The sequence below is a fragment of the Pelophylax lessonae genome (genome assembly GCF_965119305.1).
Source record: "Pelophylax lessonae genome assembly, chromosome: 2".
In the NCBI taxonomy this organism is placed as follows: Eukaryota; Metazoa; Chordata; class Amphibia; order Anura; family Ranidae; genus Pelophylax; species Pelophylax lessonae.
The window spans coordinates 550581382-550725560 of NC_138769.1; the positions used below are offsets into that span (position 1 = coordinate 550581382).

At 44.5% G+C, this 144179-nt stretch overlaps 1 protein-coding gene across 2 annotated transcripts; it reads right to left on the reverse strand.

The window, feature by feature from the left end:
- Window positions 1–5183: 5183 nt before the first annotated feature.
- Window positions 5184–94766, reverse strand: RCBTB2 (RCC1 and BTB domain containing protein 2). Of its 2 annotated transcripts, none has more exons than XM_082245494.1 (12): window positions 94616–94766; window positions 86093–86243; window positions 85492–85642; window positions 82823–82989; window positions 79241–79399; window positions 57202–57309; window positions 50140–50282; window positions 27900–28090; window positions 24146–24272; window positions 18354–18493; window positions 17688–17759; window positions 5184–5455 (listed from the first exon to the last, which is right to left on the reverse strand). In XM_082245494.1, exons 2-12 carry the CDS (start codon window positions 86213–86215, stop codon window positions 5382–5384), a joined length of 1455 nt encoding a protein of 484 aa, XP_082101620.1. In that variant the 5' UTR covers window positions 86216–86243; window positions 94616–94766; the 3' UTR covers window positions 5184–5381. The 2 variants fall into 2 exon arrangements, with proteins under 2 accessions (XP_082101620.1, XP_082101619.1); XM_082245493.1 differs by having other exon boundaries at window positions 17629–17759.
- Window positions 94767–144179: the final 49413 nt, after the last annotated feature.

Here is a 144179-nt window from a genome sequence, read left to right on the forward strand (position 1 = left end):
TTTTAAAACCCACAAGAGCTGCTGAGACAAATGGCATAATAATTGGACTTTGTTGATTATAGTCTAAAATATATATTTGGAGTGCACAAGTTACATTAACGTTGTGTTGGGAAAAATTACAGAAAAAATGCATTTTTCCCTGACCGCTGAATGTCAGCACATTTGGGTAAGTCCCACCCACCCCTTACACTGAAAGCATAGTAGCTTTAAATTTAAGCCCCCCCCCCACAGCCTGGTGTTCCTTGTCTTTCCTCCTTTCCATTGATATGATCTGGCAAAATGGCACAGTCTCCAGCGGCTATTGGAAGCAGCCGGGTGGCGTACTGCACATGCACAGCTCCTACCTGTATATGCAAGCTCAGGTGGTGAGGCTTCTCCCTGCTACCAAATGTAAGCAGCCTCCTAGCTCAGTTCAATGTTGCCTTGCTGGAAGCCAGCGCTTGTCTGGGCTCCTGCCCCCAACCCCTAAGCTCCTGCTCCTGCCACTAACCCCTACAAAATATCAGCGTCTCCAAAGACGATAGGGGATGGTGCCCCACTAGTTCAATTGTTCTTGGCCTAATGATTATAGTTTTAAACTGAGCCTTTTCTTTTAACAGCTTAACTGGCTCAAGATCTCTACATCTCTCACAAACCAGAGACCATGCTGGAAGTGCCAGAAGATTTTGATCTTTAGAAGAAGATCACTTTCAGCAGTCTAGACATATCCCCAGGTTGTTTTCTAGATCTAAATGATCACGTTCCCCATGTATGTGTAGGGAACCTGGGCTTGTCCAAATATGGCAATATCTGGAACGATGGCATGTGAGTCATATTTCCGGGATGCGGCAAAAGGACAAGGAGGTGATTGCTCTGGATATTGTGGCTATGATGAAGAAGGTATTTCATGAGATGCAGAAATCCTTTCAATATCAAATTCAACCTCCGGCTCAGCAGTCTGCGCTAGCTCCTCAGGCCTCAACTTTGCAGCAAAGTCACTTTGGTCAGGAGGAGCAAAGAGAATCAGCTTTTCCAGTCTAGTCCATCCTGATAGGTTCAACTTCCCTCTGGTACAGCCCTTTCTCAATGAAATTAGATGCTTTCATGGAAAGATCCAGTTCAGGGTCTTCAAAAAGCATAGAAAATATTTCAAGCAGATGATAAAGGAGGGTCTGTGCTTTTCTTTAATGGAATAAATTAGGGAAATTGTCCTGGACTATTGGAAGCCAGTGGGCAGAAGGTAATGGTTCTGTAACTACTTTGCAAAACTCTACCCTTTTAGGAGAGAGGATATGAAAGGTTTCAAGGACCCTCCGGCAATGATGAGGCTGGCTATGTATGTGGTGCTTTCCCTGGACAATGTTGTCATAATTAAAGATGAACTCAACAGATAGGAAGATTTAGATCTTAAAAAGACAAAAAACAGCAGGGGAGCATGTAAACCTACAATTGCCTTAGCATCTATTTCAAAAGTCCAAGAAGCCTGGATCGAGAGGTTAGAGGCAGCAGTGGTAAATGATCTTAGTAAAGCTGAGATTCTAGTCTCCTTCAGTAGTCTTAACCTGTCTGCGAGCTGTAGGACTGAAGCAGTATCTAAACTCACTAATATTGTGAAATCACTTGCCAGGGTGATGCTAAATGCGTTCACAGATAGGAGGGCTCTTTGGCTTAGGCCATGGGTCGCTGATTCCTTGTCTAAGCAGGGATGGTGCAAAATAACCAAAGCCAATACCTCTTTGGAAACAAACTGAATGCAGCCACAGCAAAAGCTACAGGTGGCAAGTCATTGTTTATATCTCAAGACAGGAAACTACTAAAACAGAAGAATTTCCAGTCCAGAGGACCTCAAAGGGGAAAAGCCAATAGGCAGGTTCTACAGGCCTGGCCAGGAGTTCTGCAGGTCATGGAATAGTGGCTAGAACTTTTAAAAGTCCAAGAGATCCACCTCTTCCTCTGGGCAGGAAGCCCAAAAGTCTCACTCACTTGCCAAATAGGAGCAAGACTATTCAAGTTTCATCAGGTGTGGACAGACAAAATAAAGGATCACTGGGTGGTAAATACTTTCGAATTTGGCCATGCCTGGGTTTTTTTTTTTAGAAGAGGCCAAACCTCACTTTTGTCTTACCATCCTATTCCCAAACAAAAGGAGATCACGTTGACCAACACAAAGATCTTGCTCCAGCAGTGGCTAATTTTTGCAGTGCCACATCAAGAATGTTTTTTTCCGGGGTTTACTCCCCACTTTTTTTTATGGTGCAAAAAAAGACAGGAGGCTGGATCAGAGTTATAGATTTAAATTCCTGAACAAGTTCATAAAGAGGGATGGAATGTAATCACTTTAGACAATCCTCAAAATAGTTCAGCCAGGGGATTGGTTTATGTCTATTAATCTAAAAAGACGTGTACTTTCACGATCCCATCTTGCTGAATTTCCAGACATTTCTTCGCTTTGTGGTCACTCAACTTTACTTTCAATTCCTTTGCCTTCCATTCAGCTTCACAACTTCACCCAAAGTTTTCACAAAAGTGCTATTAGCACTAATAGCCCTGCTGAGGAAAAAGGAGTTTACCACTATCTAGAATACACCAGAACAGGGAAGAGCTCTTTATTCATCGGGATCTAGTGATCTCAACCCTAAAAAGGTTTGGCTGGGTCATCAAGTTGAAAAAAAGCCAACTTAACACCCACTCGAATTGGGACTTATCTGGAGGTGAGATTAGATACTCAAAGCAATATGGTGTCTCTTCCTTCTGCCAAGCTCCTGAACATCTCGGGGACAATAATTCTCACTCTGGATCTGAGGACTCCACAATTCCAGCGCCTGCAAGTTTTAGGCTCAAGGACAGCCTCCATTGTGATGGTCAAGTAGGCTCAATGGAATTGTCATTCCTTCTAGTACAGCTTCCTCAGCCAGTGGCATTGGTAGAACATACTGTAGATCAAATAATCTTGATCACTCCATATATGCACCAGAATCTCTACCGGTGGATGAACAAGGAACATCTCAGGCTTTGCCACACCCTTCTACAGTTTTCCTGGATGATGATTTTGACAGATATCAGCACAAGTTGGGGAGCTGCCTGCCATTTATTTTCAGGGCCAGTGGTGCCTTCGATTTTCGAAAATAGTCTCCAGTGTACTAGAGTTGCAAGTGGCTTGGCAAGCCCTATAATGCCTTTCATCATCTGATTCAAGGTCGCTCTGTGCTGCTGATGATGGACAACACCACCTCAATGGCACACAACACACGCAGAGATGGATGCTGCTATAGGAAGTTACCCCAATTTTGAATTGGCCCTTTGAAAATCTCCATCTCTCAGCAGTGTATATTCTGGGAATGTCCAATCTTCAAACAGAATACCTTTCTCATGCATAGCTGGACAAGTGGTCGCTGTCATTTTTTCAAGACCTGATGGCCTGGGCATTCCTGCCGGAGTTAGATCTCTTTGGTTCTTCTCTCAATGCAATACTTCCCAGGTTCTATTCAAGGTTCCCCATCTCTCAAGCAATCCAGACAGATGCATTCGTTTTCAGAAAGGCTCTTTCAGACAGCGTACACATTTCCTCTAGTTCTTCTAATTCTACCCTACCTCAAGAGACTTCTGAGAGAAAGAGTCATGATTTTTGCAGCGATTCCTGATTGCCAGAGGCAGCCATGGTACGCTCTTCTTCAGCTAAGTGTAAGGAATTCCCTGCTGATACCATTGGTACTGAAACTGCTGTATCAGGGTCCCATTCTTTACCCAGCACCTGACAGGCTCCACTTAGTGGCCTGGGTTTTGAGAGGCAGAGGTTAAATAATCTGGGGTAATCAGACAGCATAATAGGAACTCTTCTGAAGTCAAGAAAAAGATAGCACTAACAACACATACAATCTGGCTAAAAGAAATATGGAGTTCACTTACAGTGAAGTAACTGCAAGCAGGGTCAAATAAAGGTGCCAAGGCCTTGAGCAGGATTATAGCATCCTGGATGGTTAAAACAATTTCTCTGGGGCAAGTCTAAAGGGTTATTCCACCTGATGTATATCAATATCATGGACAGCAGCCTGCAAAGTCTCACTGGAAACAATTTGTGCCGCAGCCATATCGTCGATCATTCATACGTTTGTGACACATTATTGCGTAGAACTGGCAGCTTTACCCACTGTTGAGTGCAATAGAAAAATTATTTCTTTGGCCTCTGGCCATGATTACATTTTCTGGCATTAATCCCTCCCTGTTGGGCTAGTACTTTCCCAGGTGGGCATGGTGAGCAGTCAGGGAAAACGGAAAATTGTTCTTCATGCTTACTCCAATTTTCCTTTCCTGACAAGCTCCATGGCAGCACAGCTTCCCACCTGTGTGGCTGAGGGGGCTTAACTTTATAGCTACCATCCTGTCAGTGTTGGGAGTGAGTGGTACCACTACCTACCCAGGTGTGCTGCCATAGAGCTCGCCAGGAAAAGAAATCTACAGCAAGTATGTATGAAAAAAACATTTTGTTTTATTTTTTTTACTATTTATTCTCAAAAGAAAAAAAAAAAAAAACAGAAAAAAATGTATCCAACCCTGCTATTAAATTAATGTCTTAACTGTACAGAAAAAAACATGTGCAATACATTAGGTTAGACTGCAAACACAAACAGGTATGTGGAACCAAGGCGTCAACAAGATAGAAACAAAAAATCCAGGGGATTTATGGAGAGCCATGGGACTTAAGTAATTAAAGCCCCAATCATGACAAAAAACGTTTTTCCCCACCGGTTCCCTGCTATCCCCCTTTAACAACATCAACTCTCTTCTTTCTTGAGAGGTGAGAGGACCCTGCTGTTGGCCATCCAATAGGAAGTGTCCACTTCACACAGGTAGTGACGTAGACACCCAAAGACACCCAAAGAAGGACCTATCCAGAATGTAAACATGAGAGAAGACTTGGGATGGCAGTGTCACAAGACTTCAGGTAAGTCAAAAAGAGTATTTACCCAATTTATGTTATTTTAACCAAAGGTATATAGAGGAGGGTTGGAGAAAGGGGTTGTCAGGTAGTGACAGTTATTCTGGAGAGGAGGGACTTTAAATAGAAGGCTCCTTAATCACAAAGCTTTATATGGGGGTACGGGTGTAAAAACAACCAAAAAGCTTTTATTCTGGAACCTTAACTAAAACAAACATACAAGGTTATAGGTTGTTACAATCTGCAGAACTACCTTTCTTAACTCCAGTTCTGATTAAACCACTGTTCATTTATTTATTATCTGACCAAACAGTAATACACCAAGTGCTTTTTATATATTTTGGCTTTAGTTCTAAAAAGGTATAGAAAAAACAGCAACATTCTCATACAAAATTTCTGTCAGTTTTTAAAGGCTCCAGCTTTGCTCGCCTTGTTAATAAAATTCTTCAGGAGGTCATTGTCCATGCTACAAAAGGCGTCCGTCTGGGTAACCATAGTCATGTGATTTATGCAAAATCTGAAGCAAAACTCTTCCAGATCCTGAAAATAGATACTAGCTTTAGATACAATGCAAAACATAAGTAACAATGTAAATAACATGAACAATGTCTTTATAGATGGGTTCCTGTGTTTTATACCACTTTTGAGAAAAAAAGCTTTAATATCCACAGAATTCAAACAGACATTTAAACTCAAGCCTAGAGCTTTCTGGATGAGAGGTACAGCCATGTGAAAAAGTAAGCAACCCTCATGGAAATTGTTAAAATTTTTAACATATTTGAACAAACACGGATCTTCAGTGAAAGAGCGTCTACAAATAATGATATACTTGAATAAACACACATGAAAAATGTGCATGTTTAAATAATTTAATTAAGAAAAATATCAATAGATATAATGCTGTTGAAAAAATAAGTACGCCCTTGGCCTCAAAAGCTGGTATTGCACCCTTTAGCAGAAATGACTTTTATGCATTTTGCATGTTTTCCACCAGTTTCTGATATCAACCCTGGCTTTTTACTGCTACTACAGACCACTACTGTGTAAAATTTGTTAGTTGAGCTTTGTGAGTTGCCTTACATGACCTGTCTGTATTAAATATTTCCACAACTTTTCAATGAGATATGAATCACACAATTTAACTAGGTCAGCCCATAACTTAAATTTCTTTGGTTGATTTGCAAATGTGCTTTAGATCATTTTCATGATGAAAGATTATTTTCTGGTTCAAACTTTATTTTTGGACAGATGGCCTCAAATTCTCATAATTTTGAGTGAACTATACATTTTGCACACATCAATGACTGCAAGCTACCCCAAATTATAACATTTTCACGACCATGCTTCACAGTTGGTATGATTTTCTTCTCCTGAAATGCTGTATTCAGTAGGCTCCAGATGTGACTATTGTTTCCATGGTCAGATACCTCTACCTATGATTCATTAATCCACAGTACATAGCTCCAGAATGCCTGATCTTTGCATATATGTTCAACTGAAAACTACAGTCTTGCTCTAATGTTCTTCCTGGACAGCAAAGGCATTTCATGGCAGTCACTTTCTGATTGTAGCTGTTTGACCCCAGCTGTTGGTAAAAGTTACCTGAAGATCCCACAATACATTTTGGAGTACTTTAAACCTTTTTATTTTGTAATCATAATACAGTCAGCTCTTGGTCCGGCCAGTCTTAGACAAATTTGCAGTAGTTTGAAATCTATGGCATTGTAGATAATTTTTGTAACAGTGGAATTGTTTATTTGCCAATAATTTGTAAATCCTTTGAAATTCCTTGCCAGACTCGAAGATCTTTTGATCTTGGCAGGATGATACCACAGACATCAATAGCAAGGAGACCACCTAACCCCAATTATATGATGTTTAGACAAGGTCCACCTGCATACTCATAATTAGAACTTTTTCACATGACTGCAGATTTTTGGTAATATCCAGGCATCCTGAATATTTCCTCCATCAAACATAAAACACGATGTACCTTTTTTTATGTTCTGTAAAAATGTTTTATTTGTCTGCATGTGCTTAGAGATTAGGGCTATAGGGATAAGAGTAATGGTAATTTTGTCAAAATGTGAAAACGTTCTTTGAAAGCACAAAGGATTGATCTGTAAAAATGGGAAGCCATGGCTTTATAGAATTTTTTTTACCCTTGTGTGCACTGTATACAACCTCTAGATGCCACCTCGTTATGCCTACAAGCAGATGTGGTGTGCCTCAAACTGACTTCTAGAGAAATATGGTCATGTTGGGCAGATACTATCTACTTTTTTACAGCTTGCCAGCACATTAATCAGAACAGCAATGCCAGGGGGGGGGTGTAAAAAGAGTGCACATGGTGGCATGGTGTAATGATGTAATCACAGGGGTTAAAATAAAATAATGATTTAATGCTCTAAATGTCAATTATTAGCATTTTACATAATGTAAATATCCCATAAAGGATAAGGATTAAAACATGAATTAATAAACTAATCTGGCCTTTACAGTATAGCATCAAGTCAATTAAACTCCTGGGATATTTATCTGGTCAGTACAGTAGCAGAGGGGTTGTTAATCAGTTTCAGCTGCTTTTTTTGCTAATGAAATTAAAAACAGGTGCACTAGATGGGCAACAATGAGACGGCCCCCAAAACGGGAATGGTTTTACAAGTGGAGGCCAATTAAATTTTTTTTTCCCCCCTACTCGTCTTTTCTGACTGTTTTTCACTAGTTTTGCATTTGGATAGGGTCAGTGTCACTAATGGTAGCATGGGACAATACCTGGAGCCTATACAGGTTGCACAGGCCATCCAACTCCTCCAGGATGGCACACCAATACGTGCCATTGCCAGGTTTGCTGTGTCTCCCAGCACAGTGCCAAGAGCATAGAGGAGATTCCAGGGAACAGGCAGTTACTCTAGGAGAGCTGGACCCATTAGCAGGACCGGTATCTGCTCCTTTGTAGAAGGAAGAACAGGATGAGCACTGTCAGAGCCCTACAAAATGACCTCCAGTAGGCCACTGGTGTGAATGTATCTGACCAAACAATCAGAAACAGACTTCATGAGAGTGGCCTGATGTCCTCCAGTGGGCCCTGTGCTCACTGCCCAGCACCGGTCAGCTTGATTGGCCTTTGCCACTAAACACCAGAACTGGCAGGTCCAACCACTGGCGCCCTGTACTTTTCACAGATTAGAGCAGGTTCACCCTGAGCACATGTGCCAAACGTGAAAGGGTCTGGAATATCCGCGGAGAACGTTATGCTGTCTGTAACACCATTCAGCATGACCGTTTTGGTGGTGGGTCAGTAATGGTCCGGGGAGGCATATCCATGGAGGGATGCACTGACCTCTACAGGCTAGACAATGGCACCCTGACTGCTATTAGGTATCCGGATGAAATCTTTGGACCCATTGTCAGACCCTATGCAGGTGCAGTGGGTCCTGGGGTCTTCCTGGTGCACAACAATGCCCAGCTTCATGTGGCAAGTGTATGGAGCCAGTTCCTGGAGGATGACGGAATTGATACCATTGAATGGCCCCCATTCTCGTCTGACCTAAATCCAATAGAACACGTCTGGGACATTATATTTCAGTCCATCTGACGCCACCAGGTTGCACCTCAGTCTGTTCAGGAGCTCAGTGATGCCCAGATCCAGATCTGGGAGGAAATACTCTAGGACACCATCTGTCGTTTTATTAGGAGCATGCCCCGATGTTACAAGCATGTGGGGGCCATAGAAGCTACTGAGTACCATTTTAAGTTGCTGCAATGAATTTTAAGCAAAATGGACTAGCCTGCTGCCTCATTTTTTCACTTTGATTTTTGGGGTGTCTTTGAATTCAGCCCTCTGTAGATTGATCATTTTCATTTCCATCAAACAATATGGCATCCTTTCGTTCCTAACACATTATCCAGTCCGTATCAGTATAGATATTTAGATTTTCAAAGTGCTCCTTTAGTTTTTTTGAGCAGTGTATGTTTTGTTTTCTTTGTCACATTAAAAAAAAAAAAAAAAAATGGATTTTTGTAAAATCTTACCGTAAAATCCTTTTCTCTTAGCTCATTGACAGACGTAGTCCTCGGTGATACACCACCTTCGGGTTATGTTGCCTCCACAGGAGCAGGACTAGACAGGAAATTAAAAAGCTCTGGCCACACCCCAGGGGCAGTCCCAGAGGGTATATCCTCTCTCTCTCTGCCTCAGCAAATCAGTTATGTGAAAAAGCAGTCTTTAGAGATTTTAACCCAACTCAAAAAAACAGAGGGGCGGGGACTACGTCTGTCAATGAGCTAAGAGAAAAGGATTTTACGGTAAGATTTTACAAAAATCCATTTTTCTCTAGCGCTCATTGACAGACGTAGTCCTCGGTGATACACCACCTTCGGGACGTCCCAGAGCAGTATCACAACTGAGGGGTGGGAAAATGGAAATCAAATCCCAATCTAGAAGGCCCAACCGGTGCCAACTAGAAGTTTACAATGCTCATCCTTAATGATGAGACTCAACAAAAAAAGAGAAAACAAAATTTTTTTTTTTTTTCAAACAGAAAAAAACCCTCGAGGTAGACCACCGGTCTCCTCAAATTGCGGCCTGCAAAACCTTGCGGCCAAATGAGGCATCCGCCGATGCCGTCACATCAATTTTATAGAATTTTGTAAAGGTATGTACTGACGACCAGGTGGCCGCCTTACATACCTGGACCACTGACGCCTGATGGCGAAAGGCCCAGGAAGTACTGAGCGCTCGAGTGGAGTGCGCCCTAACAGGGAACGGAGGACTCTGACCCTTAATAGAATAAGCCTGTACCACCGTTTGTCTAATCCATTTGGCAATGGTCGCGGCAGATGCAGGCAAACCCTTTCTGGGGCCATCCGTGATCACAAAAAGTGAATCCGTCTTACGGAATGATTCCGTAGCTTTCAGGTATACCCTGATTGCCCGAACCACATCTAAGGAATGCAACGCATGTTCCCGATGATGCTTGGGCTGAGGACACAAGGAAGGTAGTACAATATCTTCATTCAGATGAAAATCTGAAACCACCTTGGGAAGAAAAGATGGCTTAGGATGAAGTACTACCTTATCCCTATGAATCACTAGGTATGGGGACTGGCATGATAATGCAGCCAGTTCTGACACCCTGCGAGCAGAAGTAATAGCCACCAAGAAGGCCACCTTCTGGGATAAAGTAAGCAAGGGAATCTCCCTGATGTTTTCAAAGGGAGGTTTCTGTAGAACCGACAAAACCAAATTAAGATCCCAAGGCGGTAAGGGCGCGCGGACTGGAGGAGCCAGGTGCCGCACCCCCTGGATGAAATTCCGCACCAAGGATTTGGTAGCTAAAGGCTTCTGAAAGAAGATTGCTAATGCTGAAACTTGACCCTTGATGGTGCTCAAGGCTAGCTTCTGCTCAACCCCCTGTTGCAAAAAGGCCAATATTCGAGACACCGAATAGGTACGTGGAGGAAATCCTAAAGATTCGCACCACGCAATATAAGTTTTCCATGTGTGATAATAGACTTTGCTGGAAGTCGCTTTCCTTGCTTTAATAAGGGTAGGAATGACTGAAGCTGACAAACCTCTGTCCTTCAGTACTTGGGTCTCAATGGCCAGGCCATTAAACCCAGCGACTGTAAAGCATGATGGTAAATTGGTCCTTGAGACCACAGACACTCCCTGAGACGAAGTTCCCACGGAACGTCTACGACTAACATGTCCAAGTCGGCCAGGCCGGCTTGAGGAGGCCAGCCTAGAATTTCTAGGACCACTGGCGCTGATTGGATCTGAACCAGGCGTCCCTAGAGGTATCTGGCCCCGACCATCCGAGAAAGTCTGGTCGTTTTCTGTTCCCACACATTTATCAGATACCTGATAGTTATCAGGAAAGGTGATCTTTTCTGGTTGAACCTCAGGGACCGAAGTCACCCGACTAGAGGCTACTTGGCCTATCTGGTCAACCAGATCCGATTCCTGTGAGGTATCGGGACTAATCTAAGGAAAAGGTAAAGGAAAAGATCTATTCAGGGAACGGTAATTACCGCTTCCTGTAGTACTTAAATGTTGGAAGGGAAGAATCGCACCGGTAGTAGTGGTTGATGCTCGATCTAATGTCCTGAATACCGGTGAAAACGTCCCCCCACCCTGAACCGGGTGGGGGCGCACCTTCAGGCTGTGTACTCCTTTGCTTCGGGTTTGGCTGGGTTGGTCCTTTGCTTGTCCGACCAGCCCTTCTTGAACCCTCCTGGAGGAGTCTTGCCTTTCCCGCTAGTACCAGCCGGGCGCCCTTTATGGGCGGTAAAGAAAGGTCCTCGCTTGTTGCGAGGTCCCTTAGCTTTAGCAGCCTGTGGCAAAAAAGTGCTCTTGCCCCCAGTGGCATCCTTAATGATTTCATCTAGGTTGGCCCCAAATAGACGATTCCCCTGAAAGGGGAGATTTGTCAAGGTCTTCTTGGAACCTAGGTCAGCTGACCAGCATTTTAACCACAGCACACGTCTGAGGATCACCGCTGTCTTAGATGCATGCCCTAATAAGGGAGTAGTGTCCAAGGCTGCGTCACAGATAAACTGTAGCCCTTGTATAATCTGTTCCATCAAATCAGATGTCTCCTGGGGAATATCTTTTCCCCTAAGATCTTGGCGTACCATTTTCGCCCATTCCGTAAGTGTCTGGGAAACTAGACCAATAACAATTACTGGTCTAAAAGCTGACCCTATCAGAGAGAAGATGGTGCGGGACTCTGCTTCCATCTTTCGATCCACCGGATCCTTAAAGGACGAAGTGTCCTCCACTGGAATAACCGTGGCTTTATTCAGCCTGGAAATAGGCGGATCCACGACTGGTGGTACCGTCCATTTCTTAATGATGGATTCCTCAAACGGATAGCGTCTAGCAATACGCTTGGAAATAGTAAAGGTACGTTTAGAATGCTCCCATTCTCCTTTAATCTGATTACCGAAACATTTAGGTACAGGAAAAGCCTTCATCGTCTTGATGGGCTTATTAGTACCAAAAGGAATCTCTGTTTCAGTTGCCTCTGCCGGTAAAGCCTCAAGTTTTAAGGTTTCCTGCACTGCCACAACTAGTGCGTCCACCAATGCTTCTTCCTGAATAATAGCAGGAGAAGAAGCGTCCTCCTCACTGTCTGAGGGGGCTTTACCTGGGATAACAGCCCTTGCAGAGGAACCTGCAACTGCCGTGACCACCTCTGAATCTGAGTCAGAGGTGTCAGATGGTATAGGGGTAGGCGGGGGTCGCTTCCTTGACCCCCGTCCCTGACAGGCCGCCTCCACCCGAGCCACCATAGACTCCAAAATTGCTGTAAATGACTCTATACTCTGTGAACCGGCGGGTCCCGTGGCCCCCTCGAGGGAAACAGGTGGGGGAATATGTGTGGCAGGGTCCATGATAACTCCAGTTACTTCCTGGATAATATAATTCAAAAATAAAACTTTTCTTTTTTTTTTTTTTCGACCCCCAGCGCCACAAAAGCCCCTTAGTGTTACCTGCTAGGGATCCCTATCGATCGAGAGAGAGAGAGATAGACCCCCAGGCTCACCACTTGATGCTCAGAGTTTAACTGCAACAGGTTACAGCGCTGTCTTAACAAACAGGAAGTCTTTTGGCTGGCTGCCCAGGAAGAAAGGAGGTGGCTCCGCCCCTCTGTACGCCTTCCGGCGCCTCCCCCAAGCTCCACGAGGTGTTTGGATCACCTCAAACATGGCCGCCCCCATGCTGGAGACACGAGGCTACGCCAAAATGGCGGCTCGTGCGATCCAGCAAAAAAAATGGCGGCGGCCCGTACTGAATAGCGGTGTGCTGCAGGGCACACAACACTCTCACTGCATGGGGATATGGCGTGGTTGGCGGTACCGGCCCTGGCGGACCGCATGGCCGTTCGGGAGGCCTGCTAATAGCTGGAGATCTGATTAGGAAGGCAGTCTACATGTCCGTGGCTTCTGACTGGTAGGTAGCTTATTCTTAACCCATAAGATTCCCAGAATGCCACAGATTACATCTTTAAAACATGTATACAATTAGATTGTTAGCTCCCAAACCAAGCCTCCTGGCTTTTTGCACACATAAAATCACACTCAAAGTAGGAGGATCTGTGTCATGTTGTAGGATAGAAAGGGACTATATCTTACCATACAGAGAGGGGCCCGCGTTCACCACAAAACCCGTCAGGGGGAAAGGGGGAACATACTACTCACCATACCGGAACCAGGCGGGCACCAACTCCTGACAGTACCCCTCTCCACCGGGGCGGGAGGGCTGTCGACCGATACGGACGCCGTGACTCATGGTCTTTGGCGTTTCAGCGAGACGTTTAACTCGCGTGGACAGTCCTTTAATGGGACTTTGTCGCGGCCGACCCAGCGCGGAGCTATGGCCTGCACGCGCTCGTAGGCTGAACTGGGGTGACCACCGGATCTCAACATCCAGCCCGTCGCCCAGTTCAGCTTTCTTGCTTGAAGATCTCACAGGAACACTGGAGAAAAAAGCTGTCTAAAAAAATCCTTTAAGAAAAAATTCTTGCCAGGACCTAAGATCCCAGCAAGGTGTCTAGGTCCTTACTCCTAACTAGACAGAAAATAACTGATTTGCTGAGGCAGAGAGAGAGAGAGGATATACCCTCTGGGACTGCCCCTGGGGTGTGGCCAGAGCTTTTTAATTTCCTGTCTAGTCCTGCTCCTGTGGAGGCAACATAACCCGAAGGTGGTGTATCACCGAGGACTACGTCTGTCAATGAGCGCTAGAGAAAAAAATATTAAAGCTTCACCAGTTTTCACAAATCAGACCCAAGGTGTGCGACAACGCCTAGTGATGGAAGTGGGGAAAATGTTGTTACATTCAGTAGTTTAAAGGAAAATTTGGTTTTGGTTTAAAAGAGAAGTATGGCCAATGTAATTTTGGCCATACTTTTCTTCTGAAATCAAAAAAGAGGAAACAAAAATGGCACTTTGATGGCACGCCATGCTACTACAGACCAGTAAATTATATAAAAAATATATTTTATTCCATTAATAGTTAAATAATCTTACACATACATAAATGAGATTTGCATAAAAATGGTATATAGTTATCAAACAATGCCCTCCTCAATGTGCTTACGGCCCTGGATAGCACGAACAATCCAGATGTTGAGAATCAAACTTCATTGTACTCAAGTGAGTAACCCCACCAACAAAGAAGATGTAAACTATAATTATATATGGATGACACATCATCAAGAATGTGGATCCAGCGGTTGACACTTGTCTAGGATCTACATGTGTCGCGCATTAGCGCTTCCTCAGGAGATAGTCAACGTAGGCCAGCAGTAACTTGCATAAAGTTGTTACGGTATTTACTTAGACTGGAGAGGGCCAACCAACGAACGCAAAGGAGTCCACCCTAAACTATGTGGAGGTGGGGACGCATCAGTGTCAATCCTGATTTGTTTTCATAATAGTGATCAATAGGGGAGACACTTTATCCCTGTAGGTAAACCCCCCCTGGTTTCATTTATATTGTCCTTCAAAAAGTTTGCCTGATGGTAATATGCTAAAATACTGCCCCTAAGACCTAGTGGACTCCAGGGTACTGTGCTCTCCAAGGTTTATAAGGTGAATATGTAGTCTCAAAAGTAGGTTCCTCCGCATGTAGTATACATGTGTATCCCTCCATCAATGCCCTCAATTATATATTTTTTATATAATTGACTTGTCTGTAATAGCATGGTGTGCCATCAAAGTCCATTTTTTTCCTCTTTTTTGATTTCTAGGATTTAGGATGAGGCAGTGAGTATTATGATGTGCCCATAGTGTCACTCTATGATGACACTTTACAATCTGTCATACTTCTAATCTGGATCACAAGAGTGCACTTACTTGGGCTCTCCTGTAATCCTGTGACATCTCGGAGCCACTCTAGGCTCTGGAAGGATCCTGACAATAATGTCAGGATCTGCCCAGATGCCCAACAGGCAGCTGGCTCAGCCTTTCGTTGTGCCACTGAAAGCCTGAGCCAGCCGCTCCCACCCCCTCCAAAGCCTGGCATTTCAGTTAACACTGAAGGAGCAGAGCAGTGCCTGAAAGTCACCACTGTCTGCTCAGAGTGGAACAAGAACTTAGTGGTCAGCGGTCATGTGATCACTCCGTTCTCAGCCAGTTGGGGACAGCAGCAGCATCAGACTGATGCTACAGCCATATAGGTGAGTATGAAGGTTTATTTTAATACAGTGTTATACATGAGGGGTGGGAAAACATCAGAAAAAAATTCCCAAGGCTAACCATAGCCAACCAGGTAACCACTAAACAGCAGCCTGCAAAAACCTTGCGGCCAAAAGAAGCATCCGCAGATGCCAACACAACCACTTTACAAAAATGTTGTAAAAGTGTAAACCGATGACCAGGTGGCCGCCTTGCAAACCTGTGTCACTGACGCTTGCTAACAGAAAGCCCAGGAGACACTAAGAGCCATAGTAGAGTGCGCCTTAACAGGGAAAGGAGGAACCTGACTTTTGATGCAATAGGCCTGAACCATCGTCTGATCCATCTGGAAATGCATGCAGAGGTGATAGCCACCAAAGTAGGCCACCTTCTGGAGCAGCGTAAGCAGGGAAACCTCCCGAATATTTTCAAAGAAAAGCTTTAGTAGAGCTGAAAACACCACCTTTAGTAGAGCTGAAAGGCCACCTGGTCATTCAGGCATTGCCTGAATGAATTTGTACCGGACACCCCTGAAGACAATTGTCCCATGAGCCAGGCAAAGTCTCATCGCTCGGAATTCCAGTACACTAATCGGCAGTCTGGGCTCTGCCAGAATGCAGATCCCTGAGCACCTCTGTGCTGAGGACACCTCCGCATCCAGACAGACTGGCATTTGTGGAGACAACTGTCCAGTACAGGGGGAGAAGGATTTTCCCTGTCGAAGTGCCGGGGAGCGAAGCCACCTCTAGAGACCGTGGATCCTTGACCCATTTCACCAGAATCTCTTTAGCAGAGATCTTGTGTGGAACCGTGCAACCAGACCGCCTCGAGGGTGGACACCATCAGGCCCAGCGCGCGCATGCAAGCCTGGAGGGATGATAGTCTGCTGAACAACAGAAGCTAAATTGCCTCCTGCAATGTCTGGAGTTTTTCCCGAGCAAGAGGCCGAGTCCAAAGTCAGACCCAGATAGTCCAGTTTTTGTGGACAGAACCAAGGAAGACTCGAGAATGTTCAGAATCCAACCACAATCTCCAGTAGTCCAACAGAGCAGTCGGAGACTCCGCTCGCAGAAGAAGATCGTCCAGGTACCCCAGTATCACGATCCTCCGCTGACTCAAACAATGCCAGCACTGGGGCCAACATTCCTGTGAAGACCCGAAGTGCGGAGGTGAGACCAAAGGTCAGTGCCAGAAACTGAAAATGCTCCTCGTCCATAGCAAAACGGAGGAAGTGCTGGCGACCAGCACATATTAGAATGTGCAGGAAGGCTTCCTTGATGTCGAGAGGCCAAGCCCACCTGATGTAGGGACACCCCTACTATGTGAGCGGAACTTCTGTACTCGCACAAAGCAGCCTAGCACCTTAAGGACCAGAATTGGACGTAACCTGCCTTCCTTCCTGGGGACTGTAAAGAGGCTTGAGTAAAAACCCCTAAAAATGTTCCGAAGTCGGAACCAGAACAAATCGCTCATTGAAGTAGCAAGTCTTGCACTGCCCCAAAGAAACCCCGTAAGCGTTCTAGGGACAACTGCAGGCCAGCCCCCGTCCAGTGGAGCTATGCCGTGGCGGACCTAGCGCGAAGCTGCGGTCTGCATGCGCTCACTGGTTGGATAGGGGGGACCCTAAGGATCTTTATTATCCAGTTCGTCGCCCAGTCCGGCACTTGATTGTAGTTCTCACAGGACCAAAATAATAAAAAGAGGAAAATAAATTCCATTTCAGATGAAAAAATTCCCAGGACTAGAGATCCCAGCAAGGAACTAGGTACTTATGCCCCTTTCACATGGGCGATCTGATCCGCCTGTCAGTTTTTCAGGCGGACCTGATCGGACATCTCCGCAGACACCCGCTGCTATCTGATCCGATCCGTGAAATCCGGACGCATGGAAACCATCTGGAGAATCAGATCTGATGGGATCGCCTGTCCGTTCTCACCTGATCTCCCCATAGAGGAGAGCGGGGATCTGACAGTGCCGTCTCTGCGCACAGAGCGGAGACAGAGCTGTCATCCACCTGCTCAGCAGGGATTGGCGGATCGATCCCCCGCTGATCAGAACGGACTCCGTCGGATGGTGCGCCCGTGTGAAAGGGGCCTAACTCCTGACTAGGCAGAAAAAAATTGAGTGCCTAAAGCTGAGAGTGGGTGTATACCCCCTGGGGCTACCCATAGACGTAGTCAAGCTTTTTCCTGCCTAGTGTCCTACTCCTGTAGGGGGCAGTATAACCAATGGTTAAGAAGAATCAGGAGCTGTGTCTGCCAATGAACGAAAGAGAAATATGAAGGGCTGACCAGTTACCTCCCACAACTTCCTATTGCACACAGGCTAAAAGTGAGGGGCAGTTCAGAGTCAGTAATGTGCACTGGGAACATTTTCAAAGTGATTGTCTGAGCTAGGACATTATATTAGATGATATTTAATAGAATTTCTTATTAGGGCTTTACAAAAGGATGTATAAAATGGCAGAGATATATACTGTACTAAAGCTTTATTGTCTATACAACTTATAAAGGATTTCCTTGTACCTGGGCATCATACTTAACGGCAGCTGACAGCAGTACGACCGCATTCTCCTCACAGATACCTTGTTTTATGGTCTGCTGGCATAGTTGCTTCAGTCTATTTTCTCGGTATAACGTAGCTAGCTCCAGAAGTCCTGCACAGAGAAATAACACAGAGAAATAAATGAGTGACTATTGCAGAGACATGTACAGTACACATACAACCTTACTACATATAAAAATCGAAAACTTACTGTGCATTATTCCTGAGTACAAAAGATCAAAAAAGGCCCCATGTATCCCAAGCTTTATTTGAAAGCAAAATTTATGTTTTTTTTGACAATTGAGATTTCCCTACAAATTCTGGTCGGGATGGAATTCCCAAGGCCAGAAAAAGAAGACATGAGTTAACTTGCCAGCAACTGCAAAAACGTTTCTATATGCAATAGTCCTTCAAAATTTATCAGCAGCCAGCTTTGGATAGTGTGTGGGTTAGAACTTCAGTCAAGTTTTTTGCGGTCTGTGTTCTCGCTAGGGAAAGTCATTTTTTCTGGTGAGCATTGTCACTTGGACAGAAAAGGATCGTAAATGCTAAATGTGACAGGGGTGAGAAACTCACACAGAATCGTCGCAGCTGAAGGACCTCGGTACTAGACCTGTCAAATCTAGTTTTGGTCAGCACAACAAATATTTAGTTTTGGTTAGAACGGTTAGTAAACACGATATAACAGTTACATGAATATACTAACCAATGGCATCCTCAGGAGAAATGCTGATATTATCTGTATACAAATATTCCAAAAATGCACGATATACCGGATAGGAAAACTGATGAATTTCAATTATGTCTTCATCACTTTCATGTAAAAATGAGCGAAAATGTTCACACCTGGAAAGAAAGTTACAAGATAAAATAAAAAATTGTCAGTACTGCCAATGATTGTACCTCATTTGTTACAGAGAGAGATGATGAAACTGCAATTTTAAATTAGGGATCTGAACAGGCAAATCTGATTAATGCATACTGGCAGATCCGGTGAATTATTCACACCTGGAGCTGGCATTATTGACAAACCTGATGTAGTTCATAAAAATAAAAATTGGGTTTTTGTCTTACTGTAAAATCCTTTTCTCTGATGTTCATTGACAGACACAGCTCCAGAATTTTCTTAACCATTGGGTTATGCTGCTCCCTACAGAAGTAGGACACTAGGCAGCAAAAAACTCTACCATGCCTATGGGGCGGTCCCAGGGGTTATACACCCCCTCCCTGCTATAGGCACTGAGTTTTGTTGCAAGCAGTGTCAGAAGAAATATAACCCAACTCAATAGAGGGGTGGGTGCTGTGTCTGTCAATGAACATCAGAGAAAATAATTTTACAGTAAGACAAAAATCAAATTTTCTCTTTCGTTCATTGGCGGACACAGCTCCAGAATCTTCTTGGCCACTGGGACGTCCCCTGGTCCAACGCCTGTCGACTGGGGTAATCATCTTCTTGCGAGATTGTGCAACCAGTGAACCAAGGTTGATGACTTCTATTTTAGAGACTAGGGTAATCCACCTGCCAAATTTTCACCCCTGGAATATGCACAGCAAGGGGGCTGGAACTAAACGTTCCGCCCACCCAGTGCCGTATTTTGGCCTAGGCCAACAAGGCCCAGGCCTAGGGCGGCACTTTGCAGGGGGGCAGCAAAAAAGCCACCCCCCTCCACCTGAGACTCTATTGGCCACTGGTTGCTAGAACCGCCTCTCACACCAGCCTCTCTCTCATCCCCCTCTCTCTCTCTCCCTCTCTCTCACCCCCTCTCTCTCTCATCCCCCCTCTCTCTCATCCCCCTCTCTCTCATCTCCCCCCTCTCTCTCGCTTTCTGATTCCCCCCTCTCTCTCTCATCCCCCCTCTCTCTCTCACCCCCTCTCTTTCGACCCCCCCTCTCTCTCTCCCTTGACCACCCCCTCTCTCTCTATCTCATCCCCCTCTCTCTCTCCCTCACTCTCCCCCCTCTCTCTCTCCCACCCCCTATCACCCCCAATCTTGTGAGACCTCCGGGGGTTCATGCTTGTAGTCCTTCAATTTTGGAGGGAGACACATCCGTTAAAAAACGAGTGGGGCAAATTTACATAATGGGGGGGGGGGGGTGCCCAATTTTAGTCTTGCCTAGGGCAGCACAAAACCAAAATACATCACTGCGCCCACCTCAGAATGCCGGCTACTTCCCAAGCCGCTAGGACACTTTTTGTGCCCCCTTGGAGATTGACATATTGCACAGCCATGGCATTGTCCGATTGAATCCGTACCGGGCACCCCTGAAACAAACCATCCAACGGGCCAGACAAAGTCTGATCGCCCGAAGTCCCAGTATATTGATCGGTAGTCTGGACTCCTCCAGAGTCCAAACCCCCTGAGCACAATCCGTGCCCAAGACACCTCCCCACCCGGACAGGCTGGCATCCGTTGTGACCACCGTCCAGAACAAGGGAAGGAAGGATTTACCCTGTCGAAGCAGCAAAGAGTGAAGCCACCAAATCAGGTACCCTCTTGTACCCCGGCTCAACAGAATCAGATTGTCTAGAGACTGTGGATTCTTGTCCCACTTGGCAAGAATCTCTCTCTGCAGAGGTCTCGTGTGGAGTTGTGCAAACAGAACCGCCTCGAAGGTAGACACCATCAGGCCCAGCACCCTCATGCAACTCCCGAGAGACGACCGACTGCTGGACAACAGAAGTCGAATTGCATCCTGCAGCTACTGGAGCTTGTCCAGCGGAAGAAACACCCTGGCTGAGGCAAAGTCCAGGGTCAGAACCAGACAGTCCAACTGGGCGGACAGAACTAGAGCAGACTTCTTGAAATTCAATGTCCAACCAAACTCCTGCAGAGTCCGCACAGTGATTTCCAGGTTGTCCTTTAGAGCAGTCGGAGACTCTGCTCGCAGAAGAAAATGGTCCAGGTACCCCAGTACTGCAATCACCCCTCTGTTGCATAAATGCTAACACCGGGGCCAACACTTTCATGAATACCTGAGGAGCTGAGGCCAGACCAAAGGGTAACGCCACAAATTGATAATGCTCCTCGCCCAGGGCAAAGTGGAGGAAGCCCCTTGATGAAGGGATGCCACTAAGGGTACTAATGAACTCCAATGCGGAACTTCTAAACCCGCACAAAGCGGTTCAGGACTTTGAGGTCCAGCATAGGACAAACCTTACCTTCCTTCCTGGGAACTGTAAACAGGTTTGAATAAAAACCCTGAAAACATTCAAACCTTGCCTTAATTCCTGGGAATTGTAAACAGGTTTGAATAAAAACCCCAAAACGAGTTTGGAACCGGTACAATCACCCCTTGCAGTAGCCAATCTTGTTACTGCCCCGAAGAGTCCACGCAAGCGGTTTGGGGACTAAAGCAGGTTAGAAAGAAAAAACCCCTCTGGAGGATAAAACCGAAATTCGATCTTGTAGCCGGACTGAGTTAGCTCGTGGACCCACCTGTCTTGAATCAGGGAGGTCCACAAGTCCAGAAAGAAGCAAAGACGTCCCCCCACCCCAAATACAGGTGAGGACGCCCCTTCAGGCAGCATAGGACAAACCTTGCCTTCCTTCCTGGGAACCGTAAACAGGTTTGAATAAAAACCCTGAAAATGGTCAAAACTTGCCTTCCTTCCTGGGAATTGTAAACAGGTTTGAATAAAAACCCCGAAACGAGTTTGGAACCAGTACAATCACCCCTTACAGTAGCAAATTTTGTACCGCCCCGAAGAGACCATGCAAGCGGTATGGGGACAAAAGCAGGTTAGAAGGAAAAAACCCCTCTGGAAGATAACACCGAAATTCGATCTTGTAGCCGGACTAGTTAGCTCGTGGACTCACCTGTCTTAAATCAGGGAGGTCCTTATGAAGGCTGCTTATGAGCTGAGAAAAAAGGACCATGTCTGCGACGAGACTCCTTGCCCCTGGAAGCCTGTGGGAGGAGAGTACTCTTCCGTCCTGAAAATCCCTTAATGATTTAATCCAGGAAGACCCAAACAGGTGATCCCCCACAAAGGGGAGATCCAATAACCACAAAAGGGAGATCCAGTAAGGCCTTCTTAGAAGCTTGGTCTGCAGACCAGCATTTCAGCCATATCATGTGCCGAAGGACCACTGCTGTCACAGACAGCCTAGAAACTAAGGGAGCCCCATCCAAAGAGGCACCACAGATAAACTGCAACCCCTGGACCAACTGGTCTGCCAGCTCCACAAAGGCAGGGTGAAGCTGTTCCCCCTCAAGGTCCTGGCGCAAAAGCTTTGCCTACTCCCTCAAGGTCTGGGACACCAAGGCAATGGTGAACACCGGCCTAAGGCCTGAACCAGCCAGAGTAAACATGTGTCAGACCAAGGTCTTCGCTCTCCTATCAAAATGGTCTTTAAAAGCTGGAGACTCGTCCACCGAAATTAGAGTGGATTTATTCAGCCTGGAAACCTGAGCATCCACCACAGGTGGGACTGTCCACTTTTTTTAACAGGGACTCTTCAAAAGGGATACCTTCTAGCGAAACGCTTAGGTACCGCCACATTGCATTTAGGGGAACCCCACTGACTTGTGACAATTTTGACAAAATAGGTGGGAAAAGGAAAAACCTTTGCCACTTTTGAGGATTTTCTGGTACCGAAGTTAACAGACGTCTCCGACGCAGCCGCATCCTCCATTTTTAAAGTTTCCCACACCAATACAATCAATGCATCCACCAGTGTTTTTCATGCACGGCTGTAGTAGAAGAAGAATCATCCTCACTATCAGAGCATTCAGTGTGTGTGGACGCAGACCCAGTAGGGTAACTCACGTCCGCAGAGGCCAGATCAGACTCAGGATCTGAGGAGACAGAGGAGGCAGGTGAAGGCGGTGGATGCTTTTTGCTGGTTGGTTTATGCAGGACCATATCAAACTTAGACACTAAGCACTCCAGGGCCACCGCCATTGTCACGAGTCAGTGGGGTTGCCCTAAACGCAATGTGGTGGTACCTAAGCATTTCGCTAGAAGGTATCCCTTTGAAGAGTCCCTGTTAAAACAGTGGACAGTACCACCTGTGGTGGATGCTCAGGTTTCCAGGCTGAATAAATCCACCCTAATTCTGGTGGAGGAGTTTCCGGCTTTTAAACAGACAGGGTGGACTGGGACCCAGAAGGGTCAGCAGCCTCTGAGAGGGGATCAAGTGGTGAAATATGCTCCAGGGACTCCGTGGTTAACCAGGGGAACTACACAGGCAAAAATGAGAAAACACTGCTAAGTGACCTCCCCGCACCACCAGCCACTGCTATAGCAGAAAGAGGGAGAGCTGCAAGGCACCCACAGGAACTCACCACCCCCAGAGACAGAGCAAAACGGCAGATGCTGCACCGCCGGTGATCAGAGAGAAAGAGGAAGTCCAGGAGTCAAAACTAGAAAAATCATGGCCACCGCTCTATTCAATGGGAAACCACAAGAAAATGGCTGCCAGACTACACAAACATGGCCGCCGATATATACAGCCAGCCATCCACAACAAAATGGCGGCTACATGTGGCTCCCAGGACCCACAGGGGACCCCAGAGGACATTTTAACATTAAAGGGGGGCCCTGGCATGAGCCCAACCAGGGCAACTGCCCCTAAAAACCACACATTTGGCTGCCAGCGACACCCCCCCACCGGCCCCCATCGCCTGCTCTACACCCCCAAAATGAACCTGGACAGGTATGGCCACCCCATACTAGGGGAACTAGGTGTGGGTAGATGGGGTGGTCCACAGGGGACCCTGACATATGGGGGGGGAACGCTGTTCGGGAAGGAGGGGAACCCAAGGATCCAACTGTCCCAGGGAGGGGGTCCACGTTCAATGCAAAAGGCCATCAGGGAAAGGGGGGGGCACTATTTACCATACTATGGAACTGGGTGGGCACCGCTCCAGGCAGACCACAGCTCCATCGGAATGGAGGTGCTGCGGGCCAGGAGGCACGCTGCCACTCAGGCCGGGACCAGGTCATATGTGCTCTCGTGAGGCGTTTAACTCGCAGGCCAGCCCCCATCCAATGGGGCCATGTCGTGGCCAGCCTAGCGTGGAGCTGAGGCCTGCACGCGCTCGCTGGCCAGACTGGGGAGAACGTAAGGATCTAGAACATCCAGTCCGTCGCCCAGTCCAGCAGTTGATGTAGTTCTCACAGGAACAGAAAATAATAAAAGAGGAAAACAATTCAGTTTAAAAAAGGAAAAAAATGCTAGGACCAAAGATCCCAGCAAGGAAATAGATCCTTATTCCAGACTAGGCAGAAAAAAAACTGAGTGCCTATAGCAGGGAGGGGGAATATATCCCCCGGGACTGCCCCATAGGCATGGTAAAGTTTTTTGTCTGCCTAGTGTCCTACTCCTGTAGGGGACAGCATAACCCAATGGTCAAGAAGATTCTGGATCGGTGTCCGTCTATGAACGATAGAGAAATACAAGTTGTTTTGGTTTGAAGCATACTTTCAGATTGAACAATCTCTACAAGTAAATTCATACAGCAGTTGACTAATCCCCACCCGTGACTTCTTACCTAATCTGAAGAAGAACTTTGTGTGCGTGAATATATTTTTCATCCACTAAAAACTTTAGGTCAGCTGTCTCAGGATTGTCAAATTCCTTTTTTAATGACTCTGCTACAGTCAGGTGATCATCTGGCTCTTCACAAGGGAACAAATACAGAAAATAAACTTACAAAAACTCTCTCACCAGTTTAAACTTAAATATTTAAGCATGCACAGATTTTGCACAGTTATTTTTAATACACTTTTTAGGTTTGAAGTGTGTGTCAGAAGGTATCACTCTGGTGTTGCCGCTATGGGTTGCTGGTTAGAATCTCACCTGGAAAACCATCAGCATGTAGGTAGTTTGCTCTCCGTGTTTTAACAATGTTTTCTGGCTAGCTTTCACAGTTTACACTTTACACATAGTTAGTTGGCTTCCTATCATATTGGCCCTAGTTTGTATCAGCATTATAGGAACAACAGATTAAGAGCTCCATTAGAGTGATAAGGATTGATGTCAATTGTTATATGTGTAAAAACAGTGCACAATAAACTGGCACTATAAAAAGACAAATATTAAAAAAGCTAGCCAAATGGGGTAGCCACAATATGACTTGTATGTAATAGCATTTATATACAATTACCAGAATGTAAATGCTACAAAACAGGGCTAAATTTTACAGGAGTCACTGTAGGAGACAAAAAGGTCTTATTTAATCTGAGCGCATTCACACCTGTCAGTTTTACTGCATGAAAATCCATTTCATGTAGAAATAACATACTATATATTGCTTGGTGCTTCGCAAAGTACAAAGCTCAGCAAATTCTTTTTTTTTAAAGAAAATGTGGTATTTTTCTGCATTAAAGCATATTAAAAGATACACAACCTGTTGCAAAATATAGACCTCAATAACTCAAGCTACAAGTCCAAAGTTTAAACTGGACAAAAAAACACTTTATTGCAGGCTGTGTCTGATGTGCTGTTTCTTTATCTAACTCCTAGTGCTGTTTAAAAACATACACTGAAATAAAATAGACAGCACCATTATAGTTTTGCTTTATGCAGATACATTCATTTAAAAAAATGGTAAACACCCAAGACATATGTAATACACATGGAATATGGAAAATATTATCCTAACTGAACAGTACAGGACACTGGCAAAGTATTCATAGACCGCAACTTATAGGCTCATACCTTCAAGAAATTGGACACTGGCAAAGCTTTCGAGGACATGCCCCCAGACACCTCCCCTATAATTCTACCCTACTCCATAAATCCTTAGTACTATTGCTCTAAGTTGATGGACCTCTTCTCCTTCACAGGAAAAAAAATATTCTTAGCCCAACTAGTTATTTTTTTATTTTCTTCATTATTTTATCTTCAGCTTCTTCAAACAACTCCTCACTCTGCTCTAATGCCACACATTGAAGCAGTGCATCCAGATCTTCGCAACCTTGCGCAACAATACAGGCCATACCTGGGCCCCATGCTATGGGGGTAGCCTGTAATGTTGCTCCAGGCACTGGATTCTGCATAAGCAATCACCTTGGCATTAAGTGAAACTCACACAGTCAGTCACAGGGTGCTACACATGTCCAGGGCCATGTGCCATGCCATTGAACCCAGTCCCTAAAGACCCCTTCGGGGGTATTTCCACCGGGAAGGGTGAAGCCTGGACTTTATATACAGTCCAGCGTCATGGACAAGTAAGACAAGTTAAAGAACAGTGCGAAATTTGATTTTATTCACTACAGTGTAAACTTTTCAATTTGGGGCTAAAACCAACCACTCATATAGCGCATAGAGCATAGTCTCAAGTGGATGACTGGGTGTTACATCACATCACTAGTCACGCACTTTACCACCACCAGCAAGATCTACTATCACACCTGGAAATTCTTTTTTTGTCAGGTGTGAACACAGGCACTTCAATCTCAGGTCTCAGGTTGCATTCTGGCCTTCCTACAATCAGGTCTTGACCAGAACTTTGCCCTAAATACTCTGAAAAAACAGGTTTTTTTCCTTGTCCATTCTTTATCAAAGACCTTTGGCTTTGTTCTCCTTTATAAACACTTTTCTTCAAGACATATTAAACACTGCACATTAAACACTTGTTGAAGGATCCTGTGCTTTCTTGGGATCTCAACTTGGTTCTCTCTGCCCTGCAGAAACCACTCTTAGAATCCATCAGGAATTCCCTTACATGACCTCTCCTACAAAGTAGCCTTTTTGGTTGCTATCACATCTGTCATACGTGTCTCTAAATTAGAAGTTTTTTTTGTAAGGAGCCATTCCTCATACTTCACAAAGACAAGGTTTTCTTCCACCCCAATAAGAACATAGTCATACCATCCATATGCCCTGCTCCAAAGCTTTTAAAAGAAATGAATCCTAATTGCCTGGACATAGTCAGAGCCATTGGAGTATACCTCAAAACTATAACTTTGACCAGACAGATTCCCTACTTGTCTTGGTCTCATGCATTTCTGCTTCCATTCACCATCGTGAGATGGATAAGAAATTTGATCGCTAGTGCTTACACTCTCAAGGACAAATCCATAACCTGCGCTTTTACATGTACAGGAGTTTTCTAAGCATTTCAGCACCAGGCCTCTGTAGCCCAAATGTGTAAGGCTGCCACCTGGTCCTCTGTTCATACTTTTTCAAGGTACTACCAGATGGATGTCCAATCTTTTTTAAAAAATGCTTTTAGCAACAAAGCTCAAAAGCTGGGTCTGCTGACGCTTGTTGTTGTTGGGCCTGTTGGCACAGCTCTGTCTGCGCCTAGAAGTTGCCCACCTCATTCACTGCTTAGGCACATCTTCGGGTCAAGGAATACTTACCCTGTGTCATGTGCTGTAAGGTTAAGGTAAGAGGAATTTTGATTTAACTGTAAACTTCATATCTTGGAAAACAGGACAGGACACAGGCCACCCTTCCTTCCATGCTTTGCATGCTCTGCATTACTTGCTACAAATCTAAAAGATTTATGGAGTGGGGTAAGGTTATGGGGTAAGGTTATAGGAGAGAGAGAGAGATGAAACCAGCACACCAAGATCTCCAAAACGGGTCCAAAGCTTTAATCAGCAATCACATCATTACAGCAAATTGCAACGATGTGACCCTGATTGCTAAATAAAACTTTGGAGTCATTTTGCAGATCTTGGTGTGCTGGTGACATCTCACTCTCTCTCTCTCTGATTATTCCCCCTCCCTTCCATGCTTTGGATGCTCTGCATTACTTGCTACAAATCTGAGGATTCATGGAGTGGGGTAAGGTTATAGGGGAGAGAGAAAATGGGTCCAAAGCTTTATTCAGCGATCACATCATTACAGCAAATTGCAACGTTTCGGAGCCACGCAGGACCCCTTCATCAGGCAAGTGACCCTGATTGCAAAATAAAGCTTTGGAGCCATTTTGGAGATCTTGGTGTTCTGGTGACATCTCACTCTGATTATTCACTGTTCCAACCAGTGGTCGCTTCAGCACCCACTTACATACACAGCCATCTCTACAGGAATGTCAGCGTTGGGAATAGTGCAATGAAAGGTTATAGGGGAGGCACCCTGGAAGAGTGTCCTCAAAAAATTACAAGCTAGTATAATTCATATTACCCTATCAGAATTTACCTTTCACAAACAAAGTGCTCTCTTGCTGGATGCTGTGGATTCCTGCACTTTGCATTTCTTTCAAGTCTTAAGCCTACAACTATACAATGTGCATGCCATGGACATTTAACACAAACGGAACAATTTAATGCTCCTCTGATCTTCCTCACCTACTGAAAGTAGCCTCCACATTATGGCTGGGGTGGAGAAGCAGGCGAACACGTCATCTGTGCAGGTGAAGTGGGTGAGATGCGGTGAGATGACAGCTTGTCCTCGGCACTGGCCCCACATGTATACCTGACCACTCTGAGATCTGGCAGCCGATGTGTGTGATGAGTGGCAGGCTGCTATTTCTACTATTCTATTCTCACATAAACAGAAGAACAGCACAGACAAGATTAATGAAGCAGCTGTGCAAGCTTACCACAAACATTCATTTTACCTTATCCCCAACTGATAACATAAGGAATATATCTGATTTAATAAATTAAGAGATGTGCAGGGTGAGGTCTGGCAAAAGATCAGCATTTACATATACTTCAAATATTAAATGTGTTCAATAAACATACAAATTGTAAATCATTGCACAAAGTTTATTTTAATAGCTTAGCATTCTGCACAAGTTATTACAGTGGTTTTACACTGGCACCATGCAATACCATGTTCTTGGATTATCCATAGCTAAAGGATCTGATTTTTAGTGTTTGGAAAAGCTGGATAGATGAATTACTCTAATGGGGTTTTCTTTTGTTTTATTCCTCAAGTTGCCTATACGCTTGAAATAGTGATCTGAAGAAACATGCAATTTCCAGCTAAATAAACTATCGTTCTTAGGAAAAATCAATCTGTAGTGCAGGACCTAAATCCTTGCTTACCAGAAAAACCACCTTTTTACATGTCCGCTGAACCTTTTCCAGATAATCAAAAGATTTTATACAATACACATGTACTTTCTGTGCCTAAAAGCATCAATTCCTTGTTACCTGGCATTGTCACAGGAATACGGTTGAAATATATGTTGTTTAAAAAGTGGTTACATTTACAGAATAAGCATTGCTACATAAGATCATTTACAACCCTGGTCTATGCCTTAGGCATAATAGCTACGAGGTTTAGATAACGGTCTTGGCTGTTACCAGGGGGTTTTAGGCTCCCCAAAGTTTTTCAATGATTTTCATTGGATTTCAGAAAGAAACGCTACAGGTAATGACTCATAGCCATCTGAATCATAACATCATCGGCTATCAGCAAAATTTCTAGTTGACTTAATAGTACTATGCTACAGTATATTCAAGGCGAATAGACGCATACCTTATCTATAACCGTGACATCTCTGTTCATCAATAATGTTGTATAACAGTCCAAAAAAATAAAGATTACAACCTAAACAGTTTCTATATTGAGGTTCCCAACATTGTGACCAAATGAAGATCAAATGTGACGCTCCTGGCTCATCGATCCAGTATCACAAGGGAACTGAGGATAGAAGTGAACATCTGACAGTCCAACAATGGATCAGGAAGATTTAGTAAAAAAAATAAATAAATAAACCCTGCTCTAAAAACATACACTTTCATAAAAAATAAATAAATAAATACAAACATGTTAAAGAGCAGCTATCATTCCACAGTGCAACCTCCACACTCATATCAATAAATGTATACCTACTAACAGTGAAGCGCGCCTTAATATAAATTGCTGTTGAAATGGAATTGGTACTTTAGATTAAGGCGCGTTTCACTGTTAGTAGGTATACATTTAACGGATCAAAAGGTTGAAGAGATTAGGAAAATGGAGAGTCTTACTCGTGGGTGAGGATTTTTAAAATATAAATACTTATACAAGGGACTAAATCAGGGTCCCAATCTACTTGCCTGTCATGACAATCTACTTGTTCAGATAAAAAAAAATTATTTTAACCAAAACTGTATTTAAAAAAAAGGTGTTAACATTGCGCTGTATATCTTCTACTCACCTCCCTACCTGCCTCCAGCACCGCACCCAGGTACTAGCAAGGAAGGGGAGAGACTTTGCAGTGTGACGAGCACCGATTGGGTGTTTGTTAGGAAATGTGAGTGTTGGGTTGAGCGAGTAAATGAGGTACTGGCCCAAATGAATGAAAAAAAAAAAAAACTTTTTTCCTCCAGGTTTTTGAAAAATAATTAAATATTGAATAATTGAAAATAATGGCACCTGAACCTGTGTTTTGCAATTGTAGTGCATTTTGAGATTGCACTGCAAGAGATCGGGATCAATTCCAAAACACCCAGGTGTGAATGAAGCCTTAGCCTGGGTTCACCAGTGCGTGCTGAACACTACATGCGATTTGCACAGAAATCACACCAGATTCCTGTGCACATCATATGTGATGTCTGTGCAGTGCAATTTGAGCAATACATTATGAATGGCTCAAATCACATCAAATCCATACCAAACTGGTGCAGGAACCTTTTTTCCCGCACCTGAATCGCATCGCATGGGTGCTCACACCCATGCAATGCAATTCTAGCAATCGCACTGCATTTTGTGGTCTGTTTTGGGCTGTTGTTATTGCCTTGTGATTGCATTGCAGTGCAATGTGGGGAAATGTAGTGTGTGTTTCCCGCTTCGTATCAGTGTGAACCAAGGCTTAGTCCCAGGTTCACACTGATGCAAATTTGATACAGATCAGATGCGATCTGAAAGGCAGAGATTCAAATGGCAATTGAAAATATATTGTGCTCTATGAAGGACGTTCACATTAATGCAGTGTGATTTTGATCCGGTTAGAAAAAGGGTCCTGGGCGAGTTTGGAGCACAGCATTCCAAACTCGTACAGCAGAGTATAGTGGCATTCTAAGATAACTGTTCACATAGGTTGTGATTCATAGCCGGATTTGCATAAAAGCGACTAGAAAACAGATTTGCATAGAAGAAGTGGCTAGAAGACAGATTTACATAGAAGAAGTATTGGCTTAGCAGACAGATTTGCATAGAAGAAGTGGCTAGAAAACAGATTTGCATAGAAGTGGATGGAAGACATGAAGGGTAGTTTTGTAGAGAAGAGGATGGAGAGCATTTCTAGCATATGAAAGCATTGAAAATCGCAGCAGTTCTGAATTGGCATTGAAAAAAAAAAAAAAAAAAAAAAAGGGTATTCAGAATTGCACCTGAACAACTAACTTTGATAACGGCACTGAAAACGGACATACAAATCGCACTGCATAAATTAAAATCTGCTGCTTGCTCACAGCGGGGCTAAATGTGAAAAAAATCTTCATGTCCCGGGCATCAAGCGATATGATTTGCGCATCCCTGCTTACCAGCTCATTAAAAGACAGGCATACTAAATTCAGAAACACGTGGTTTTATTGGATAGAATTTGCATGCACTGACAAATTCAAACAACTGTTATTGCCTAAAATGATGGATGTCAAGGCAATGATGTGAGACAAACAAAGATAAAAATTCCCAGTTCAATTTGCTAACCAGTTTGCTTACCAACCAAATTAACCTGTCTAACAGTTTGCGTCAAAACAGGCGTTTAGATAGCACACATTTGCAAAGGCATCCGCAGGGCCACTCCATAGCACCCTGTATTACCTGCAGTCCTAACTCTTGTAGATTTATGAGAGTCTTCAAAGACTCTCTTCTGAGACAGACCACAAGCCCCTTTTTATTACCTCCAACAAACCCACTGAAGACCCCTATTTTCTTGCTCTCCTCATATGCCCTTCTTTGCGTGCATCTCTCCTTTTCCCCCTTCCCCTCCTATTTTTCTTCTTTCCCTCTTCACTATCTTCTAACCCCCTGTCTGACTTCATTTCCCCCTCATACATCTCATTACTGGTTGTTATAAAGTCCCTAATTTATATTGCCCCCTTTAAGGTCTGTTTATCTACCTCTAGATTTCATGGACTTTGACCATGGGTTGACGTAGCTGGCTGTCTATATGCACCAGATCTCCTCTCTGCTGAAGGCTGTAATATGACCATTCCTTTTATTAAGGCACCCGCTTGGTTGCGATTTATTTCTAATATTACAACTTGGGAGCCCTGCATTGTTCTTAGTTTTTCCTTATAATACCTTATACCTTATAATGCGTTTGAGTAAAACCTCCATTACATAGAATGTTTTTTTTTTTTTTCAGATTACCATTGTAGTCCGCCCTCTGTTAGACCTACACGGATATGCAATGGACTTTATATTTGTTTTTCTTCTTTTGTCAAGGTAAAACCTTATAAATAAAGAATGCAAAATAGAAAAGAACAAGCAGAAAGACGAAAAGTAGAGTGAAGGGAGGTAGTAAAAAAAAAAAAAAAAAAAAAAAATAGAACATCCCCAGCTACCCCTTCTTTTAACAATCATACAAGGGGAAAAAAAGGAAAATAAGAAGACCCCAACCACAAGCTTTTGCTTATTTTTGGATATGAATAAAACAGCAGAAGGTGGTAGACTGTTTAAAGCTGAGAACTAAAGTGAGGGGATAGTACTAAAAGTTTACACATATATGAAACAAGTGAGTGAACTCATCTGTTTTGGGTGCACAGACCCTTTAATATACAATCAGAGTACAGAACTTTCCACCCAACAGACATTTCATTCCAATTCAAATTTATAACCCAAGATACCTAGTTCTACCTCTGAGATTAGGTTCATATCTGTGCAGGCACAGCGGTCCATTTCAGTCTGCCACTGGTTACATAGTATAGATGCATCCAGCAGCTCAGGGGTTCAGTTTCCACTGAGCTCCTTCTCCAGTAGGCGTGGGGTAACTATATAATACAAAGAACCTAATTAGACCTCAACAACCCCCCTCCCCAACATTCTACTCATAGTATATATATATATATATATATATATATATAAAACACAAAATATGAGGCTGCTAAGACCACTGAAATATAGAATACTGCAGCCCTCAAAATTTCCACTCGCCTACTCGCATTTTGCGAGTGGAAAATTATTTATGGCGAGCATGGGGCTGCTCCGGCCGGATGCCGCTCAGGGGAAGAGGAAAGCCGATGGATGAAAATTCCATAGAGCGGGGATCATGCCCGTCAATGCACTTACCAGTGCAGGGGAAGAGAGGGGAGAGGAAGAGGAAATCTGGCCGGATAATCACAAAGCATGATCGTTCCGCTGTAACAGCTTTCATTGTAATTGCTGGGTGCTCTCCGACACAGACAGTCCCGCCTCCTAGCCTGGCTTCTTTGATAGACAGAACACCTGGCCAACCGGGACGTGTGACGTCTATCAAAGGAGTCAGGCTAGGAGGCGGGACTGTGTGTGTCTGCGAGCGCCCGGCAATTACAATTAAAGCTGTTACAGCGGAACGATCGTACTTTGTGATTATCCGGCCAGATTTCCTCTTCCTCTCCTCTCTCTTCCCCTGCACTGGTAAGTGCATTGACTGGCACAAGTGAAGCTGCATTACTGGGCCCAATTAAAGCTGCATTGATGGCACAGTTAAAGCTGCATTGATGGCACAGTTAAAGCTGCATTGATGGCACAGTTAAAGCTGCATTGGTGGGCACAGTTAAAGCTGCATTGATGGCACAGTTAAAGCTGCACTGGTGGGCACGGTTAAAGCTGCATTGATGGGCACAGTTAAAGCTGCATTGATGGCACAGTTAAAGCTGCATTGATGGCACAGTTAAAGCTGCATTGATGGCACAGTTAAAGCTGCATTGATGGCACAGTTAAAGCTGCATTGAAGGGCACAGGTGAAGCTGCATTGAAGGGCACAGGTGAAGCTGCATTGATGGGCACGGGTAAAGCTGCATTGATGGGCACGGGTGAAGCTGCATTGAGGGGCTCGGATGAAGCTGCATTGAGGGGCTCGGATGAAACTGCATTGGCGGGCATGGGTGATGTTGCATTGACGGGTATGGATGAGGTTGCATTGACAGGTAGGGGTGAGGTTGCATTGACGGGAACGGGTGAGGCTGCATTGATGGGCACAGGTGAGGTTGCATTGATGGGCACAGGTGAGGTTGCATTGATGGGCACAGGGGAGGCTGCATTGATGGGCACAGGGGAGGCTGCATTGATGGGCGCTTGTGAGGCTGCATTGATGGGCACTGGTGAGGCTGCATTGCTGGGCACTGGTGAGGCTGCACTGATGGGCACTGGTGAGGCTGCATTGATGGGTACTGGTGAGGTTTCACTGATGGGCACTGATCAGGCCGTACTGATAAGCTTCATTGATGCTGCTGCACTGATGGGCACTGGTAGGCTGCATTGATGGGCACTGATAATGTTGTTATTAATATTTACTTTTATAACTTCTGCAATAATGCAAAAACATTTAACAGTGTCATTCTATGAGATAATTTATCAAGGCGTGTTTAGGGGCGGGATTAGGGGCGGGGCAGGGTAGGAGTTGGGTGGGGCAACTGGTGGCGAGTAACACTTAAGGCCTGGCTAGTAGCTCAGGACTTAAAATTTTAAGCCCTGGAATACTGTATACGTAGGCATTAATACAGAAATGGTTAATAAAGGTTTTACATGTACACTGTATATTGCTTCTTAATTTGTAGGCATTAATAGAAGATTATAATTTTTGCATATCTTGCAGATGTAGTTGGGACCTTTTATTTTTCCCATGGTGTGTTTTAAGGGTTTGTGTATTAATAAAGTGTATATTTAAAATGTCAATGGTCACAGCAGCCCCATCCTTTATATTCCATGTATTATTAATAGAATGGTGGGGGTTTGTTGAGCCCTCATTAGGCTTTTTTGTATTTGGGTACATATTTTTTTTTTTACTTGGAGCTCCTACCTCACTTACTACTGATGTCTGAACTCTGTCTCACTTACTACTGGATCTTTGCACTCTGCCTCATTTACTACTGATCCCATGCACTTTGCTTCCCTTTTAACCACGACCAATATTCAGTGCTATAAAAACCACACCTAACTTTTTCTTGCTCAGGAGGGCCGACATATGATCCTGCACGCAGGCCCACTGCTTTCATAACCCCCCCCCCCCCTCTTCTGCATAGTCACCAGGGTTTGTATTGCAAAAAGTCAGGGAATATGAATATCATGTCCTTCTACATCAGAAAATCTCCTGCGGTTCCAGTGGCAGGTTGAAGTGGTGGGAAAGCAAATGAATAATAAGTAAATGTTCTTAAGAGTCACCACAATATGAGCAGAGACCCTAGAGAATAAAATGGCGGTCGCTGCAATTTTTTATGTTACACTGTATTTGTACAGCAGTCTTTCAAACGCAATTTTTTGACTAAATACACTTTCATGAATTAAAAAAAAAAAAACAGTAAAGTTAGCCCAATTTATTTGTTTAAGGTGAAAGATGATGTTACACCAAGTAAAATTGCGCACACTCATGGATTGGCAACAAACTACTTAAAAATCTCTATAGGCAACTCTTTCTTTTTTTAACAGTTACCAGTTTAGAGTTAGAGGAGATCGAATGCTAGAATTATTGCTCTCCCTTGAACGATCGTGGCAATAGCTCACATCTGTGGTTTGAACACTGTTTAAATTTGCACACACAGCTTGTGTATGAGTTCGCTTCTGCACGCAAGCATGGAGGGATGGGGCACTTTAAATTTTTTTTTCTAATACATTTTATTCATTTTATTTTTTATATCACTTTAATCACTGTCACAAGGAATGTAAACATCCCTTGTGACAGCAATAGTCACATGTCAGGTATTTTTTTGGAGGGATCTGTGGTCTAGAAGACCCCAAATCCCTCCTTTGCACTTAAAAGCATTCAAAACGCCAAGTTTGGCTGTTTTGAATACTGACATTTTTCTTAAATCTGGCGCCTTTAAGGTTTCAGTAAACTGGGAGTGATGTCATGACATTGTTTCCGGTTTATTGGATCCGAGACCGAATCAAAGTAGATTCCGGCTTTGTTCGGGTCTCCAGCCAGCCAGCGGATGTGCTGGTTGGTCGCTCGGGTCTCCCGGTGGGACGGGGGAGCCCACGCGAGCCGGGGGAGGCGGCGGTAGGGGGAACGTCCCCTCCCACTGCTTGTAATAACACCTAAGTTGCTGATTAGCTACATCGGTTGTTACTACAAGAAAGCTGACTGTCAGCTCTAAAAAAAACAGTACAGGGGAAATACTTACAGCTGCAGGCATCACCCAGGTACAACCACTTGAAGCAGAAGGCTGCATATTTGCATTACGTCGGTGTGAAGGGGTTACACTGATATTAAGGTTCCTTACAAGACACAGACTAGGTAGATAATATACATTCAACAAACTAACCCCAAACAGACTCTATAAAAATCTGGCTACTTTAATATAAATATATTTATCCTATGCCAGAAGCATATGTGACAGGATCTAGCTCTACATACTAACAAGAGAATGAGGAAGCAGCTAAAAAAAAAAATTCCATGCTTGCAATCATGCATCCGTTTAGAAATGAAAGGTAATTAAAATGATATGCAAATCTTGACTTTCTTTTAAAAACTAGCTTTGTCTCATACCTTACAGCATATTTAGCAAGTGCATGTACAGACTGATTCCTTCCAAATCACAGAAGACAGTGTCAGCAAGAATTAAACCTAACTATAGCTGCGTACAGCTACCTTAAAGAGACCCTGTCACCAAATAAAAAATGCAAGTAAAAGCACAGAAAATTCAAGCGTATTAAATGTTTACTTGCAGTGTTTTTCCTTTCCATCATTTTTATTGACTTGCAATGTGCCTCTCAACTTTCTGGAAAATTTTACTGTTTCAGAGGATCATCTCCCACCACAGCCTCATCTTTTTTTTTTTTGCATGTTTTAGCACTCTTCTTTTCTGGGAGAGACGAATTACTGTCTGTGCTATCCAATGTGTCCTTCCCTCCCTTCCCTACATAACTTTTTGGCCCCATGCACAGTGGGTGTTTTCCCGACTACGCTGAACGCCTTTTCTCCAGGCGCGAGAGAAGCTGCTTAAAAAGCCTCGCCAAAGTCACATTTTGCAAGCACGTTTAGGCATTCATTCATTCTATTGGTCAGAATATTCATTTAGTCTGACCATTGAAACGAACGAACGCTGAAATGCTAAACGCGCCTAATGTTTACACACGTTTACAGGTGAATCAAGTGTTTTTTTCCAGCTCATGTGTTCCTCTCCTGAACGTGCAAGCAATGGGTTTTCTTTTTTTTCGGTCTCTACATGCACCTCTTCAAATACACCTGTAAATGCCTACGTGTGCATGGACACATAGGCTAACATGGAGGAGTGTTTAGAGGCTAAAACCAAAAATAAATGTAGCTGCTGGGGAAGGACTGAATAGTATATGGAGTGTCACTGGAGTGATAATTTTAAGTCTGCTGGGGGTGCTAACATCACATCCAAGATGACGTAGCCCAAAAGCTGTCTCAAGGATTTGGATGTCTAGACAAGGGCAATTTTTACAGGTAAATGCATATATATTCTCATGGGAAGATGATGATTTCTTGTTTCTTTCTTCTTTGCAAAATTCTTACAGTTTGCGTAACAAATCCAACAGTCACTACAGAAATGACTCTGATGATGAAACTGAAACAAATATGAAGCAAATCCGATAACCAAAAGGAGGTTTATGATAAATGTGAAATATAAGGCACGTTCAGTGAAGTGTGTTTCCAGTAAATGAAAACTGATTTCTTATCAGCTACTACCACACCTATAAAAAGTGATTCATACTTTGTTCCTTCAAAATCTCATCAAGTCTGTGTAACCCTGTTGTTGGTTACAAGCCGGCTTATCTTCATTGCTGTGCCTCCAGTACTAGACCTCAAAGCATAACAAAAACCCCAGGAAACAGCCACTCCTCATAGAGAATACAGCAGATGTCTAGTCCCTTAAAGCGGTTTTATCCTAAAAAAAAAACAAATAAACCCTGCAGGACAAAGGCATAATGAGCAAGTATGCATCGCATACCAGCTCATTATGAAATACTTACCTTAAAACGAAGCTCCGACACGGTCGCCCGGACACCGTTGAGGCAGCCCACATCTTCGCTTAGTGTCTCTTCTGGGTTTAGCGGCTCCGGCGCTGTGAGTGGCCGGAGCCGCGATGACATCCCTCCCGCGCATGCACGCGGGAGTTCACTTTCCGGCCAGGAGCCGGCAAGGAGCTCTGAAGATCTGCCGGACCTTCAGAGCACATGCCCTGCTGGTTTCAGTGGATGCATGCAGGGCGAATATCTCCTAAACTGTAATTTTACCTACAGGTAAGCCTTATAGGCAAAAGTTAAAAAGCGGAGTATACTACCACTTTAAGCCTAGCACACAGTACTACACACCATGAGTTATAAAAAAAAAAAAAAATTATATATATATATATATATATATATATATATATATATATATATATATATATATATATATATATATATATATATATATATATATATATATATATATCACCCTCCTAGATAGGTGCTAGTTAGGGGGGATAAGTTTGCTTTGCCTGCTTATCAGGGGAGCAGCAGGTAAACCATAGTCTGCTCCATCTACTTATCAGGGGAGCCTGACCAGTAGTTAGGCCTGTTGCATGTGTGATTCATCTGGTCTGAGGGAGTATCCCCACTGTATCCAATAGGGGAGCATGTTGGACAGTGGAGGAAACCCAGCCAGTGACACACAGGCTTTTGTAACTGTCCCAGTGGGTTGGCACAAACAGTGGTGCATCCTGGGATAGGTTATAAAAGCCAAGGGCACATGTGACAGGGTGTCTTTGGGCAGGAAGCCAGGTCGCAGGAGGGGGGTGACAGCTGTCTCTTCTCCTGTCTGTATGGAAGGTGGTCACAGCCGGTCGGCCTAGTGAGACAGAAATGCGGTGCCGAGCCAGGAGGTCCAGTAGATGCTGACAAGTGGAGTTAAAGGCAGAGCAACCTTGGGAAAAACAGTGTCCGTGAGTACTGGGAAGCTTGCCAGGGGTCTGGCCAGGAAGGGGACCACTCCAGTGGAGAGTCAGTGGACAGGGGCTAGCATGCACTGCAAGTGAGAAAGGGGGTGCCAAGTTAGGACCCTGAAGAGAAACTAAATCAGGATCACACTCTTTATCTTCACTTCAGTGGCAAGGTGAAGCAGCGGCCTTGCCGCACACTACAGCTAGTTGTCCTCAAGATTTGTGCATAGTTCATAGTTGGGAGTATCCCACTCATCCCTTCTCCCATCCCAGTTTCAAATAAAACACAAAAACCAAATCTTGTGGACTGTTCATTGTCTGAGCGAAGTGTCTGAAGTGATACGTTTCTACAGACTGTTGCTATGGGTAACCCAGGGGAATCCAGAAAATGCAATTCTCAGGAGTCCCCTAGGGGGCAGTGCTACATATATATATATATATACACACACACACACACAGTAGCTCACAAAAGTGAGTACACCCCTCACATTTTTGTAAACATTTTTTTATATCTTTTTATGTGACAACACTGAAGAAATTACACTTTGCAACAATGTAAAGTAGTGAGTGTTCAGCTTGTATAACAGTGTATATTTGCTGTCCCCTCAAAATAACTCAACACACAGCCATTAATGTCTAAACCGCTGGCAACAAAAGTGAGTACAACCCTAAGTGAAAATGTCCAAATTGGGCCAATTAGCCATTTTTCCTCCCCGGTGTCATGTGACTCGTTAGTGTTACAAGGTCTCAGGTGTGAATGGGGAGCAGGTGTGTTAAATTTGGTGTTATCGCTCTCACTCTCTCATACTGGTCACTGGAAGTTCAACATGGCACCTCATGGCAAAGAACTTTCTGAGGATCTGAAAAAAAGAATTGTTGCTCTACAAAAGATGGCCTAGGCTATAAGAGGATTGGCAAGACCCTGAAACTGAGCTGCGGCATGGTGGCCAAGACTATACAGTGGTTTAACAGGACAGGTTCCACTCAGAACAGGCCTCACCATGGTCGACCAAAGAAGTTAAGTGCACGTGCTCTGCGTCATATCCAGAGGTTGTCTTTGGAAAATAGACGTATGAGTGCTGCCAGCATTGCTGCAAAAGTTTGATGGGGTCCGGGGGGGGTCAGCCTGTCAGTGCTCAGACCATATGCCGCACACTGCATCAAATTGGTCTGCATGGCTGTCGTCCCAGAAAGATGATGCACAAGAAAGCCCGCAAACAGTTTGCTGAAGATAAGCAGACAAGGACATTGGATTACTGGAGCCATGTCCTGTGGTCTGATGAGACCAAGATAAACTTATTTGGTTCAGATGGTGTCAATCATGTGTGGCAGCAACCAGGTGAGGAGTACAAAGACAAGTGTGCTTTGCCTACAGTCAAGCATGGTGGTGGGAGCGTCATGGTCTGGGGCTACATTAGTGCTGCCGGCACTGGGGTGCTACAGTTCATTAAGGGAACCATGAATGCCAACATGTACTGTGACATACTGAAGCAGAGCATGATCCCCTCCCTTCAGAGACTGGGCCGCAGGGCAATATTCAAACATGATAACGACCCCAAACACACCTCCAAGATGACCAATGCCTTGCTAAAGAAGCTGAGGGTAAAGGTGATGGACTGGCCAAGCATGGATCCAGGCCTAAACCCAATTGAGCATCTGTGGGGCATCCTCAAATGGAAGGTGGAGGAGCATAAGGTCTCTAACATCCACCAGCTCTGTGATGGTGTCATGGAGAAGTGGAAGAGGTCTCCAGTGGAAACCTGTGAAGCTCTGGTGAACTCCATGCCCAAGAGGGTTAAGGCAGTGCTGGAAAATAATGGTGGCCACACAAAATATTGACACTTTCGGCCCAATTTGGACATTGTCACTTAGGGGTGTACTGCCTTTTGTTGCCAGGGGTTCAGACATTAATGGCTGTGTGTTGAGTTATTTTCTGTTGAGGGGACAGAAAATGTACACAATGTTATACAAGCTGTACACTCACTACTTTACATTGTAGCAAAGTGTAATTTCTTCAGTGTTGTCACATGAAAAGTTATAATATAATATTTACAAAAATGTGAGGGGTGTACTCACTTTTGTGAGATACTGAAAATATATCTAGTGTATATATCACCTTTAAGACCGCCCACCGCACATTTACTGCGGCAGGCTGGCTCTCCTGCGTGAACCGACGTATGCCTACGTCGTTTGTCGATTTTTGTTTATAGCACAAAAAATAAAAATCGCACAGGTGATTAAACACCACCAAAAGAAAGCTCTATTTGTGGGAAAAAAAGGACATCAGTTTTTTTACGGCACAGTGTTGCACGACCATGCAATTGTTCATTAAATTAACGCAGTGCCGAAATGCAAGAAAATGGCCTGGTCATTAACGGGGCAAATCCTTCCAGTCCAGAAGTGGATATATATATCTATATATATATATATATATATATATATATATATATATATATATATATATATATATATATATATATATATATATATACACACACACACACACACATATACACACACACACATTAGCACCATCATCTCCTTGTGTTTGCCTACTTAAAATACAATAACCTATTGTGCCCAACCACAATTACCTGTAGTCCAATTGGTTTAACAAAATATAACCTAAAACAGTTTTGATATACTGCACTTTGCAAGGCCTGCCCATATAAGCCTGTTAGGAAATCAATTTTGATTTTTTTTTTTTTTGTATCTAATGTACCTTCTAATAAAGGGATATTAAACCCTAATTTTTAAGCAATTTCAACAGTGGATTTAATCATTTACTGGAGCTTATCTTTTAATCCTTGCTTATGTTCCTGGTAAAACTCTTACCGTGACCACAACCCCAGAATTCCCATTTTATGGTGGCTCCTGCTGCATTCTATGGAGCCATCCTTGCATGCAGGGAATAGAATTTAATCTCTGTACACCGTGTGTGTCAATAGAAACCTATAGCCCCATAGCCTAGGAAGGCAAGGCAGTGCCCCACCCCCCCCCCCCATCCCTTCTTCAAGCTGACAGACTGGCTCCAGGCTGCACTATCCACTGTTAACTCTTTCCTGTGAAGACCGGAAGTTCAGGTAAGCAGTACTTAGAGAGCAGGAGTTACCAGCATTGAAAGTCATAAACTGCAAGTGTTGAGGTAAGTATTTTAACAAATAATTTTATGGGGAAGGTTTATTTTATTGCGTTTCAAGTGGTTGTTAAGCCACTTTATAAACTACACACAATCCCCTCTGTTATAAAGCCTCCTATGCTGCAGTGAAAATATTCTTTGTAAAAAAGATGCCTGTTTCTACCTGAATTCCCAGATTGGCGGTCACGTGACTCCTCAAGGCTCTATTTCCCGATCTGACATCTAGAGAAGGAGGGGCCGAGATTCCCCGGCTGACGTCAGTCGGGAGGAGGGGAGGAGAGGAGGAGGGGAGGAGGGGAGGAGAGGAGGAGAGAAACGAAACGTCAGCTATGGGGGCCTCGAGGAGTCACGTGACGCTGTGAATTCAGGTAGAAATCTGCATCTTTTTTTTTACAAAGTACATACACTGCAGCTTAAGCAAGTAACCTGACCACAGTGTCAGGGCTCAGCACCCATGATACACCGTGGTCAGTTTACAGGGGGGGAGGGTATAGACAGGCAGGATCAGCCAGGTATTTCGGGTGATACGGGGAGCCAAATTACACTGCACAAGCACTGCTTTAACCACTTGCCGACCGCTCACATTGAGCGTACTGCGGCAAAGTGGTTCGTTATCGTCCAGCGACGTAGTACTACGTCGCTGGACCCCTTCCCCTGTAGGCGGCGGTCGCGCGCCGCCGGAGGCGCGCTCCCGCTGTTTTCATTCACAGCGGGAGTTGGGCCAGGGGAGGAGCGGCGGCGATCGCCGCTGCTCTTCCCCGATCGTCGGGGAATCTAGTTTGGAGATCCGCCCGCCTGTGTAAACAGAGCGGGCGGATCTCCTAAGTGACAGGGAGTGACAGATTGCAGTGTTCAGCATAGCTGAACATCCGATCTGTCCCTGACTCACTCAGTCACCTCCCCCCACACACGTCAGTAAGCACCAGGCATACATTAACCCCTCCCTCTCCAATAAAGTTAACCCCTTCCCTGCCAGTGTCACTTTTACAGTAACAGTGCATATATATATATATATATATAGCACTGATTACTGCAGTAATGTCACTGGTACCCCCAAAAGTGTCAAAAATGTCAGTCAATGGTCCGGTCTGTCCGCCGCAATGTCGCAGTCCCGCAAAAAAAAAAAAAAAAAAAAAATCGCAGATCGCCGCCATTACTCGTAAAAAAAAAAAACAAACACCAAAAATGACAAAAATCTTTCCCTTAGTTAGTAAACGCAATAACTTTTGCGCAAACCAATCAAAATACGCTTATTGTGATTTTTTTTTTACCAAACATAGGTAGCAGAAAACAAATTGGCCAAAAATTTAAAAAAGATTTGATTTTTACATTTTTTTGGGGGGGAATTTCATATAAAAAAAATGTTAAAAATATTGTTATTTTTTCAAAATAAACCCTCTTTTTGTTTATAGCGCAAAAAGTAAAAATCGCACAGGTGATCAAATACCACCAAAAGAAAGCTCTGTTTGTGGGAAGCCAGCAAAATCCTCCGGTGGTAAAGTGGTTAAAGGAGCAGGATCCTTTTTTTTTTTCGATTAACAAATGCTTTAGGTGTACGTTTAATAAACGGTGTTGATTCTTGCATTATCACCATTCTCTTAACGCTTTCTAACACTGCCGAATTTTACTCCTGTTTTGAGTTTTGAATGTGGGGGAGGTTTAACTAGCTGTACAACACACTCCCAGTCAACTGCATTCATTTCCAGACACATTTCTTTTTCTCTTTTAGGGACGGTTCACTCCATGCCCACACATGAATCGCACAGAAATGTACTGTGCATTCCTGTGTGATTCAGACTGCATACAAAATGCACTCCATTTTTTATCTGCAGCGGGAGTCAATAGAAAGTTAATGACACCGCAAATGCAGGTTTCAAACGCATTGCGTTTTCCCACACCTGCTCGCACCGGATCACATGGTACAAAAAATCTGGTTACAGTGCGGTTTAAAAGGTAGTGTCTGCACTACTTTTGGTGCAGTGTGGTGTGATTTTTAGCCCATTCAAAATGAACAGGCTGAAATCGCACCGCACAGAACCACATGTGAATCACACAGGAATGCACCGCTTGTTCCTGTGCAATTCATGTCTAGGCATAGTATGAACTGACCCTGAATGGGCTAAAATCGCACTACGCTGCACCAAAAGTAGTGCATGCACTACTTTTTAAACCTTACTGTAACCAGATCGCATGGTACAAATGCGATCGGGTGCAGGAAAAAGCACTGCATATGTAACCTGCATTTGAGGTGTCATTACTTTTTTTATTGACACCCACTGAAGATCGCAAATTGAGTGCATTTTGCATGCGTTTTGAATAGCACAGGAACTCACAGTGCATTTCTGTGTGATTCATGTGCTGGCATGGTGTGAACTGGCCCTTAGAAAGAGTATATGTCAATCCTACGTGTCAGCTGCCAAGCATCAGACATGCCAAGGCTGGCCATACTTTAATTTTTTTTTTTGTTCAACCAGCGAGTTGAATGAAAAAATTACTGGCTGGTTGTACAAAGTCGATCTACCACTCAACTTCTGTACAACCAGCCTGCCCATATATTGATCGAATTTCAGTGGGTCCCTGCTGAACCAGCCAAATTTCGATCCATGCATTACAGGCATTAGATAGTGGTCTCTGGCATTAGGAAATATGCACCTCTCTGTCATTGAGGTCTACTGCTCTCCTGTTTCTCAGCATAGATGTTCACTCTGCTTTGCCATTATAAATACTGTATATATGAATGATATGGGAGTGCTGCAGACACAGGGTTCTAGATGAACACATACCCTCTCTAAAAGTGTTGTCCTGAAGCACTTATTGACCACAATGAGCAGTGAAATTCCTCTTCTACCCTGGAAAAGGGCTTTAACACCTAGTCTGACTTGGTGTTAAATACAGGGGATTTAACACCAAGTTTACACCGGTGTTAAAACTTTTCTGAGCTTACACAGTTTATTAAACATGTAATTCCTTTACTAACACTGTAGCTAACAACAAGACAACACAGTAAGGCTCCATGTACACGGGACGTTGTAAATGGCCATTTAGGAGCAGTTGGGCGTTTTTTTTAGAAGCCCCTGAATCCATCTACATTTTATCTTATCTGCCCATGTACACAGGATCGTTTACAGTCATTTGCAGGCAGTTGAGTTCAGGGACGTTTTTTGGAACGCAATTATTTGCGTTCGAACGTGTGGTTCCTGGCGTTTGAAACGCAGAAACGCGGCCGAACATAACCAAACGTGACCGAACGTGATGAACATACGTTCAGCCACGTTACACGTTTTTTTTCTTCCATTCAAAATCAATGGTTCCCTATGGGAGCCTATTGATTTGAATGGAAGTCACACCGCAAGTCGGATCAGGATGATCCGACTTGTGGCGCGACTTGTGCTGTGAGAATCTTAAGGGGGAACTCCACGCCAAAAATGGGAAAAAAAACGGCGTGGGGGTCCTCCCCAGGTTCCAAACCAGGCCCTTCCGGTCCGGTATGGAATTTGAGGGTAGCCCCACGCCGAAAAAATGGCGTGGGGTCCCCCCCAAAATCCATACCAGACCCTTATCCGAGCATGCAGCCCGGTAGGGCAGGAAGGGGGAGGGGACGAGCGAGCGGCCCCACCCCCCCCTGGACCATACCAGGCCACATGCCCCTTAATTGGGGGGGTGTTGGTGCTTTGGGGCAGGGGAACTCTGCACCCCCCACCTCAAAGCACCTTGCCCCCATTTTGATGAGGACAAGGGCCTCATCCCCACAATCCTGGCCGGTGGTTGTGGGGGTCTGCTGGCAGGGGGCTCATCGGAATCTGGAAACCCCCTTTAACAAGGGGGCCCCCCAGATCCCGGACCCCCTCCCTATGTGAATAGGTATGGGGGTACACTGTACCCCTACCCATTCACCCCATAAAAGACAGTGTATGTAAACAACGACAGGAGACGTTTTGGGAAGTTTATTAAAAATCTTCATCCGGTCTTCTCCTGCTCTGGTCTTCTCCCTCTCCGGTCTTCTACCTCTCCGGTCTTCTGCTGTCCACTCTTCTGCTGTCCAATCTTCTGCTCTTTTGCCTCCTCTGGTCTTCTTCTTCTTCCTCCGGTCCTCCTCCGACGATGTCTCCGGTGATTATGCCATGGCGTGGAGTTCCCCCTTAAGATTCTCACAGCGCAAGTCGCGCCGCAAGTCGGATCATCCTGATCCGACTTGTGGTGCGACTTCCATTCAAATCAATAGGCTCCCATAGGGAACCATTGATTTTGAATGGAGGCAGAAAAAACGCTGCTAAAAGCAACGTGGCCAAACGTGCAATAACGCCAATGGAAAAAGCTACTGAAAGCACGTTTAACAGCTGCTTTTTCCCGACGTCAGAACTTGCTTTGCAGCACGTTTTTTCTAACGTTCTGTATACATGGAGCCTAAAGTGAAGAGAGGAGATATTTGGTTCCTACCTTATTACCTTTATTAAACACCTCTTAGGCAATGACCACCCTGATTCTCTGTGATAAGGCTTAACACAACTTAACACCTGCTTAACAGCGTTTATTAAACGTACACCTTAATGTGTTAAACTTACAAAAATGCTGATTTAATACTATAATAATGTTTGCCTTGTGCTTATTTGTCTTTACCAAGAACTCACCATGAACCGTGTGAACACCAAATTGACTGCATGCACGAACAGGTTCACTTAGGTACATTTATTTTACTCAACTAATGAGTCAAAAATAATACCACTGAAAGCTTCCATGAGGACTAATGCGATGTAATGTACTAGAAATTGTGGAAACACTGCAATTTAAAAACAATGCAGTAAGATGGCAGTTGAAATTTATCAGAAAATGTCCTCCTGCAACATTCCGCACATATCTTGCGCTCCTTTCTGTACTTAGCTGGTGTACATATATTATATTTAATGAATGTTGATAATATTGTAATATAAGTTACAACTATGCAACAAGCCTAAAGAGCATATTTATAAATCAGTTACGTCAGTGGTCCTCAACCCTGGTTCTCAGGGCCCACCAACAGGCCAGGTTTGCAAGATAACTGAAATTCATCCCAGGTGATATAATTTGCTGCTCAGTGATTGCAGTACTCTAGTCTGTATCTTCCCAAGGTAATACTTAAAATCTGGCCTGTTAGTGGGCCCTGAGGACCGGAGTTGAGGACCACTCAGTTACGTGACATGTACAGCAGATAAATCATTCCCTGCTATTTAAAACCCATGCAATAAATGTTAAGTAATGTAACATTCACAGTTTTATAATTATGCTCCTATGTATAAACATAGGCACATGATTTCCATACCTTTTTCTAAAAAAAAAGTTAAAAAAAAAAACCTTATACCAATAAAATAGAAGACATTTTTAAGAAAATATTTTCTAAAATTAGAGATTATAATTTTGAAACTTTATGCAAAAACGTGCCCATGTTATCCAGCATTGTGTGCTCTGTATTTACACAACAGAACTCTAATCAGCTCACGCAGTCCTGGTTTGTGATTATCAGGCAATTTTTTAACTTCCATGGGTCAGTCCCAGTGATGTCAGTAACAGTTCAGCTGGGGAGGAAAGGGCTACATGATGCTGGACATTGACCAGTCAGGAAATGAGGAAGGCTTTATCTAATTTGTTTCTAATGAACACTGTTGGAAGTTCACAGCGTGCAGTAAGATTAGAGAAAGCTGAAGCTCAGCTTTTAACACCTCAACAGTACTGATATCTGCATGCTAAAGTAGTGGCATGAACAACATGCAAGGCACAAACGTAATAGAACTATATATATAGTACTATATATCAGCCCTCAAAATTTCCACTTGCCTGCTCGCATTTTGAGAGTGGAATGATGAGGAGGGCGAGTAAGAACAGGCCTGTGCTGTATGGGGAATGTGTAGCTCCTCTGTTCAGCCTGCCCCTGTCACAAGGCTGTGTGTGTATTTCATTCTTACACAGCCCAGTTAGCAGCTCCCAGCCCCCCCTCCAGGAATGGGAGAGGCTGCATCTGCTCTGCCTTCTCCCGCCCCCCTCTCTCCCTCTGCCCGCCCGCACACTCAGTATAGCCCGTGCCTGCTGTATGTGAAGGAGATGTGTGAGCAGGAAAGTTTCATTTAAGCAGCCAGCAGCTACAAGGTGAACTGAGTCAGTAAGATGAGCACTGTGACCGGACTCCCTACCCTGTCACCCCCCCCCCTCTATCCCTGTTATCACCCCCCCCTCTGTCCGTCGTCTCCCCCCCTCTGTCCCTGTCGTCTCCCCCCCCCCTCTGTCCCTGTCATCTCCCCCCCTCTGTCCCTGTCATCCCCCTCTGTCCCTGTCATCCTCCCCTTGTCCCTGTCATCCCACTCTGTTGCTGTCACCCCCCTGTCCCTGTCATCTTCCCCCCTCTATCCCTGTCACCCCCCGTCTCTCCCTGTCACCCCCCTCTGTCCCTGTCACCCCCCCCCCCTTTGTCCCTGTCAACCCCCTTCTGTCCCTGTCACCCCCTGTCACCTCCTGTCTCTCCCTTTTACCCCCCTGTCCCTGTCCCCCCCACACTCGCTGTCACCCCCTCTCACTCTCCCTGTCACCCCCTCTCACTCTCCCTGTCAACCCCTCTCACCCCCCCTGTCCCTGTCACCTCTGGTCTCTCTCTTTTACCCTCTCTGTCCCTGTTACCCCCCCTGTCCCTGTCCCCCCCCACTCTCGCTGTCACCCCCTCTCACTGGCCCTGTCATCTTCCCCCGTCTGTCCCTGTCATCTTCCCCCGTCTGTCCCTGTCACCCCCCCTCTGTCCGTCATCCCCCCTCTGTCCGTCATCCCCCCTCTTGCTCTCTGTGTCACCCCTTCCTCCTCTCTCTCTCTCTCTCCGTTTCACCCCCTCTCTCTCCCTGTCATCCCACCTCTCCCCCTGTCACCCCCCCTCTCTCCCTCCGTGTCACCCCCCCTCTCCCTCCGTGTCACCCTCTCTCTCCATGTCAGCCCCCTTGGCCTCTCTCCATGTCAGCCCTCTCTCTCTCCCTGTCACCCCCTTTGCCTCTCTCCGTGTCAGCCCCCTCTCTCTCCCTGTCACCCCTTTGCCTCTCTCTGTGTCAGCCCCCTCTCTCTGTCAACCCCCCCCCCCTGTCTCTCTCTGTCAAACCCCCTCTCTCTCTGTCGTTGTTGTTAATATTTATTTTTGTAACTTAATTCTGAATAAAACGTTTAACAGTGTAATTTTATGAGATATTTTACGAGGGCGTGTTTAGGGCCGGAGCAGGGTAGGGTTTGGGTGGGGCAACAAGTAGCGAGTAACTCTTAAGGCCTTGCTAGTAGCTCATGACTTGAAATTTTGAGCCCTGCAATATATACATGTATAAATACATAAGGGGTCCATATAGTGAACTAGGTGTTGAGTTGTTCACTTTAAGGTCAACACAGAAGACAAGGGGGCACTCTTTATGTCTAGAGGAAAACATATTTCATCTCCAAATATGGAAAGGTTTCTTCACCGTAAGAGCTGTGAAAATGTAGACTAGACTCCCTCCAGAGGTGGTTCTGGCTAGCTCACTAGATTGCTTTAAAAAAGGTCCGGATTCTTTCCTGGGTGTCCTTAATATACAGTAAGTGGGTACTAACATATTTTTTTAGGTAAAGTTGATCCAAGGAATATCTGATTGCCTCTCAGGGTATCAGGAAGGATTTTTTTTCGCTGCTGTAGCAAATTGGATCATCCTTTGCTGGTTTTTTTCGCCTTCCTCTGGATCAACTGCGGGTATAGGATTGTGTATAAGGGATTGTATGGTTGGGTTTTCAATACTGTTTGTTTTTTTTCTTGGTTGAACCAGATAGACTTGTGTCTTTTTTCAACATGACTAACTATGTAACTATGCAACTGTTTGTATGAAAAGTTTAATCCACTAGGATTAATGGACATTTATCGCTATTCTTCAGACAATTTTTATTCTACTATGACCATATCATCCTTCATAGTCATTCTGTGTGTATTTAAAGCTCTGACATATATTATTATTGATCTAGAGATTGGATGCTCCTTGTGTTGTGATTATTTTGTTATCACAGGGCCAATGCATTTCCCTCATACTTCTTTGTGGGACATAATTCCATTCAATCGGTTATAAAATAAATCTTGAAATATTTTCAGTGTTGAAAATCATGACATTGGAAAATTTATAGATAAACAAATATCTGTTATTGATTAGTTTATCCTCTTAAAACACTATGGCTGACCATGCACTATACAAATTAGACCTTCCTTTAGACCTTCAATTAACCATGCTGTGCAAAGGCTTGCCTGATTTGCTATTCATTTAATAAATTGTTAGATTGTCTCCATACAAGAAGATCGATCAGAAAGTATAGTGTATGGCAGGCCTTGATGTGTTTAAAGTAACCCAAAAATGGTTGGGCTCATTACACTTTCCTTCAATGTTAGAACGATATTAAATAAAAAATTACCTTTCTTTTTCCACACACACTTGAACAGGGTAGGACTGATTACTCTTATTTCCTGTACCCAACTGACCATAGGAGTTGGCCCCCCAAGCATACATTCCTCCTTCATCTGTTAGTGCTAGGGTATGAGCATAGCCACACACAATCTGAAAAATACAACATCATCACCTGCAGAGTTCTAAACACATCAAGATAAAAATAAACACAAAGAAAAACACAATTTTGTGTAAAGGCTACATGATTAAAAAAACAACATTCCCTGCTATGGCGGCCTTTTTATCATCCGCCAAACACGCTGGAGCCTTTTTTCATTTTAGACGGCAGGAAATCCTGCACTAACGCTCTCCAACACTCCTTTGTATGAGGAATAAAATGTCAGCAGGAAAGGGGGTGACATTTAAGACAGTAAGCATTTACAAGAACAGAAAGCACAATAATTCAACAGATGTCAGAAAATGTTTGATCATGGTAAACAATAAATTCAGAAAATGTAGTGATCAATAATTTAAACAAGCGTACACTGTGTGCTGGAGTCCAGTAATATGCACAGGCTAATAGAGATCATAAATCCATGGTGCAACAGAAACTAGTCAAAATTAGGCTGAGATGCGCAGATAAAGGCGAAACCCTGTCCCTAATCACATCGATTTCTACATAAAAAAACAAATGCCCTTGGGACTTTTGGAGGGTTGCACCAAAATAAAGTACCATAATAGCAAAAATATATAAAAAACACCTTTACAACATTATGGTTTCAAATAACATTTAAAAAATGTAGTGCATTTAAGTTGACATCCTAGCACAAAATGCTATGACATATATCCATTTCTAATACAACCCCTCTCAATGCGTTTTGTGAAACAAAGTTTCACAAACTCTGGGCAGGTTTTAAGCTACTTGAAACACCCCTTTGGACCCTTTTCCCAATGAGAGACTACTCTAAATATATATTTGATGTACCAAGTAGAAAAACCTTTATTTTTACTTTTTTACTGAGAATTCATCGCCCCCCCCCCTTTTTTTTTTTAAACATATATTTATTAATTGTTCTGATGACATAGTATCTCTCTAGATGGCATTAAATATATCCCAATATGCAATATAGTGCATTTAAGTTAACATCCTAACACAAAATAGTATGACATAAATCCAATACTGTATAAAAAGGGGAAGTGATTGGCGCTGCCAAAAATGGGATATCTATGAAAAGTAGGTTTCCTAATGGTGGTTATTATATACATTTTATTAGATATTAATAACCACCATTAGGAAACCTACTTTTTATAGATATCCCATTTTTGGCAGCGCCAATCACTTCCCCTTTTTATACATTTACCTGATACAACCTTCTTAGGCTGTATTTTTGAAGTGGGCTGCAGCCAAGCTTGAATTTTAACTTTTATCCTAAGCGCGGATTCTTTGTATTTTTTATATAAATCCAATACTAGTACAACCCTCTTGACATGCTTTGTGAAACATAGTTCATTATTTCAGGAAAACGAATAGGTTTTTAAGCCAATAACTGACAACTACAGAGAGACGATAATGTGGTGGATAAAATTCACCAGGGATATAAAGCTACTCTACGCTTGACGCCTAATGAAACCTGGAGGGAAACTCAGCTGAAACTTTTCCATCGGGCCTACATACCTTTCGGCCATGCACATGACAACCCCCACTCCAACATGTGCCCTCTTTGTTCCTCACCCAGACCGTCTTTAAAACACAGACTGTGGGATTGCCCTTCTATCTCCGTCTACTGGGACCAAGTCATCTCGTACATCAGTGGGATTACGCTACTTCATCTCCCCAAAGACCCTCTTCTTTTAATATTCGGTTACTGGGACAAACAACTGCAAGTATGGTCGGGACGTTCCTCCCCAGTCTCCCGTCATTGGATACTGACATGCCTTCTGGTAGCTAGAAGAGCTATCTTTGCGGACTGGATTTCACAGGCATGTCCATCTATCTCTCAAATCAAACGGGACCTTGTTCGCACCCTCCGTTGTGATCAGCTTAATACTGACTTCACCCACAGGACGTCTGCTTCACGGTTTTTCACTAAATGGCAGGACTTCCTCATGTCCTTACCCAAGGATGACAACACGGACACATTTCATGATACCTTTACCTATTCGGACGTTCTCTGAGTCTACGGTAGTATCAGGTTCAGGACCATCCCTTCCCTTCCTTTCCCCCGGATCCTTCTCTCCTTCAACCTTTTTGATTGGTGTAGGGAACACTTGTTACAGATTCATCCATATAGGATTGTGGTTTTTACTGTCCTACCCTACGACCATCCCTTCCCCCCTCCCACCTTTTTCTGTTCTTCTGCATATTGTACTATGGTTTTGCTTGCTGTTTGTTTTTTCCCTGTTTAACAATAAAATAAACATTTGTTAAAAAAAAAAAAAAAACTACAGAGAGACCATGGGGGGAGGGGGGGGGGGGGTTGGGAGACAATGAAGTCCTCATCCACCAGGGAGCAAAAAGTTTTTCCTCTTGGTACATCAAAGATATAATTAGAGTCATCTCTCACTGGGAAAGGGCGACATGGGTAGCCCTAAAGGGGTGTTTCATGTAGCTTAAAACCTACCCCTTCTCCTTACGAAATGCATTGAGAGGGGTTGTACTACGATTGGATTTATGTCATACAATTTTGTGTTAGGATGCCAACTTAAATGCACTATATTGCATATTGGTACATTTTTTTTATATTTTCCAATGCATGTTTTTTAATGGTCTATATGGTAAGTGAAAAGTTGTAAAAGCGTTTTTTTATATATCTTTGCTATTTTGGCACTTTATTTTTGTGCAACCCTCCAAAAGTCTCACAGCATTTTTGTTTTTATGGAACAGAAACTGAAGAATGACAGGACATACTGGTGCAGTTAGATACATTTTTATGAATATATAGTAGTCTATATACAAGAAAAAGGGACCACACAGACCAAGGAAAGCTTGTCCTCAAATATAATAATCGACCCAAGCAGACAGACATTTAAAGAGTACCAATGAATGTGTCTAATACATAAACAAATTTGGTTAAATAAGGGCAAAATAAAAAAAAAATAAAAATAGTTGATTCTGTCAGCTGATAACTTCCTGTGCTCTCTGCCTGTGTGGATGGTTATAAGTTACATTATTCCCAGCTATTCTGAAGACTATATATCCTCTCCCCGGTCCTGTCTGAGGGTGACAATGCTACTTTTCCATAGATACAGTAATGGGAGTAAACGCCATCACCCTTCAACAGGAAGTGTGTTACAAAAGCTTTTACCAAGTGAAAAAAAAAAATATATATATAATAGTGCATCCTCCGCAACTAAGGCTAGCAATACACACTTAGGTGGGGTAAACACTAAGAACACCAGAAGAACAATTCCATATGAGGCACGATCATTCGATTTTCATATAGTGTGTACACAACTTTCCACATCTCATTCAGACTTTCCAAACTAAATTTTCCGAAGGGACAAACTCCAAAATGTTTCTCATAAGTGAACAGAACGAATGATTTTCCTTCATGGTGTACTGTTTTCATATGAGAAAAATCGGATACAAAAGACTGCACATGATCAGAAACAAACAAAAAAAAGCCTCTGTTCGAGAATTTTCATACAATTAGTACAATCCTTGGTTTCGACCTGCTGCGAAACATCAAGGAAAACCGGACGATTGTTTGTCTGATTTTCTTATAGTTTGTACTGGGCGTTAGATTTTCCTCATTCATCTGACTCTTGATTTTGAAACAGACCTTTGTTGAGCTGGATACCAACATGGCCACTCACAATTCAATGTTTTAAAATTGGAGCCTATTAAAGCGGAGTTCCAGCCTTTTCTGTGTTTATTAAAAGTCAGCAGCTACAAAAAGTGTAGCTGCTGACTTAATAAACACACACTCATCTGTCCCACGGTCCAGCAATGGGCCGCCCGAAGCCTTGATCCTCTCCCTCTGGTTTCGGCGGTGCCGGCATCACTGATGTGGGCACCCGGCTGTGACAGCTTGCGGCTTCACAGCCGGGTACGCACTGCGCATGCGCGAGTTGCGCTGCGCGTCTTGATTGGCCTGCAATCTTCTGGGACATGTCAGAGGTCCCAGAAGATTGCAGGGAGGGAGGGGGAGAGGAGAACTTCCGCTCAGGGCGCCGCGGCGCTCCGAGTGGAAGTGGGAGCGGGTACCTGTGAAAACTAGGTAACCGCTCCCCCCCCCCCCCCAAAAAAATGACATGCCAAATGTGGCATGTCAGGGGGTTAGGACTACCTAAAGCGGAAGTTCCACTTTTGGGTGGAACTCCGCTTTAAGGGCAGTTTAAGGACTAATAAGATGGCATATAAATTACATTTTTTTGGGGGGGTTCATATACAATTTACCATATTGATTTGCCTTTGTGGTAATTGAATTGTGGTGATATAGGATATGTACAGGCGGTCCCCGGGTTACAAACATCTGACTTACAAATGGAGGGAGACAAGAGGAAGTGAGAGGAAATCTATCTCTAGCAAGAGAAATTCACTCCTGCAAGAATTATCATGGGAAAAAGGGTCTCCACTGGAGCTTTATCACCAACCCTTGTTTCTACAACAACCCGAAATTTTCAAAATCTAATTGTCACAGGTACAGAAAGTGAGGGGAAATCTTCTGAACAGGGGTACAGACAGCAAAACAAATGTTACAGGGGTGTTAACCCTTCCCTATGCTATCCAAAAAACTTAAAAATTTATTTTTTGGCTGGAGCTACACTTAAAAAATGTACCTGTTCCGACTTACATACAAATACAACTTAAGAACAAACCTACAGAACCAATCTCGTTTGTAACCCAGGACTGCCTGTACTGGTATGTACTGGCTGGCCATACATTATACAATTTTCTTGAAAATTACCTTCAAACTATGTAGTACAAAGGCCTGCCTAATTGGATACAAGTGAAAGTGTTGTTTAGCTTTGACCTCATATTATGTGGTTTGTGGTAAATCTATCAGAAAATTGTACAAGAAAATTGAACATGTATGGCCAGCCTTAGGGTCAGGACAGAGACCTTTCTGTACAATATATACACTCATCTAGAACGGTGAAACTATTGGACACTGCTAGGAGAGTTTGGTTATCTGAAATTGGTCTGGCATTATAATAATGATAATAATAATAGGATATTTCCAGGGCTAAATGTCTGTGTTATGCATTTATTTTTTAAACTAAAATTCTAGAGTCTATCACTTGTCAGCAGGGTTGCCAACTGTCAGTAAGGGCTCTTTCACACGGAGCGGACCGCATTGCGATCCGCTCCGGTCCTTTTTTTTTTTTTTTCACGGAGCGGATGACACTTGAGTCATCTGCTCCGTATGTCCGCATATCATCCCATCCGTTTGCGGATGATATACGGACATAATGTAAGTCTATGGGCATTGCGGATGTCAGCGGATGACACCGCTGACATCCGATTTTGCTTCCTTTCCGTTTTTTGAACGGAGGAAAAATAGGGTTCTGTTTCCGTTCCAAAAAATGGAACAGAACTGAAAGGAAGAAAATCGGATGTCAGCGGATGGTATTCCGCTGACATCAGCAATGCCATTGACTTACATTATGTCCGTAAATCATCCGCAAAAAAATAGGATGATTTGCGGACATAGAAACATTTTGTAAAATCCGTTATTCTTGCACCTGCACATGAATGTCCCTTCTGGATGCAGTGCAGCACAGTGTGATTTTAGAAAAAGGCCCTGTGCTACTTTGGTGCGATTTCAGCAGGATTCTGGTCCCAAAGAATATAAAAACATTGCATCTTAAAGTCAGATAACAATCTGATCACAGCAACGTGAACATAGCCTACAGCAGACTCTCTAAGAACAACCTATAAGATAAAATCGGAGCCATGTGAAAAGTGCATTGCTGTCAGTCAGTCTAGTAAGTTTGCATTGGGAGGAAAGAAAAGTATAACTTTGTTCAGGGAGGTGTTTAAACTGAGCATGTTAGGTGGTTCTGATTCCAGCCAAGTGCATGCTTAATGACAATTCTGAAAGGCCTAGTCTACATTTGCAGTTGGTGGGCGGTAAAAACAAGTGGTTGAGCTGCATTTTTAGTTGCAGATATATTTTTTCATTACATATGCAGTTGTGGCACAGTGGTGTGTTCTTTTAGGGGTAAAAAAAAGGCAAAAAGGAGGAAGCATAACACCTCCTCACTGCCTGTTAAAGCCCTTTGAAGAGCAAGTGGCAGTAGATGCAACTGAGAATTGCTAATGCAGTTGTATATGAGCCCAAAGAGTGTACTGAGTCTATTTGTTTTATACGCATGCAGGCAGTCAGTTTATTTCTTACAGGGATTGTAGGCCAAACTAACGGTGGACCACTGCCAACAACATAGGAGCTGGATGCTCTTCTGTATCCAGTGAGAGTGCATACCTAGCCATACACGGCTTGATAATTGTCTGATTCCTATGAATAGGCTGAAATTCAAGCTTAGGATGGCCCTGTCAACACTTCTCAGCTTGGCAAATTGCTATTTCAAAGGAGCTGAATAGGAGCTGAGTGGAAAAAAGTTGGCTAAACAGTGACTTCAGCCAATCAGCTGCAGACACCAGTGGCTGTTCTTAGATACAATAGTTGGTAGTGGGAATATCATCCATCCATGCAGTTTAGTATGGATGGGGGAAATCAAGTGATTTCTGTTGTTCAGCCTGCTGTGTTGAACAAATTAAGTCTTTGAGTTTATGGTCCGCTTAAGACACCAGCACTGCTCATAAAACTTTACCAAACAGGAGAAAATATATCAAAACATAGAAAACTTTTTTGAAGTTTTTGAAGCACTTAATCTTACAGTTGATTGACTCTGTGGACAGATTGCTTGCACAATTATATCTAAAAATACTAAAAGATAATGGTTCACTTTTTAGATCTATTACACATTTCTATGTAGACGATAAGTGCCAGCCTGGCTTATATCACAGAGGCAGGAAAATTCTCATTTCTCCATTTCCAGATAAGATTTTTTTTTTTCCAGAACCAGACTGTCATACATTACAGCCTTATATTTATATTACAGGAAATCATTAAACCAAACGCACCTGTTCCACACGAATACCTTGAAGAGCTGCTATTCTGCACGGTGTTGGCTGGTTGCCACTGCTTCCCAACCCCAGCTGTCCATTTCCGTTATAGCCCCATGCATAAACCTTCAACAGAGAATAAAAAAGAAAGGTGAATGAGGGGGCATCTAGCAGTCATTATGCTAATGTATCGTCTTATACAGAAATGTAAAATACTAAACTTGGAGAACAAATATCCTTCCCATGATAATTGTACAGTCATTGCCATTGCACAGTGACTCATTTTCATATCCTCTGCCACATCACACTGCAATTCATAAACTTCTTTATATAACATTTCTAGTGCCTGTTAATGTGTGTAGGTGAAAAGGGCAATAGTTCAATAATATGTTATCTTTTGTAGGATGTGTAACCCTGTTTACTTCCCATTTATAAAGGAAGCGTTTGTCTAACCGTCTGTACTAAATTGAAAATTAAAATAAAAGTGTAATTGTGAGGTGTCGAGAGTCTAAAGTCTAAATGAAAGCATAAGGAAATAAAACTATTCACCAGCACACCTTGGTATAGTGGTAGCCCAGTCCTTTATTAAAAAAAAGCAACAGGCATCACAAGCCAATGTTTCAGGACCATGCAGGATCACTTTCTCAAGGCAAAGAGGTCACGAAGGGCAAGACTTAGCGCCCGTTCACTTCCCGGGGCGACCTCCGAGATCGCGGTGCGAGCAGCGCGCCACAACCTCGGAGCGGCCGCCACGGACTTCATAACATTGAAGTCTATGGCGGTCGCCTCCTGGTCGCCTCAAAGAAGCTCCGGACCCTTTTTCTAAGTCGGAGCGACTTGTGTCGCTCCTATTAGAACGGGTCCGCAGCTTCCCTATGGGAGGCGACCTGCGGCGACCTGTGAGGCGACCAGGTCGCCTCACAGGTCGCCTTAGTGTGAACGGGGGCTTACTCTATACCAAGGTGTGCTGATGAAAATTCTTATTTTCTCAGGGCTGGTCTTGATTTTGCTTGCTTCTAATGTGTTTTACACTACCATACAAAGTCTTTGGGAATGCAAAGCCCGCTTGAAGCAGTTCAAATGCAGGTCAAAAGGAGGTCAACTGCAGGGCAAATTCATCAGTCAATGAATTCTAAATGATCTCAGAATATTCTAAAACTGATGTCAACCTGATACCATCGCCACAATCCCAAAGCCTGTTGACTCTTATGACTATTTACAACCTCACCCTGCAAGAACTGTGGGCAAGCCTAAGAGATGTGTGCTAGATACAATAGAGCATCTCTAAGAGTTGGTTTACACCAGTTGCTGGTGTGCAGTGTAATCCGTCTGAGCTAAGCATAATGATGAAGCACTGAGCATGGCGAATCACACTTTTTTACAGTGCACTGTGCCCCCACACCACCGCAGCACAGTGGTGTGAACCAGGCACGCAGAAGACAAAGCATTTTGCCTTATCCATGCGGTGGGACTGCGCTGGAACAGTCCCCCAACGCAGTCCCATCACATCTGGTGTGAACACATTAATTCAGCATATCTTGCCTGTTTATTTCCCATTGCCTGAGGTTTATGACTGACTGGAGTAATTGGGTGTGCAGTACAACTGTAGGAGAACACAACTTTTAAGCTAGCCATAGACATTTTGAATCTCAGCCAGTTCAGCAGGGCCGAGGCTCGAACCATGTATGGGCAGGCTGAATGACCAACACTGAATGAATAACCACTAGCAATAATCGCATGTAAAATCCTACAGGCTGGTTGTACCATAGTTAATTGATCATTCAACTTGGGTACTAACCAACCTGTTGGATTTTACATGTAATTATTGCTAGCGGTTAATATAGTCGGTAGCAGCAATAAATGAGTTCTCCAAGCGGGGAAGGCTCCCCCTTCCCAACATATGGAAAAACACAATAGCTCAATTCCCCCATCAACATAGTCAGTTTTGATGGGGGAATTGAGCGATTTTCTTGCAGGAAAGAAAAATCGCTCCATCTATGGCTGGCTTTACAATGAATCACCTAGCAATAGGGTTAGCACCAACATAACTAATTTATTTACATTTGTCAGACCACAACAGTTAACAAAATACAGTAATACCTTGGATTGCGAGCATAATGTGGTCCAGAAACATGCTTGTAATCCAAAGCACTACTAAATCAAAGCAAATTTCCCCATAAGAAATAATGGAAACTCAGATGGTTCATTCCACAACCATTTATTCATATAAAAATGATTATGGCAATACAAAATCCAGTACAGTATAAAGTATATGGTGTATACAGTACATGACCAGAGGTCCGGGGGCAATATGAGCAGTAGAAGGATCACAGTTTTAATGTTAAAAAAAGTGGAACTACACTCAAAATATTCAAAATTATATCCCATGTTATGGGGGTCTGGTGCTCATCCATGTAAAGCCGCAGGTGTATACAGTAAAGCCGCTGAGTATACACTAAAGCCATTGGTGTATACAGTAAAGCCGCTGAGTATACAGCAAAGCCGCTGAATATACAGTAAAGCCGCTGAGTATACAGTAAAGCCATTGGTGTATACAGTAAAGCTGCTGGTGTATACATTACTGTATGTGGCCAGAGGTCTGGGGGTGCTGGTGGCTCCCAGCGCTTCCTGGAGAACTCGGAGACACTCAGGAAGTGTTGACACTTCTGGGTGCTCCGAACGAGCGTTACGCCCGCCCCACCCAGCTGGGAGTGTCTCTGAGTTCTCAAGGAAGCGCTGGTAGCCACCAGCGCCCCTGGACCTCTGCCCACATACAGTAATGTATACAGCAGCAGCTTTACTGTATAAACCAGCGGCTTTACATGGCTGAGCACCAGACTCCTTAACGCGGAATATACATTGTGAGTGTAATTCCACTTTTTTTTTTTTTACATTAAAACTGTGATGCTTCTACTGCTCGTCTTGCAAATCCACGCTCGCATATTAAGTTACAATTTTTTTTAAAAAAATGTTGCTCCTCTTGCAAAACGCTCATATACCATGTTACTCGCAAACCAAGGTATTACTGTACACTGCACTGTGCGGAGCTATAGCTACTCCTCTTGTAAAGCTCAGAGAGAAAATATTCCTAACTTTTGGATGTAATAATAAGTTGATGGAGTGAACAGCTCATGAATTATGCATACTTCTTAATACAGTTAAACATCTACAGTATGTTCAGCAACAGTACACATCTCATGACCAGAAGCCACATCCTGCAAACCTCCATTGTGTGCTCACATTACATAATCGATCCAGGTTGCAGTCACAATCCAGATCATGAGACTGCTCCAGTAGAAAACACCATTTCTGTATAATTACTGTTGTATTTACGAATGTTACAATAAAGAATGTGAGGGTGTGTATTTAGTGTTTTTTCATGTCACTAGGAACTCCTAAAGCAGAGTTCCACTCAAAAGTGGAACTTCCACTTTAAGGCCTCTTACCCCCCTGACATGCCATATTTGGCATGTCATTTTTTTTTTTGGGGGGGGGGGGGGGGAGCAGGTACCTAGCTTTGACAGGCACCCGCTCCCAGTTCCACTTGGGCTGAATAGGCGGCTCGAGTGGAAGTTCTCCTCTCCCCCTCCCTCCCTGCAATCTTCTGGGACATGTCAGAGGTCCCAGAAGATTTCCCGGCCATTCAGGATGCGCAGCGCAACTAGAGCATGCGCAGTGCACACCCGGCTGTGAAGCCACAGGCTGTCACAGCCAGGTACCCACTGTAGTAGTGCCGCTGGGAGAAGAGGGAGAGAACCGAGGCTCCCGCCGGCCGCATCGCTAGACTGTGGGACAGGTGAGTGTGTTTATTCAAAGTCAGTAGCTACACTTTTTGTAGCCGCTGACTTTTAATAAACACAAAAACGGATGGCCCTCCGCTTTAAGTGCTTTGTTACCATTGATGTTTATTTTTCTATCAAAACATATATAGGATATTTTCAATGTATGCCCAATATAAACTAAAATGGAAAAATATATCAAATCTATATTAGGCCCCTTTCACTCTTGTACGACTTGAAAGTCATGCAACTTTGCGACATGACTTTGACGCAGCTTGCCTGTGTAATCTTGAGGTCTATGGACCTCAAGTCGCATCAAAGTCGGACCAAAGTAGTGCAGGGACTATTTTGAAGTCACAGCAACTTGAAATCACACAGATATGAATGGTACTCATTGGAAATCATGGGGTACGACTTGTCATGTGACTTTTGCAGTCCCGATTCGCAGGACAAGTTGCACAAGTTTGAAAAGGGCCTTATTGGGCTGATGGTATTGATAATCTTCGTTTACATATTATGCATCCCCCCACATCCACTCTGGCTCATGTACTGATAACCTTAGGAAGTCTCCTAGAGAGTGACAAAGAGATGAAAACTGCGGTGTGAACCACATACCATACTGACTTGGCTCACTACTTTTGTGCAGCCAATAGTGCGATTAACATGACTTATAATTTACAACAGGACTCTGAAAAAATAAGGAGGCACTATTTCCTAGTGTAAAAATCAGTGTCAACGCCTTTTGTTTGCATCAGAGGACTTTTGTAATCCTGTGCATGTCTATGGGAATTTAAAACCCGCTTGAAGCAGGTCAACACCAAATCCAACAATGCAGGCGAGCTGAAGGCCGCTATCAAAGCAACCTGGGCTTCCATAACAACTCAGCAGTGCCACAGGCTGATCACCTCCATGCCACGCCACACTGATGCAATATTTCATGCAAAAGGAACCCCAACCAAGTATTGAGTGCATACTATACTGTACATGGACATACTTTTCACTAAGCCAACATTTCGGAATTTAAAGCTCTTTTTTTTTTTTATTGGTCTCATGTAATATTCTAAATTTTTTGAGATACTGAATTTTGAGGTGTCACTAGCTGTAAGCCATAATCATCCAAATTAAAAGAAAGAATTGCTTGAAATATATCACATTAGGTGTAACGCATCTATATAAAATATATAAGCTTCACTTTTTGAATTTGTAAATTATGTGGCTCTGGCCAAACCTACTAAGAATTTTTACATTTTTGGCAGAAAGAAGCATGATCCTAATCCCTTGTCTGCTCTGTATTACTATCCATGACTGCGAGAGGAAGATCTCCCCACTTCCAGTCCTGGTATGACACCTAGAGCTTGGTTGTGGACTAAATTATCCAGTAGTTACTCTTGCTGGAGTGTTTTCTTTATGTATTCCTGTGCAGAAACTATTGGGTGACCACAATGACACCGTGGTTTTAGAGCAGGACCTGAGTAGGGGGAGACCTCCTCACTAGGGTCACTGATAGCAGTAAATGACTAGGGATAGGAATGAATCATTCCTGACTCACAAACTAAAGAAATATTTTTACTTTGCAGTTGACCCTGTTTCTATATGGGTAATATCTAAAGAGAAAAAAACACATTCAATTAATTTAATACTTCTGATAAAATGCTGTAAAAAACACAACTACATCGATGCAGACAGAAATCATACTTCCTACTGCACAGTCCAAGAATCATCCCACATGCAGACCTAAAGCAATTGCAAAATTACTAACATAAGAAAACATCAATGAAAACTCTCCTTTCATATACAGCACTGTGATTTCTGTACTATACTTCACTTAGTGTATACACCTTTAAACTTTCTTATATTAGTCATTCATAAACAGGGCCACCTCCAGAATGCATTAGGCAAAGGATACCACTTCCACTTCCAAATACTCAAATTTATAGATGGTTAGTTCACCGTCCTAAAGCAAAAAACAAAAAAACAAAAAAGCACACATCCACCTGACAAACCGACCAATACCTAAAGCGGCAGTGTGTGGCAACCAATCACCTTCTATTTGTTGCTTGTTCACTTAAAGTAGTATTGAAGCCAAAAGCAAACATTTACTATATTGCAGCTTGTCAAATCTTAGATGTGATGGCTGTATTAGTTTTCTTTTTTAGGCGTTTTTGTTTTTTTAACCTGGTAATCTAGCCATCTGTTTTTCAATAGAACAAGTTATCCTGAAGAAGTAACTGTTAGAGGGTTGTGACAAACCATTTACCACTGACATAATGGTCAGCTTTTATGGAAAGTTTTTATTTGCGTATCTAAATCTGCTAGTACATCTAACACTACTCTATCTCAAAACTGACAATGCTGTTGTCCAAAATGTGTCTCTGTTGCTCCACCCTCCAGAGTGGAAGCAATCTAATATAAGATGTGTGTTTTGCTGGCCAGATCATCAGGTGAAAACAGAGGGGAAAAAAGCCTACAAAATCAAAAACTGATGCGGCCATCACAACTTGTGATTGGCAAGCTGCAATAAATTACATTTTCGGTTTCAGGTGTAATACCTTTAAAGTGGTTATAAACTTACCTTTAGCGTTTGTACCTATAGGTAAGCTTATAATAAGGCTTACCTATAGGTACTGTAAATATCTCCTAAAGTTGAACCTTTTAGGAGATATTTACATTGCAAGCAGCCAATGACATCATTGGTGCATTCGCTCTGAAGGAACAGCCGCCCATGCCGTTTCTTCAGAGCCCTGTGCCGTGACAGGTTGGATGCTGCACATATGCACGGGAGTGACATAATTTGGCTCCAGCCAGTAGCACAGCCGGATTCTACAGACCCGGAAGGAAGACGGGTGAAAATGAATGCGGGGACGACGTGGGCTTCGTTTGCAGGTAAGTGTTACATAATGTGAAAAAAACTAATTATCTTGTCCTTGCTGTAAGTATGCATTTGGCTGCTAAACAGAAATAAACCCATACGTACATACTTCACTATATACGCCCTTTATTTCTTTCAATGGTGGATGCGCAAGCGGACCCATATTTACAGTGAAAGGCGTACAGAGGAGATTATCCTGGTGTCAAGGCTTATTTGCAATACTGTTGAGGCTCTTAAATATTGGCGTTGTGGTGAGTAGCGAACCAAAAGGGGCACCTTTTTCACCTTGGAGCACTTTACTATATAACTGGCACCGGAGCACCTTATTTTGATCACCCAAGGGTTATCATTTCATATTTTTTATGGACTTTAGCACGATTTCACAGCTTTTTATAATCATATATGTATTTTAGCACTGAAATATTGTCATTTTCACAATATCTAATATATAGTTGTTTCTAAAAATTGTTTAACATAATTTAATATTCACATTTTTTACTTGAGAGTGTCACATTTTTTACCTAGGAGCTACCTAGTGTTATTTATTTATTTATACAATTTAAGGGCTAGCGCTGCTTTAAATTTGTGTTGTAAGTGTTACATAATGTGCTAGTGTGCGATGCACCTCCTGCAGTTTAGTTAAACACTGGCTAGGCACACAGTTAGCCCTTTCATCATCCCTGATGTGACTAGAGCTGCACAATTAATCGTTAAAAATTTGCGATCTGGATTCAACCCCCCTCACAATCCTTATTCGGCGTTTCCACGGTTCATACTGTGCAAAGTTGGTGTTCTATCAGAATACCGATACCCAGCAGAAAATGCAACGGAAGTGACAATGTGAACAAAATTGCTTACTGCGCATGCGCTATGCGTTCCAACATGGCCGCTATGTGTTTCAATAGGTTACCTAATCGGACAGAATACCAAGGCGGCAGCAGACATCTTCTTACACCCAAGCAAGTCTTGAATTTCACACTTATTTTAGCAGTTACCTCACCTTATATAGTAAAATAGACTATTTCATTGCGACCAAGTGAAATATTTCACTATATAATTCGTTTGGAGCTGAGCAGTGCGGGGTGTACCAAGATGGCCATCGCCACCTTCTGCCTGCAGGCTTGCGCTGCATTTACTATAATACTACTATAAAAATTAAAATGTAATACTGGGGCGTAAAAACCCAAGGGCAGAATATAGAATATTTGACACAGTCCTGACCTCAGTATCTGAGAAAAGGGATTTAGGAGTAATTATTTCAGAAGACTTAAAGGTGGGAGGACAATGTAATAGAGCAGCACGAAATGCCAGCAGAATGCTTGGATGTATAGGGAGAGGTATAAGCAGTAGAAAGAGAGAAGTGCTTATGCCGCTGTACAGAACACTGGTGAGACCTCACTTGGAGTATTGTGCGCAGTACTGGAGGCCATATCTCCAGAAGGATATAGATACTCTAGAGAGAGTTCAGAGAAGAGCTACTAAACTAGTACATGGATTGCAGGAAAAAACTTACCAGGAAAGGTTAAAGGACCTTAACATGTATAGCTTGGAAGAAAGAAGAGACAGAGGGGATATGATAGAAATTTTTAAATACATAAAGGGAATCAACTCGGTAAAGGAGGAGAGCATATTTAAAAGAAGAAAAACTACCACAAGAGGACACAGTTTTAAACTAGAGGGGCAAAGGTTTAAAAGTAATATGAGGAAGTATTACTTTACTGAGAGAGTAGTGGATGCATGGAATAACCTTCCTGCAGAAGTGGTAGCTGCAAATACAGTGAAGGAGTTTAAGCATGCATGGGATAGGCATAAGGCGATCCTTCATATAAGATAGGGCCAGGGACTATTCATAGGATTCAGATATATTGGGCAGACTAGATGGGCCAAATGGTTCTTATCTGCCGACACATTCTATGTTTCTGTGTTTCTATATTTCAGGATACAAGGTCAATTTCCTGCTAAATTAAGTGTGAAATTGAATACCTTGGTGTAAGAAGATGTCCGCTGCTCACACTGTATTTGCACAGAGGTCTTTCAAACACAATTTTTTGGGATAAAATACACTTTAATAAATTAAAAAAAAAAAAAAACAGTAAAGTTAGCCCACTTTTTTTTGTATACGTAATGTATCATGATCTTTATTCTAGGCAAGAAAAATCGTGATTCACATTTTATCCAGAATCGTGAAGCTCTAACAGTGGCAGTGCAAATTTTTTAGCACTGTCGATTGTATTAGTGTCACTGGTCCTTAACCACTTGTCGACCGCCGCAAGTACATATACTGCGGCGGTCAGCCCCGGCCAGGCAAAGTGACGTACCGGTACGTCACTAGCCTGTCACCGGCTTGTGAGCCAATAGCGGGCGAGCGCACGCCCGCCCCGGCTCGTTCCCTAAGAAGTCAGTGCGTGTGACCGGCGGACCCGATGTCCGCCGGTCACTGGCGATCGTTCGCCGGGAAGGGAGAAAGGCAGGCGGCTAATGTAAACAAGCCGCCTGTCATTCTCCCCTGTGTAAAAATGGAGATCAGACGGTTCTACTATGTAGGACCGTTGATCTCTGTTTTTACACTAGTAGCCATGTCCCATCACAGTTAGAAACATGCCCCTAGGACACACTTAACCCCTCCCTCTCCAATACAGTAAACCCCTTCCCTGCCAGTGTCATTTTTACAGTAACAGTGCATATGTATAGCACTGATTACTGCAGTAATGTCACTGGTAACCCCAAAAGTGTAAAAAATGTCAGTCAAGGGTCCGATCTGTCTGCCGCAATGTCGCAGTCCCGCAAAAAAAAAAAAAAAAAAAAAAAAAAAAAAATCGCAGATCGCCGCCATTACGCGTTAAAAAAAAAAAACACCAAAAATTACAAAAATCTTTCCCTTTGTTAGTAAACGCGATAACTTTTGCGCAAACCAATCAAAATACGCTTTTTGCGATTTTTTTTACCAAACATATGTAGCATAGAACAAATTGGCCGAAAATGTTAAAAAACTTTGATTTTTACATTTTTTTGGGGGGAATTTCATATAAAAAAATGTGAAAAATATTGTTATTTTTGCAAAATGGACGCACTTTTTGGTTTATAGCGCATGATCAAAAAATCGCACAGGTGATCAAATACCACCAAAAGAAAGCTCTGTTTGTGGGAAAAAAAGGACGTCAAATTCGTTTAGGTACAGCATCGCACGACCGCGCAATTGTCCGTTAAAGTCACGCAGTGCCGAATCGCAAAATACCCCCTGGTCAGGAAGGGGGTAAAATCTTCTGGGGCTTAAGTGGTTAAAAAGTGTCCAAAAGCGTCAGGTTAGTGTCAGAAGGTTCCCCCAATATCACAGTCGCTCTATAAGTCGCTGATCGCCGCCATTAATAGTAAAAAAAAGAAAAAAAGAAAAAAATATCCCATATTATAATGTTTTTATTGGATAGGTTTTATAGCAGAAAGTAAAAACAATATTTTTTTTTTTCAAAATGATACGGTCTTTTTTTGTTTACAGCACAAAAAATAAAACACGCAGAGGTAATCAAATACCACCAAAAGAAAGCTCTATTTGTGGGGAAAAAGGACATATATTTTATTTGGGCACAGTGTCGCATGACCGTGCAATTGTTAGTTAAAGTAACGCAGTCCCATATCACAAAAAATGGCCTGGTCATGAAGGAGGGTAAATCTTAACCACTTTCATACAGCGCCATAATAAAATGACGGCAGCAGGAAGTGTTTGTCGATCTGGGCGGCCGTCATATGACGCCCGCCGGCGATCAGGGATGAGGCTCATCCCTCGGACTAAGCCCATCCCTGATCTAGGTAAACAGCCAATGAAAATTGGCTGTTTACCACGTGATTGGCTGTGTAAATGACAGCCGATCACATGAGCGGCTCCAGCACGAGCCGCTCATTCTCTATGCAATGCCCTGGGGGCGTGCAGCGCGGCGATCGGGGACGAGGCTCGTCCCTTGGACAGAGCCCATCCGATCTAGGTAAAGAGCCAATGAAATTGGCTTTTTACCACGTGAACAGCTATGTCCAATCACAGCCAGTCACAAATGTCAACAAAGCAGTGGTAACTCACTGTTACCAGGCTCTCCTCCTCACACACCGAGGAGAAGATCTGGAAAAAGTGAGTTAAGACAGAGTACTGTGCAAATTACTGTGCCCTGATTGTCTGATTGCCCCCACCAAATAAAGAGGACCTGTCACCAGAGTACCTGTCACCTGCCCATCTGAGTACCTGTCACCTGCCCATCAGCGTACCCCAGTACCTGTCACCTACCCATCAGAGTACCTGAGTACCTGTCATCTACCCATCAGAGTACCCGAGTACCTTCCACCTGCTCATCAGAGTACCTTCCGCCTGAAGTACTTGCCGCCTGATCATCAGTACCCGAGTACCTATCACCTGCCTGTCATCTGCCCATCATAGTACCCGAGTACCTGTCACCTGCCTATCGGAGTACCCGAGTACCTGCCACCTGCTCATCAGTACCAGAGTGCCTGTCACCTGCCCAGCAAAGTACCTGAGTACCTGTCACCTTTCATACAGCCACCATGTCCAAGTCCAAAAAGGTTTTCACTGACGAAGAGGCCTATCAATTGTTAACCCTGACGGATGAGTGCTTCAAAATCTATCACACTGCCCTAAACTTTTAGCCCATATTTCAATCAGACTGCCATTTCCCCTTTTTTAATTTTTGTGCTGAATATTTTCCTGCTGCCTCAACCAACCATATCACTGCCTTCCATGTGAACCGACCCTGGCCTGTATATCGACTATGCCTCTGCCTGCATTGTTTATCTGCCATGTTTCTGCCTTTCACGTGAACTGACCCTGGACTGTTTATCGATTATGCCTTAGTCTACCGTCTATTTCTGCCTTTTACCTGTACTGACCTCGGCCTGTTAGGACCATGTTTTCTGCCTGCCACTTAGACTGATCTTTCGCCCTGCTACTGTAGTAGTGGGATTCAAAATGACACAGGGGTCTCACTATTGTGAGGGGCTTCAGAATATAGTGTTCTGATATGAGAAAACCAGTTTTTGGTTTTCTCTAGGTTTGTAATCTCGGAACAGGGTCTGGAGTCCGGAGGTTTCAAAGAGATTTGGGTGGGAGAAGCCTCTACCCCTGTCCCCATTCTTTCTCGACCGAGGCCCTAAGCTTGATGGTCCTGCCTGCTGCCTGGACCAATACTTTGGCTGTGCTGATCATATCCCTGTCTGCACTGATCCAGGACTTTTTATGGAACATGTGCCTGTTGCCTGGACCAATACCTGGGCTGTACTGACCATATCTCTGCCTGCTGCCTGTACTAATTATGGACAGTATTCCTGCCTGCTGCATGGACAATCCTTTTTCTGCTGCTGACCATATCCCTGCCTACTACCTGGACCAATGCTTTGGCTCTGCTGACAATATCTCTGCCTGTACTGACTATGGACAGTATTCCTGCCTGCTGCCTGGACAATCCTTTCACTGTCGCTGTCTACGTTCCTGCCTGCTGCCTGGACCACTGCACTTCTAAAACCACAGGTAATCTTTTGTTTATCCTTTGTTCAGCAGAATGTATTTTGGTATGTATTATCCTATGTGTTAGGGGCCTTCAACAATGTGATAGGTTGTCAGGAATTTATGTGTGTGATTTATGTCCCTAGGACACATGATGGTGCTCCTTGGATGTTGGCAACTTTGTGTAAAAAAAAAAAACGGAATTTTTGTAAAATCTTACCTGTAAAATTCCTTTCTCTGAGTCCTCCGACAGTCGCCGCCTCTTCATATTCGTCACAATGGGTATTAGACTTTGCTCCGAAGGAGTAGCTAGGCAACAGAATATGTTAACATTAAAGCTTTTAACATATCCCACCCACAGGGGGTGGTCCCCTCAGTCAATACCCTCCTACTTCCTGCAACAATATCTCAGTTTCAGTGGAATAGCAGTAGAGTATACAACCAAACCCCAAAAGAGGGGCGGGGGCGCCGACTGTCGGAGGACTCAGAGAAAGGAATTTTACAGGTAAGATTTTACAAAAATTCCGTTTTCTCTTACGTCCTCCGACAGTCGCCGCCTCTTCATATTCGTCACAATGGGGACGTCCCAAAGCAGTGCAAACATGAGGGGTGGGAAACGCAGCCGCGCCGTAAGGCAACGCAGTCTCCACATCAAAGAAAGGAACCTTACCAAAGGAAGGACACCAGCTGGGCAACATGAAAAAAACTTGCTCAACAGGAGCAACAACCCAGGAAAAACAAATAACCCAGGGATAAAAACGTATCCCAAACAGCCAGGGGTCCAAAACAAAGGACCCTAAGGAACTGCCGCACTAAGAACCTTGCGGCCAAAGGAAGCATCTGCCGATGCCTGAACATCTACTCTGTAGAATTTTGTGAAAGTGTGTACGGTCGACCAGGTCGCCGCCTTACACACCTGGGCCACAGAAGCCCCATGACGACAGGCCCAAGACGTACTCAGACATCTAGTAGAGTGCGCCTTCACAGGCACAGGAGGAACTTTCCCCTGCAAAGCATATGCCTGTTCAATGGTCTGTCTGATCCATTTGGCGATGGTAGAAGCCGACGCCGCCATACCCTTCCGAGGACCCTCCGGAAGGACAAACAAAGAATCCGTCTTGCCAAAAGACTCAGTCGATTTAAGGTAAACCCTTATCGCTCGAACAACATCCAAAGAGTGCAACCTCACCTCCTTGGGATGTTTAGGCTTCGCGCAGAGCGAAGGTAAGACAATATCCTCATTGAGATGGAATTCCGAAACTCGCTTCGGAAGAAAAGAAGGATTAGGTCGCAAGACCACCTTATCCAAGTGGATGACCAGATACGGAGACTTGCAGGACAAAGCCGCCAGCTCCGACACTCTGCGAGCCGAAGTGATCGCTACCAAAAAGGCGACCTTTTTGGACAACATAGACAACGAGATCTCCCTGATCTGTTCAAAAGGAGCACGTTGTAACACAGATAGAACGAGATTCAAGTCCCAAGGAGGCAGAGGCTCCCTCCTAGGAGGGACCAGATGCCGCACTCCTTGAACAAAAGTGGCAACTAAGAAGTTAGAAGCCACAGGACGTTGAAAAAGAACGGCCAGCGCAGACACCTGACCCTTGACCATAGCAAGCGCCAAACGCTGGTCGACACCCGTATGAAGGAAGGACAACACTCGAGAAACCGAGTACATGCGAGGTGAAAACCCCCTGGACTCACACCAGGCAAAATAGGCCTTCCAAGTACGGTAATAGACCTTCCCTGAGGAAGGTTTCCTCGCATTGATCAAAGTGTGAATGACCTCAGGGGAGAGACCCCTATCCTTCAGGACCTCGGTCTCAACAGCCAGGCCGTCAAAGCCAGCGACTGTAAAGCAGGATGGAATATCGGGCCCTGAGACAGGAGATCGTCTCGAAGAGGTAGACGCCATGGGGCGTCGACCGCCAGATTCACGAGGTCTGCGTACCAGGACCGGCGAGGCCAGTCCGGTGCCACAAGAATCACCGTGCTGCGTTCCGAGTGCAACCTGCGGAGGAACCTGGACAGCAATTGAATCGGTGGAAACGCATACATCAGTCTGTACTGATGCCACGGGGCTACCAACGTGTCTGATGCGTCTGCCCGAGGGTCGCGCGTCCTTGCCACGAACCTTCTCACCTTGTTGTTCAGACGAGACGCGAACAGGTCCACATCTGGAAGACCCCACTTCGCGCACAACATCTGGAAGACAGCCGGGTGGAGAGACCATTCCCCCTGATCCAGGGTCTGGCGACTCAGATAGTCCGCCTGCCAGTTCTCCACCCCCGGAATGTGAACTGCCGTTATCGCCGGGACATGAGTCTCGGCCCAAGACAGAATGTCGGCCACTTCCCGAGCCGCTCGGCCACTCCTGGTGCCCCCTTGGTGGTTGATGTAGGCCACCGCCGTGGCATTGTCCGTCTGCACCCGAACCGGACAGCCCTGCAGTCGGTCCGTCCAGCGACGAAGGCAGAGATTTATCGCACGCAATTCCAGAATGTTGATCGGAAGGGAGGACTCCCCCTCCGACCAAGTTCCCTGGGCGGACAGAACGCCCAGAACACCACCCCAGCCCGACAGGCTGGCATCCGTGGTGATCACTGTCCATGAGATAGGACGAAAGGACTTGCCCCCCGATATCATCGGGGACTGGAGCTACCACAGAAGATCCCTTCTGGTGCGAAAGCTCAACGAAAGTAGAAGATCCAGAGATTGGGGTCGCCCGTCCCACTTGGACAGGATCTCCCCCTGGAGACCCCGCGTGTGAAACTGGGCGAAGGGAATCGCCTCGAAAGCCGAGACCATCAATCCCAGACATCTCATGCACGTCCGGAGGGACGAGCACGGACTGTCCCTGAGGGACCTGACTTCCTCCTGAAGAGTCCTGAGCTTGTCTTCCGGCAGGAAGACCTTCGCCTGGATCGAGTCCAGGATCATTCCCAGGTAGGGAAGACGAACCGACGGACTCAGCGTCGACTTTGGAAAATTTATCGTCCAACCAAACTCCTGTAGAGTTTGCATCGTGACGGACAGGTCCTTTTCCAGACCCTGGCTGGACGCAGACCGAACCAGAATGTCGTCCAGATACCCCAGGACAGAGATGCCCTGAGCTCTCAACAAAGCCAGAACGGGAGCAAGCACCTTGGTGAAAACCCGAGGAGCCGAGGCGAGACCAAAGGGCAACGCCACGAATTGGTAATGATCCTCCGCAATGGCGAATCGAAGGAACCTCTGGTGACCCTCGAAAATCGGGATGTGAAGGTACGCATCCTTCAGATCGATGGAGGCCATGAATTCCCCCGGAACCAGGGCAGCCACCACCGACCGCAGGGATTCCATGCGGAACTTGCGAACCCGCACAAAGCGGTTCAAAGCCTTTAAGTCCAGAATTGGACGAAACTTGCCCTCCTTTCTGGGCACAGTGAACAGATTAGAATAAAACCCCCGAAATCTAGCCCGATGAGGCACCGGAACCACCACTCCCTGAGCCCTCAGGTCCCGCACCGCTAGGTGCAGGTCCCGTAAACGCTCCGGAGACAGCTGAAGATTTGAGGGAAAGAATCTGCTCTCCGGCCGAGAGAGAAACTCGATCTTGTAGCCAGATCGAACGATTTCCTGAACCCACCGGTCCCGCACGCGGGCCAGCCAGGGTTGAAGAAAAAAGAGCAAGCGTCCCCCCACCCCAGAACTGGGTGAGGGCGCCCCTTCAGTTATGGGTAGAGGGTCCGGACTGACCGGACTTCTGTTTACCAGACCACGGCTTCTTTTGGGAGCCTTGACCCTTGAACGGTTTGCCCTTGTAGTGCGACCGAAAGGCACGAAAGGACCCCTGAGGAGGCCGAAAATTAGTATGCTTCTTACCAGGAGCCCCCTTAGCCTTGGGGAAATGGGGTAAGAGCGTGCTCTTACCGCCCGTGATCCCCTTAATCAACGTATCCAAGGACTCCCCAAAAAGGCGAGATCCATCATAAGGCAGATTGGCTAAGGTCTTGAGCGAAGATTGGTCCACCGACCAACACTTCAACCAAACCAGGCGGCGAGACAACACCGCCACGCTTTGTACACGTGCCGACAACGGCACTAAGTCCAAGTCCGCATCACACAGGTACATGACACCCTGATGGATTTGATCCACCATATCCAATGTCGCCGGCGAGGCCGAATCAGCCACTAGGACGCGCCTAAGCACCTGCGTCCAACTTGCGACAGCCTGGGCTGCCATAAGAGAGGTAAACAGAGCTTTAAGCATCGAACCCGTAACAGAATAAGTATGACGGGCAAGAGACTCCATTCTCCTATCCGTGGCATCTCGGAACACCGGGGTATCCTCTGCAGGAATCGCAGTGGATTTGTTCAAAACCGCAATGGCGTGATCCACCGGGGGTGGCACACACCACCGTTCATCAGTGGCAGGCGTGAAAGGATAACGCAGCCTGAACCTACTTGGCACAGCAAAAGGTTTGCGTAAATTGCGCCATTGTTCCTTAACAGCGCGCTGAAAATCATCAGTGCAGGGAAAGACCTGCGATGTCTTGCGTCTTTTCTGCGTCCCATAAGCCGCCAAGGCAGCGGGAGGACACAGCTCATCCTGCAAACGCAGCGTTTGTTTTATAGAAGCAACCAATTCATCCATGATTGCAAGCTCTTCAGGCGAGCCAGGGGGAGAATTATCAACCCCTTCAACCTCAGCCTCCACCTCGGACCCCACGAGATCCAGGGAGGAACGGGACCCTGATAAGGAGACCCCAGCCATAGCAGCCCCATCACCTTCACCCTCAGAATCAGAGGAAATAGAAACTCTGGGCCTTTTAGTGGATTGAACAGCCACCAGCATCTGCACCTGAGCAGCAAGGTTAGCCACCACTTCGGCTAAATCCCCCCCTGGGGGGGAAACAGCAGTCCCCTGGCTTCCCACCAAGGTGGTAGGAAATTTGCCCTCCTGAGAATCCATTTGCCCCAAAAAAATATGCCGGAGAATAAAGGGTTAACTGCCCCTTTAACAAGCGCGGCGAGCGCAGCCCACCGCACACACACACAAGCACAATGAGACCCCCACCGGGATAAAACTGAACACAGGCAATGGATATAGGAAGGAACAGAAGGATAAAACCTGAGGAGACCCCTGCTGCTGCTGCCGCCTCGATCGGTGCACCCAGGAAAGAGGAAGTGATGCAATCAGAGCGCTCTATTAAAGCCTATGGAAGGCTACAAGAAAACGGCCGCCCGCAGTGAAAACATGCGGCTGGAGCGAGCGCAGGCAAAATGGCGCCGTTTGGCGCCGAAACATGCCCCACAGCACACAGCCCTTCACACTGTACACAGGCTGACACATACAGAGTCACACAGCCCCCCCCCCCCCCCTGCAGCCCACAGCATGCAGCCAGAGCGATAGGGAGACAAAACAGTGTGAACAGAGGCAGGTTACACAGTCCCAGACTGACACCCCCCCCGACAGACAGGTCCCCACATAGATACACTTACCTCTTAATGGCGTGGGGAACCCGCACAGGCGAACAAGCCGCTGCACATGAGGCAGGGAGAGTCGCATCCAGGACGCACAAAATTGGGGTTAAGAAACCGCACAGCGTTCAGTGAGGTAGCCACCTCACCAATCATCCCTGCACCGAACAGGGATGGGTCGTTCACTGTGCCAGGAGCGTTACCTGGCTGAACGCTCGATGGCAGGCTGGGAAGCCACTGACCCACGACCTGCGACCAGGGGGATCAGCCCGAGACCCAGCCCGCACGAATCCTCTTCATCAGAAGAACTAACTAATGCTGACAAAAAGAAAAGCTAAGCAAAGAGAGAGAAAAAACTCAAACAAAAAATCAAAAAAGAAGAGAAAGGCGGAGGCAAAATGCCCCAGCATAGAGAGATCCAGCTACTCCTGACAAGCTAGACATTGAAACTGAGATATGGTTGCAGGAAGTAGGAGGGTATTGACTGAGGGGACCACCCCCTGTGGGTGGGATATGTTAAAAGCTTTAATGTTAACATATTCTGTTGCCTAGCTACTCCTTCGGAGCAAAGTCTAATACCCATTGTGACGAATATGAAGAGGCGGCGACTGTCGGAGGACGTAAGAGAAAAAAGGTGGAAAAAAAAAATGACATGTTCAAAAGATCCATAATGCCAAAAAGAATATACGTTGGAGTGTTTGCTTTCCAAAATGGGCCCAAAAAGTGTGCTTTTCCATTGTTTTGGTGCTCTAGGGCCTTCAAAAAATGTGATAGGTAGTCAGAAAGTTATATGTGTATTTTCCTAGAAAGCCTTAAGGTGCTACTTGGATGTTGAGTCTCTGTATGTGGCCAGGCTGTGTAAAAGTCTCACACATGTGGTATCGCCATACTCAGGAGGAGTAGCAGAATGTATTTTGGGGTGTCATTTTTGCTATGAACATGCTATGTGTTAGAAATATCCTATAAATTGACAACTTTGTGGAAAAAAAAAAAGAAAAAAATATTAATTTTCCCAAGAATTGTGGGAAAAAATGATAACTTCAAAAAACTCACCATGCCACTTACTAAATACCTTGGACTGTCTACTTTACAAAAAGGGGTCATTTGGGGGGTATTTGTACTGTCCTGTCATTTTAGGGCCTCAAGAAAGGAGGCCGTCAGTACATCTGGTGTGATCAATTTTCAGTAATTGGTACCTTAGCTTCTAGACTCAATAACTTTCACACAGACTAAATAATATACACTAATTTGGGTTAATTTTACCAGAGATATGTAGCAGTATAAATTTTGGCCCAAATGTATGAAGAAAAATTAATTATTTGCAAAATTTTATAATAGAAATTTTTTTTGCTTATATCACGAAAAAAAAAAAACCCAGTTGTGATCAAATACCACCAAAAGAAATCTCTATTTGTGTGAAAAAATGATAAAAATTTTGTTTGGTTGCAGTGTAGCATGACTGAGCAATTGTCATTCAAAGTGAGAGAGTGCTGAAAGCTGAAAATTGGTCTGGGCAGGAAGGGGGTGTAACTGCTCTGTATGGAAGTGGTTAAAGAGGTCAGGTGGTTAAAAATGTAATTTCAAACCAGTAACTAAATGTCTTACACATTACACACTGTCTGATAATATATTGAAACAGAACAAAACGAATATTTACAAAGGGTTCTGTATTCATTACTGTTGATGCCTTCATCCACAAGGGGTCACTCCTTCACAATTAAAGACTAGGTTTCAAATGAGGATCAAATAGTCTTACTGATCCAAGGAGCAAGAACTTTACGATTTATTTTATATTATTTCCCTGTAACTTAAAGGGGCCTATTGAATTAGGTATACATACAGTATCTCACAAAATAAATATTTTATAATATCTTTTCATGTAGAAATGACACTTTGCTACAATGTAAATTAGTGAGTGTACAGCTTGTATAACAGTGTACATTTTCTGTCCCCTCAAAATAACTCAATGCACAGCCATTAATGTAAAAACCGCTGGCAACAAAAGTGAGTACACCCCTAAGTCAAAATGTCCAAATTGGGCCCAAAGTGTCAATATTTTGTGTGGCCACCATTATTTTCCAGCACTGCCTTAACCCTCTTGGGCATGGAGTTCACCAGAGCTTCACAGGTTGCCACTGGAGTCCTCTTCCACTCCTCCATGGCAACATGAATGTTAGAGACCTTGCGCTCCTCCATCTTCCATTTGAGGATCCCCCACAGATGCCCAATAGGTATTAGATCTAGGGAGATGCTTTGCCAGTCAATCACCTTTACCCTCAGTTTCTTTAGCAAGGCAGTGGTCATCTTGGAAATGTGTTTGGGGTCGCTATCATGTTGGAATACTGCCCTGAGGCCCAGTCACCGAAGGGAGGGGATCATGCTCTGCTTCAGTATGTCACAGTACATGTTGGCATTTATGATTCCCTCAATGAACTGTAGCTCCCCCCATGCCGCAGCACCCCAGACCATGACACTCCCACCACCATGCTTGACTGTAGGCAAGACAAACTTGTCTTTTTACTCCTCACCTGGTTGCTGCCACACACGCTCGACACCATCTGAACCAAATAAGTTTATCTTAGTCTTATCAGACCACAGGACATGGTTCCAGTAATCCTTGTCCTTAGCCTGCTTGTCTTCAGCAAACTGTTTGCGGCCTTTCTTGTGCATCATCTTTGGAAGAGGCTTCCTTCTGGGACGACAGCCATGCAGACCAATTTGATGCAGTGTGCAGCGTATGATCTCAGCACTGACAGGCTGGCCCCCGACCCCTTCAACCTCTGCAGCAATGCTGGCAGCACTCATACATCTATTTTCAAAAGAAAACCTCTGGATATGATGCCTGATGCCTGAGCACATGCACTCAACTTCTTTGGTGGACCACGGCGAGGCCTGTTCTGAGTGGAACCTGTCCTGGTAAACCACTGTATGGTCTTGACCCCCGTGCTGCAACTCAGTTTCAGGGTCTTGGTAATCTTCTTATAGCTTAGGCCATCTTTATGTAGAGCAATCTTCAGAGAGTTCTTTGTCATGAGGTGCCATGTTGAACTTCCAGTGACCAGTATGAGAGAGTGAGAGCGATAACATCAAATTTAACACAGCTGCTCCCTATTCACACCTGAGACCTTGTAACACTAACGAGTCACATGACTACGGGGAAGGAAATGGCTAATTGTGCCCAATTGGGACATTTACACTTAGGGGTGTACTCACTTTTGTTGCCAGCGGTTTAGACATTATTGGCTGTGTGCTGAATTATTTTGAGGGGACAGCAAATTTACGCTGTTATACAAGCTGTACACTCACTACTTTACAATGTAGCAAAGTGTAATTTCTTCAGTGTTGTCACATGAAAAGATATAATAAAATATTTACAATAATGTGAGGAGTGTACTCACTTTTGTGAGATACTGTACGTGATTGTGGAGACTCTAAATGTTTTAGATTTTGATAGAAAGTTTAGGGGTTAGCTGTTCTGTCAGACATTCATTGGTAGCTGAGGTGATTTTCCTTTTTCTGTCACTCAAAAGGCAGTTAAAGGAAATCCCTCTTACTAGTAAACAGATCCCATGAGTGCCGGGCCACACTTGTGCGATGTGGGAAGGCTGCGAATTTGCAGCCTGTTTCCGCATCGCAAATGCACATCTGGCAGTTCACACTGCCATATGCGATACGCTGGGGGTGTCAATGAAATGTTAACGACACCCCCAGTTTGATCGCATATCGCAGTGCGATCTGACAGTTCGCACAGGATCGGATCGCACAAGTGCGAACCACTGTGCGATCCGATCCTGATGCGGCTGAAAAAATGCCTCATGTGCGAATTTTGTGCGGGTGCAGTGCGAATTTAGCCATACAAAGTGTATGGCTGAATTCGCGCAGCACATCCGATCGCATGTAATGAAGGAGCAGTGAGCTCCGATATTACATGCGATCGCCGCACTCGCGGAAGTGTGAACCGGCACTAAATCATACAGTGCTGCCATTGGGAAAGATCCAATTATTTACTCTCCTAATAATAACTGTCACTTGGAGTGAAAAGAAGGTAAATCTGAGAACACAGCAATACAAGTCTGACAGATGTGTCAACCCTCCCCCACAAAAATCATTACAAAAGTCAATGAAATATATGACATTAGCAATATGGAGTTGTCGGTGAGGCTGACTGTGGGACAAAGTCTTGCCAGACATTTGCCTTGACACTTTAGAGCAACAGTCTAGTTCTTACAAATGTTAAAAAAAAAACACTGTACACATTTAGTAATGAAACTATTTCCAGAACATCATCAAGATATAAGTGGAGAATGAAGCCCTGAGAAATCCATAATATCACTGAAAAGCAGGTGATTTTCGATAATAACATAGTTTTATAGTCTAAGATAAGTTAGCCTAAAGTCATCATAGGAGTACATGTGCTCAAGTACAATAATTGCACACAGATCTCACCTCTCCATTTTCTACAATAGCCATAGAACTCATCTGTCCACAAGCAATGCCAGTAACAATCTTATTCTGTAGGCAGCTGGTAACTCTTCTTGGAATAGGCTGATTAGCAGTAGAGCCAGAACCAACTTGTCCGGAATTATTGTATCCCCAAGCATACACCTGTGAAAAAAAGATCATCATAATTTATTTTATACCATGCATTCAGTTATCAAATACCAAGGTTCCTGCATGCATTAAACACAAACCAGGTTTACATGTGACATCTCATGTAAATCACACCTAAAGCTATAAATTATACAACTGTCTTTTTGCAATGATCAGCTTAAAGTATACTGATATTGTAGCTGGCCAGCTAGAACCTGTCCTAGGTTGCTAATATGACCTACATGTATATACAGCTAGACCTGTTAATAACCTCAATACAGTGCATATGTTTATATGTGAGAGACAAAAGCAGAGTTATTTACTGTGATTTCATGTTTGGATGTCACATAACAGTTGTATGTTGTGTTCACAGAAGCAAAAGGAAATTTGCCTGTAAGATTCATATACTGTATATGCCTGTAAGGTAAGCTCAGACACAGCAGAATTTAAACCAGAAAGCACAGAGTTAAACTTTATTACCCATAAGGAGTTTGTGACCAATCACAGCCAATCTCACACTCGGCCAAGACTGTTGCTAATCACAGCCAGCCTTACATCCATTTTTTTCTCTTAAGCCTCATGCTTTCAGCCAACCTTCTCATTCCACTACAGAGCAAGAGAACTGAATAGACACACAGATCCACAGAGCAGTTTTATGGAAGCAAGTGGCCAAAAATAGGTAATTAACAGTTATACATGTTCCTATTGTTAGTAATGTGATTAGAGCTGTATACTGAACTAGTTATATGTTCACTTGTAGTTCCACCAAACAAACAAACTATCAAACTTCAAAGTTATATCGAATTCAAACTATCGAACAAACCCAAACAACTCTAACAACTCAAAACCAAACCCAAGCAAACAAACTCAAACAGCAATAGAGAGAGAAATATATCCACCATTTGTTATACTGTATTCAGCACATGTTGTACATGGACTGTCTGCTGCAAAAGTGTCACTGTTATCTATGAAGAAAAGTTGAAGTTAATAAAGAAGATATCTTAAGCGTTTGGTGTGCTCTTTAAACCTACTGCTTTCCATAGAACGGTATTAGAGGAATTTATAGAGTAACAGACAGTCTGGTTAGACTGAAGTCAGAGAGATCCAATTCTTCTAATGCCATAGTGCATAAGGCACTTTGTAGTGCTGCGCCTGCCACAGATATTGAATCACTTATGTTAATGTCATTTCAAAATTTATTTTCATTATTTTTAAATCTGCAGCTTTTAATAAAATGTAATACCTGGAAATTATGCCATGAAGGCCCATGTTCAGGCATTCCATATTATAGGGTGACAACTGCCCCGTAATTATTCTCCTGCATTGCCACCCTGTCACACTGGAGACTACATTTAAACACACTTTACGCAGGCAATGTACACTGTTGTCACCATCAGGAAAACAGTCTAAAACTGGCCATACAATAGCAGATTTTTATATGAATGTTCATATAAATATCCGCACAAACCTTAAAAAAAATTATCATCGGTACAATTGATGATATGATAAATATCATTCGGAAGGGCCTTGATAAAAGTTTGCTTTTATCATTCCATTTTGGAGAGAATGGACTTTCCTAAATAAAAACTAGATCTATCTCTCACTACAACTAACTCACTGTTAGAAATTTGCTTGACACTAATTTTCCATCCCACACCTTCATTTTCAACCACAGTGACAAAAAATATTTGAACATAGGTTTGACCCCACTAAAGCCAGGTACACACGAGCTCAATGTTGGGAGACAACGGCCAGTTCAAAAAGAAAAAATGGCGACATTCGGCCCGTGTGTATGTCGGTCTGTCCGACAGAAGCCAGCCAAACTTTGACCGCTTCTGTCGGACGTGCATGCAGAAAAACCAGCATCTGACCGACTCAAGATCAGCTGATCAGAGTGTTTTGGCGGGGGGGGGGGGGGGGGTAGAATTGCTGAGCTACCCGTCAACTAGTGGTGTTTACCAAAAAAACAAAACAAATAGTGTTTACTCGGCTTAACAATTACAAAAATCAAACTAATGATCTTAAAACAAATATGTTTAAATTAAATTATACTAGTGTATGGCCAGCTTGGAAATACCATTTAGTTGGAGTGCGTGGAGATAGTAAGTAGCTGCAAAGAACCTGCAGGACATTAGCAGCACTAAGATGCAACAGGATGTCAAAAAAGGTGAAAACTAATATTTTATACAAAAAAATAAAGTTTATGATACCCAGTATTTTAGCTAAATAAAAATATTCACTTTTATGCTATTCACCAGGGTTTACATGTGAATCCTTATAGTGACTGCTGCATGTTAACTCTCATAAATACCACAGTTCCTACACAGTTTATAGAACACAAACATAGAAAGGAGCCATATTCTGAAATGGGTGAGAACAGGTATGACCCAAGACTTTATTCTTGGTTAGGGATAGAGATGCTAAAAAAGCACCTTCACAGGCTTTCACAGCACACGTAAGATCTTCTATTTCTCAGATGACCAGCTGGAAAGAATGCATAATCTTTTAACAAAAAGTCCAGCCTTAACACCAGTGCACACCCGGAAGAAAATGTGTTAAAAAAAAAAAAAAAAGGAGCTTTAGCCACCTGCGGTGATCATATGAAATAAAAACCTGAGAGGCTGGTTGTACTGAAGTCAATCGATAGATCGACTTCTCTACATCCAGCCTGCCCATAGATGGATTGAAATTCAATCCATCTATGGCCAGCTTAAAGCAGAAGTATAGCCAAAGCTATTTTGGCTATGCTTCTCCTATGGATCAGGAGTGCAGTTCGTTCTGCACTCCTGTGACCCATTTTCAGCCGACAGCGGGCTAAAGCCTGCTGGTTGACATCTCTCAGTTGGTTCAGGCTCTAAAAAGATCCCAGTAGTCCCTCCAGCCCCCTCCACAGCCCAGTGCTCCAGTAAGTGCTGGGGGGGGGGGGCAAAGCAAAGAGCCGGAGACTGACAATCACCAGCTCTCTGCAGCCTGAAGACCATAAACTGAGCAATCAGTGGTGTTTAATCGCTTAGTTCTCTGTCTTAGAGGTGGTGGGAGACAACTGCAGCTGGGCGAGTATGAATATTTGTTTTATTCTAAAGCCATACTTCCCTTTTAACATTTGTTTTCTATGTGTCCTGTTCCCACCACAATTGCTGCATTGCGGTGGGCTGTGATGCGTTGCGCAAAACTGCAGACATCCTGCATTTTTACACAAAAATTTTGTACAAAAATTACCACACCGTGCCTTGCATTGTAACATTGCCCCAACACAATGGCCACCAGCCAGCAAGTTTAGTAATTAGTTGCTATAGGCTGTACACTTTACACCTAAATTTCTCCTTGCACTGTTTTACTGAACTAAGCACTTGGTGCACACCACACATGCAAAGTGATCACTCACTCCCTAGAGGCATTTATATGCACCTATATCTATCAACACTGATGTTTTCTTACCTCACCATCAGATGTGGTTACCATTGAATGGTGTGAGCCACAAGCCACATTTACAACTTTCTTATTTACCAAGTTAGTTGACACTTGGCATGGAGTTAACGCTTGATTTGTGGATCCATTGCCCAACTGGCTGTAGGCATTATGACCCCAACTATATACTTCTCCATCTGTAGAAACAAAATAAGGGCAACAGTCCATTATCTATCTTTACAATGTGTAAGATTATTACAAAGGTTAGCACTATCATTACACCAGGCATGCAAAACTTCAGCCCAAAAAATTTCTAAGAAAGGTAAATTGACAATTCCCCACAGAGATACATGGACGCAATCCTCGAGGGCCACATACAAAAGGACAAGCACAATTATTTACCTATTCAATTCACTGCTGGCTGCTAGCTTAACAAATCGTGATATTGTGCACTCATGCTCTAACGGCCGATTCACATTTGAGCTAAATGTCTTTGGTAGTTTTGCAGGCATTTCTTGTTTTCAGCGTTTGTACATGCATTTTTGTGCATGCCTGAAGTTTGAACCTTTCTTTAAATAAAATCTTAGCCAATTAAAGGAAGTTACTATGTACATTTGCACTTCCATGCATTTTATTTGCACATTTTGACACATTTCTGGAGGTGTGCCCATTAAAGTCTATTGAGGACAAAAACACTAAAAGATGAAGCTCAAAAGAAGACTGTGCACTTTTTTAAGCCTACAGCGTCACTACACTCAGGCACAAATGGGCACAAATGAAAACCATGAGATTTTCAATGTTAAGTGTTCTGAAGCTTTGAGCTACACAACGCGCAAGTGCAAATGGGGCATAAAAAGTTTCTGCATCTGTTAAATTTTCTCTTTCACTAAGAAAGGCCATAGAATAGAGTGTACTATACTGTATGTTTACCACACATATGACCAATTTGTAACCTTTTATATTTTTTACCAATTCAAGAAACAATCAAATATGTTCCTAGAGTTACATAAAAGACTTCTCAATCAGCTAGAAGTAAACCTGTGCTTTGCCCATGCAGGGCAAGGCACCAGGTTCAGTTAACAGCCACCCTTCCCCACTACACATACCCTTTCTTCACTCCCACACTGCACTGTTAGGATGCCAGGAATGAAGACCTGGTGAACATGTGACTTACTCCCTTTTCTCTTATGTGACAGTGCTGGTACTAGGTGATGGAACACTCAGGCACCAAGTGCTGTCACATGGGGGCAAAGGCATAAGCTCTACTCTACAACTTTGACCTTACAGTCTTCCTTTCTACACATCCTGTGGCCAAACAAATTGGTGGGTGATTTTAGGAAAGGAAAGTACCTGCAGCAAACGAGAGTGGCAGTTAAGTGGACCTGTTGCCTTGCCCTACATGGGAAAAGCACAGATTCACTGTCAATCCCAACTGAAGGAATGAAAACCAATAGAAAATTGAATTGCCAAGCACACCAAAAAATGAACAAAAGGAGCAACGTTCTCTTCAATACTAAGGCCTCATTCACACGGAGCAGACCGTATTGCGATCCGCTCCAGCACTTTTGTCATCCGGTCCGTATGTCCGCATATCATCCCATCCGTTTGCGGATGATATACGGACATAATGTATGTCTATTGGATTGCGGATGTCAGCGAATGACACTGCTGACATCCGATTTTGCGTCCTTTCCGTTTTTTAAACGGAAGAAAAATAGGGTTCTGTTCCGTTCCAAAGAACGGAACAGAACTGAAAGGATGCAAATTGGATGTCAGTGTATGGTCATCCGCAATCCCATTGACATGCATTATGTCTGTATATCACCCGCAAAAGGATGGGGTGATATACGGACATACGGAATACCCGTGTGAAAGAGGCCTAGCCCTCTCTCTTTTTGACAGTCTCCAGCAGAACCTCTACTCCATCCTCCTCCTGCCACAGCTGTTTTGGGTTGCATGACACCCAGCATCATGTGCCTAGGATGTCATGGACACACCCACTGGGAGTATATCATCACATTGGCCTCCTCTGTTTGCCCTTCTGTTTAAATGTAACTTTGTCAGAATTTAACTACCCCTAACCTCTGAGCTAAGCCCTGATCAACTATCCTTGTAGCTGTCCAATCAGAGCATTTGAGTAACCTTTGTAACTTCGTTCATCAGGATGCAAGCAGTTAAGTTGGACTTCGCTCAGAAGTTATAGAACTCCAGTCTGTAGTAGCACAGTGAAACTGAATTAAGCTTGCACAGGAGGTCAGAAAATGAATAGCAACCTCCAAGCAAAGCTTGGTCAAAGACAGGACAATTACTTTTAAAAGCCTAAAATGGCTAACAGATTCAAATCATCAGCACTCTGGAAGTAAACTTTGAGGCCAGTCTCCCACTTTTTATAGGGAGGGAGGAACATTGTCAGCTGAATAGCAGCTGCAACCAGTCAGTTGCGGTCAATCTGGAAATTCTGCCAGCCGCAGGTGCCAGCTGACAGAATACAATAGCCAGGAGGAAAAATTCCTTCATCCACACTTTTTTCTGTACATGGAGGATTCTATTTGATTTCTCTCATTCAGCTCACTAGCTGAAAAAGAGTCATCTAAACATGTATGACTAGCGTTATAGAGGAAAACAGATGGCAGATTTTAGCAGTTGCAATACATCAGGCCCACCAGCCCCTCTAACAAGTTCAAATTTGTTCTACTTACCAGAAGTAACAATGACTACATGTGGCCCACTTCCACAGCTTAGGCTGACTATCTTCTTTCCAGAGAGCATGGGAAGACACCTTGGTTCAATCGTACTCTGAGCATCTCCAGTCCCTAGACAGCCGCTGCTGTTTGTTCCCATCACGAATACCTGCAAAATACACCTGCAAATGTAGTTCACGTCAACAAACAAAAATCTGCATGTTATGCTATCTATCTGCTATAGATATAGGCGTACTGTACGTATATACTTACAAAACACTCATTTTGTTAATCTCTTTCTTTCACCAGTCAAACTTCGACTTCAGCCTGAGAAATCTAGGCTGCCATTACTAAACTTTCCTCCCAAAAATTCTAGGTGCCTGGCTATCATATTGATGTGCTGGATTCAGTTCAGCGCAGAAAAGAAATAAGGGATTCAGACTAGCATTTTTTTCACGAGAGATTAATTTGTTTATATAACTGGAAACTGCATTACAAGATTCTTGTTTTCCACTTGTTTTTACCTGATCATAAGTAAAGGACATACAGTAGCTCACAAAACTTGAAATACCAGGTCACCAATCAACGAGAGACAATGCGCTTAAATACATAAATTTACCTCATCGCTTTTTGTGATGTATAAGACCTCATTTCCAGAACCAAACACACAAGCCTGTTGGATGGATTTTAGGTCCTCTTGAGGGCAAAGTGCAAAAATTGGCCATTTTCCCACATCTACCATTGTCAGTATGGATGGAATCTAAAATTGTCTAAAAAAAAGAACAAGAATGCAAGTAAGAGGTTACAAACATAGTTGAAATAAAAATCTAGGTTTTTGGTCTACCGTCAGTCTAGGGATCTGGATGGACATGAGAGCTCAACTCTTCCCTGTTTACATTTCAACATGAGATATGACCTTAACTCTTCACCATTTACATTTCAGTTGTATACAGAGTTTTAAAAAATTTCAGGAAAGTAGATAAATATCCATTGTGTCCCCCACTATGACATGAGATGTATATATAGAGTTTTATAAAATTTATATGAGATGTATGTAGAGTTTTATAAAATTGCAGGAAAGTAGATAGGAGATCCATTGTATCCCCCACAATCGCATGAGATGTATGTAGAGTTTTATAAAATTGCAGGAAAGTAGATAGGAGATCCATTGTGTCCCCCACAATCGCATGAGATATATGTAGAGTTTTATAATATTGCAGGAAAGTAGATAGGAGATCCATTGTGTCCCCCACAATCGCATGAGATATATGTAGCGTTTTATAAAATTGCAGGAAAGTAGATAGGAGATCCATTGTGTCCCCCACAATCGCATGAGATATATGTAGCGTTTTATAAAATTGCAGGAAAGTAGATAAATATCCATTGCGTCCCCCACTATGACATGAGATGTATATAGAGTTTTATAAAATTTATATGAGATGTATGTAGAGTTTTATAAAATTGCAGGAAAGTAGATAGGAGATCCATTGTATCCCCCACAATCACATGAGATATATGTAGCGTTTTATAAAATTGCAGGAAAGTAGATAGGATATCCACTGTGTCCCCCACTATGACATGAGATGTATATAAAGTTTTATAAAATGTATATGAGATGTATATAGAGTTTTATAAAACTGCAGGAAAGTAGATAGTGGGGGACCCAATAGATATCCTATCTACTTTCCTGCAGTTTTATAAAACTCTATATACATCTCATATAAATTTTATAAAACGTTATATACATTTCATGTCATAGTGGGGGACACAATGGATATACTATCTACTCTCCTACAATTTTATAAAACGCTATATATCTCTCATATACATTTTGTAAAACGCTATTTACATCTCATGTAATAGTAGGGGACACAATGGATATCCTATTACATGAGATGTAAATCGAGTTTTATAAAGTTTATATAAGATGTAAATAGAGTTTTATAAAATTTATATGAGATGTATATAGAGTTTTATAAAATTGCAGGAAAGTAGATAGGATATCCATTGTGTCCCCCACTATGATGCCTTGTGTTGTCCGTACTTTATTATTTTAAAATAGGCGTGTATTCTGGCCTTGAAAAAGAAAAAAAAGCCAATAGACAGCCATTTTTATCTCAAAGAAAAAAAAAATAATTGCCTTTGTTGATATATTTTTCTTTTACAGTTTATTCATTTAGCAAACAATATTTACAGATACCAATCTCAAGAATTATCAGAGGAAGAATCTGGAGCGTAAAGGATTTAAGCTGCAGTTACTGATCCTTCCATCTTTACAACTTTTCAGAATATTAGTAAAATCTTTAACCTCTTTAGTGTACTCCCCCCTAAGAGTAGCTCTAAACAACAACCGGTTCTGATTAATGCAGATAAGAATCTTTGTTTATAATTTAAATTCAGCCCTCTATTTATTTATTTGACTTAAAATGTATGTCGAATCATTACCATAGGGCAGTCATGGCGAACCTTGGCACCCCAGATGTGTTGGAACTACATTTCCCATGATGCTCAACAACACTGCAGAGTGCATGAGCATCATGGGAAATGTAGTTTCAAAACATCTGGGCTGCCAAGGTTCTCCATCACTGCCATAGGGAGATTTTGCCCTTGAGAGAAGCCAGAAAATGCATCTCTCCTAGGTTGTTAGGTTAGCCCATTAGGCAAACTGCGAATTGCTCTTCACCTTATTGAGTAAGGCTAGTTGTTAAAAAAAGCATCCAAGAAAGAAAACTGTTATTTTATCTGTAAAGAACTATTTATAATGCTAGAGATTCAATGTGGTCTAATTCATAAAGGTTAAAGAGCACCTGAACTATGGAAGCTGGACCCAAAAAGAAAAGCAGAGGACAAGAGCTAGTCACCAGTATTGCCTGTGGGTTCACTGCATCTGACCTTTTCCCAAGGACTGGCTTAGGCTGGACATATTCCTCATAGTCCTCATCCACACAAGCGAGGTAGATGGAGAAATCCTTCCCGCTGTGTTATTGTATTTCCACAGCTGTGACTCCTCTGCACTGACCGAAGGAAAAGTTTTTAACAAGCTGGCCTGCGAGAAGTTAATCATTGGACTGACTTCTTTAACCTCCCTTGCAGTCTGATTATGTCAAGATTTTTGTGCTAAAAGTGGTACATTCTTTTGCATGGAAATCTGTTTTACATTTTAAAACTCACCTTCCCTGCGATCCCCCGGCATCCTCCCCCGCTGTACTCCTGCTGTCCTCCCGCTGTGAGCTCGGCCGATGCCGGCACCTGTCTTCGGTTCCCTTCCCTGCGAGCGTGGCAATGCAGGGGGTGGAACCGGCGGCAATTTAAAAAATGTAAATACACTAAATGACATGATACAAAGCTGTGATCCTAACGGATTACATTGTATCATGTCATTTCACCACAGGATTTCATCTGGTGACTTTCCCAGTGCCCTGCCTGTGCTTTTCCAGTTTTGTGCCTGGGAAATTGAGAATGACCATGGCGTCCAAAAAGCGTTCTTTTTTGCGCAAAAGCGCTTTTAGACGAACTGGAAACAGCGACAGCTAAACTGAGTTACTTGAAGAACTGAGCGATAGCGATTCGTGGGAAAATTCGTCATCAGGTACAGAAAGTGACGACAGCGACGATTCTGATGTCTCTTTCTGGCACATAGCTTGTGGAATTTGGGAAGTATATCTAATGATTGTTCAGAATTTCCAACGGAGCTATGTGCCAGAAAGAGACATCAGAATCGTCGCTGTTGTCACTTTCCGTATCTGATGACGAATTTTCCCACGAATCGCTATCGCTCAGTTCTTCAAGTAACTCCGTTTCGCTGTCGCTGTTTTTCAGTTCATCTAAAAGCGCTTTTGCGCAAAAAGAACGCTTTTTGGACGCCATGGTCGTTCAAAATTTTCCAGGCACGAAGCACTGGAAAAGCACAGGCAGGGCACTGGAAAAGTCACCAGGTGCAATCCTGTGGTGAAATTACATGATACAGTGTGATCTGTTAGGATCACAGCTTTGTATCATGTCATTTAGTGTATTTACACTTTTGAATTTGCCGCCGGTTCCACCTCCCTGCGTCGCAATGCTCGCAGGGAAGGGAACCGGAAGGCAAGTGCCGGCAATCAGCCATACACAGAGCGGGGAGAGAGTGTGAGGACCCCGGGGAGGACGGTGAGGGATCGCAGGGAAGGTGAGTAACATTCTGGGGTAATCCCGAGTGTGGCTCGGGGTTACCGATTTTGGTACTGAAAGTTAACCCCCGAGCCACACTCGAGAATACCGCCAGGAAGGTTAAAAGGGGAAAGGCCATAGATGAATCTAAATTCTGCCGTTCCATATTGAAGCGGCTGAATTTCGATCCATCTATGGCCAGTACAAGAACAGAACTTTGCCTTCTCACGCAGCAGCTGCCCCACTGATGACTGGTGATTTGCAAACTGGTAGAGAAGCTTTAACAAGCATCAGGAAAGGTGGAAGATCCACAGAATGAAAGGAAGCATAAGCAGGTAGATGTTTTAAATGCAGGTCCTCGGGTACAACTTCCTCTCCAGCAAGGAGACCTGTAAGCAGCACAGAAGTAAAATTGCAAAAGTCTAAATCTTGTGAGACTAGCAGTCAGTAGCACAGGCACGGATTTTTACCCTGTAGTATATTACATGATACCACTATGAAGTTCAAAGCACAATTGTGCACAGCTACTCATTCAAAAAGAAATCGAGGAAAAGGCTAGGTTTTTTTTTACCCTTGGCTCACACCTGTGATTTTTAGTGCATTTTGCAGAAATGCACTGCAGTCTATTTAACATAGTTTCCTATGGATGTAGTTCACATCTGTCCGTTTTGATCCGGTGCGTTTTTTTTAAAAAGGTTCAGGACTTTTTGTTCCTGCAGCAAATTGAGTTTGGCATTTAACAGACCTGCACCAAAAATGCAAGTGTTGTCGTTTTAATGCATTTTGTTTTCTTTTTGCCTAATAAAGTTTGACAGTTCTGTTCATGGAGTGAAAATTGAATGCAACTTAAAACTTTCTGGCACTCAAGTCTCATCAAAATAAGCATTAAAGTAGTGCAGGAACCTTTATGTGTTAGGGTTGGTGGTAATTATTGGGATTAACAATAACTACTAACCCTAAAAATTGCTGCAAACCCTATTCTAGCCCTAGCCCTTAAGCCTAACACGCGACTTTGGAAACATAATGGTTCCTGCACTACTTTGATGCAACTTGAGTGCCAGCATGTGTGAAGTCACATGAAAGTTGCACTCCATAAACAGAAATGTCATACTTTATTAGTAAAAAAACAAAAGAAAAACGCAAAACGCATCAAAAACGTGTGTTAAAAACATGTGCCAGCAAAACGCATCAATCGCAACATGCATAGATGTGAACCTAGCCTTAGGACAGGAAAATCTATTTGTTTTTGTTCAGGTCCAGTTTAAGTTTAGGCTGGCCATACATGGTTTGAATCGTTATTGGGCAGGCCGAATGTACCAAGCTGACCGATCGATCAACTTGGGTACAACCAGCCTGCTGGATTCCCTTGTGATTATTGCTAGCGGTTGCCAGGAGCAGACAACTGCTCGGCGGGAGGGATTCCCCTGTCAGCACTGTCTGTGTTGATGGGGAATCATGCAAAATTTCCTTCCTGCAACCCATGGTTGTAGGAAAGAAATTTGCACCGTGTATGGCCAGCCTTTTCATCCATCCCTTTTAGTAGCAGTTCAAAACATTCTAAACCCACAGTTCAGTAAGCGCATTCACACCCTTTTTGTGGGAAAATTTAGGTAAAGGCTATTTAAAGGGCCATTTTGTGCAGCTTAAGGCCTCTTTCACACAGGCGCACCGCCTGGCGGAGTCCGTTCTGCTCAGCGGGGGATCGATCCGCTGATCCCCGCTGAGCAGGCGGATGACAGCTCCGTCTCCGCTCTGTGTGCCATACCGGAGTGGTCAGATCCCTGCTGTCCTCTATGGGGAGATCGGATGAGAACGGACCACCGATCCTCCAGACGGATGGAAAATAGGGTTTCTATCCATCCGGATTTCACGGACAGGATTGGATCAGAGAGCAGCGGATGTCAGTGGACATGTCACCGCTGACATCCGCTGTCCCATAGGGATACATGGAGCATCTGATCAGGTCGGCCTGAAAAACTGACAGGTGGATCGGATCGGATAGCCCGTGTGAAAGGGGCCTTAAGATTTACTAAATCCACAACAGTACTAAATCCACAATGCAGAGGATTAACCTGAGGGGTTAATCCTCTGCATTGTGTACAAAAGGCTGTTTGATCTTGTCTTCTCTGATCCTCCCCTTCTTCCACTGTCCCCAATACATCTCCTGATAGTACAGAGCCTTTGGAGTAACTCTGCACATGCTCAGTTTGGTGTTTATTGCAAGAGATTTTTTTTTGGGGGGGGGAGTGCATGTGATCAGCACAGGGCCAATAAGCACTATCCATACAGAGGGCCAGGGGTCCTGCAGCCTTATAGGACAATCAGGGGAGAATGGTTAAAGCTTGTGGGAGGAGTTTTCAGACACTTATTGAAGTCACAAGACTGCTATATACTGCTGATGAGAAAAAGTTTTTAGCAGTTTAGATGTACTAAAAGAATTGCATTTCCATGTTCTGTGTACTGTGGGAGACCAGTTTTAGTGAATGCAGGGTGCTGGGTTTAGTAACACTAGGTGCCCTTTCACACTGATGTGCTTTTGATGCATTCCTATTGACTTACAATAGAAGGTGCCTTTTTGGTGTGCTTTTGAAAAACTGCAAAAGAGATGCAACATGCAGGACTTTTCAAAGTGCAGCACCCTTGCAGTATATCTTTATACTGTATCAGGTCACCTCTGAGCTTATTGTTGACGTTGGATTTGTTCAGCCCTGCTTTACTTTCACTTTCCCTTTCCTACACCCTTGAAAAAAGCTCAACATAGAGGAAGTGTGAAGTTTTATGAATTCTTTAAAGCTCCCTCTTAAGCTACAACAGCAGCAGACCGGGGTGTACGCATGCTGCGGCACATCGCATCGCTGCATGGCAAAACACTATCCCTCCATTATGTTTTGCGGGCAATACCACCCACTGAACATGATCCATTCAATTGAATGGGATGAATGACGAAAACATGCAGTGAGGAGGCAACATAATGCCTCACTGCTGCCTATAAATGCTCTCTAAAAAACGTTCCACAATGGATCGCTTTTCAGAGGGCAATGCAAGTGTAAATGACCACGAACATAGACAGAAGTAATTTAAGTACGCTTCACATCTGTGTAGAGTGGTGTTCTGTGCTGCCTCTCATCCTCCTCTCAATATGTTAAGGCCACTTCTCACCAGAATGCAGTGCGGGAAAGGTACATTCCACGCACATTTCCCACACCGTGCGATCTGCTGCAGAAGGTAATGTATTGTTAATGGCACCCCAAATGCAGACGTAGTGCATTTGCGGTCACCAAATCACATGGCACTGGATTATCAATTCGGTTTGGTGCGGTGCTTTTTTTTAAAGTAATTCATACACTACCCCTTCTGCGTTTCGGTTCAATTTGCAGCCCATTCAAAACGCACGGCACAGGAACGCGTGCCGTGTTCTTGTGCAATTCATGTGTAAACCAGTCCTTGCTGTGTGTTGGCTGCTTCCCATTACTCCCCACTCGCATATGTGACTATGTCTCTGCAGCCACTTATTGTTATCCCCCTTTCTCCTCCATTCTGCAACCTTCTTGTTGTCCCTCCCCCTGTGATACTAGCAGATCAAGGCATCCCTCTCCTAACGACAAATTCACACAACGTTTTATGCATGAGAGAGTGCTGCACTCAGTCAATGGTGAAAGTTGTAAACATTACATGTTGTCAGGGTTGCCACCCTACTCCTGGAATAACTACCAGCTTTAAGGCCCGTACACACGCTCAGAAAATCGGACGAAAATATCGCTCTTGAAGCGATTGTATGATAATCTGATCATTAGAACACAGCTTTCGTCCAAAATGATCTGAAGGGACGAACACGAAAATTTTTCTGGTACGATACCAGATCATATGATTTTCGTTAAATCGATACAGTTTGCGTCCGAAAATACAATACAAAACATTAGGTCACTTCCAAATTTTTATTTTACACTTAAAGTCCTCCCCCTTCTTCTGCCACATTTGGCAGGAGGCCATTTTTTTAGGGAGGAGGGAATACCTAGTTTTGATGGGTACCCACTCCAACCTCCATTAAGATCACCTAGGCAATCAGAGCAGAAGATCTCCTTCCCTCCCCGCAGCATTCTGGGACACATCACAAGTCCCAGAAGACTGTGGGACCATTCACAAAGCACAGCTCCCCTCACGCAGCAGGCAGCAAGCTGCGAAGCCGCAAGCAGCACAGCCGGCTGCCCGCAGTTAAGATGCCATATTAGGAACCCGAAGGCTAGTGAAGAACTAACCTGGGTGAGGGTGGCGCTGGATCCCTGGACAGGCAAGTGTCCTGTTATCAAAGGTCAGCAGTTACAGCATTTGTAGCTGCTGCCTTTACATTTTTTTTTTCCAGAGTGGAGAACATCATTAGAACACAACTTTCATCCGAAATTATCTGAAGGGACGACCACGAAAATATTTCTGGTATGATACCAGATCATACGATTTTCGTTTAATCAATACAGTTTGCGTCCGGAAATACAATACAAAACATTACATCACTTCCAAATTTTTATTGTTGTTGGAAAATGTTCCTACTTTGGTAGCCTCTTCTTTTTTGATACAGAGACTAGCATGCAAAAACAAAACAAAAACAGACAATCATTTGTCCGATAATCTCATTGTGTGTGCTAGGCTTAGCGGTCTCTTGTTTACTAATGACAAGTCCTATTTTTACCAGCTTTACCCTCCTCGCTACGTTTCTAACATCTGTCCCTTGGCTATGAAGGATGTCACTGACCTTTTCCTTTGTGTATAGCTGATAAAAACACAGGGAGTGTACTCTCCATGAGGATGACACAGTGGTCATATCTTTACTACACTACCGTACAGATCTGTCTAGTTTTAGATGCATGCAGCCTGTTGTGCAGCCATTTCTAATCATCTGTTATATTGGGTGCTGTGCCTACATATACATAGAATGCACCTATGCCCACAAACAGCCATGTACACTCATAGTGCTCTGTGAGAGAGGCAGTGTTAAGCTTACCAGCGTGCTCCTTTTTTGTTTTCCAAAGCAGTCCCTATCCACGATATTCCTTTTGTTTACATTCTTATAGCAACCGGCTTGTCGGTAGTGGCTTGTTCAGCAGTGCAGACAACCTCTCATGCTTGTTGTTACGTCATTAGCATGATTGTTCTTCCTCCTCCCTGCCTGGCAGCACTGCCCTGACAACACAGGCAGGAGGAGGAGCCTGGGCTCTATTATAAGACACTGTCATTGTCACAGGAACTGTTCAGTTACAACTGAATTTTTTTTTAGCATGCAATAAATTCATGCTTCTGGTTGGACTGAAAGCGAGCTTTAATTCTCCTCCGTGTTAGGAGGAGTAGTGTGCAGGTTCATACTATAGCGATGTCAGACTTCGCACGTGATTCGAATCGCACTGCTCTGCAAATCACATGCGATGTCTGTGCAATGCGAATTCACCCATACAGATTGCATAGCCCTGAATTTGAGGGACTGTCCCTGATTTGGAACAAAGTCCCTCTGTCCCTCTTTCCTCCTCATTTGTCCCTCATTTTGGTCTGATCTATATACTTGTATATACAATGCACTATTTATCTTTCAAAAAGTGTTTTACAGTGATACACCTTTCATCCAATTGCTGCATTTGTAAATTCCAAAAGCCGATCTTAAGGAATAGTAGTGGTAAAAAAGCACTTATGAGTTTAGACAATCATTTATTTTTGTACAATTCTCCTTTAAGGGGGCGTGGCAGGGGGTGTGTCCGATACCTGCATACTTTTGCTAATAGATGTCCCTCATAACGATCTCAGAAAGTTGGGAGGTATGAGATTGTATGGCTGAATTTGACTCGCATTCAGACCAAATTCGTGCAGGACCCTTTTTTTGGTCCACATGGGTGTCCACACCTACGCGATCCGATTCCTGTCCAAACTGACAGTTCGCACTGCGATATGCAAACTAATCTGGGGGTGTCGTTAACTTTGTATGGACACTCCCAGCAGTTCGCATATGGCAGTGTGAGCTGCCTGCGAGTCGAGTGCGATGCGGGAACCCGCGCTGGATTCGCAGGGTTTCCGCATCGCACCAGTGTGAACCGGCACTCAAACAGACTTCAACCCAAAAGCAAACATTTATTACAGTGCCTTGAAAAGTATTCATACCCCTTGAAATGCTCCACATTTTGCGATTTTTTGTGATAGACCAACACAAAGTGGCACATAATTGTGAAGTGAAAGGATAAATGTTTTTCAAAATGATTTACAAGTAAATATCTAAAAAGTGGGGCATCCATGTGTATTCAGCTCCCCTAAGGCCCCTTTCATACGGGCGATGCGATCCGATCCGCCTGTCAGTTTTTCAGGCGGACCTGATCGGATGCTCCATGCATCCCTATGTGGCAGCGGATGTCAACGGAGACATCTCCGCTGACACCCGCTGCTATCCGATCCGATCCTGTCTGTGAAATCCGGACGGATGGAAACCCTATTTTCCATCCGTCTGGAGGATCAGATCGGATGAGAAAGGACAGGCGGTCCGTTCTCATCCGATCTCCCCATAAAGGACAGCGGGGATCTGACAGCTCCATCTCTGCACGCAGAGCGGAGATGGAGCCGTCATCCGCCTGCTCAGCGGGGATCGGCGGATCGATTCTCCCGCTGAGCAGAACGGACTCTTTTGGGCGTGTGAAAGGGGCCTAAACCATTACATTGTAGATTTCAGGTGATCCAGGCAGCAAGTCTGTTTTTCAAGAGAACAAGCACTCCAGCAGGATGATCAGTATGCATCAGTATACATGGATGAGACAAACCACTTAACACTGGGAGGGGTGCTTACAGTGATCAGCTTTTATTTATTCATGTAATATCTCTATAACAAAAGAAAAAAAAGATGTTTGCTGTCACTAATTATAAAGTGTGAGCTGGAGTTTGGTTTGTTAGTGAGTCTAAATCTGCTAATACATTTAAAATGAAGCTTCACCCAAAAGGGTAGTTTTGTGCTTAAAGCGGTAGTATACTCCGCTTTTTAACTTTTATCTACAGGTAAGCCTATGATAAGGCTTACCTGTAGGTGAAATTAATATCTCCTAAACCTAAACGGTTTAGGAGATATTCACCCTGCATGCAGCCGCTGACACCAGCGGCGCATGAGCTCTGAAGGTCTGATGTATCTTGCCGGACCTTCAGAGCTCCTTCCTGGCTCCTTGCCGGAAAGTGAACTCCCGGGCGCATGCGCGGGAGTGACATCATTGCGGCTCCAGCCGGAGCCGCCGAACCCGAAAGAGACGCAGAGGGAAGATATCTGCTCCCTCAGCGGTGTCCGGGCGACCGTGTCGGGGCTTCGTTCTAAGGAAAATATTTTTTTTCTTTTGGGGGGGATACAGCCGTTTAGGTGTTACTAAACCCAAGAGCCTGCATTCACTATGTCTGCTCTCCGACAGACCATGGAAATGCATTATTTTAGGAAATATAAACTCCAAAATACCTTTTCTCATCAGCAGTATATAGCAGTCTTGTGCCTTCTATCAGTGTCCGGTTAAAGCTTATAGGATGAGTTTTCATTCTCCCCTGATTGTCCTATGAGGCTGCAGGACCCCTGACCCTCTGTATGGACAGTACTGATTGGCCCTGTGCTGATCACATGCACTCTCCCAAAAAAAAAAAAAAAAAACACTCTAGCAAAACCCACCAAACTGCGCATTTGCAGCTTGCCCCGCAGCTCTATACTATCAGAAGATGTTTTGGGGACTGTGGAAGGGGAGGATCAGAGAAGACAGAATCAAACAGCCTTTTTACACAATACAGAGAATTAACCCTTAGGTTCCACAGTGAGTATAGCAAGCATGCTTTACTGTATATACAAACTGATTTTACTGTTGTGGGTTTAGTAACACTTAAAGTCCTCCCCCTCCTTCTGCCACATTTGGCAGGAGGTCATTTTTATAGGGAGGAGCAAATACCTAGTTTTGATGGGTACACACTCCAACCTCCATTAAGATCACCTAGGCAATCCGAGCAGAAGTTCTTTCCCTCCCTCCCTACAGTCTTCTGGGACACATCACAAGTCCCAGAAGACTGTGGGACCATTCACAAAGCAAAGCTCATCTCACGCAGCGGGCAGCAAGCTGTGAAGCCGCAAGCAGCACAGCCGGCTGCCCACAGTTAAGATGCCATTTTAGGAACCCGAAGGCTAGTGAAGAACTAACCTGGGTGAGGGCAGTGCTGGATCCCTGGACAGGCATGTGTCCTGTTATCAAAGGTCAGCAGCTACAGCATTTGTAGCTGCTACCTTTAGGTTTTAAGAGTTTTAAGAGTAGAGATCCACTTTAAGACTACTCTCTCTCCACTCCCCCCCCCCCTCTCAACTGACAACGCTGCTCTCTGCTGTACCTCCTGTTCTCATTCCTCCAGAGCTGTGTCTTACTAAGGAGAAGTCCACCCTAACACTCAAATTGCCACATTTATAAACCTCCACAATCGAACATTAACCTATCTAGCCTTTTAAAGAGCAAATCAGTATACTTAACTTTTTTTAAGCAGCTCCGGTCTCCAGCAGTGGAAGCTTTGCAAAGGAGCCAGGAACACCGTCAGGGGACCCGAGAACGGTAGGATTAGGGCTGCTTCATGCAAAATCATTGCACAGAGCCGGCAAGTATATACAGTGTTTTACAAAAGTGAGTACACCCCTCACATTTTTGTAAATATTTTATTATATCTTTTCATGTGACAACACTGAAGAAATGACACTTTGCTACAATGTAAAGTAGTGATTGTACAGCTTGTATAACAGTGTACATTTGCTGTCCTCTCAAAATAACTCAACACAGCCATTAATATCTAAACCGCTGACAACAAAAGTGAGTACACCCCTAAGTGACAATGTCCAAATTGGGCCCAAAGTATCAATATTTTGTGTGGCCACCATTATTTTACAGCACTGCCATAACCCTCTTGGGCATGGAGTTCCCCAGAGCTTCACAGGTTGCCACTGGAGTTCTCTTCTACTCCTCCATGACGATATCATCACGGAGCTGGTGGATGTTAGAGACCTTGTGCTCCTCCACCTTCCCTTTGCGGATGCCCCACTGATGCTCAATAGGGTTTAGGTCTGGAGACATGTTTGGCCAGTCCATCACCTTTACCCTCAGCTTCTTTAGCAAGGCAGTGGTGGTCTTGGAGGTGTTTTTGGGGTAGTTATCATGTTGGAATACTGCCCTGCGGCCCAGTCTCTGAAGGGAGGGGATCATGCTCTGCTACATGTTGGCCCAGTACATGTTGGCATTCATGGTTCCCTCAATGGTTCCCTCAATGAACTGTAGCTCCCCGGTGCTGGGAGCACTTATGCAGCCCCAGACCATGACACTCCCACCACCATGCTTAAATGTAGGCAAGACACACTTGTCTTTGTACTAGTGATCGACCGATATCGGATTTTCTTTGCCGATACGGATACCGATATTGGCCAAAATTGTATTTTTTTATTTTTACAATTGACAGGTACTGTTGTGGAGGGATCTGAGGGTCTAAAACAGTGGTCCTCAACTCCGGTCCTCAGGGCCCACTAACAGGCCAGATTTTAAGTATTACCTTGGGGAGAAGCAGACTAGAATACTGCAATCACTGAGCAGCAAATGATATCACCTGGGATGTATTTCAGTTATCTTGCAAACCTGGCCTGTTAGTGGGCCGCCCTGTAGGCCAGGGTTGAGGACCACTGGTCTAAAAGACCCCAAACCTCTCCTCTGAACTTAAAAGCATTGTTTGGCTGTTTTGAATGCTGTCATTTTTTTTAATCTGGTGTCGAATACCCGGAAGTGAGGTCATGACATCACTTCCGGGTTTTTACATGGAGACCCGATCAGAGCCGAATGCGGCTTTGATGGGGTCTTCTCTTCGGCGGCCGTGCAAGTAGGATGCACGGGTCTCCCGGTGTGATAGGAGACCCGGGCGAGCCGCGGAAGGTGGCGGGAGGGGGAGGGGGGGGATGTCCCCTCCGGCTCCTTGCACGGACATCTCAGCAGCTTCTCAGCCGCATTGGTTGTCATTACAAGACGGCGGCTATGGACGCCGGTACCGGGATGATGCCTCTAGCTGAAGGCATCACTCTTGTACAAGCACTTTACTGAAATATCAGCAATATCGGTAACCTCAGGGGCCGATTCCAATAGATCGGGGAAAGTGCAGATCGGACCGCGATATATCAGCTTTGCCGATAATCGGTCGATCCCTACTTTATACTCCTCACCTGGTTGCCGCCACGCACGCCTGACACCATCTGAATCAAATAAGTTTATCTTGGTCTCATCAGACCACAGGGCATGGTTCCAGTAATCCACGTCCTTAGTCTGCCTGTCTTCAGCAAACAGTTTGCAGGCTTTCTTGTGCATCATCTTTAGAAGAGGCTTCCTTCTGTGATCACAGCCATGCAGACCAATTTGATGCAGTGTGCGGCGTATGGTCTGAGCACTGACAGGCTGACCCCCACCCCTTCAATAGAGACCACACACCGCTCCAGGTGGAAATGCCTTTGAAAATCCTCACAGTAACAGCACAGGTGCAGGCTCAATGTGCAAGCCATATTAAACAAAAAGTATGTCTGGACAGCCGCACTCTAATGCAAATATTTTTTGAAAAGAGGATAAAATACCATAGCATACAGAGGTACGGATCAAAGACAGTTGACGCGTTTCACACTTTAACAGTGCTTAATCATAGCTACGGTATATTGTGCATGACTAAAAACAAGATATATATAGATAGCAAAAAGCTCCATAATGTGCATAATTACCTTAAACTAAATCAAATGTACCTAATTGAACAAAAGACCACCCCACAGGCTGCTCATGCAATCAATGACCAAACAATTTAACCCCTAACAGGGTCGTCATTAGGTCACATATCACCTTGCTCATTCGCAAACCCAGGATTGTATAAAAACAATCAAAACAGAAATAAGTTTGTTTGTAAAAACATGAAAATAATTTTAAAAAAATGTAAACATACATACATAATAATCAATATCATAAAACACTGTATATATGATCATATTGCAACAAAGCATCTTCTATGAACAATATCCTCATGTAACACACACACATATATTCGTTTAAAATGCTTTAAATTCAAAAATACAGTGCGACTCCTCAAATTGCCTAAATATACAACATAGCTCCATCAAATTGGAATAAACCTCACAATAATTATGCTACTTATACGCCATGCACACTAAAATGGCTGATTGGGCCTAATTTGGACATTTTCACTTAAAGGTGTTCTCACTTTTGTTGCCAGTGGTTTAGACATTATTGGCTGTGTGTTGAGTTATTTTGAGGGGACAGCAAATTTTATTATACAAGCTGTACACTCACTACTTTACATTGTAACAAAGTGTCATTTCTTCAGTGTTGTCACATGAAAAGGTATAATAAAATATTTACAAAAAAGTGAGGGGTGTACTCACTTTTGTGAGATAGTGTATATAAGATGTCATAAAAAAATTAAGGGTTTGCATTTAAAATCTGTACATACCTGTCAGTTTAGAAAATCCTTTTTGCCATTCACTCTTTTTATCCTCCATGTACTGACAACATCTGAAAAAGAAGTTCACATTGCTGCAACATTTTTTTCATTATAGGTACTTATATAGCACTATCATTTTACGCAGTGCTTTACATTATAGTATATATATTGCACATTCACTATCATTTTACGCAGTGCTTTACATTATAGTATATATATTGCACATTCACTATCATTTTACGCAGTGCTTTACATTATAGTATATATATTGCACATTCACTATCATTTTACGCAGTGCTTTACATTATAGTATATATATATATATACATATATTGCACATTCACATCAGTTCCTTTCCCCCTAAGAAGCTTCCAAACTAGGGGTCCCTAGCTCACATTCATACATACACATTCTAGGGCCAATTAATCAGCCAGCATGTCTTTGAAGCACCACCCCCCTCCCTCCCTCCCTCCGCATGCCCCGCACATCTGACTTCTCCCGTGACCCCCCATCCCGGCAGCGCTCTCACTCTTGACTCCTCTCCAGACTCCCCTGCAGACATGATAAAAGACAAGAGATGGTCAGAGACTGCGGACATGGTACAGGAGGTGGTCAGAGACTGCGGACATGGTACAGGAGGTGGTCAGAGACTGCGGACATGGTACAGGAGGTGGTCAGAGACTGCGGACATGGTACAGGGAGGTGGTCAGAGACTGCGGACATGGTACAGGAGGTGGTCAGAGACTGCGGACATGGTACAGGAGGTGGTCAGAGCTCTCCACATGAGTGTCCTCCTCCTAAGTCCCTTTCACCTCTCCACAGCCTCATCAGTGACATTACTGCAGAGTGAAGCTGTGACACTGCCTGTGGAGAGGTGAAGGGGGCACAGGAGCAGGACACTGATGTCCTCTGCCCCCTGACTCATCTCTCTACTCCAGTCTGCTTCTGCTAGCTGTCGGAGGCTCGGAGCCCCAGCACTCACCAGTCCTCTGCCTCGGCTGTCACAGTCTGCGACTGCTCTGTCCACTCCACCATCCATCCAGCATCTCCAAGTCCACTCCACTCCAGTCCACAGACAGAGTGACTCGGCCAGCACTCACCAGTCCTCTGCTTCGGCTGTCACAGTCTGCAACTGCTCTGTCCACTCCACCATCCATTCAGCATCTCCTAGTCCACTCCACTCCACAGACAGAGTGAGTGACTCCACATTGTCGCTGGCGGCCGGCGGCGGCGGGAAAACTTAAATGGGGGCGGGGCGGAGGCAGGGGCGGGCGCAGGCGGGCCGTGCAGTGGCACTCGTCTGACGAATAGTGCGAGTCTGACAGTCTGCATCGCTGCGAGTGCGAGAGAAGAACTCGGGGATCTCCGGAACTGCGCGCCGCGCATGCGCAGTTCTGACCTTGCCGCCGCCGTAGTAGATTTACTGGCACTTTTCTCCTGCTACAGGCATTTACGGGCAGGAGAAAAGTGCCCTGTTTTTACGGGCTGTCCGTAAATCTACGGGCGGTTGGCAACACTGGTACTGACTGAGGAACAATCGGCCGTTCTGCTGACGGCCAACAAAAATTTTATAGCATGCACACCAGATTTTGTTTGGCTGAAAAGTCGCAGTCGGTTGTAGGAAGCATCATACTAACAAGCCGACAATCGGCCGATCGGACGTTGGCCGAAAATTTACGGCCAACAATCGGTGCGTGTGTACGGGCCTTTAGCCTTTCACAGAAGCTGGTTTTAGCCAATTCTGTAGTTTTCTGCTTAACAGGAGCTTAATTTGTTTTAAAAATCAAAAAAATATACATGTCTATTAGTATTTTTAAGAAATAACATTGTAGGAAGTAAGTAACTAATTACTTTTTAGGATCTGGAAGGAAGGAAATGATTCCCTGTTAGAGCAAATTGGACTTTTTAGAAGAGGTTATTTTGCCTTTTCTACTGCAGGTTTATAGGATCCACAGTTTTTTTTTTTCTAATTCATTTTTAATTCTCAGCCTAACATTGTAACATAGAAAAAACAGTACCAACGCAATAAGAATATTTATATTACATCCTTTGCATATGAAATTATCTTTGCATTGATGTTGCTGCAGTTACCTCAACATTTGTATAAACAATATTTAAGTGCATGTCCTGTGACACAGGATATCCTAAAGACGGTAAGAGAACACCATTCATCTTTAAGCTGGTGCACCTAGAAATAATTGTCTTCCTTCCTGAAATTACAGTTCCAGCACACACAGGAAGGTGTCCCATAGCAGCAGACATGGGGTTCATTTGAAAAGAGCATTTCTGGTTCCACATGAACAGTAACCTTCAGTGCAATACAAATTTCAAAACAACAACATTCGGTATGGTTTATACTGTACCTACAACCAGAGAGGAGAAACCAAACTCTGAAAGCAGTACCCACACAAAGGCAGGCCAAGAACAAATTACTGCTCACTGGTATTGCTTGTGGTCTCCCTGCAGCTGATATTTCAGCCGGCCATAGATGGATCGACTCTGAGCTCGTTCAGCTGGCTAGTTTTACTGCAGTTGATCCATCAATTGACTTTAGCATTACCAGCCTATCTGATTATTTGCATTTGATCACTCAATTTTCTTTCCTTACACCCGTGGTGAAATGAAAGAAAACTGTATAAGTGGCTTGCCTTCCTCTTACTGACTTACCATGCTTGTTCTGCAATCTGTCTTTGTGTGGGTACAGCCATCTTGGTAGAAGCAGGGCTTTGCTTCTTCACATGAAAGCCTCCAGCAAGGAGAACGGCCGTGAAAGCACAGCAGTACAATTACAAAATCGTACATCAAATCTGCTAAGACTAGCAAAGGGAGCAGTGCTTTAGTTCTCACACTGCAGATATACAGCCATAAGGTTGTAAGCAAAGAAGATCCCAGGTACACTCACATACCAGGAAATGCTCTGCTAATTTTTTTATTAGGAGTAATTCCAGACAAAGGGTACTTTTTGTTACAGTACAGCTTACTCAGTTTAAGCTGAACTTTGGACAAAAGGTAAATACTTACTCTTGTTTAGAGAGACTTGGCCCTTCAGAAACAAAGGAGATGCACCCACTACTTGGCTGAAGTGGTCTGGAAATACAATTAATGGTGCATTCAGAGACAGGGTGCTCACCTTAACATGTTTTGTTTGGCCGGACAGTTGGGTGACTCACCAAGCTTCAAGGCACAGTTCTTCACAGAAGACCTGCGGCACACTCAGACTTCCTGGATTCAGGAGTGGAAGCAACACCTGGTGGAGCCCTATAGCCTAGTACACACGCCACAAATTTCCGCCGACCGGTCGTCTGTCTTTTGTCCAGAGTGGTGTTTTGTTGGTTGGAATGTGCCTAGACTGCACACGAATTTTCTCGCCCGACAAAAATCTACTTCAGAAGTGATGTCATGTGTTGGTTTGCTTTCTTTGTGTTCTTTCTTCTCTGAGCATGCCAAGACTTGCTCATAAGATTTTTCCCTGTTGAAATCTGTACTGACTGCACGAAAATCGGACGTGTTTTGATGGAGGACAAAAATTTTATAGCCTGCACACCAGATTTTTTTCGGCCGAAAAGTCAGAGTCGGTTGTCGGAAGCATCATAGTAATAACAAGTCGAAAATCGGCGGATCGGTCGTCGGACGAAAATTGCCGGCCGTATTTCGACGCGTGTGTACGAGGCTTAACAGTTCATAAAAGGCCAGTCCTAGGCAGAGCAACAGGAGATGGAGAATCCAGATTTCCAGTTTTGTAAGCCACATATGTCTCGACCACTTGAAGTCCATTGGTGCTTGCCTCCTGTTCTTCCACTATTGCCCCCAAGAGAGGTCTTGGGTCTTGATGGGAGAATACAGTCTAATGGTTAACCAACTGAGGTTTACATTCCCTGCTGTGGAGCCTTTGGATCATCCCAAAAGACAAAGATGCACCACCTCATTGCCTAGAGTTCCAACTTAGGGAAGCCCCCTCAACACTTTGCACAGGTAGACTTTGTTTGGTCTTCAAAATTGCCAGTAAAAGCAAGTTCCTATGGTGCAGAGTATAGTGGAGTGCCTCTTTACCCACCTTTTTCATCAGTGGGTGAAAGCATCTGGTTGTCTGGAAATGCCCAAGAAATATAAGCTTTCCTGATTTCCATCCCAAAAGACTGCATTTGATGAGACAGAGGGGACTTGGCATAAGATCCTCTATTTTCTCCAGCATGCAGGCAGCCAGATCAGGGCATAGCAACACAGTACTTCAGGAGAAGATCCAGTCACTGCTGAGGGCACTACATCAATGACTCCTATCATGCTCAGCCCCCTGTGGAGGGGTCCTGCACCTACAGCAAATCACGTGTTCAAACCAGAGACTCTTCATGTCACTTTACTGTGGGACAGGTCTGGGGAAAACTTTAGCCAACTACCTGGAATATCAGACACAGTCTGCCTCCTTGTGAGAAAGGTGTTGGCCCAAGAATACGGAAGTAGTCTTTTGTACAGTAAAACCTTGGATTGAGAGTAACTGTCTTGCAAAACGCTCGCAAACCATCAAAATGTTGTTATAAATATTGACTAGATAAACAAGCGATGTCTTGATATACAAATATCGTCATGCCACAACTTAATATAAAAGAGAAGAGAGGTGCCTCTATGTATAGCAATATGGTTACATTTAATGAGGGTACAACATTTAGCAACTCACATGGTTGATGATTAAAATAAAACAGGCACATCTAAGTATGCAGGCATCTGGTGTAAAGCTGTCCACATAGACCATCCTCGCACTGCCATCGATGTCATCCCTTCCACACTGCGCTCCACGAGCGCTTCAAGCCTCACTTTAAGATCGCTCTACTGCAGGGTAGTCTTCCTGGTCATGACTGCAGACTGACGGCGGTAAGAGCTGGTGGTGAGGAGGATGGTCTATGTGGCCAGTTTTACCCCAGATGCCTGCATACTTAGATGTGCCACTTTTAATCATCAACCATGTGAGTTGCTAAATGTTGAACCTTCATTAAATGTAACCATATTGCTACACTTAGAGGTGCCTCTCTTCTCTTTTATACACTGTAGCTCCTGCTGGATTTTGCTTCTAATCCCCTTGTGGATGGACATAATCTGTCACATTGCTATAACCTTTTTATATGGACTATAAACTGAAGGATTTATGAATAAAGTTTATATTATTTCTTATGGGGAAATTTGCTTTAAAATAAGAGTGCTTTGGATTACAAGCATGTTTCCGTAACGAATTATGCTCGCAATCCAAGGTTTTACTGTACTTTATATTCTTATATAGTTTCTCTGACTGTAGTGTCTCTGACTGTACTATGCTGCCACCTGGTTCCCTAATTGGAAAACTGCTCCTAGGCAACCCTGTTTTTGTAATAGTTGCATTGCCTGTAATTTTGTTCTGTATATTGCATACCACATCACACAACCACAGTCCCTGTCTTGTTAGCATTGTCAATTTATCCTACATTCATTCAGTAAATCTCCAACTGCACATTAGTGTTAGTCTGATCATTTGGCTGGTACCTCTACATTACAGCTTTACATAGTGTAACTTGGCAACTTATTCCCATTTTAATTTCAGAAAAACATCCGTTTTGGAGTCTTCAAACTTTCTGAACAAAGGACCGTATTACTGACCATCAGACTTTAAGGGGGCTGGACTATGGCTGGGGTGGGGGGGGGGGGGTAATGTCATCAATGGGGGTAAACAATGCATCAGGCTAGATGGTCAGTGGAGTAAAAAAATTACTGTCTGCAGTCCGTAGAAGGACGGCCAGTACCCCGTCATTGGTGTCATTGGCAGGAATAGTGACTCGTCATTGGTGTTGGTGGCAGGAATAGTGCCCCGTCATTGGTGTCTTTGGGAGAATATATTGCCACTTCATTGGTATCAGTGGTAGGAATAGTGCCCCATGGTAGGTCTCAGTGGGAAGAATAGTGCCCCATGGTTGGTCTCAGTGGGAGGAATAGTGCCCCATGGTTGGTCTCAGTGGGAGGAATAGTGCCCCATGGTTGCTCTCAGTGGGAGGAATAGTGCCCCATGGTTGCTCTCAGTGGGAGGAATAGTGCCCCATGGTTGCTCTCAGTGGGAGGAATAGTGCCCCATGGTTGCTCTCAGTGGGAGGAATAGTGCCCCATGGTTGCTCTCAGTGGGAGGAATAGTACCCCATGGTTGGCATCAGTGAGAGGAATAGTGCCCCATGCTTGGTCTCAGTGGGAGGAATAGTACCCCATGATTGGTCTCAGTGGGAGGAATAGTACCCCATGCTTGGTCTCAGTGGGAGGAATAGTGCCCCATGGTTGGTCTCAGTGGGAGGAATAGTGCCCCATGGTTGGTCTCAGTGGGAGGAATAGTGCCCCATGGTTGGTCTCAGTGGGAGGAATAGTGCCCCATGGTTGCTCTCAGTGGGAGGAATAGTGCCACATGGTTGCTCTCAGTGGGAGGAATAGTGCCCCATGGTTGCTCTCAGTGGGAGGCATAGTGCCCCATGGTTGCTCTCAGTGGGAGGAATAGTGCCCCATGGTTGCTCTCAGTGGGAGGAATAGTGCCCCATGGTTGGTCTCAGTGGGAGGAATAGTGCCCCATGGTTGCTCTCAGTGGGAGGAATAGTGCCCCATGGTTGCTCTCAGTGGGAGGAATAGTGCCCCATGGTTGGTCTCAGTGGGAGGAATAGTGCCCCATGGTTGGTCTCAGTGGGAGGAATAGTGCCCCATGGTTGCTCTCAGTGAGAGGAATAGTGCCCCATGGTTGGTCTCAGTGGGAGGAATAGTGCCCCATGGTTGGTCTCAGTGGGAGGAATAGTGCCCCATGGTTGGTCTCAGTGGGAGGAATAGTGCCCCATGGTTGGTCTCAGTGGGAGGAATAGTGCCACAAGGGCTGGAAAAAAAGCTAGCAAAGAGCCATATTCGGCCCACAGGACACAGTTTGAAGACCACTGCTCTAAAGGGTTAGTGCATGTTAAATTAGTTTGGAGCATGTGACAGGATCAGGCTGGAGTTAAAAAACAAAAAATAATTATAATTATATGCAAGGCTCCTTCTCACTAAGATTAGGTAACAGATCTAAGTTCAACAAAGAAGATGTTTACCACCCAGAAATTTGAGGTTAATGTATAACTAAAGGAAAAGCTTTTTTTTTAATTTTACATTTTTAATATCTTTCGGGCTTTTATTGCTGTCTGTGTCCCTGCTAGGGTGATTCACCCTCTCTAGTTGTCATGTTTGCCATTCTCATTGAAAAAAATCCCAAATGAAGGATTGTGGTGACACACTGGGATTCCCACACTTTGGAGGGGTTTCCTATCTCTTCCTATTTTGGCTATGGGACAGGAAATTAAGGGAAATCTCCCCAATGGGACACAGATGGCAACAAAACCTGACAGGGGATATAACCCTCCCTTACTCTATCCAAAATGGGAAAAAAAAAAATTGACCGATAGTTCTACTAAGTGAATTTGCTGCCAAAACTTTTTAAAGGTGAACTCTAAGATTAGTAACTATTGTCTAAACCAGCCTTACTCAACCTTTTCAACACTGAGAAACCCTTGAAATAACTTTCTGGTCTTGGGGAACCCCTTTATCTATAACTCAAGATGCATTAGTGCCATGGTCAGTGAGAAGAATGCTTCTTACACTTGTGGACATTGGAAAGAATTACCCCCTTATTAATAGCTAAAAAGATCAATGGTGTCATTGGGAACTCATCTGAGAGGCAGAAACTGCTCATTGTTCAAGGAACCCCTAGCAACCTCTGGAGGAACCCAAGGGTTCCATGGAATCCTGGTTGAGAAACTCTGGTCTAAACACAAGAGACATGTGTATTCTTATATGAATTTGGTGTGCTTCCAGATCTGTACGGTAGTTCAGTGAGAAACTTTGCCTCTGTGCAAAACGTTATAAAATAAAGACCAGTCATTCCTGCGCTCTTTCTTTGAGCAGGGGGACTGGTCTTGACTTCACACCTTAGGGCCCTTTCACATGGGCTTTCCGATCAGGTCCACCTGTCAGTTTTTTTAGGTGGACCTGATCGAATGCTTCATGTATCTCTATGGAGCAGCGAATGTCAGCGGTGACATGTCCGCTGACACCCGGTGCTCTCTGATCTGATCCTGTCTGTGAAATCCAGACAGATGGAAACCCTATTTTCCATCTGTCTGGAAACCCTATTTTCCATCCGTCTGGAGGATCGGATCGAATGAAAACGAACAGGCGGTCCTTTTTCATCCGATCTCCCATAGAGGAGAGCGGGGCTCTGACAGGTCCGTCTCTGCACAGAGCGGAGAAGGACCTGTCATCCGCCTGCTCAGCGGGGATCGATGGCCGACAGCCCGTGTGAAAGGACCCTTATATTGTTTTCTTCAGACACCCTGTAGTGAGTGAACCTGTTGGGCCACTCTCACAGCTGTGCTCCAGCCATGTACATCACAGTGATAATGTCACTGCTAATTTTATCATGTAAAATCTTGGTTTTCACAGGCATTTGGGGCACACAAAGTAGGTTTATGGCTTTTGTGGCTATTAACCACTTGCCGTCTGCTCACTAGAGCTCTACTGCGGCAAAGTGGCTCTTGTAGGTCTGACGACGTAGACCTACGTCGGCAGACACTCCCCCTTCTCGGCGGCGCGCTGTATTCAGTCACAGCGGGAGTCGGGCCAGGGGAGGAGCAGCGGCGATTGCCGCTGCTCTTCCCCAGATCGTCGGGGAATCGAGTCTGGAGATCCGCCCGCTTGTGTAAACAAAGCGGGCGGATCTCCTAAGTGACAGGCAGGGTCAGATTGCAGGGTTCAGCATAGCTGAACCTGCGATCTGTCCTTGTGTCACTCAGTCACCTCCCCCCACACACGTCAGTAAGCACCAGGCATACATTAACCCCTCCCTCTCCAATAAAATTAACCCCTTCCCAGCCAGTGCAATTTTTACAGTAACAGTGCATATTTATAGCACTGATTACTGTAGTAATGTCACTGGTACCCCCAAAAGTGTCAAAAATGCCAGTCAAGGGTCCGATCTGTCCGCCGCAATGTCGCAGTCCCGCAAAAAAAAAAAAAAAAAAAAAAAAAATCGCAGACCGCCGCCATTACTCGTTAAAAAAAAACACCAAAAATGACAGAAATCTTTCCCGTAGTTATTAGACGCAATAACTTTTGCGCAAACCAATCAAAATACGCTTATTGCGATTTTTTTTACCAAAAATATGTAGCAGAAAACAAATTGGCCTAAAATGATAAAAAAATTTTGATTTTTAAATTTTTTGGGGGGGAATTTCATATAAAAAAATGTGAAAAATAGTTATTTTTTCAAAATTGTCGCTTTTGTTTATAGCGCAAAAAGTATAAATTGCACAGGTGATCAAATACCACCAAAAGAAAGCTCTGTTTGTGGGAAAAAAAGGACATACATTTCGTTTGGGTACAGCGTTGCATGACCGCGCAATTGTCAGTTAAAGTCGCACAGTGCCGAATCACAAAAAGTGGCCCAGACGTAAGACAGCAAAATCCTCCGGTGGTAAAGTGGTTAAAATGCATTAAAGTATTTTTTTTTTTTTTTTAATCTTTAATAGAAAAAAAATAATATATAACTTACCTGGTCCATGCAACAATAATGCACAAAAAAGTTGTTTTCCTCCTCTTCTGGCAGTCCCTGTTGATGCTGTATGCCCCTTCCTCCTTCAGGTGCCTCCTGACGCAAGCAGGGTGATAACGATAAAGAGGCACCCATGTGTACATGCTCCCATCGGGTCCTGTGCTGAGCTGTGGGTGTCTATAGACATATAGAGCTGCAAGGAGTGGCCACGCAGGGAGCAGTGAGTGGGGGGGGGGGGGGGCACATCATTTTAAAAAACTAAATCTGCAATTGCTGACGGAGGAGGCGGGAGGAATTCGGCAAGCCGGAAACTGCACTGGATCCCCAGAGATCTGTGCGGGCGGGCGGGGGGGGACGGGGGGTGATGCTGGGGGGGGTGAAAAGTTGTGATCAGCAGCTAATCAGAGCTATTTCTGCCAGAAGTTCAGTTACTATGAGCTTATAGTAGAGGGGGAATGTAGATCTGTACGGCCCTGGCAAGCTTGAAGCAGTGCTGTAGGTCCGTACGCCATACAGCGAAAGGGTTGAAGTAAAATATTTAAATTTGTTTTTGTGTGCTGGAGTTCAGTTTTTTAAGTGGCAGTAAAAAGGTTAAACCAGAGTTTAGTGTCACTAAACCCATCGATTTTAACAGTTTAAAAATACAGTTTGATACAAGTTTTAATACAATTCCAGGCATGTATGAGCTGTAACATTAGTTGTGTTCTCAACCAAACTGTCAAACCAACAAATGGTTGGTGTCATAACTGATAACATGTGCAGCATCATGCCAGTTAAAGCGGAACTTCACCCAAAAGAGGAAGTTCCGCTTTAGGCCCCTTTTACACAGCTACGTTCCGTCGACGGAGCCGTTCTGCTCAGCGGGGGAATCGATCCGCTGATCCCCGCTGAGCAGGCGGATGACAGCTCTGTCTCTGCTCTGTGTGCAGAGACGGAGGTGTTAGATCCCCGCTGTCCCCTATGGGGGAATCGTATGAGAACGGACCACCTGAAAAACTGACAGGCGGATCTGAACGCTGCGCATGTGTGAAAGGGGCCTTAAGGACTCGTCCCCTGCTCCTCTTGCACAATTGTCACTTTTGAGGGAGTACCCGATTTTGACAGGTACCGGCTTCCCACTTCCGTTTTCAAGCGCCGCTGCGCTCAGCAGCGGAAGTTCTCCTTCCTTCCTCCCCCTGCAGTCTTCTGGGACACTGACAGGTCCCAGAAGACTGCATCCACCACTCACGATGCGCAGCGGTCACCCACCTGTGAAGCTGCAAGCTGTCACAGCCGGGTGCTTGTAGTGAAGATGCCTGCACCGAGGAACTAAGGCAGCGGGTGAGACCCCCCTGGGTTGAGCTCACCGCTGGATCATGGGACAGGTGAGTGGTGTTTTTTTTTTAAAGTCAGTAGCTACACTTTTTGTAGTTGCTGACTATTATTTTTACCACAGGTGGCGGGAACTCCTCTTTAAAGATCAAACCAAGGCTAAGATGGCAGCTTAATAAAGGATAGGAGGATTTAGTTTTGCCTTAAGTCATTGCTTCTCTTCCTGACTGCTAGTTCTAGAGACCTGGCATGAGATGATGTCACAACTAGGAATAGGCTCAGGCATGTTGGGGATCCCGCCAGGAAGCTGTCACTACACACAGCTAATCAAAGGCAGTGAGACATATCCCGGTCTGCAGCTGCACAGATCGGGAAATATCTCACTGCCTGTGATTAGCGGTGTGCAGTGTCGGCTTCCTGGCGGGATCGGGCAGGTGGGATCCCGAACAAGCCCAAGCCCATCTCTAGTCACAACAGTGCTCCTCATTGTCCATTGACATGAGGAGGCAATGCCCTGCCTCTTCCAAGATGGCCACTTCCATACAGATACAGCACAGAACAAGGAAAGGTAAGCTAGTAATGGAGAAGATCTGTTGCAGAATAACCACAGAAAATGTTGATTAGTTCATTTATTTCTGTGTGCCTTTTTTTGGGCACGGCTTCCAGAGTTCGTTTCCTGCTTCTGACAGGCTGTTTTATATGTCCTTTGTTGTTTTGCCCATAGTTTCATTTTAATGGTGCCAACTCTTTTCTCCTGCAGTGCATTCAGTGTACCCTCCTTACTATTTAACACCACCTCATCTCTGCACACACACACAAACTACCTTCCTGCCTTCAGATATCTCCAGTGACACCAATCTTCTATCTTCTGTAGAGAATGTATTGCTGCTGTGCTGTTTCTCCTCTCCAGGAGCATTTCCTGGTTCCTTCCTTCACACTACAGTCATGTGACCTAATCAGCTGATGTTATTCTCCTCCTCTTGTATTCAACTCTGCTTCTTTTTGTATGTCCACATTTGCAATATAATACAGCAAACAAGGAGAGCAAAGACCACTTCATCTTGTGTAAAAAAAAAAAAAAAAAACAGTATAGTATCACACTCACCTTCAATACTTGCAGTGAGCTGGGGGTTGCTTGTTCCCTGAAGCCAGGGGTCTCCAAACTTTTCAGTACAAGGGGCACATTGTATATTTCACAAATATGCACAGGCTGAAAAAAAATAAGTGTAGTATGAATGAATACAACTTAAAGAGTTAAATTGATTGTAACCCTAAAAAAAAAAAAAAAAAAAAAAAAGAACCCGATCCTTTAACCACTTTACCACCGTAGGATTTTGCTGTCTTACGTCTGGGCCACTTTTTGCGATTCGGCACTGTGCGACTTTAACTGAGAATTGCGCGGTCATGCAACGCCGTACCCAAACAAAATTTACGTCCTTTTTTTCCCACAAACAGAGCTTTCTTTTGGTGGTATTTGATCACCTGTGCGATTTAAATTTTTTGCGATATTAATAAAAAAATGCGACAATTTAAAAAAAAATAACAATATTTTTCTACTTTGACAGTTAAAAAATATCCAGTATATTCAATTTTTGTCATATATTTAGACCAAAATGTATTTAGCTACATGTCTTTGACAAAAAAATTCTCAATGACTGTATTTTTAACCGCTTTAAGACCGGAAGATTTTACCCTCTTCCTGACCAGGCCATATTTTGCGATTCGGCACTGCATTACTTTAACGGACAATTGCGCAGTTGTGCAATGCTGTACCCAAATTAAATTTATGTCCTTTTTTCCCCATAAACAGAGCTTTCTTTTGGTGGTATTTGATCACCTGTGCGATTTTTACTTTTTGCGCTAAAAAACAAAAAAAGAGCGACAATTTTGAAAAAATAATATTTTTCATATTTTTTTATATGAAATTCCCCCCCCCAAAAATGTAAAAATCAATTTTTTTTAACATTTTAGTCCAATTTGTTTTCTGCTACATATTTTTGGTAAAAAAATGCGCAATAAGCGTGTTTTGATTGGTTTGCGCAAAAGTTATCGCAGCTACTAACTACAGGAAATTTATGTCATTTTTATTGGTTTTTTTTTAACTAGTAATGGCGGCGATCTGCAATTTGTTTTGCGGGACTGCGACATTGCGGCAGACAGATCGGACCCTTGACTGACATTTTTGACACTTTTGGGGGTACCAGTGACATTACTACAGTAATCAGTGCTATAAATATGCACTGTTACTGTAAAAATGACACTGGCAGGGAAGGGGTTAACTTTATTGGAGAGGGAGGGGTTAATGTATGCCTGGTGCTTACTAACGTGTGTGGGGGGAGGGGACTGAGTGACACAGGCACAGATCGCAGTTTCAGCTATGCTGAATCCTGCAATCTGTCACTGTTTGTCACTTAGGAGATCCGCCCGCTTTGTTTACACAAGGGGGCGGATTTCCACGCTCGATCCCCGACGATCGGGGAAGAACGGCGGTGATCACTGCCTCTCCTCCCCTGGCCCGACTCCCGCTGTGACTAAATACAGCGGGAGCGAGGCACCGGTGGCGCGCGCACGCCGCCCACAAGGGGAGGAGTCCAGCGACGTAGGTCTATGTCGCTGGACAATATCGAGCCACTTTGTTGCAGTACGGTCAACGTGACCGGTCGGCAAGTGGTTAAACGCAGGGGTTCTCAAACTACGGCCCTCCAGCTGTTGCAGAACTACACATCCCATGAGGCATTGTAAAACTCTGACATTCACAGACATGACTTGGCATGATGGGAATTGTAGTTCCTGAACAACTGGAGGGTCATAGTTTGAAGACCACTGTAAAGCATGATACACAGCATAGCACTTGTGCTGTGTCATTTGTCCCTCGCTATGTTCTAAAAAGCCTGGTTGATCCTGCCTGTTCTTGTGTCCCCTCTTAGTGTGCAGTCCACGGTAATCGTGGCTGCTGATCCATTATACCGTGGTCAGGTTACGTGCCTCCGTCATCCCGCTGCTTTCCTCTCTACCCCCTCCCTCCCTGCCTGTCTGCTCGGGAGTCTGTAGCATTACTACTGACAAATCCTGTAATCCTCTCTCTTACAGGATGATATAATGTGCAGCGTGTGTGTTTTTTTTTTAATTTTTGCGCAAAATACCTTATTTACAGCGCCGCTGGACACTTACGTGACCTCCCACTGTTCTCCTCCTCTCCTACCGGCTGACGTCAGCGGGGAATCTCGGCTCCTCCCCTTGTAATGCTCGGAGAAGGGAAGGAGAGAGCCGGCAGGTCGCGTGAGCGCCCAGCAGTGCTGTAAATAAGGTATTTTGCACATTAATTTTTATCACAGTTTCTGAACATTATATAATTCTGTAAGAGAGGGGATTACAAGATTTGTCAGTAGTGACTTTACAACCACTGAAAAAATGTAAAGTAATACACTTGAGAGCGAAAGATATGAATGCAAGTTCCTCGCATGGTGGAAAACCTCCGGGGGAATCGAGGGTGGAAAAGAATCTGGGGGTTCTAGTCTCTCCTTCTCTCTCATGCAATTTACATTCAAGTCTGTGGAGCTCAAAATCGCACTGCACCGTTCTAAGGCCCCATGCACATGGGGCGTTTTTAACGCCGCTGTAAGTAGCGTCAGGCGTTTTCTTTTTGCAGCCTAAAAACGCACCTCCATGTTATTCTATGGCCTCATGCACACACAGACGTTTTTGAGCTGTAAGTGGCCTAGGCGTTTTTAAGCTGCAACAAGAACCCATGACCTGCGCGTTCTGAGGACCAGCGTTAGAGCGTTAAAAACACCTGACGCTGCTAAAGGCTGAATAACGTTGCTATAACGTTGCTTAACGTGCGTTAAGCCACGTTATAAGTTTTTTTTTCTTCCATTCAAAATCAATATTTTTGTATGGGAGCCTATTGATTTGAATGGAAGTCGCACCGCAACACCGCAAGTCGGATCCGACTTGCGGGGCGACTTGCGCTGTGAGAATCTTGAGGGGGAACTCCACGCCAAAATGGGAAAAAAACAGCGTGGGGGTCCCCCCAAGGTTCCAAACCAGGCCCTTCGGGTCTGGTATGGAATTTGAGGGTAGCCCCACGCCAAAAAAGAAGAAGAAGAAGAGAAGAGCCAAGGGCAAAAGAGCAGAAGAGCGGACAGCAAAAGAGCAGAAGACCAGAAGACCAGGAGAGGGAGAAGACCAGAGCAGAGAAGAACAGATGAAGATTTTAAATAAACTTTCCAAAACGTCTCCTGTCGTTATTTACATACACTGCCTTTTATGGGGTGAATGGGTAGGGGTACAGTGTACCCCATACCCATTCACATAGGGAGGGGGCCCGGGATCTGGGGGGCCCCCCTTGTTAAAGGGGCTTCCAGATTCCGATGAGCCCCCTGCCCGCAGACCCCCACAACCACCGGCCAGGGTTGTGGGGATGAGGCCCTTGTCCTCATCAACATGGGGGCAAGGTGCTTTGAGGTGGGGGGTGCAGAGCCCCCCCTGCCCCAAAGCACCAACACCCCCCCCATGTTGAGGGCATGTGGCCTGGTGTGGTCCAAGGGGGTGGGGCCGCTCACTCGTCCCCTCCCCTTTCCTGGCCTGCCGGGCTGCATGCTCGGATAAGGGTCTGGTATGGATTTTGGGGGGGACCCCACGCCGTTTTTTCGGTGTGGGGCTACCCTCAAACTCCATACCAGACCCGAAGGGCCTGGTTTGGAACCTGGGGGGGGACCCCCACGCTGTTTTTTTCCCATTTTGGCGTGGAGTTCCCCCTTAAGATTCTCACAGCGCAAGTCGCCCCGCAAGTCGGATCCGACTTGCGGTGCGACTTCCATTCAAATCAATAGGCTCCCATAGGGAACCATTGATTTTGAATGGAGGCAGAAAAAAACGCTGCTAAAAGCAACGTGGCAAAACGTGCAATAACGCCAATGGAAAAGCACGTTTTTACAGCTGCTTTTTCAGGCGTCAGAACTAACTTTGACGTACGTTTTTTCTAACACCCGTGTGCATGGGGCCTTAAGATGCACAGGATCCCTTTTAAAGTCACATCGTATTCGTACTGCATATATGTGCATGACCCCCATAGAAAATCATGTTATTTCTCTTCACATGCTATTCTGGAATGCATCAATGTAAACTTGGGCTCAATCTTAACCGCTTTAATACTGGGCACTTTCACCCCCCTCCTGCCCAGGCCAATTTGTCACACTTTGAATGACAATTACGCAGTCATTCAACAATATACCCAAATGACATTTTTATCATTTTTAAACACAAATAGAGCTTTCTTTGGTTAGATTTAATCACTGCTGGGTTTTTATTTTTGCTAAAAAAAAAAAAAAAATTATGAAAAAAAAAAAGTTTTCCTTTGTTTCTGTCAGAAAATTTTGTAAATAAATAATTTTTCCCCTTCACTGGTGTGCACTGAAGAGGCAGCACTGATGAGATGGCACTGATGTGGAGGCACTAATATGCCGCACTGATGGGCACTGAAATGTGGCACTGAAGGGCACTGACGAGGAGGCATTAATATGCCACACTGATTGGTACTGATAGGTTGCACTGATGGGTACTAATGGGTGGCACTGATGGGCGACACTGATTGATTTCACTGTTGGGCACTGATTGGTGTCACTAATGGGCACAGACTGGCATCACTTTCTGGGCCCTGCTTGGGCTGCACTTTAATCAGGGCACTGATAATCAGTGCCCTGATTACCTGTAAAGTCTCCCCTGTGAGGAGATGCCACTGATTGGCTCTCCTCCCCTCACACCCTGTCAGTGTGAGAAAAGGAGAGCCAATAAATGGCACTTCCGTATTTACATGTGATTGTCTGTGATTGGTCATCGGCTCTTTACTGAGATCGGGGTCGATCACTGTGCTGCACGCCTCCCGCAGGTGAGCAAGAGCGGTGACATTGGGGCAACGTCATATGACATCGTCCCAGAATGAGAGGAGATCCAGCTGTCATTTTACTATACAGCAGGTGGGAGGAGGTTAAAGTGGAGTTCCACCCAAAAGTGGAACTTCCTCTTTATGTAGTCCTAACCCCCTGACATGCCACATTTGGCATGTCATTTTTTTGGGGGGGAAGTGGGTACCTAGTTTTGACAGGTACCTGCTCCCACTTCCGCTCGGAGCGCCGCGGCGCCCCAAACGGAAGTTCTCCTCTCCCCCTCCCTCCCTGCAATCTTCTGGGACATATCAGAGGTCCCAGAAGATTGCCGACCAATCAAAACGTGCAGCGCAACTCACGCATGCGCAGTGCGTACCCGGCTGTGAAGCCGCAAGCTGTCACAGCCGGGTGCCCACACCAGTGATGCCGGCGCCACTGAGACCAGAGGGAGAGGATCGAGGCTCCTGCCGGCTACATCGCTGGACCGTGGGACAGGAGAGTGTGTGTTTATTAAAAGTCAGCAGCTACACTTTTTGTAGCTGCTGACTTTTAATAAACACAGAAAAGGCTGGAACTCAGCTTTAAACTCCATAGCTGTTTTTTTTACTGTTAGAGTGGTATGGATGTGGGACTCCCTTCCACAGTTGGTGGTGTCAGCAGGGAATGTAGATCAATTCAATAAAAATTCTTAGCAAACACAATATACAGAGATATTGAAAATGGTAGTATTATACACAAACACATGTTGAACTGGATGAACCAGTGACTTTTTTAAATCTTACCAACTGTGTAACTATGTACGTAGAGGTATGAATAGTTTTTTTTTTTTTTTTTTTAGCTTTTCAGCATGATATGATTCAGAACAACAGAGAAAGAACTTCAGTTTAACAAAACAAAGAGATTACAAAAAAACATGAACTCATCAGGGTTTGCTTCAGAATCCCCTTTACATCAGAGTTCCTATTAAAGTCTGCCCTTACATCTGACACCCACTTTACATCAGAATCCTATTTACATTAGAGTCCCCTCTTACATTAGCGTCCCCAGTGGAGTTCCCCCTTACATTACGGTCCCCATTAGAGTCCCTTGTTACAATAGGGTCCCCCATCAGTGCCTCTCCTTACATCAGGGTCCCCATCAGAGTCCCTCCTTACACTTTAGAGTCCCCAGCAGTGTTCCCCTTTACATCAGACCCTTTATCAGAGTCCTTCCTTACATCAAGATCCCATAAGAGTCCCCCCTTATATCAGAGTATACCCTTACATCAGAGTCCCCATTAGTGTCCCCCCTGATACTAGAGTCCTTATTAGAGTCCTAAACTACAGCTGGGTCCCCATCAGAGTTACCTCTTACTTCAAAGTCCCCATCAGAGTTCTTTCTTATGTCATGATGGACTTACATCAGAGTGCATACTGGGGAACCTGCGTGGGGGTTGTGGATGCTAAGGAGAAACGGAGACCATAGGCTGACCTAAACCACTAAGTGAGTGGCCATTGACCCTAGCTGCAGGCCAAATAAAATCTTGGAACGAGCAAGATTGGAGACCTTATTCTAAGCATACACAGATAAAAATCACTCTTCTGATTCCCCTATTATTCCAACACATTTTAAACAAATTAGTATTCTTCATTCTTCTGCTGCTCATTATTTTTGTAGAGGTGAGGTGGGGGGATAATCCCTACCAAACCACTCCCCTGCTGTGCTCTTAAAGGGACCTTTAACTCTAAACCTATTTGAAAATTGTAAAAAAAAAAAAAAAAAAAAGAATTGTTTAGAAATGACCCCTCAAAAGAGCTAATGGAAATGCTGAGTTCCTCCACCACTTTTGGGGAGGACCCACCCTTTAACTGGACCTAAGAATACACTGACACACCAATGGTGATAAATGGGCATTTTTTACAACTACTAATAAGCCCTGAAGAAACAAAGGTGGGTAAACAAGCTTGACTATAGCAAATAAAGTAGTTCAATAACAGTAATATCATTCAATAACACAACAGGGTCGATAGGATTTTTGTTCACTTGCTTTACCGTCAGTTTGTTGTTCGTTATTACTGTAGGCAATAATGAACAACAAATCGTGCAAAAATATCCTCAATATGGAGTCAGAGAAATAAGGCTAACTATTGGGGCACAACTAATCAGTCTCTGACTAACCACTGGCCAGTGGGTGAATCTGTCACAAACTCTGTCAGTGGTAGGGCTCTTTGAAATCCACAGTGGAGTGTTCAAACTTCGAAAGAAGGCCCAAAATGTCCCAAACTGTCCACAGCGAAAGGGGGCAGAAGTCCCCTTTATGAAAGCTCCACTACAGGCAATAGTGACTCAGGTGTAAGCAAAGTTCAACACAAGATAGCCAAATATCTGCTCACCATTCTTTTATCTGATAAATGGCTTCCTGGAAACAGTCTGTCCTCAAGTGGCTGCCCCTACAGGATGGCTTCAGCTGTCTATTTACAAAGTTTTACCTCCATGTATTGTATTTAAAGGTAGAGGGCTGCAGGCAGTCTGGGCTAAAGCTGGATACACACTGGAAGATTTTGTTTTTTCATTGAACCATTGGGTTGAATGAAAAATCCTCACAGACTCCTACATCCACATAAGTAATGTCTTTTCAGGCCTCTCCCCTGCTGTGCTATTGTATTCTGACAGCAGGCACTCCCTTTCCTTCATCAGAATACACCGATCAGTGCTGCAGCCATTGGCTGCAGCGTCTGATCGAATGCTGGTTTTCCAGCAGGCCTATTCGAGAGAAGCCGGTTTAATGATCGGCTTCTGTCCAATAGGCCTGCTGGAAAACCAACTGAACAAGAAGAATTTTGATCCGTTTGTACCTATTTTAAGAAAGTGATGTTGTTTGTGAAACTAAAGAAGGAACTCAACATACACAGCCAATAGCAGAGGAATGGAATCTGAAGTGCTAAGTGCAAATGTGATCGATCTAGGAGCTGGTGGTGGATAGCTGCAATGTGGTTTACCTTCTTGGTGGTGGTTTTTGATCCCCACATTGTGTCACCCACCAGGGTGCCTGGGCCCCCGTGTCTCATGGGCCTCAAGTGTATAGACTAATGTCATAGCCGTAGCCTGAACCACCAAATATGAAGGGGCGTGAAGAGGGGTTGGAGTGTAAGCCAATCAGTGGGATGGAGTAAAGGGGGTTACCCTGCTGGAAGCCACCAAAATAAAAATGGATAATACATAAGTGATAGCACTGATACAGTACAACAATTCTTGGTTGCCCAAGTGATAATGTATGGAGCTTCACCTCCTTCCCCACCATCACCAGGTGCATTACGTAAGCAAGAGGAACCTGCTATATTGGGAAGATCTTGACGAACTGGAGCACTGGGAAGGGTTTGACTAGAAGTAGTGCAAGATCAAGTTATACAAACATTTAACTAAGGAAATCTACAGCAGCCAATGGAAAAAATAAAGGAACTGGTCTGGGATGAGTAGGGGAAGATTGATAAAAAAAACTTCTATTCAGAATTGCTTGTCAAATTTGTACCTATCTTCAGGGAGGAAGAAGTGAAACATTTTAATATTCCTGCGCTAGACATGTCACACTCCCACTATAGGATGCACTGTCCTTAATAGATACCTAGACTGTGAAATGGATCTCAATCTTAAGAAGGTCTACTTGGCAGCAGGAGGAGCGTACTGCCTTGCTACAGCACTTACAACTGTGATGAGGACTGTAAGAGTGTGGATGACCAACATGGAGTTAGCAATCCAGTCAGAAGTCAACAAGGAAAATATCATGACTCCTGTACATGGGCGTCCGCAGAACTTTTTTCAGGGGGGGGGGGGCATAATTTCTCTTTTCAATGATTTTTATTGAAAGTTTTCAGCATACAAACGTGTGTTATAACAAAACAGCAATAATTGAAAAACGGTACGAAACCGTATAACAGTCCCAGTGGTCAGGTAGTACAGTCCGGGATAGACAAGCATAAAAATACAGTAGGAAACTTATTTCCCAGGAGGGAGACCTTGCGAAGTGAGGGCTCAAGGACTCCCACACACGTGGAGATATAGAGACGTCCCCCCGCAATGCGTCAGAACTCCAACAAACAATATCAGCCTTCGCTAATTGATAAACATATAGGCTACTGCTAGATAGCTGGGCTGAAACCAACCTAGAAGATTAAACCACAGCCGATGACCACCGAGAAATCCTCAGCAAAAAAATAAAATAAAAGAAAAAGGCTGCTGAGAGACAAATATAGCGGATAAAGGAAATGGAGAAGAAAGAAGAAATGGAAAGAAAAGGCGAGAGAAAGAGGAAGAAATGGACCCAACCCCACCCACCGGACCCCCACCTCCAGACCCAAGCGGACTACTTATTCGTTCCCAGTAAGATAATTGAGCCAGGGTTCCCACACTTTGTCGAATATGTGCATCTTATCATCCAGTTGAGCCGACAGCCTCTCATTCAGCATTATCCAGGATAGTTTGTGTCTAAGTTGCTCAAACCGCAGGACAGGAGACCTCCAAGATCTAGCAATCGTAATTTTGGCCGCTGTAAAAATAAATGTTATAAGTTTCCTTTGCGCCCTGGTTGCCGTGTCCACCTTTCTGCCCAGTAGGGCCTGCTGCGGTGACTTAGTCAGGTTTATCTGTGTAAGAGAGTATATAGAGTTATACACTCTGATCCAGAAACGTCTCACTTTGGGGCATTGCCACCAAATGTGGAACATAGAACCAACCTGGCCACAGCCTCGGAAACACTGAGGAGACGCCCCGGGCACAAAGGATGCTATCCTGGTCGGCACCATGTACCAACGCAGCAGTACCTTATAATTAGCTTCTATGATTGAGGTGTTAATTAGGGATCTGGAGGCCTCCTGAGCCATGGCATGCCAGTCTGCCAAATCAATGGTTTCCTGGACGTCTGCCTCCCAACGCTCCATGTATGGGAGTTTCAGAGGAGAGTCCGTCAACATATTGTAAATCATTGAAATATAGCCCCGCAATTTGTCGTGTTTGCGACACAAAAATTCCATAGAAGTCATGGTGGTCAGGTCAGAGAGGTTAGAGAGAGAACGCAGAAAATGATCAATTTGAGTGAACCTAAAATATTCCGAGGCAGGCAACGTATATTTATCAATCAACTGTTGTTTCTTAAGAATACCTCTATGGTCACAAAAGTCTGCAATACGGAGTAGTCCCTTGTTTGTCCACCACTGGAACGATTTGGGTGAGAGACCCGGGGGGAACCCGCTATTATTGAGGATCGGGGCCAGGGGAGCATGCGGGGAGCGAAAGCCATGCAATTTAGACAATCGGTCCCAGAGGGCTAGGGAGTGAGACAAGGCCGGGCAAAGAATAGGGGGGCGATCTCTGGGTGGCAACCACATAATGTTGGAGATCTCTCGGTCCAAGACGGAGCTAGCCTCCATTCTCATCCAGATTGCAGGGGGTTGATGGGTATGAAATTTCGCTAATTGGGCTAATTGTGCAGCGTAATAATATTTCAGCAAGTCTGGCACTCCCAGACCGCCCCTGATTTTAGGTGTGTAAAGCGTTCTTTTGTTCACCCTGGGTCTCTTATTCCCCCAGATAAATGCGAGAACCTGGCTCTGAAATCGAAGCACCTCCGACCTCTTTAGTGCAACTGGTAGTGTGCGAAACAAATACAACACCCTCGGAAGGACATTCATTTTGACTGAGTGCAGTCGACCAAACCATGAGGGAGGGTGTAATGACCACCGTTCCATGTCCACCTTCAAACGGGCAAATAATGACGGATAATTTTTGGAGTATAATGTGTGCAGGGAAGGAGTCAAATTGATACCTAAGTAAGGCAGGGAATCGGAGTGCCAGACAAATTTAAATGTGTTCTGAAGCAATGTTACTGTCCGTGCTTCAAGGGTAATGTTCATAGCCTGCGATTTTGCTTGGTTCACATGCAGTCCCGATATGCGCGAGAAGGTTTCTAACAGTGCAAACAAATTGGGCAAGGTAGTGATGGGTGAGGAGACTACAGCCAAAAGGTCGTCCGCAAAAAGGACACATTTATGTTCTATACCTCCGCAGACCACCCCCCGGATATCCGCTGAGTCCCGAATTTTGGCCGCCAATGGTTCCAGGGCTAATACGAAGAGGAGAGGAGAAAGGGGGCAGCCCTGGCGGGTGCCCCTACCTATAGATATAGCTTCTGAGGAATAGCCCTTCAACCTGAGTATGGCCTTGGGTGTATCGTAGAGGGCCCGCAGCAAGGTGAGAAAGGGGAGGCCGAAACCAAACCGGTTCAGTACGTCGAAGAGGTAGTCCCATGATAAAGAATCAAATGCTTTGTGGATGTCTAATGAAAGGAGCATACCCCTGCGCGACCCTCCCCCATCCCAGTTCGAGCGGATTGCAGAAATTAGGTCAATAACCCGCCGAGTCTGATCCGAGGTCTGACGACCCGGGACAAATCCCGCTTGGTCGGGGTGTATATAGGTGGCCAAAAATGAGCCAAGTCTAGTGGCCATGATTTTGGCTAGAATCTTCAGATCTGAATTGATCAAGGAAATCGGGCGATAATTTTCGCAAGAGCTATGATCCTTGCCCGGTTTAGGAAGGACATGAATGTACGCTACGTTTTCCTGGGGCGGAAGGGACCCCCCGTCTCGAATAGCGTTAAATAAGGCACAAAGATGTGGGGCCAACACGTCCCGGAATTTACGATAATAAGCCCCAGAATATCCATCCGGTCCAGGGGCCCTGGAGGGGTGCAATCCCTTGATCGCTTGTACCACTTCCGATTCCGTAATCGCGGCGTTCATGGCGTCGGTATGGGCGGTCGACAATCGCGGCAGATTCAGATCCGCAAAAAATTCGTCAGCTAGTTCCTGCCCGTAATTCGACGGAGCCCTGTAGAGTTTCGTGTAAAATTGTGTAAATTCTTTAGTCAGTAGATCAGGATTACGGGATAATTCCCCCGTCCGCAATCGCAACCTGGGCAAGGCCGAGGCGAAGGGGCGGGGGGTCAACTTCCTGGCCAGTAGCGTACTCGGTTTGTCTCCCATTGCGTAAAACCGGTGGCGGGACCATCGGAGATATTTCTCCGCTCGGGTCGTAAGGCTCAGATTCAGTGCTAGCCTGGCAGCGTCTATCTTATGTCTGATATCCACTTGAGGATGTAACTTCTGTTCATTGAGCAATGCAGTGAGCGTTTGCTCCTGAGTTTGTAGGACGCTCTCCCGGGAACGCTTTAGTCTAGCTGCGATCTGAATCAATTTACCTCGGATCGTGGCTTTGTGCGCCGCCCAGGTAATGATCGGGGACGTAGCACCCGGACCATTTTCCCGGAAAAACAATTTTATGTCCTGTTCCACCTCCTGCAAGACCCCGGGATCGTTCAAGAGGGACGCGTTGAGCCGCCACGGGGACGGGCCTGGTTTAGACCACAATGCCGTGAATTGCACCAACACCGGGGAGTGGTCAGACCAAGGGGTCGCCAGAATCCGCGCCAAGCACACGTTCGGGGCAAGAGCGGAGCTGGAAAACACATGGTCAATTCTAGAGTAGGTGCCGTGCACATGTGAAAAATAGGTATAGTCCCGCTGGGAGGGATTAAGTTCCCTCCAAAGGTCCAGCAAGTCCCAGTCATGCAGGAGGCGGGCCAGTTTATGCCCGTTCTTCGGTAAGTGCTTGAACCTGGGTGTACCCGGGTCGGATTTGTCCAATGTCTGTTCCAGGGGGAGATTACTATCACCCCCCAGAATCACCTTGCCCTGCACTTTGGGAAGTAACGTTCGCAGCATGTCATGAAAAAACGCCAGCTGACCCGAATTTGGGGCGTAGTATGATATAAAAGATACTAGTTGGTCATTAATGCGACCCACCACCATAAGGTAGCGTCCGTCCCTGTCCCGGACTACTGTCACCGGGGTGAAGAACACCCTGCGAGAGAAGCATATGGCCACACCCCGCTTCTTGTCTAGGCCGGATGAGAGGAAAAACTGAGGGTAGTAGGAGGAGAGGTATCTAGGGGCTGAAGATTTGGAAAAATGCGTTTCCTGTAACATCAGAATGTCTACATGTTGCCGTTTGTAGTGTAAGAAAGCCTTGGTGCGCTTCATCGGGGAGTTAAAACCTTGGACATTGTGTGATATGAGGGAGAATTTAGAAGAGCCCGGTGATGACATCATGGTGTGGTAGAGTACACTCACCTTGTCGCAGTCCAAGAGGTCTCAATAGGTCAACTTTCGCAACCCAGCTGTCCGCGGAGTCAGGGAGGTTCAGATTGGGGCCAGCAGGCAGAATCGGGGTCCAGGAGCAAAGAAGAGAAGAAAAAGAGTTAGTTAGAGCAAGGAAACAGTCCGGGGGAGTGACCCCCCAAACCACAGTAACAAGTAAAGAATATACAACGTAAAACATTTGGGAATTGTGTTCCCCCAGTTCCCAAATCTGGGGCAAGTTCCGTGAGGTTGCCCCCATCACCGGATAAGGGCAAATTCACTATAGTGGCATGCGGTAACACCACGGTCTGCAAACTAAGAAACTGATGGGAGGCAGAGGATCCGGAGGGACTAACCCCCAGGACCACCCAAGTCCCAGCGACACGTTCACCACCCGGGGGCCCGGCCACCCCCACCCCGGAGGATCCGGGGATTAGGGACAATTCCCGGCCCCCCGACAGCGGACAGGCCACCCTAATACATTCAACACCTGAGGGGTAAATGTAGAAAAACCCGCTGACCTTGGAGGCCCAACCACCCCCAAACACTTCTTGAGAGAGAAAAAAAAAAATAACCAAACACTTCAAAAAGTTCAAAAAGCCCCCCCCCCCTAGGCATTAGAGCCATAAGCATCAGGATCCAGATCCGCTAGGGCAGGGTGAAAGCAACAGAGGGCAGTCATCTATACCACCCATCCCTCCCCCACCCAACCAGCGCCCAACACATGGCACCGGCCAGGATTGACAGGGCCGGGATAAAACAACAGGAAGATATTGGAACAAGTAGGCAGGATAAAATAAAAAAAGACGAAAAATTTGAAGAAAACCCGACAGTAGTTCAAGTCTTGCTTTTGCCCTTCTTTCCTGAGGAAGTACCCTGACGGGACCAAATCGGAGACAGAGGACGATCCGATCTGGCTTCTTGCAGAGCGGTGCGTGGTTCTCTGGACAGGATGCCTAATTCCAACAGCAAATCTTCGCCATCATGAAAGTTAGTAAATGAATAGTTCTTGCCATTGAACGCGAATGAAAGCCGGAAAGGAAAGGACCAGCGATATTTGATTTGACTATTCACCAACTGCTGTAATAGAGGCTTGAGGGTTCGGCGCCTCTGGACCGTGGAGGGGGCCAGATCCGTGAACAACTGTATAGGAGAGCCCAGCAGGGCAAGGTCCCGGCGGTTCCTGGCCGCTGACATCATCTGCTCCTTAATTTTGAAGTAATGAGGTTTCAAAATGATGTCTCGTGGGAGACCGTCTTGCCGCGGTGCGGTGAGGGCCCTGTGGACCCTGTCTATTTCCATCTTATGCGGGGAGATATCGGGTATCAAGTCCTTCATGAGAGTATGCACCGCCGATTCCAGGTCCTGGTGGGTCTCCGGGAGTCCTCTTATGCGCACGTTGTAGCGGCGCGACCGATTCTCGAGATCCTCTATTTTAGAATTCGCTGCCTCCAACCTCTCATGCAGCTCAGTTATCAGTCTAGTATTTTGGTTGACTTTAGTCAGGGAGCCGTCCACTTTGCGCTCAATGGTGTCCAACCGTACCCCAAAACTCTGCAGGTCTTGCTTGATGTCAGTTGTGATGATGGAGCACGCCTTGGACAACTCTGTCTGCAGCATAGAAGAAAAGCGCGCCAACAAGACTGCGTCCCCCGAATAAGGTGCCTGGGGGGGTGCCAGGTCCACTCCCGTGGGGCTATGTTGGCTAAATAGGGAATCCGCCAGGTCGGCCATATTCCTGTCCATAGATGAGCCCGGGGAGCCCGTCATCTCAGGCCTGCTGTGAAAGGGGGTGGGGGAGGGGGGCTGAGATCCCGCCAGTGCGCCCGGACTCCCCACTGACTCCCCGGATGCCTGCGAGGCAAATGGGTCCCCCAAGTCCTCCCCGGAGGGGGGGTTGGATGTTGAGAGGGGGGATGTGGTGCCCGGAGGCGGCTCGCGGGCCGCGTCTCGGCCGCCGCGAGCGGACTGCTTGCCCGGCGCCATCTTAGGTGAGTGTGAGGGGCCGGCCGGACTAGGCCTCAAAGTATCCCGCTTGCCGCTTTGCTTGTACGGCCTTTTCCGGGGCAATCCTGTCGCACCCCGCTTCATGACACTCTCACCGGCACCTCCGCTGTGTCTCGAGCCCGCTCTCCGCTCTCCCGCCGCTGATTGTAGCTAGTTTGCTGCCGAGGTGTGCGGAGCGCGTCTAGGACATGTCCTGGTCCGTGCCCGCGCGCATGCGCACTTTTTCAAACATCGGGGGGGGCATAATTTTAAGGTCACCCATGCCCCGCCCCTTTTCAACAATGTAATGAAGGGGAGGGGCTTAGTCATTATACTTATTTTGAGTATATTCCCTTAAAGCATGTCATACAGCACAGTGCTTTGCTGTGTCATTTGGCACCTTCTATCATCTAAAATACCTGGCTGATCCTGCCTGGCTATGTCCTCCCCTCTGTAAACTGACCACAGTATACCATGGCTGCTGAGCCCCTCCTCTGTCCTCTCTCTCCCCCCCTCCCTCCCTGCCTGTCTGCTCCTGTGTCAGTGCCCTCCCCCCTTCTCTCCTGCTGCTGTAGTTTCATTTAAAGTTTCATATCCTGTCTACAGTCTGTTTAATAATCCTGTGTGCCCCTGTGTCTGTTTTTTTTTTTTAAATAAGCCATTCTTTACAAGTATAGAGTGCCACTCGCCGCTCACGTGACCCGCTACCTCTCTCCTCCTCTCCTTTTCCCCTCCTCCTCCCCTCCCAACTGACATCAGTGAGGAATCCTTGACCCCACCCACTTCAGGCAGCTGTCAGCCAGAGAGAGGAGAGAGCCGACGGGTCACGTGAGCGGTGCTCAGCCCTCTGAAAACTGGTAAAGAACAGCTTATTTTTTTTAAAACCCAGACACACAGGCACACATGATTATTAAACAGAACAGACAGGATGGCATAAAGTGGCTTAACAACCACTTAAAAGGGGAAGTTGAGATTCCAGGGGGGGGGGGGGCATTTGCGGATGCCCATGCTCCTGTTAGAAAAGCTAAAATTCTCATCAGACTTTATGGGCAATTGTTATTGTTGATCCCTCATCTCGCACTATGCTGTCACAACCAAAAGCCAAAATCCAAACAAACATGGTGTAAGATCCTTTATGGGGGACAATCACTAAGGCAAGCCAGATAAGGCATATTCTAAAGCCATTGGCGAGTTGATACCACATGACAGGTACCTGACGAGGCAGAAAATGCCCTATTTGGACAGTCTGGGTGGAAGTCTTTTTTAAAAATGTAAGACAATCTGTTCAGGATATGGATGGCAGTTCCATCATTTGCCAAGGGGCAGGTACTCCCACAAAGATCCCAGGAGGACAAAATAAAAGAAACATTCTTCATCATTATCTAAGAGAGCTTTTTTTAAAAAAAGGGATATTTGTGCAAGTTCAAAAAACAAAGATATCAGGGGTGTACTCCCTGATCATTCTGGAGGGAAACAAGAATGAAGACCAGTGAAAGATCTCAGAATTCTCAACAAGCACATTTAATATTTCAAATTGGAATCCAGCAAACCAATATAGCAGGCATTACTCCCAGGGGATTGGATGCTGTCTGTCAATTTAAGGGATGTGCATTAGCACAAAGCTATTAGAGATGCCGATCAGCAGTTTCTTCAGTCTGTATTGACAAACTTCTACTACCAGTTTGTGTATTTGCTGTTCAGCCTGTCGACCTCCCCTGAACTTTTTTGAAGCTTCTGATAGCTGTTGTCTCATTGATCAGACAGGACTGCATAGGAACACATCATTATGTCCTGTTATTGGCACAGAACCAAGACCAATTCCTGAATTACAGAGATGAGATGCTACAGGCCTTAGAGAGATTTGGATGGATCATTACCTACAGCAAAAGTCAGTTAGAGCCCACACTGGACTTAGGTTACTTGGACGCATACATCAATACAATACAAGCATCCTTATTGCTACCACAGAAAAGATTCCTGTAATCAAAGAGCAAGTAGCTATAGTCTTGTCAGCATCACACCTGCTGGTAGCTCTGTACCTCAAGATATCTGCATGCTAATCACCACAATACCAACGCAATACTGATAGAGAAATAGGCACAGTGGCATTTCCACAAGTACCAGTGCAACTTTCTACACCAATGGGATCCCTCTGTTAGAGGATAGTGATCACGCACCAGATGAAATACAGTTTATGGTGGTGGACCAACAAGAGAAACCTAATGAATTGCCACTAAATCCTTTCTGTCAAATGGACCATGCTTTGGTCCGATGCCAGTCTCACTGGATGGGGGGCTCATTATGGCATTCACCTAGCACAGGGGAGTTTGGGATTTTGACAACTCAAGCACGGTCTCCAATACGTTGGAGTTGCAAGCAGCCAGTATACGGTGACCCAAGGTTGCTTGTCTGGAGAACTGGACAGGACAGTACAACCTACTATTCTGGCCAAGATGTCCCTGGTTCCCACTACTCTGGAAACTCACCACACATCAACAAAACCCACACACAAATTCCGGACCTACTGTCTCAGGGCAACTTTACACATCCTTTGCTTGCCCAACTCAGATTAACAGCCTGGCTTTTAAGAGGGCAAAGCTAGTACAACAAGGCTGTCCAAAATAGCTGAAGCTGAGTTCCCCTAAAATCAAGGTGGCTATCCTGTGGGCATATACACAAACATCTTGGGCTGCTAACATCTTAGTGGTCTTATTTCTGAGGGAAAGTCTCTGCATCAGAGCAACCAGAACACTGTTCCTGATGTGGGACTTACCACTGGTGTTGGACTATCTCATGGGACACTAGCTTTTGTTGTTTCAGAGCACCTTCCTGGCCACAATAGCCTTGGTCATTAGAGTATCAGAGTTGTAAGCTCTTGGATGCAAAGAGCCGTATCTGTTCTTTCTCTCAGTCAAATGGGGTCTTGGTACCAGTGCTGCAGTAACCTCGTCCTTCCACATGAATTAGAAGCTTGTCCCCCAACTCTCCAGTTGTCACAGGGCTAGAGTTTTCTCAGAGCCTACCTGGAGGCCACCACCTAATTTTTTTATCCCGCAGGGAGAGAACAAGAGCAAATAGGCATCTACCACAACACTTGCTTCATGGTTTGTAAAAACCATACACCAGGCCTGCAAAGCTAAATCACTGTCGGTGCCAGAAGGAGTGATGGTACATTTCACATGTGGTATTTCAACTTCTTGGGCAACTTTGTGGTGCGGACACAATAAAAAAAAGAATAAATTAGGCTGCCTCTTATTTAGCAAAGTCTCTGTGAGAGCTTTTCTGTGTATTTGCAACCCCTGTGCCTGTAATCCTGGGAAGCCTACTGCAACACCCAAAGCTGTGAGACAGGCGTAGCACTGAAGGTAAGACCGGTTTTACTTTAAACAGATGCATAATTAAGAAGTGGTTGGGGTCATGTTTTATTCTGTCACAGTGCTACTTTAGAGCATCAGAGGGAGGGATTTATGAGTCAAGTTTTAACCATGTACTAAATCTCTCTGAAAATACAGTAGGTGCTGGCTGTAACCAACCTTCTCCCATCTCTCACTGTAATGGGCAACTTTGTTAACCAATAATAGGGTGGCAGGTAGGAGATATGACTGTTGGCATAGGGTAGATATGTAAGCACCTAGGTGGAGCTTTACCTTAGAATTGTTAAGGGGGCTGGGGGTGGGTGGGGGGGGGGGGATTGAAGTTGAAGCTGAACTTGTATTTTAAGTTTATTATGTTGGCATACTACCTTACATCATGTACAGAGAGAAGTATTTTTCCAACAGCGGCAGCTAGAACATCTTAAAAATTAAGTATACATTTTCGCCAGCACACCATCGATCTTGCAGAGCAGTCCAAAACTTTTTATTGCTAAAGGATCACATCATAACAAGGTAAGTGCAACGTTTCGGAGCCACGCAGGGCCCCCTTCTTCAGGCATCCTAAAAATGAAGCACACACATTTTGGTACATTATAGCTATCACTAAGGCTACAAGCCGAAAGGCGTAAGCCTTGTATTATTTTGTACCACACCTGGATTAATAAATGTATTCATCGAGCTGCCGGCTTTCTTTTATCTACATTTGGTACATTGGCTAACTGGCTACTTGAGCGTGTCCAGTCTGCTCTAGTCTTACCAACCCATATAACCTACTTCTACAGAGTCAGGCATGTAATTTATAGTAACAGCTGATTATAAACTTGTTTTCCTGTAGTTGCACCAGCAGCTCTGTGTTATTCTGGTAGAAGGCAGAGGACCAGTAGGCCACCCACAGTCTTTCATCTGTCACAGCTATGTACATCAGTGCAGAAGACAATAGCTCAGGTAATTCTCACCTAGATACTTTATTGAGACACCCCAGTCCTCTGGCAGTAGCCATTGCTATGAAAATGATCTCATCTTCCCATTCAGGCGAAAGGCATGATGGGGTGGCCCTGCCCCTTCTCCTAACACGTCACAAAAAATGAGATATTGTTGGTGATGTCATATTCCTGCATACACACTGCACATCTCTGCCTTTAAAAGCAGGTTAAGTGCTGTTTTTTTGTTTATGTGCTGTCAGAGTGCAGGTGTCTGAAATGGACAATTTGTAATTCTACCTCTGGAATGTTTTAGCTGTACTTTAACAATAATTTTACATCATCAGTCATGTAACTCAAATAATTAGCACCTGTCCCAGACAGCATGGCACCATGGTGATTGACCATTGACCAATGGGAAGTATGGGAAGTGCATAGGCCAATCTTCAAACATTTTTAAAATTCTCATCCATACTGCATACCTCCCAACTTTCAGAGATGGGAATGAGGGACACCTATTACCGTAGCAAAAGTATGTAGGCTTAAGACACAACCCCTGCCACACACCCTTAACCGGTTGCCGACCGCCGCAAGTACATATACTGCAGCGGTCAGCCCCGGCCAGGCAAAGTGACGTATATATACGTCACTAGCCTGTCACTTGCTTGTGAGCCAATAGCGGGCGAGTGCACGCTGAGACGCGCGTCCGCCCCGGCTCGTTCCCTGGGAAATCCGTGCGTGTGACCCGCGGACCCAATGTCCGCCGGTCACTCGCGATCATCCTCCGTGAAGGGAGAAAGGCAGGCGGCTGATGTAAACAAGCCGCTTGTCATTCTCCCCTGTGTAGGAATGGTGATCATACGGTTCCAATCACAGTAAGAAGCACGCCCCTAGGGACACACTTAACCCCTCCTTCCCCGATAAAGTTAACCCCTTCCCTGCCAGTGCCATTTTGCAGTAACAGTGCATATGTATAGCACTGATTACTGTAGTAATGTCACTGGTAACCCCAAAAGTGTCAAAAATGTCAGTCAAGGGTCCGATCTGTCCGCCGCAATGTCGCAGTCCCGCAAAAAAAAAAACGCAGATCGCCGCCATTACGCGTTAAAAAAAAAAACACCAAAAATGACAGAAATCTTTCCCTTAGTTAGTAAACACGATAACGTTTGCGCAAACCAATCCAAATACGCTTTTTGCGATTTTTATTTTTTACCAAACATATGTAGCAGAAAACAAATTGGCCAAAAATGTTAAAAAGTTTTGAATTTTACATTTTTTTGGGGGGAATTTCATATAAAAAAATGTGAAAAATATTGTTATTTTTGAAAAATTGTCGCTCTTTTTTTGTTTATAGCGCAAAAAGTAAAAATCGCACAGGTGATCAAATACCACCAAAAAAGCTCTGTTTATGGGAAAAAAAGGATGTCTAATTCGTTTAGGTACAGCGTCGCACAACCGCGCAATTGTCCTTTAAAGACACGCAGTGCCGAATCGCAAAAAAGGCCCTGGTCAGGAAGGGGGTAAAATCTTCCGGGGCTTAAGTGGTTAAAGGAGAATTGTACAAAAAATAATGATAGGTTAAACCCACAAGTGCTTTTTTACCACTATTATTCCTTTTATGTTTTGGCATTTAGAAATGCTGCAATTTGGAAATTGGATGAAAGGTTTAGCACTGGGAAACACTTTTTGATAGATAATTAGTGCATTTTATATACAACTATATAGATGAAACCATAATGAGGGACAAATGAGGAGGAAAGAGGGACAGAGGGACATTGTTTCGAATGAGGGACAGTCCATCGAAATCAGGGACAGTTGGGAGCTATGCTACTGCAGTACAGTTTCTAGGGTTTTCCTAGTTCTAGGGAAGTCATCTAAAGGTAGGCATTGCTGGGTTTAAATTTCTGACTACACAGTATTACAAATTCTTTGGAAGGTAGAGTAATTTATTCATTCTATACATATACAGTAAGTTTTTTTTAATAGAGTAAACTGAAATATTGCACATTTAATATTTTTTTTCCCAAAAAATATTTTTTTAATTTGCTACTTGCAGGTGTAAAACTGACAATTTTGCTTCTGTTCTGAAACAGATATGCATAGCAGGGATATCACATTAAAAGCAGATGGAAAGAAACATGTGGTGTAATTGTCCATAGTGACTTATCTGGTCAGGTAATGACATCTGTCCCTGTGTTACTTTAATTTATATACATGCCCCCCCCCCCCCCCATTTACACATATTGTGATATAATTCAGAGATAAAGCAGTTGTTATATTTGTAAGTTGTCAATCGCTTTTGCTGATAGAAATCTGGTTGCTTTAGTTTAGTACTCCATCAACAGCTCAAAATATCACCACAAGATGGCGGTCTACTACGCTTACAAACATTCTGTTATATATACCAACGGTTTTAAGTTGATGCTATACTGCTTCCTGAGCATGCTTTATCTGAACACAATTCAAGGGCATGGGTTACTTCATAACACTAGTCAACAACAATTTTGGCACATGGATTGTAAATGTATTTATTTATTACAGTCAATATAGCACTGATAATTTGCACAGTGCTTTGCGCATTGACGTCAGTTCCTGCCCTGAAGGAGCTTACAAGCTAAGGTCCCTCTCTCACTTGCCCTATCTTGCATACATATACAAATACATAGTAGGGTCAATTTAAACAGGTGTCAGCTAACCCACCAGCATGTCTTTGGAGTGTGGGAAAAAAACGGTGTACCCAGAGAAAACTAACATAAGTACAGGGACAACATGCAAATTCAATGCAGATCGTACCCTGGCCACGGCCACTGGACCCCAGTTCTGCAAGGGAGAAATGCTACCCATTTTGGGTGTTCTAAAATCAGCCTTTTTTTGTGCTGTAAAAATAAAATACCTTTTTTTCTGTCAAGTTTAGTTTTCTTGTGACCCGGTCTTTATTACTCATGCTCTAACAGATCAGCAGAGCTTTACCACATTCACTAAGCTTTGGGGAAAATGAGTAAAAATGCACTTTTAAAGTGTACAGTCTATTTGAAAATCCACCCCAGAGTGTTAGGCCCCTTTTACACCTGTCCGTTACATTTTCTGCTCAGCGGGGGATCGATCTGCCGATCCCCGCTGAGCAGGCGGATGACAGCTCTGTCTCCGCTCTGTGTGCAGAGACAGAGGTGTCAGATCCCCGCTGTTCTCTATGGGGGAATCGGATGAGAACAGACCACCTGTCCATTCTCATCCGATCCGCCAGTTGGATGGAAAATAGGGTTTCCATCCATCCGGATTTGACGGACAGGATCAGATGTCAGCGTACATGTCTCTGCTGAAATTCGATGCCCCATAGTGATGCATGGGGCATCCATTTAGATCCGCCTGAAAAAACTGACAGGCGGATCTGAACGGTGGTCCGCATGTGTAAAAGGGGCCTTAGGATTTTTTGACTTACATTTGTCAGATGTTTTCTGGCTTGTCATGTGATGCGCTGGGTCCTCTTTCTCTTTGTTCTTTCCCCAGTAGTGGACTGAAAAACTGAGGACATCTTGTGGCGAAAAAGTGGTAAAAGGTAAGTATTGCAGACAGAGGTTTTTATTTGTTTGTTTGCATCTAGGAGGTCCTTGTTACATCACCAGTGCCTCTGAGGCATATGAGGGGAAAGAAAAATGAAGTAAGTAAAAGTAAGTGAAAGCAAAAAAAGTTTTTTTTAATTTTATGATCAGCGTGCAGAGTTGCATGCTTATGTAATTTTAGTGAAAGAGGGGAAAAGTCTGCTTTAACCCTTTCGCTGCCAGAGCTGTTTTTTGGTGTTTTTTGCACACAATAAAAAATAATGTTAGGCCTAAAGACTTATTAAACCCCCAAACATATATATTTTCTAAAAGCAGACACCCTGGGGAAAAAATGATGGTAGTTCCAATTTTTTATGTCACACAATGTTAGCGCAAAGGTATATGATATTCATAATTTCAGTAAAAAATAAAATAAATTAAAGTTAATTGTAGGGCACACTAATGAAATATACTACCCCATTTTGGGTAAAATATAAAATGTTGTAACTGTGCTGGATTATTTCCTGCAACTTGCAGTGCTCACAATTGGAGCCATCATAAGAAGTGATTGCAGAGTGCTGCAAGCGTGCTGGATGAGATCCTGCTAAATAGTGGTTCTCTGGTAAAGGCTAATGATAGTAAATTAGTGTGAAAACAGAAGAGGGGGGGGGGGGGTTATATGTAATAGTGCCAAATTAGCAAATTAGAAGAAAATCAGAAAAAAAAAAATTAGAGAAAAATATAGACGAATAAACGTATTTATTCTCAATGGGAATGGTTCTTAGATGAGGGTGCTGTTTTCAAAACTTACTGTTGGATGTTCCAGGCAGCGCTTCCACAGGGTGCTTCTCCTTCCCTCTCTCGGAGGGAACTGGCACTCTGCAGAGTTCCCCGGCTATTTATAGAGGTCTGCGCATGCGCAGTGTTGCATCGCGGTATTCTACATACAGCGGCCATCACGCGGTCACCATCAAGGTGCGCATGCGACGGCAGACGCTGCGCGCGCACCTGTGGAGGCCGTGGCTGCTGCAACTCTATAATATGCCGCCGACACAATTAGTGGAGTTGAATTCCCGAGTGGATCGGGGGGGGGGGGAAGATGTTACGGGCCCCTCTTAAACTCCAGGATGCCTCAGACTGTATTTCTGAGGCTGTGTGTTCCGGGTGCGATTATGAAAGGAAACACAAAAAAGTGGAGAGGAGATATCCTCATTGAAAGGGTGGCTTACAATTTCTTGGATAATCATATATAATAACATTCAAATGGAAAATATAAACTTATAAATATAAGTATATGTGTATTTATTATTTTAGCATTTTGCAGCAGTAAATATAATATACTGTAGGTTCAGGGAAAGGGGGAACAGGAGAAAAGATAAGGGTAAAGGGGATAGTCCCTGCTAGGTTGACATGCTGTGTCTGAGGCTCTTAGAGAGCAGGGAAAGAAGCGACATGGGGCAGTGGAATGGAGGCTGCAGTGTCCTCCAAATTAAGGTCTTTTTCGGCTGTGAAAGGGAGGGAAACAAGGATTCTTGTGCCTGGATGACTTGTCCAGCGGTTTTTCTGAATGGATGTTTTTCTTGAAAATTAAGATTTTTTATTTTTGGATCTTTTCCTTTTTGTGGTGTGTTTCATCATCTTTCTTTTAAAGAAAGAGAGTGTTCAAGAAGTTAAATAGATATTTTAGTCTGTTTTTCCTGATGAGAATTCTTCGAGAAATGGACGGTAGCTCTCTGTTTCATTTAGGCCTGGGGGTGTGGTAGCTTTTAGGTATCTGATCCAACACATTTCTAGTTGGAGAAGCGTCTTGTTCCAATCTTCCCCTCTTTTCGGTATGTGAATCCTTTCCAGGGCCATAAATGTGGTTTTGGGCATCCTGTAATTGTGGGTGTGAGCCACGTGCCTTCCAAGAGGGAGGTAAAAATTTCCAATTTCCATACTTTGTAGGTGTTTGTTAATTCTTTTACCAAATTCCTGGCGTGTTTTTCCCACGTAAAAAGCCCCACACTCGCACTGCATAAGATAGACAATGCCTTTAGTCTTACAGTTTGCAAAGTGTTTGGGTTGGAAGATTTCTCCTTTTGAGGTACATTTCACGATAACTCTGCATTGTGCACATGTTCCACACGGGAATGTTCCTTTGTCCTTGCAGTGATCTTTTTTGAAACTTTCCTTGTACTCACTGTGTACAAGGGTTTCCTTGATTGATCCTGCTTTTCTAAAGGTTATTAGAAGTTATTCAGGAACAAGATCTTTCAAGGTCGAGTCTTCAGTTAAGATAAGCCAATGTTTCTCAAAGCGGAGTTCCAGCCTAACCGCACACTCACCTGTCCCACGGCCCAGTGATACGCCGTCTTCTCCCTCTCTGCTCTGCGGCACCGGCATCACTGATGTGGGCACCCGGCTGTGACAGTTTGTGGCTTCACAGCCAGGTACGCACTGCGCATGCGCGAGTTGCGCTATGCGTCGTAAATGGCCGGCAATCTTCTGGGATTGCAGGGAGGGAGGGAGAGAGGAGAACTTCCGCTCAGGGTGCCGCGGCGCTCCGAGCGGAAGTGGGAGCGGGTACCTGTCAAAACTAGGTACCCGCTCCCCCCCCCCCAAAATAAATGACATGCCAAATGTGGCATGTCAGGGGGTTAGGACTATTTAAAGCGGAAGTTCCACTTTTGGGTGGAACTCCGCTTTAAGTATGTTCCGTATTTTGCGGTGCTCATTAGTGTATCTCATGATTACCCTCTATGTAACGAGCTTTGGCTGTACCTCTTTACATTTTTTACACTTTTTTTTTTTTTCTCTAGACTTTATTTTACATCACATAGGGATTTTTTGGTAGCAGGTTCTCTTTAATGCGTTTAAAAAAATTCCTGATTCCTCACCTTCCCTCCAATAAAGCTTTAGGGACACCGATTATGCTCCATTCGCTTTTTCCCTTTTTCCTGGGGAAAGTGACACCAGGACTTAGACCTGTTGTTTTAGATGTCAAAAAGGAGATCTCCACCCGGTGGCACCTGCCATGCGAGTCCCAGGTCCTCTGCAGTAGGGCACTCACTGCAACTGCAGGAGTCAGTGCTAAACTGCTAGAAAAAAAGCTAGGCAACAGCTACACAGTGGATTGGACTGGAGTCGGTGGACTACCTCTGCAGTAGGGCACTCACTGCAACTGCAGCAGTCAGTGCTAAACTGCTAGAAAAAAAGCTAGGAAACAGCTACATAGTGGATTGGATTGGAGTCAGTGGACTACCTCTGCAGTAGGGCACTCACTGCAACTACTGCAGTCAGTGCAAAACTGCTAGAAAAAAACCTAGGCAACAGCTACACAGTGTATGTAGTAAGTAACACTTAAAGGAAAGTGTACTCCATGCGCCAAGTGTATAAAATATTGATATAATATATTTAAAATTGTGTGATAGTAAAAATGGGTAGGATTGGTGAAGGGGGAGCAGCAGCAGTAGTGAAAAGGGAATTTGTGGAAAAAATAGTCCTAAAGAATTAGGGCTGTCTACAGCGCTTGCTAATAATGCAAATATATAGAATAATTAGTGGGTGTTCAAAAAAAATAATTAAATAGATAAATATTATAAATGAAATATCATAAGTAAATGTATAAATAAATAAATATCAAACCAATTAATATAACATAGTGCGGTATTTTGTGCAAGTGGTGTAAATTAATAAAGGTGATCCAAATACAATTACTATTAGTCCCCGTTCACACTGGGGCGACCTGTCAGGCGACCTGGTCGCCTGACAGGTCGCCGTAGGTCGCCTTGCATTGAGAAGCTATGGACCCGTTCTAATAGGAGCGACACAAGTCGCTCCGACTTAGAAAAAGGGTCCGGAGCTTCTTTGGGGCGACCCGGAGCGACCTGCATAGACTTCAATGTTATGAAGTCTGTGCTGGCCGCTCCGAGGTCGCGGTGCGAGCAGCGCGCCGCGACCTCGGAGGTCGCCCCGGGAAGTAGCGTCGCCCCAGTGTGAACGGGGCTTTAATATGCGAATCAATCAATATTGTGACATGAAAAATAATAAATACATCAAGTGGCAATAAAATCAAATTAAAAAATAAAAAAAAATTTGATTTTATTGCCACTTGATTTAATTATTATTTTTCATGTCACAATATTGATTGATTCACATATTAATATTAATTTTATTTGGATCACCTTTATTAACCACTTGCCTACAGTGCACTTAAACACCCTTCCCATCCAGGCCAATTTTCAGCTTTCAGTGCTGTCACACTTTGACTGACAATTGCGCGGTCATGCTACACTGTACCCATATGAAATTTTTATCATTTTTTTCACACAAATAGAGTTTTCTTTTGGTGGTATTTAATCATCTCTGGGTTTTTTATTTTTTACAAAAAAAAAAGAATAAAGACAGAAAATTTTGAAAAAAAAAAAAAGTTTTTCTCATTTTCTGCGAGTAAATTTTGAAAATATATTTTTCTCCTTCACTGATGTGCGCTGATGAGGCGGCACTGATGGGCACTGATAGGCTGCACTGATGGGCACTGATGAGGTGGCACTTATGGGCACTGATGAGGTGGCACTTATGGGCACTGATGAGGTGGCACTTATGGGCACTGATGAGGAGGTACTAATATGCCGCACTGATGAGCACTGATAGGCGGCATTGATAGGCGGCACTGATAGGAGGGCAACTGATGAGCACTGATAGGCGGCACTGCTGGGCACTGAGAGGTGGCACTGAGAGGTGGCACTGCTGGGCACTGAGAGGCGGCACTGACGGGCGGCACTGATAGGCACTGATGGGCGGCACTGATGAGCAACGATTGGGCAGGACCATCAGTGCCCACACTCAGTGCCCATAGTGCTGCCAGTCAGTGCTCATCAGTGTCTAGATGAGCAGGCACTGATGGGCACTGACTGGCAGCAATATGGGCACGGATTGTGGGCATTGATGGGGGCACTGATGGCGGGCACTGTGGGCACTGATGGGGGGGGCAATTTGTGTATTTTTTTTACCTTTAGTAATCAGGGCACTGATGATCAGTGCCCTGATTACATTGCTGTGTGTCCCCGGCGCTGTGAGGCTCCCCCTCCTTCCCACACTGCAGATTCTTTGTGAGGAAGGAGCGCCGGCGATGAGAGATGATCTCATATGTTTACATATGAGATCATCTCTCATTGGACGGCTTGATCACGTGGTGAATGGCCGCTGTGATTGGCCATTCACCACGATCTGTGATCGGCTGTGTCCAAGGGACACGGCCGACACAGATTCTCCCCGATGCGCGCTTGCGGGAGCGCGCGGGGAGAGTCTTTCTGGGAGGCCGTTTAAAAACGGCCTCCCGAAAAATCAAGTCCGCGCTGCAGCCGTATATAGGCTGTAGCACGGATGGCAGGAAGTTAACTTACACCACTTGCACAAAATACCGCACTATGTTATATTAATTGGTTTGATATTTATTTATTTATACATTTACTTATGATATTTAATTTATAATATTTATCTATTTAATTATTTATTTTGAACACCCACTAATTTTTCTATATATTTGGATTGTTCGCAAGCGCTGTAGATAGCCCTAATTCTTTAGGACTATTTTTTCAACAGCTACACAGTGGATTGGATTGGAGTCAGTGGACTACCTCTGCAGTAGGGCACTCACTGCGTCTGCAACTTCAGCAGTCAGTGCAAATCTGCTAGAAAAAAAGCTAGGCAACAGCTACACAGTGCTGTAAAGATCCTCTGATGCCGTGATATATCCCGAGTATCCTCATAAAAGAAAACTGATCATGGTGAAGATCGTTTAAACAAAGATTTATTGAGGTAAACAACAGGGGTTATACTCACAAACATAGTAAAAAACATGCGAGAATACAAAGCACAGCACGGTGGTGCGCTGCTCCCGCAGCGTGCGTTCCACCGGCCGGAAGTCACGTGGTATCCGCTCGACCAATCGCTAGACGCGTTTCGCTGTAAGACACAGCGTCATCTGTAGCACTTGAGCTACAGGCATCAGAGGATCTTTACAGCAACAATTTTCCCCACATATACTGGAGAAGCTGTGTGCAAAAGCCTAACATCATTTCATGCCTGCTATTAACCACTTGGTGGTAAGTAGATAACCAAAGGGGGCAACCCCGCATACAGCACGGAACAAGCACCCAAGCACCTTATTATTTCAGGAGAATTGTTATATGGACATTTATATTTAGTTGAAGCACTTTATATGAATTTATATGAATTGTTTATGAATTGTTTGTATTTATTTATTTTAAGCATATTTGCACAATTTTTCTAAAGCAGCGCTGCAATCACTGACCACCATTATAAAAAGAGCACTAGCACTTTTCACTGCAGCTAGCAGCTTAAATCACGTTTTTTAGCACTAAACTTAAGCACTTTATTTATAAGGAGTACACACACCATAAGCGCGAGGTTTCACAGTCCCACAACAGCTACACAGTGGATTGGAGTGGGCACTACTCTGTTCAATACTCCCAGTTAAGTAGAACAATATTATACTGCAGAAAGCAGAACATTTGACACATGCTTCTACTCACTCTAATGGCAACAGCCTTGATCTCATGTTCTCCTACCTATGCACCCCTCACAACCTCTCCAACATTCCATTCCCTCTCTCTGATCACCACCTCATTCGTTTCAGTCTCTCCTTGTCTTCCTCCTTACCTTCCAACTACCAAACAATTACCTGTAGAAACCTTCGCCATCTGAACCCTTCGCTTCTTGTTTCTGCTACAGATGGTCTCTTCAACACAATCTCATCCCTCTCCTGCCCCAACATGGTCACTTCTGTCTACAACAGTTCACTGTCATCTACCCTGGATGCTTTGGCCCCCCTCACTACACACAGAATCAGGCCCCGACCGCTTCAACCCTGGCAGACAGACAATACCAGAAGCCTCAAAAAACGTAGTCGCGCTCTTGAGCGTCTGTGGCGTAAGACTAAGTCACAGCAAGATTTCAGCCAATATAAACCTGCCCTCCAAAAATACATTTCCTGCCTCCACACTGCCAAACAGACCTACTTTATCACTCTCATTAACACCCTTTCACACAGTCCCCATCAACTCTTTTCGACCTTCAACGCTCTACTTCGTCCTCCATTGCCTCCACCCACTAACTTACTCACTGCCCAAGAGCTTGCCAATCACTTCAAAAATAAGATTGATACAATTCGTGAAGAGATCTTTACACTAAAGATATCTCCCTCACCTTACACACCTTGTCCTCCTGCACAATCAATACTTCCCTTGTTTAACCCAACTACTGTAGAGGAAGTTACAAAATTTTTTTCTAATGCCCACCTAACTTCCTGCCCCCTGGACCCTGTTCCTTCTCAAATACTACGGTCACCCTCTGACTCTATCCTACACTCTTTAACTCATATCTTCAACCTCTCCCTCTCCACTGGCATCTTCCCCAGCTCTCTAAAACATGCCCTAGTAACTCCCATACCAAAGAAAGCCTCACTAGACCCCTCCAATCTTAATAACTTAAGACCCATCTCCTTACTCCCTTTTGCTTCCAAACTCCTTGAACGTTTAGTTTACAACCGCCTGAGCAAGCACCTCATTGAGAATAACCTCCTTGATCCCCTTCAGTCTGGATTTCGCCGGCAACACTCCACAGAAACTTCTCTCCTAAAACTTACAAATGACTTACTAACAGCAAAAACCAACGGTCACTACTCGATACTCTTACTCTTGGACCTCTCTGCTGCCTTTGACACTGTTGACCACCCCCTCCTTCTCAAAAAACTCAGTTTGCTCAGTCTCCGTGACTGTGCTCTCCACTGGTTCGAATCTTACCTATCTCACCGCACCTTCAGTGTCACTTACAATTCCACTTACTCCTCTGCAACTCCTCTTACTGTTGGGGTCCCCCAAGGTTCTGTCCTTGGACCGCTACTATTCTCAATCTATACCTCCTCCCTGGGTCAGCTAATAGCCTCCCATGGCTTCCACTACCATTTCTATGCTGATGACACCCAAATCTACCTCTCTACCCCTCAGCTCACCCCATCAGTCTCCTCCCGCATCACTGATCTACTAACAGACATATCAGCCTGGATGTCTCACCACTTCCTCAAACAGAATCTATCTAAAACCGAGCTCATAATATTTCCTCCTCTACGTGCCCCTTCCCCGGAAATTCTCTGTCAAGATCAATTGAACAACTATTAGTCCTTCCACACATGCCTGGGTGCTAGGGGTAACCCTGGACTCTGCACTGTCCTTTCAGGCTCACATCCAATCCCTGTCCAAATCATGCCACCTTCACCTCCGCAACATCGCTAGAATACGGCCCTTT

Excerpts from the sequence above, each read along its gene's own strand:
- RCBTB2 (XM_082245493.1), bottom strand. The coding sequence starts at position 86,215 with ATGGTAGATGTGGGAAAATGGCCAATTTTTGCACTTTGCCCTCAAGAG. Across the intron at positions 79,400-82,822 it reads TAACCACATCTGATGGTGAG|GTGTATGCTTGGGGATACAA; the intron begins GTAAGAAAACAT and ends TTTTTTTCACAG. Across the intron at positions 50,283-57,201 it reads AAGGTATTCGTGTGGAACAG|ATTGTGTGTGGCTATGCTCA; the intron begins GTGCGTTTGGTT and ends TGTATTTTTCAG.